The sequence below is a fragment of the Neoarius graeffei genome, chromosome 19 (assembly GCF_027579695.1).
Source record: "Neoarius graeffei isolate fNeoGra1 chromosome 19, fNeoGra1.pri, whole genome shotgun sequence".
NCBI lineage: Eukaryota > Metazoa > Chordata > Actinopteri > Siluriformes > Ariidae > Neoarius > Neoarius graeffei.
The window spans coordinates 66,952,320-67,096,498 of record NC_083587.1 but is presented as its reverse complement, the minus strand read 5'-3'; the positions used below and the strand labels follow the sequence as shown (position 1 = coordinate 67,096,498).

Here is a 144,179-nt window from a genome sequence, read left to right as displayed (position 1 = left end):
AATCTTTGGTGTAAACATTCTCCTCCAAACTTAATCATCTCAGAGTACACACCATCTATACCTGCAGCTTTGTTATTTTTAAGCCGCTTTATAGCTAACCTGATCTCAACTTTTGATGGCATCTCAACTCTATCATTGGCCCTAATCATTTCTGGATCACCATCGTACATTACGGGTTCTCGGGGGGGGGGGGGGGGGGGGGGGGTGTCTATTTAATAGAGTTTTAAAATGCTAGATCCATCTGTTTTGGATGCCTTTTTTTCCCAACAAGTGTTTTACCATAAGAGTTCTTAACTAGTTCGCACCTTGGTTGGTCTCCTGATCTCTGATTCTTGATGCCTTGGAATTGCTTTCTTGTTCTTCCACTCCTTCTGTCTTTTTCGATCTCTCTCAACTGATTCTGTATGGCTTCTTTCTTCTTCCTCTTGTTTACCCTGCACGCTTCCGTTCTCACTGCACGGTAGTACTTTTTTCTCTTGTTGTTATTTCTATCTTCTAACCACTGCTTTCTAGCTGATCTTCTTCTCTCTGCTGCGTTTGCACATTTCTGATCGAACCACACATTTCTTCTTCTCCTTCATCCTTCCTCACCTAGAACATTTTTAGCTGCGTCCACCATTACTGTACTAAGGTTTTGCCAATCCAATAGGTCTGCATCTTCATTCTCCAAGACATCGAAGCGGTTGATTATTTCCATAGCATATCTTCCTCTGTATTCTTCATTCATTAGCTTCTCTATATTGATTTTCGGCAAGCGTTTGACTTCTATTCTTTTACTTTTTAGCTTTATTTTCACCTTTCCTATCACAAGCAAGTGGTCCAAATCACAGTCTGCATTCCTATAGACGCATGTGTTGAGGAGTGATGACCTAAATTTCTTTCTGACCATAATATGGTCAATTTGATTAATTGTACGGCCCTCAGGGGATATCCATGAACCTTTATGTACTTGCTTGTGTGGAAAGATGGTGCCTCTGATCACAAGATTATTCTGTAGTGCGAACGTTGCGAGTCTTATCCCGTCGTCATTGGATTCTTCATGCAGACTATGAAGTCCTATGGTCCCTTTAAAGGTGTGAACTTGCTTGCCAATCTTAGCATTAAGGTCACCGAGAATGATCAGGAAGTCATGCCTAAGAATCCTATCTAGCATTGCTTGGACCCATTCATACCACGCGTTCTTCACTTTATCTTCAGTCACTTCTGTATGGGCAGGCAGGCAGACTACAGTAATACTGAAGAACTACTAGTAATATTGAATAAGATGGTTAGAGTCGGGTAAGAGGGACCTGCAACATGGACATATTTTATACAGTGGGAAGAAGGAAGGGGCACGGGAAGAAGGGGTCAGTTTTTACCTCACCAAGAAAACCTATAGAGCCTTATTGGAATTCACCCCGCTGTGAAGCAGAATCGCCAAGATTCGACTACATGGTAAGCTCTTCAATATTACTATAGTCTGTCTTCAATATCCCCTTGGACATTTACTGGTAATCGATACGCTCCGGCCCGATCGAAGGCGGTTTCTGGCGAGTCGGGGATCCGGACCACCATGCCCACCTCCATCGTGGAGCACTGATGTTGATGTCCCGGCTCCCTGCAGTGCCAGCACACCGGCCCAGGCTCTCCCTCTGCACCAGTGTTACGGGCATCACTCACCTGAGGGGGAGGAGACACAGACAAGGAAGGGGGGAATGGGAGGACACCACGGGTGCACCGGGCCAGCTCGGGGGGAGCCAGCCCCCACCTCCACAGTGGGGGAATGGGGCGAGGATGGGAAACAGAGGGAGAGAGAGAGGAGAAGAGGAGACATGCTGTCCTGCTGCTGGAACTGCCACCATGTGGTCCCCTGCCAGCTCGATTGCCTGGTCCAGCGATGCCGGGCGATGACACTGGACCCACTCCATCATTCCTTCCAGAAGTCGCACGATGAATTGTTCCAGTGTCACCAGGTCAATCACTCCCTTGGCTTCATGATCGTCTGCCCTCAGCCACCTCTGGCAGGTGTCCCAGAGTTGCTGCCTGAACATGAACGGCTGGCCAACCTCTAAGCGCAGCGAGCAGAAGTGCTGCTGTTGTTGCTCTGGGGAGCGGCCGACATGCTGGAGGATGGCTCTTTGAAGGTCCACGTGCATGAGCCGGCTGTCGGCAGGAAGCTGCAGCGCGACCAGTTGCGCCTTGCCCGTCAGCAGGGGAAGGAGGCGTGCCACGCACTGGTCCACTGGCCAACCCCATGCCTCCGCTGCCTGCTCGAAGAGCACATGGAAGGCTTCCGGGACATCATGCGGACCCATCTTTGTTAGGGTGAGGTGGGGAGGGTCCGCTCCAGTGGCGGTCGTGGGCCCCACCGACGTGAGCAGGTGCCGGAATGCCTGGCGGTCCTCCTGTTGGGCCAGTACCAAGGCTTTGAACCGTTGTTCCTGCTCATTCCAGAGGGCGACCAGCGCTTGGTGCTGGTTCTGCTGGGCTGTGGCGAGGGCATGGATCAGCTCCTTAAACAACGAGGACTCCATGGGGCTGTTCCTGCCTGCACTCTCCTGGGTTTCGGCACCACTGTAGTGAGACTCTGGTGTGGGTGGAGCACAGAAGCACGGCAGGTGGTTGTCTGTGATTTGATTCTTTCCTTTATTGCTGCTTTACAGCACACAACTTAGACACTCTCTCTCACAGATACACACACAAGCTAGTAGCAAGCCCTCGGCACCATCCTCCCCTTCTCACCCTCCTTGGCGCAGTCACTGAAGGAGACACACAAACACACGTTAATTGATAACAGGTGTAGTGACATGACCACTCACCTTCCCTGACTCCACCCTCCATTCACAGATTGACGGTCGGCCACGCCCCCGCTGCCACAGTTAGCTTGCCGGTCACCATACTTCCCTGCACCTGTTAAATGTCCTGATCTGAACACACTGTTGGTCTTTAATCACCTACCTGACCCCTGAAGAACTCTGTCTATTTTTAGAGAAAATAACAGATGTGTTTCAGCTTGAAAGAATAAAAAGGACAAATGAGTGAAAGTAAACACATCTGGTTGACTGAGTTTGTTAATAAAGCACAGCAAATCAGAAGAAAGAAAAAAAAACTCCACAATGAACTTCCTGAACAGTTTAATAAAGAGAAAACATGTATTTTGACCCTGGATATGACTCACAGAGTGATTTAATTACAGTGCAGAGATGAGCTGGACATATAAGGAGCATTTCTCTGTTCAACCACTAGAGGTCAGTATTGTACTTTGAGGCAATAAATAATTTTCCTTAGACAGTATCTTAGATTTCAAAGTATGAACGATTCCTTTCCAATTTTAATTTATTTTTTAATCTCCTAGATCTCGACATAACCTGTTACATACTAAAACTGTTTTTTTTAACAAATAAGCACACCGTGTTGTTTTATTCCTCACTTTAGTCTTTATTCCTTATTTAGAAACCATCTTACAAAACGTGTTTCAACTGAAAACAGTCTGTCCAAGACCTTAAACATCATTCATTTAAAACTTCAAATGTATTAAATTATTATAGAAATATATTTCCAAAGCTGGGGCGGCACAGTGGTGTAGTGGTTAGCGCTGTCGCCTCACAGCAAGAAGGTCTGGGTTCGAGCCCCGGGGCCGGCGAGGGCCTTTCTGTGTGGAGTTTGCATGTTCTCCCCGTGTCCGCATGGGTTTCCTCTGGGTACTCCGATTTCCCCCACAGTCCAAAGACATGCAGGTTAGGTTAACTGGTGACTCTAAATTGACTGTAGGTGTGAATGGTTGTCTATGTGTCAGCCTTGTGATGACCTGGTGACTTGTCCAGGGTGAACCCTGCCTTTCGCCCATAGTCAGCTGGGATAGGCTCCAGCTTGCCAGGTTAAAGCGGCTAGAGATGATGAGATTTCCAAAGCTCAGATGATTACTGTTGAGAACAACATTGAGTCAAAGAGAAGTCTTACATAAGAAAGGAATGAAATTTACTTCTTCTTACATGTGTATTTCAAAATAGTGTGTGGTGTGTGTGTGTTTTAACACCTTCCAACTTCACAAAGCTGAGCTGTTCCTGAAAAGAGATGAAGATGCTGCACTTGGCTCTGATTCTGCTCACAGTGTAGGAAATGTCGTCTCACTCTGAGACAGAATTATTGTTCAGATTTTTAACTCTTCACTCATTAATGTTGCAGCACATTCACTCATTTATTGGCTTATCCACAAGAAACACATAAAATACTATTAATATACTGTTAAATACAGCATCTGTGATGTTGTGCCTGAAGACATTGTGAGTCGTGTGTATAACATCACTCAGCTTGTATAGTGTACTGAGTTTCATTACAGACACTGGGATTTTTCATCTATTTATTTATTTATTTATTTATTTATTTTGTGTGTGTGTGTGTGTGTGGGGGGGGGGGGGGGTTGAACCTTAATTCAAAAGCAGACAACTTAAGTAAGAGAAAGTAACTGAATTTTTGCTTGTTGTTGATACATGTACAGTTTTTCAACACACATTTATATTTATTTATATTGAACATATTTATGGTAGGGTGGCATGGTGGTGTAGTGGTTAGCGCTGTCGCCTCACAACAAGAAGGTCCTGGGTTCGAGCCCCGGGGCCGGCGAGGGCCTTTCTGTGTGGAGTTTGCATGTTCTCCCCGTGTCCGCGTGGGTTTCCTCCGGGTGCTCCGGTTTCCCCCACAGTCCAAAGACATGCAGGTTAGGTTAACTGGTGACTCTAAATTGACCGTAGGTGTGAATGTGAGTGTGAATGGTTGTCTGTGTCTATGTGTCAGCCCTGTGATGACCTGGCGACTTGTCCAAGGTGTACCCCGCCTTTCGCCCGTAGTCAGCTGGGATAGGCTCCAGCTTGCCTGCGACCCTGTAGAAGGATAATGAGATGAGATATTTATGGTAATTTATGGTAATTTATTATATCATTATTACTCCACCAGTCTTCACTTTTTCATCTGCACTCATTTATCTAAACTTATTTTGCAAGTGTTGTCACTCAGAGCAGAGGTTACAGTGTGAAATATCCTGATAATCCGATCTGTGCTGTGAGAGGATTCAGTGTCTCCATTCCCTGCAGTTATTATTATGATCCAAAATCAAATCCCAATATTCAGGTGACACAAAAGCTTTGGTGCTCAGTGAACTCAAACACAGACAGGTGTTTAAACCCTCCGTATGTTTATGACAGCTCATCAAACACCAACTCAGACTTTGAGTATGCTGGAGACGACAAATCAAACTGCACTTTATTAATCCACAATCTACAGTTCAGTTATTCTGGAGAGCACAGATTCAGATTTATCACTAATGTGACCGGTGGCAGATACACAGGTGATCCTGGAGCGACTCTACAAGTTGCAGGTAAATATTAATGAAATAAAGATCAAAATAATTTTACTTTGGATAATTTAGATTTCATAAGCTGCACATTTAGAAAGTAAAACTTGGGTCTGAAAGTCTGAGTCCACTGTCGGTGAGTGTTTGTTCATGAAAAATAATGTGATTTTTTCTTCTTGACTCTCGCTGTGATTAGACTAAGATTTTCATCAAGATTTTCTTTGAGCCACAATGTGTTTAATGCAGCCTTCAAAGTTCTCATTCAGGCTAACATTAACAGTTTAATAATGTAGAAACATTTTCATCAGACACACACTTAGCGGCCACTTTAATAGGAACCTGTTGTTGACTCTAAGATCCCTGTTCTTGGCTGCAGGAGTGGAACCCAATGTGTTCTTCTGCTGTTGCATGCTGAGATGCTTTTCTGCTCACCACAGTTGTAAAGAGTGATTATCAAGTCAATAATCTGGTCTTCCCAGGCAGTCTCCTGTCCCAGTACTAACCAGCTCTTTGAGGCGCATTGGGTGGCACCGATCCCCATTTCCATAAGCCCTCAGCCTCTCGCCCATTACTGGGTTTCACATGACATCACATCTGCATCATTAGTTATTCCAAACTTTAGCTGGTGGTCAACCAAAGCTCACTTGACAAAGCATTTGTATGGAGAAGGTGCATTGCTTGCATGAAAAATGCTTTAAGCTCGCATTGTTTTAGGCTGTTCGAATCGATCTCAAACCATGAAACTGATAAAAGTTTCTTCAGGGTTCCCTGTGAATTAATACAAAAAGGTGAACAAACACAGGATTTCAAAAATGACATTGAGAAAGGTGGCTTTTGAACCTCTGAAATCGAAGGGAGCCAGGTCAAAGCATGCTCGAGTTTGCAGTGATCACTTGGTGAAAGGTTTCTATTTCCCTCTCAGCTATGTCCTTAGTGTTTTCCAAGTACCTTTCTTGCTATGTGTTGTTATTTTATGATACTTTTTTAGTCACAAAGTGCTAAAGTCCCCAGCTGTTTCTTTGTTTACTCCTCACAAAGTCCATATGCATGAAGGTTGCGACAAAATTCTGACCCAGCCACACAACTACAATGCGCCGTGATCACTTCTCCGTCTTGTTTAACTAAGATCCAGGTCTTTAAAGGGGTTTCTGATGATCTTTGTGAATGATTTAAATAAGAGATAAGAGCCAACACAAGTGAGAATCAAGCCAACTGTTGTTTGTTTACACTTCAACTTGCAGCGCTTCGTTGTAAAGACGTGAATGAAAAGCTTAAAAAAATATTCACATGGGCAAAAACAATACAGGATTCATTCGGCAGCGACTTGATACCAAGGTCCTTTACCCAGCCACATACAAAAAAGTTGTAAGCCTCTTTACTCTTCCACGCTTTCATCTGTTTTGCGGTGTAGAAGGATGTCTGCAACACCAGATAGTTTGAGATGCTGTGAAACTCGACTGAAGGGTAGTTTTCGAGATCGTCTGACAAATCCTTCTTTCCCAGACTGTAAGGATCTATTCTATTAGCAATCATAGCAATCATACATAGCAATCTTCTGAATATATCTAAAGCGAGCAGTGGCTTCTAGACTACGAGTATACTCTGATAAGTTATTGCTAGTTGTTTGCACTATGGCAGCCATTTAGACCACCAGCTATTTCACTTCTGGTAAAACCGCTAAGAAAAGTCACATGACTGAAACCCAGCAATACAGCTAGGGTTACAGTTGGGGGCAAGTTCTCTGATAACCGCGAGAGTTTGACTTCCCCACTTGCATCTGTATTGCAGTGTGCCTTGCCAGATGGCAGTAGGTACCATTTTTATGATGGTCTTTGGTATGACCCGACCGTGAGTAGAACTCACGATCTCCCGGTCAAGAGGCAGACACGCTAATGCTAACTAGACCAATTCACAGTAAAGAGTAATTATATGAGTTACTATATCCTTCCTAGCAAAAAAGCTTGAACCAATCTGCCCATTTCCCTCTGCCCTCTCTTATCAACACAGCATTTGTTTCCACCCATAGAACTGTCGCTCACCCACACATTTTTTTTTGTTTGTTTTTTGTACCATTCTGGATAAACTCTAGAGACTGTTGTGTGTGAAAACCCCAGGAGATCAGCAGTTTCTGAAATACTCAAACCAGAAATACTCATCTGGCTCAAACCAACACCCATGCCGCAGTGAAAGAAAGTCACACTTCACTGTGAGATCACAATTTTTCCCATTCTGATGTTTGAACATTATGAACATTAACTGAAGCTCTTGATTTGTATCTGCATGATTTTATGCATTGTGCTGCTGTCAAGGGACTGGCTGATGATTCATACTCTATATCAGTGTTTCTCAACCACTGGGCTGTGGCCCACTAGCACCCTCTAGTGGGCCGCAATTTTTTTTTTCAAGTTGAAGCTCATTTTTGTTCATAGTCGGGTACAGTTGCTGGGTTGCATCCAATGCCACATCCCCCTCATTAAGTGACAGTCACACTACAGCTCATGATGCTTTGCGATGGGTTATTGATGAAAATGAGGCATTTTGGTGATGATGCATGGCGATATACACGTGAGCTAAATGCTGTGGTCACACAGCAGATGAACACTTGACTGTCATGCCTTTGCGCGCTTGAGTCTGGCACAGCTCGAGCAGCCGCACTCGCTCACAGAGTGCGTTGTGCACACGCTTGGGACCTGGTCATTATGGGAAACACCTGATTTTGATTTGAGAGCAAATCAGCATGCACAGATACAGACGCGGTTTTCACAGAGACTTTGCAAAGCATTATCATTATCACTGTCACGTTTGTTTCTTGCCATGTTTATAACGCTGTTTAAATACTCTGCTTTATGATTCTGCTTTCTGTTTTGCTTTCATTTTTGTAAATATCACGCCTGCCAGTAAACACTCTTCAAAGTTCAAGTTCAAAGTGTTTATTGTAATATGCACAGTAAGGACATGTCCACTTGCACAATGAAATTCTTAGTTTGCTGTCCACCATGAATGCCATTTACAAATAAATAAATAGGCAGAAGAAGTAATACAAAGTAAGGCAAAATAGTGCAAAAATAAAAGCAAAGAAAAACAAAAGCAACAAAAACAAAAACACCCAGTGTAGTACAAAATAAAGGTTAAATATAGTGCAACATAGGTAGTGTAATACAAAAATAAGGCTATGATCAGACATAGCAGCAGAAGGGCAGTAATGTGCGAATGTGCAAACAATGTAACCAGATGTAAACAGTCAAGGAAACAGCAGCAAAATGGCAGTAATGTGCAAATATGTGCAATGTAATCAAATCAAATCAAATCAAGTTTATTTGTACAGCGCTTTTAACAATAAACATTGTCGCAAAGCAGCTTTACAGAATTTGAACGACTTAAAAACATGAGCTAATTTTATCCCTAATCTATCCCCAATGAGCAAGCCTGTGGCGACGGTGGCAAGGAAAAACTCCCTCAGACGACATGAGGAAGAAACCTCGAGAGGAACCAGACTCAAAAGGGAACCCATCCTCATTTGGGCAACAACAGACAGCCTGACTATAATATTAACAGTTTTAACAGGTATAACCCTCAACTGTCCTCATGGGGCCGTCCTTCACAGGAGTGGGGCGATAAAACTCCGACCAGACACAGGGCACCAGGATGGATCAAGCAGGTCCGAGGGGCAGAAGAGGCCAGCATCTCAATCCCAGGATCAACATGTAACTCAGAGGGACAGATGGGGGGGGGGGGGGGAGAGAGAAAGAAAACACGTTGTTAGGTATGCCCTAAAAATGACAAGTATTAAATCTGTGTGGTAGGCTCGCAGAGACGAGAGTCTTTACATCAGGCATGACGCACAATGGCATGTTAATATGGTAAAAAATATATCATGACCTGCTCTGGCTGGATGCTTGATTGGGTGATGGGAGCACACTCCTCAGCAATGATGAGATGCAGATGGGACTCTTAGGCCTGGCCAAGACAATTCAGTTACATTTCACCGGGTCTGGGACATGCGACAGAATGTCTGACGGCCGATTCCCTGCAGGCTACGATAGCCAGTCGAGGTCCCCACCGTCTCCACCAAAAGATTTCCTGTTGACTCCATGTAACTCAGAGGGACAGATTTGGGGGGGGGGGGGGGGAGAAAGAAAACACAGGTGGTTAGGTATGCCCAATGTCACCTGAATAAGTAGGAACAGTATACATATTGCACCGAGTACAAGCAGGGACTCCGGCAACTAACTATGACAGCATAACTAAAAGGAGAGAGCCAGAAGGTAACACAGGCATGAGGGAGCCCCAGGACATAAAGCAGCCAGCCACTGCACCGTCAACAAACTCGAGTGAGCAAGCGAGTGGGGACTGACAGCATCCATACATCCCAGTTTACCAAAACACTCTATGTCTGAGGACCCTCCAGATCTACTCCTTTACCTCATAAACACCATTAACAAAAGGCTTGACTAAACAGATATGTTTTCAGCCTAGACTTAAATGCTGAGACTGTGTCTGATTCCCGAACATTACTTGGAAGGCTGTAATCAGATGTAAACAGTCAAGGAACAGCAGGATAAAGGGCAGTAATGTGCAAACAAATGTAAACAGATGTAAACAGTCAAGGACAGTTTACAAGGAGGTAATCCATGGTTATAGACTCCTGTCAGCTGTTCTGGAGTCTGATGGCAGTGGGAAAGAAAGAGTTCTTTAGTCTGACAGTCTTACATTTCAGACTTCTGTACCTCCGGCCTGAGGGTAGGAGTGTGAACAATCCGTGCTGGGGGTGGGTGGGGTCTTTGAGGATGGAGGCAGCTCTCTTGTGGACTCTGCGGTGGTAGATGCTCCGCAGAGAGGGCAGTAGAGTTTTGGTGATCCTCTCAGCAGTCTTCACCACCCTCTGTAGGCATTTGCGGTCCATTGCTGTAGTAGTGCCATACCACACAGTGGTGCAGTTGGTCAGGATGCTCTCAATCATGCAGCTGTAGAAGTTGCTGAGGATCTTGGGTGACATACCAAATTTCTTCAGCCTCCTCACAAAGTATAGCCGCTGTTGAGCCTTCCTAACCAGCTGTGTGGTGTTATGTGTCCATGTGAGGTCCTCACTGATGTGAACACCCAGGTATTTGAAGCTGCTCACCCTCTCCACCTTAAGCTCCCAGATGAACAATGGCTGATGAGGTCTCCTCTCCTTCCTTATGTCCACTATCATCTCCTTCGTCTTGTCCGTGTTGAGGGTGAGGTTGTTGTCCTCACACCATGACACCAGACTGGCCACCTCCCTCCTGTAAACCATTTCATCGCTGCCAGTGATGCATCCTATCACTGCAGTGTCGTCCACGAACTTCAGGATGATGTTGTCCTTGTGGGAGGCAACACAGTCATGGGTGAACAGAGTGTAGAGGATGGGGCTGAGGACGCATCCCTGTGGGGTGCCAATGTTTGTGATGATGCTGGATGGAGTCCTATTACCAATCCTGACAATCTGGGGCCTGCCAGTCAGGAAGGCGATGAGCCAGTCACAGAGGGTGGGGTGCAAACCAAGTGTGGACAGTTTATGGATGAGTTTGTGGGGAATGACCATGTTGAAGGCAGATCTGTAGTCAACAAAGAGCATCCTGATGTAAGAGTCTTTGTTTTCCAGGTGGGAGATGGCATAATGGAGGGCAGCAGCTATGGCATCTGAGGTGGACCTGTTGGGCCTGTAGGCATACTGCAGGGGGTCCAGGGTTTCCGGTATGCTGTTCTGAATGTGGGCCAGTACCACTCTCTCAAAGCACTTTGAGATGATTGGAGTGAGTGCTATCGACCTGTAATCATTCAGGCAGGTGGGCGGGCTCTTCTTGGGAAGAGGGATGATGGTTGTAGTCTTGAAGCAGGAGGGAACGGTGCTCTGGCTGAGGGAAAGGTTGAAGATGGTAGTGAAAACATCAGCCAGCTCATTGGCACATACTCCGAGGGCCCGCCCAGGGATGTTGTCTGGTCCTGCTGCCTTCCTGGGGTTAATCCTCCTCAGAGCTTTGTGTACTTGGCCTGATGAGACTGTTGGTGTGGGGGGAGGGGGTTTGGGTGGTCCAGGTGTGTGTGTCCGCCTCCTCTCTGTGCTGTAGCTGGTGGTCTCAAAGCGGGTGTAGAAAGTGTTGAGGTCATCTGGCAGGCTGTCTGTGGAGCTGATGGTGCTGGTGGTGGTCCTGTAGTCTGTGATGTGCTGCAGGCACATTTCAGGGCGGCATTTCAGCAATAACAGCTCCACATCTGGCGAACAGTGTTTTTATAAACAGTCTGTATATCTCCACACCAAGTGTTGTTAATAAACACACACACACACACCTCCCCCTTTAGCCTTATCGGAGGCTGCGGTCCGGTCTCCTCGGTGTACAGAGTGAGTCTGTAGCTGAATGGCGCACTCTGGGGTTTTGTCTGAGAGCCAGGTCTCACTGAAAATTAGAGCGCAGCACTCTCTTATTTCCCACTGAGCTGTGATTCTGGCTCTTAATTCATCCAGTTTGTTTTCCAGAGACTGCATGTTGACTAGAAGGAGGCTGGGTAGTGGTGGTTGGCTAGCGCAAGCTTTTAGCCTAGCATGGAGCCCCCCTGCCTTGCTTGCATCGCCGTCTCCGGAGCACTCTTCTGGGGTCAGCATGCTCACTCGGGCCTGGTGCTTCAGGGCCTTCCTGAGGCTGGTGGTGATTGTGGGAGCGAACAATGAGTTGTACCTCCGGTGGTATAAAGCCAGTACATTACAAATGGCTGTGTGTGTTAGCAATGTCCAGCAGTGCCTGTCTGTTATATGTTTGCAGTACATGACATTTGTGCATGGCAGAACAAACAGAAAATACACAAAAAGAAGAAAAAGCCGGCATTCAAGAGCAGAGCAACAAATACGTCTGCCTTGAGGGGCACCATGACTCTTCCTACACTTAGATCTGTCTATCTTGTAGTGTCCTGATCCCCAGATCTTTAACCCAGCCACATAAAATGTTGTACTCCTCCATGGTCTTCCAGGTTTTCATCTGTGTGTCCATGTAGAACGATGCCTACAGCACCAGGTAGTTTGAGATGTCTGGGAACTCCAACAGATGGATAATTTTCCAACTCATAGGAAAAATCCTTCTTTGTTTGCGTGTAAGGATCTAATCCCATTGAGTGGTTTCTATATCCACTTCTTTTGAGTGTACTTCTTGGTTTTAATAACTTGCTTGTTTGTTGAACACAAACATGGCAATAAGTTCTTGTGTTAATGGACCAGACTCCACTTTTGGATCATTAATCCCTTTTGGCTGAGAATGTCCTGCATGCATGGTTCAGCTTCTGGCACATCCATACAGTTTTAAGTACAATACCTACAATTAAAACAGTTTGTTTTTATTACATTTATTTAATTCCTGGATTCCCATCTGTAACAGGGAGTGATGTTATATCCCATTAATACATGTTACAGTAGATTATTAGAGTCTAATAGAATAGATGAGCCAAAATAATTGGGGATCTTTTTTTAATGGGCCCCGACTCGTTACAAGTATGAATAGGTTGAGAACCCCTGCTCTGTTGTGCTTTTTTCTGTACTATGTTTATTATCCATGGAAAAACATACTTCCAAGCAGGGCTTTACATTAGCACCTGCCCACCCACCAAATGCGGGTAAAATTCGGCTTTGGCTGGTAATGACTTTAGTCCCACTAGCCACTTTGGCGGGTGGTTTATTCTGTGGTATGACAATATATTTTAATTGTAGTTTTCTCTGAAGGCATCTGATATAATAAACGCATTGCAATGTAATATTACGCGCCTACAACTCCCATGAGCACCTGCATAGACATTCTGACACAACATGTTAGAATTGTTTAGAATGTTCGTTAACGTCTCAGATAAAATCAGTGATATGGTAACCTGCGGTTAATAAACGAAGCAACAAAGTTGCTGACGACTGACAAGTGCACTATGTGGCGGCATATAGCTGGAGTTTCAAACCCTGCTGCTCATGAAAAAAGGGGCAGAGATGAGCAGGGCTGGAGGCAGAATTTTAAAATCACTGAGGTCTGTGATGTGCAAAGTGCGTGCCGAAAAATTTCGACATATTTAAATGAGAGGGGTGAATTACATGTCACACAAGAGATCTATTCCTGAAATTACTTTTAATGGTGTTTGAACTGAATATCATTAGTTTTGAAAAAAAAAATCATGTATGTGGCAAGATTAAGAATAATTTAAGCTTGTTTAATGGTTTGATCTGGCCCAAGCAATGAGGACAAAAGATATCCTAACCATGTAGCCTATGGAACTAAGATACATTAACAATCTGGCATCCGTTACACCTACACACAAAAAAAAAATTCTGGGAAAAAAATCAGTATACACCACCATGTTTTAGGCAAAGTTATCCAAGGCAAACATAGGTTGAAACTTTCCACTCTATTGCTTTGGCTTATCGAATGATTTATTTTTAAAATCACAAACAAGGCAGGCTACAACTGTGCTGGTTCGAAAATGTAAATTGAACAGCTTGATAAGTGCGCTGATGGTTACCATGGAAACCCTGTGTCTCCTGCACTGCGTTCCTCCTCCGAGTTGTGCGCTCATTCGCTTTTGTGTTCTTGGTCTCAGAGCCGTGCACACCAAACAGACAAAGACAGAATCAGCGTTTAACATCATTAACATGCACTTTTTACGGAGACGTTTTAATGTTATTCTTTATTTTTTTTATCCAGTTGAATATTTAGCGTACAAATGTATTTTCAGCTCTTAAAAATGACCGAGGTCCGGACCACGGGGGCCTCAGTGCTCGCTACGGCCATGGAGATGAACAAGACTCATAGGAAGATAAGACAGTTCAATGACAAATGGAAGTTCGGGTGAGATTGGCTAGTTCATAGCAAAACCGAAAATACCATGTACTGCGAAGACTGTAGAAAGTCTGGCAAAGACAGGGACTAGCAATTTTAAACTTGAAACTATAAAGGACCACGAAAAGTCAAATGCACACATCGGTACTATAACATCAAAACCGGCGAAGACGGCTGGTTCACTACAGGACAGCATTGCTTTCAGTCTTTGGCTGCCATGAAGTCGGCTGAGCTGGAGAGGATGGAGCTGCTGTTTAGAAATGTTCACGCAATTGGAAAGAAGTTGATCCGCTCCAGCTATCAACTTATGGCCTGCTGGAAGCCTCAGGTCACAAAGACCATTTTTCATGGACCATTCAGACTCATCTGATAATGAATGTTATGAGGGCATTTAATGTCTCTCTCTATACATGTTCACGCATGCATCACACACACACACACACACACACACACACACCACGTATGCACACACACCACACACTATTAATAGATTATACATAATAATACTTGATAATACACATAATACTTGCATATCAAAACATCAAATGTTTTTCAATGATAAATGCTTTGAATTGGACTTTTAATATTAGAATCAGTTCAGTTGTACTGAATGTTATTTTTCAATATATTATATGATATTTCATATTGTAAGGGGCTTGAATTTGAGTTCAATAAACAGAATACTCTGTTTATATTTTTGTCTGAATTGGTTGCATGTTTTCATATAGGGAGCGACCTTAACAGCACTGAATACTTGAGTGCAACTGTAGAGATACATTATGCGCTGCCGTTCATAATTAAATCTAGGTCTTCCGAACTTTAATGTATCATGCTGAAGAAAAAACTGATTTCCTGGCAACAAAATTGTGGCTAGTGAAAAGGCTGAATGGCTAGTGACTCGGGAAAACCACTAGCCACAGTGGCTGGTGAGCAAAAAGGTTAATGTAAAGCCCTGCTTCCAAGGCATCTGCCATTTGTGAAAACATCAGCGAGAACACGTCGCATCTTGTGAACTCGGACATTTCAAAAAAATTTCCACTTGTGAATACCACAAGAGGTGTTTTAGATGGACTCTTCTCATGAACATGGTAAACACAATCCCATTTGAAGGCATAGAATTATAATTTCAGACAAATTTCATTTATTTTACGTGTCATCCATGTAACACCAAAAAACTAGCTCATGAGCTCTCTCAGAGTGTTACAGATGTTGGCCAAGTCATCAATCTTGTTATGAGGTTTTGTACAGTGGTGGTTGAAAGTTTGTGAACCCTTTAGAATTTTCTATATTTCTGCATAAATATGACCTAAAACATCATCAGATTTTTACACAAGTCCTAAAAGTAAATAAAGAGAACACATTTAAATGAGACAAAAATATTATACTTGGTCATTTGTTTATTGAGGAAAATGATCCAATATTACATATTTTGAGTGGCAAAAGTTTGTGAACCTTTTCTTTCAGTATGTGGTGTGACCCCCTTGTGCAGCAATAACTGCAACTAAACATTTGCGGTAACTGTCGATCAGTCCTGCACACCAGCTTGGAGGAATTTTAGCCCATTCCTCCGTACAGAACAACTTCAACTCTGGGATGTTGGTGGGTTTCCTCACATGAACTGCTCGCTTCAGGTCCTTCCACAACATTTCCATTGGATTAAGGTCAGGACTTTGACTTGGCCATTCCAAAACATTCACTTTATTCTTCTTTAACCATTCTTTGGTAGAATGACTTGTGTGCTTAGGGTCGTTGTCTTGCTGCATGACCCACCTTCTTTTGAGATTCAGTTCACGGACAGATGTCCTGACATTTTCCTTTAGAATTCGCTGGTATAATTCAGAATTCATTGTTCCATCAATGATGGCAAGCCGTCCTGGCCCAGATGCAGCAAAACAGGCCCAAACCATGATACTACCACCACCATGTTTCACAGATGGGATAAGGTTCTTATGCTGGAATGCAGTGTTTTCCTTTCTCCAAACATAATGCTTCTCATTTAAACCAAAAAGTTCTATTTTGGCCTCATCCATCCACAAAACATTTTTCCAATAGCCTTCTGGCTTGTCCACATGATCTTTAGCAAACTGCAGTCGAGTCGCAATGTTCATTTTGGAAAGCAATGGCTTTCTCCTTGCAACCCTACCATGCACACCTTTGTTGATCAGTGTTTTCCTGATGGTGGACTCATGAACATTAACATTAGCCAATGTGAGAGAGGCCTTCAGTTGCTTAGAAGTTACCCTGGGTTCCTTTGTGACCTCAAAGACTATTACATGCCTTGCTCTTGGAGTCATCTTTGTTGGTCGACCACTCCTGGGGAGGGTAACAATGGCCTTGAATTTCCTCCATTTGTACACAATCTGTCTGACTGTGGATTGGTGGAGGCCAAACTCTTTAGAGATGGTTTTGTAATCTTTTCCAGCCTGATGAGCATCAACAATGATTTTTCTGAGGTCCTCAGAAATCCTCTTTGTTCATGCCATGATACAGTTCCACAAACATGTGTTGTGAAGATCAGACTTTGATAGATCCCTGTTCTTTAAATAAAACAGGGTGCCCACTCACACCTGATTGTCATCCCATTGATTGAAAACAACTGACTCTAATTTCACCTTCAAATTAACTGCTAATCCTAGAGCTTCACATACTTTTGCCACTCACAGATATGTAATATTGGATCATTTTCCTCAATAAATAAATGACCAAGTATAATATTTTTGTCTCATTTGTTTAACTGTGTTCTCTTGATCTACTTTTAGGACTTGTGTGAAAATCTGATCATATTTAAGTCATATTTATGCAGAAATCTAGACAATTCTAAAGGGTTCAGAAACTTTCAAGCACCACTGTATGAATAATCAGACTTCAGTGTTTTTCTACTTTGTCAGTAAGCTAAGATTTCCTTGCAGTTTTAATTGTTACCTGAGTCCACCTGTCCTCGTCTGGTAAAGGATTTAAAGTGACACAGGTCGATGTATTAAAAAGATGAATAGTACCCTGTGGAGCTAGAATAACCCCCAGGTACTTGAATCACATGCTGTATTGCCTGCTGCCTCAAACCTGTGAGGGAGAAGAAGCTGGAAAAACACTGCCACACCGCGTGCTAATGTTTACACTTGGGTACAGAAACGGCTGAAGTTTATCATTATAATATTACAATAGCACTAACAGGACAGGAAGTTATTATGTTTTTTAAAACAATGGTGGCTAGCACTTACCTGATGATACACCTAGTTATATTTTATGGGTGAATTGTTTAAACTAATTTCACTGAATGTTAAGGGTGCAAACTCAGCTATAAAAAGGAGGAAGATTCTGTGGTATCTCAAACAGAAAAACCCAGATTTAGCTTTCTTGCAAGAGACCCACCTAGAGAAAAAATATTCATTATTATTGCAAAGGGACTGGGTTGTGAAAGTCCTTTATAGTGCGGGATCCTCCAGCCAGAGGGGAGTAGCCATCTTGATTTGGAAAAATTTTAACATTAAAATACTCAGACAACAAGCAGATGAAGAAGGCAGGTGGATAGCAATAGAGGTTGAACTGTTCGGCATTAAGTATACGCTTATGAATGTATATGCCCCAACAATGGAAAAGCCAGGTTTTTTTGTAGGGGTGAGCAATGTAATAACAGGGTTTGGAAATCCATATACAATCTTGGGTGGGGACTTTAACAACGTGAGGGAGCCCACGATGGATAAAACATATACAGGGGGTATAACACAACCTTCACAGGCATGGAAAGAAATTAACACATTGGTGGAAGAGCTGGATTTGGTGGATGTGTGGAGATTTTTTCATCCTTCAGATAAACAGTTTACTTTTTATTCCCACCCACATAATTCTTATTCCAGAATAGATTATTTTCTGATTTCAAAATCACTGATCTCTGTTACAGCACAAACAACAATAGGTACAATTTTAATATCAGACCATGCTCCAGTGGAGATGGCACTACCCGTAGGCCAATCAAACAAAAAAATGTCCCAGTAGGTGGAGATTTAATACATCCATGCTCAAAGATGAAAACTTAGTACAATCTATTAAAGGGGAGATAATGTATTACTGGTGGACCAATGAAGGCACAGTGTCAGACCCAGTTGTGGAGTGGGATGCCTTTAAGGCTGTCATTAGAGGCCGGCTTATTCAAATCTGCTCATTTCTAAAAAAGGCATCAGTCGAGCGCTTTCAGGAACTGGAAGGAGATATTAAAAAAATGGAAAATAGGCACGCAATATACTCTGACCACTCTTCACTTCACGAACTGAGTAAATTAAAACTGGAATATAATTCTATATTACAGAAAAAAGTGGAATATTCATTATTCAGAAGTAAACAGAAGTATTATGAACAAGGGGAAAGAACAGGACGGTTTCTTGCACAGAGAGCAAAGCAGCAATATACACAATCACTTATAACAGGAATACAGAATGATAGGGGGGAACTGAAAACAGATGATATAGACATCAACCATTTATTTGTCACAGTCTATCAAAGTCTTTATAAATCAGATGACCCTGCTTCTCAAGATATTAATGCTTTTCTATCTACTGTGCAATGTCCAACATTATCACAGGATGAACAAGAACAAATTGGAGCTGACATTACACTAGAGGAAATTAAAGAGGCTATACAGAAACTGCAGAGCGGGAAATCTCCAGGGGAAGATGGCCTCACGGTTGAATTTTATAAGGCCTTTTCAGATATTCTGGCCCCAAGACTACTTAAAGTTTACAATAATGCCTTATTGAGAGGGTGTCTTCCAGATAGTATGCAGACAGCTATAATAACTCTAATTCATAAAAAGGACAGGGATCCACAACTTTGTGGCACTTATCGCCCAGTGTCATTAATTAATGTTGACGCTAAGCTACTCACTGAAATTTTAGCCACTAGATTGGAAGGGTTATTGCCAAAACTTATCCACCCTAATCAAGTGGGTTTTATCAAGAATAGGACATCATCTGACAATCTTCGCAGGCTTCTTCATCTTATGTGGCAAGCTGGAAGAGAATCAGATGTAACTGTAGCTCTTTCACTGGATGCACAGAAAGCATTCGACAAGGTGGAGTTTGCATACTTGTTTCAGACGTTGGAGAAATTTGGGCTGGGAACTTCTTTCATTAATTGGGTTAGGTTACTATATCACAATCCCAAGGCATCTGTTGTGACAAATGGCAGATAGTCTACTGTATTTCAGCTTCACAGAGGGACACGGCAGGGATGCCCCTTATCCCCCCTGTTATTTGCCCTGGCCCTGGAACCGCTGGCTATTGCCATTAGACAAAACAACAATATAGTTGGTATTAAGACTGGGAGTGAAGAACACAAACTGCTTCTGTATGCAGATGATATTTTGCTACTGTGCAGACGCCCATCAACCACAGTATCTCATATTCTCACCCTGATCAACTCTTTTTCACGTGTGTCTGGATACAAAATTAACTGGTCGAAGTCTGAGGCTATGCCTTTATCCAAGGTCTGTCCCCCTAGTATTAGAAAGGGTTGGCAGTTTTCATGGCAGCCATCAGGCCTGACATACTTGGGCATAAAAATCACCCCACAATTGAATGATATTATGGACATCAACCTCCTCCCCCTGATTCAGAAAATAGAACTTGCACTCCAAAACTGGACTAAATTAGGCTTATCACTTCTAGGTAAGGTTAATATTTTGAAGATGGTAATAGTTCCCAAAATTAATTACATAAGTAATATGCTACCATTAAACTTCCCACGCACTACATTAGCAAAATATAATAAAGCGGTTTGTGGTTTTCTGTGGGCAGGTAAAAAAACCATATGTAAATCAAACAAAACTTTATGCGGCTCCAGAAGATGGTGGCCTAGGTCTGCCTCATATAGCCTGGTATCACTATGCTTTCTGTCTAAAACAGTTATCTAAGATATACATCACTGCTGATATAGCTCCTGCTTGGGTGTCTATTGAAAGGGTCCTTACCTATCCATATCCGGTACAGGCCTTTATTACACAAACTAGTGGCAAGATTCCACATGATAATCCAGTACTGGCATTTTCACGGGAGACTTGGCAAGCCTCACATAAAATCCTGAGCTTACATCCAAATTTTACTTGTCAAACTTCATTATGGCATAATAAATGTCTCAAGATAGGCAAAAAGACATTTTCTTGGCCTGACAAGCTAGGCATTGTTTATATTGGGGATTTATTTGAGGGGGACACTTTCTTTTCTTTTGAACAGTTAAGAGCAAAATATGGACTTCCAAATAAGGACTTTTGAAAATACTTACAGTTAAGGAGCTGTATTCTATCACATCTCAGACTATCACCACTTGCACCAGCTACTGAGTTACAAACCAGATTGGAACAAGAAAAGATTTTCATAATGAAAGCATCAGGCTTTTACAGTATTTTAAGGAAATCTCAGCCTCCTAGTTTTGGGGGCTTAAAAAGATGTTGGGAAAGGGATATGGGAGAAAGTATACCAGATGAAACGTGGGAACAAGTAATCAAGTCATGGTATAACGTTTCAAGAGAAATGCAGACACGGTTGATGCGTTATAAAATTATCAATAGGATTTATTGGACCCCGTCAAAAATGGCACGATTAGGACTTAGAAACTCAGATGTGTGCTGGAGGTGCAACACTGAGTGTGGCACTCTTTTACATATGTTATACTCTTGCCCCATAATAGATCCCCTATGGTCTGAGATCATGTCTTTTATCAACAAGCTGCTGACCACTGCTCTGGTACGCCAACCGTTACTCTGTCTCTTGGGTGTGGTGCCACAGGGGAGTGGGTTGAATGCCCACCAATCCTCATGGTGCCGAACAGCTGTAATAGTTGGATGCAGGATAATATTACGACATTGGAAAACACAAGTGGCTATATCAATGGTGGAATGGTTTAATGAGATGTCCAAGATTGCCTCTTATGAGAGGTTGTGCTATAGAATGATAGATAAGGAGGATGTCTATATGAAAATTTGGGGCCTTATTTAGATATAATACAGTAAGCTGGTGGTCTGTTTTTTGTTTCTTTTTCTCCCTTTTCTCCTTTTGTTTATGAGGATATTCTAACATTCAGTGAGGTACAAATGTGTATAGTTACTTCACTCATTTTTTATATAAAGTGTAAAACTTTGTTAGTTGATATCTGCCTGTAGTCCTCCCTGTTCACTTGTGGATGTTCTGTGTTTGTCTTTGTTTCATGTATTTGTGAAAAAACAATAAAAAGTGAATTACAAAAAAATAATATTACAATAGCAAGATCACAACAAACATGGCAGAACCGGCAGCCTCTGGCACAGAAGGGAACGCTTGAGAGCCTTCAAGCTCAAAGGTGTGTTTAGATTTGGAATATTTCAATTCTAACCTGTATAAAAGTCAATATAATAAGTAAAGATACCAATTAGTGTTATTTTGCAAGCTGTCATGTAGCCAGACCTGGCAGTGGCATGGACTTTCATCGATCTTCTTGCAGCTTCAGTGGCAATGTCACAGTCTGATAGTGACAGAAGATGATGCAGAACTCTCATAAATTATTTTAACAGTGTTTAATACTTTGTCTTTTATTGAAAAGTTCAAGTTTTCATGATCTTTCTCAAAGCACAAACTCTTTTGTCACTCACCTGTCCAGCAGCATCTTGGCAAAGTTGGCATTAAATACCATATTTGTTTTTGCCTTTTCGGCCCTCCATCAGGAAAGCTGGCCAGCAATATTTACTCAGCTCATCTGCCATGTTTTTCCCCTCTTTTTTCACCTCTGACAATGTCAGATACTTCCTTAAAATCTTAATTTTTATTGTCTTGATTTAGGAGTCTTCATTCGATCTGGGTGATCTGCCATGTTTGGTGTGGCTCCGCGGTCGTGACCTCTGACGCGCATATGACCTCACGTGACTTTTCGAAACTGGCTGCTGAGCGGTTTTTAAACAGACTAACATGTGGTTAGGACACCCCGCATTAGGAAATAAAATGTACTGAAACAAGATGATACCAGCTGGGGATGGGTATCAGCTCAAACAATTCAGAAAAGGAGGTGATTAAATGATTCCTGAACCAGCACATCGACCTGTGTCACTTTACACGGAGTGCAGAATTATTAGGCAAGTTGTATTTTTGAGGATTAGTTTTATTATTGAACAACAACTATGTTCTCAATCAAACAAAAAGACTCATAAATATCAAAGCTGAATATGTATGGAAGTTAGAGTGGGGTGTTTTTAGTTTTGGCCATTTTAGGAGAATATGTATGTGTTCAGGTAACTTTCACTGTGCAGAATTATTAGGCAACTTAATAAAAACCAAATATGTAGCCATTTCACTTATTTATTTTTACCAGGTACACTGATATGACAACTCCAGATTTGCAAATAAACATATCTGACATTCAAACACAAAACAAAAACAAATCAGTGACCAATATAGCCATCCTTCTTCATGAGGACGCTCAAAAGCCTTCCATCCATAGATTCTGTCAATTTCTTTATCTGTTCACGACCAACATTGTGTGCAGCAGCAACCACGGCCTCCCAGACGCTGTTCAGAGAGGTGTACTGTTTTCCCTCTTTGTAGACCTCACGTTTTATAATGGACCACAGGTTCTCTATGGGGTTTAGGTCAGGTGAACAAGGGGGCCATGTCATTATTTTTTTCACCTTTCAGACCTTTACTGGCTAGCCACGCAGTGGAGTATTTGGACGCATGAGATGGAGCATTATCCTGCATGAAAATCATGTTCTTCTTGAAAGATGCTGACTTTTTCCTATACCACTGCTTGAAGAAGGTTTCTTCCAGGAACTGGCAGTAGGTCTGGGAGTTGAGTTTGAGTCCATCCTCAACTCGAAAAGGTCCAACAAGCTCGTCTTTGATGATACCAGCCCATAGCAGTACTCCACCTCCACCTTGCTGGCGTCTGAGTCGGAGTGGAGCTCTGTGCCCATTACTGATCCAGCCACAGGCCCATCCATCTGGCCCATCAAGAGTCACTCTCATCTCATCAGACCACAGCACCTTAGAAAAATCAGTCTTAAGATATTTCTTGGCCCAGTCTTGACGTTTTATCTTGTGTGCCTTACTCAGTGGTGGTCGTTTTTCAGCCTTCCTTACCTTGGCCATGTCCCTCAGTATTGCACACCTTGTACTCTTTGACACTCCAGGAATGTTGCAACTCTGGAATATGGCAGAACTGGATGCTAATGGCTGCTTGTTAGCTTCACGCTTGATTTTCCGCAGATCATGTGCAGTTATTTTGCGCCTTTTTTTTCCCCACACGCTTCTTTCGACCCTGTTGACTATTTGCAATGAAACGCTTGATTGTTCGGTAATCACGTTTCAACATCACAATTTCAAGAGTGCTGCATCCGTCTGCAAGACATCTCACAATTTTATACTTTTCAAAGTCTGTCAGATCTCTCTTCTGACCCATTTTGCCAGAGGAAAAGAGGTTGCCTAATAATTATGCACACCTGATATAGCATGTTGATGTCATTAGACCACACCCCCTCTCATTACACAGATGCACAGCACCTGATATACTTAATTGGTAGTAGGCTTTCAAGCCTAAACAGCTTGGAGTGGGACAACATGCATTAAAAGGATGTTGTGGTCAAAATACTCACTTGCCTAATAATTCTGCACTCAGTGTAAAGGTGGGCTGCCTTTCAGATTTTTCAAGTATAGGCCATAAAAAGAATTTTCCCTGACACCCAATTATTTTTGTTTAGTGAACCACAAGCTACTGAATTCAAATCATCTATCCATTATCTGTAGTCACTTATCCTGTACAGGGTCACGGGCGAGTTGGAGTCTATCCCAGCTGACTATGGGTGAGAGGCGGGGTACACTCTGGCCAAGTCGCCATATCATCACAGGGCTGACACATAGAGACAAACAACTATTCACACTCACATTCACACCTATGGTCAATTTAGAGCCACCAATTATCCTAACCTGCATGTCTTTGGACTGTGGGGGAAACTGGAGCACCCAGAGGAAACCCACACAGACACGGGGAGAACATGCAAACTCCACACAGAAAGGCCCCCATCGGCCACTGGGCTAGAACCCAGAACCTTCTTGCTGTGAGGTGACAGTGATAACCACTACACCACTGTGCTGCCAAATTTGAATTACAGACTTCCAATTTTATTCTTTTTTTTAATAGAACAATTAATGACTTTAAAGGAACAGTCCACCGTATTTCCATAATGAAATATGCTCTTATCTGAATTGAGACGAGCTGCTCCGTACCTATCCGAGCTTTGCGCGACCTCCCAGTCAGTCAGACGCAGTCAGACATGCTGTCACTCCTGTTAGCAATGTAGCTAGGCTCAGCATGGCCAATGGTATTTTTTGGGGCTGTAGTTAGATGCGACCAAACTCTTCCATGTTTTTCCTGTTTACATAGGTTTATATGACCAGTGATATGAAACAAGTTCAGTTACACAAATTGAAACGTGGCGATTTTCTATGCTATGGAAAGTGCTCACTATAATGACAGGCGTACTAACACCTTCTGCGGGCTTCGACAGCGCATTGATATCTGAGCTCCGTATCAGTGCGCTGCCGAAGCGCGCAGAAGGTGTTAGTACGCCTGTCATTATAGTGCGGACTTTCCATAGCATAGAAAATCGCCACGTTTCAATTTGTGTAACTGAACTTGTTTCATATCACTGGTCATATAAACCTATGTAAACAGGAAAAACATGGAAGAGTTTGGTCGCATCTAACTACAGCCCCAAAAAATACCATTGGCCATACTGAGCCTAGCTACATTGCTAACAGGAGTGACAGCACGTCTGACTGCGTCTGACTGACTGGGAGGTCGCGCAAAGCTCGGATAGGTACGGAGCAGCTCGTCTCATTTCAGATAAGAGCATATTTCATTATGGAAATACGGTGGACTGTTCCTTTAAGGCCATGTGGCTCTAAATTCTGCACTATTTTTTCCTGCTTCACCATGACCCAATTCAAGATACTACATCATGCATCACATGGTGGGCTTTCCCTGTTCACACAAGGCATTGTGGTATACAAATTTGAAACAGGAGAGAAAAATGGAGGGCGTGAGTATGCGAATGAAACGTGAAAGAGTGACTACAGTAATGGAAAGAGAGAAGAAAAGATGTTATGTTATATACGAAGGAAAGGAAACGCAGGACCAAACTAATAAATATCGGCAGTCAGCGAGCACCTCGGTGTGATCAGCTATTTGTTTATCAACAGAATGATGGAACTGTCAGTGCACGCTCAAAGGTAAACCTGTAGATGGCAGTAATGCAACACTGTGGATGCCAGCTGCTGTAAACCCCAAAAAAAGAAGGTAAACCTGCACATGCACACATGGACTTCCTCTGTCTGCTTGACTGCACGAAGCGAGTGATTTCATGCACATTATTTCAAGTCAAGTCAAGTTTATTTGCATAGCGCTTTTAACAATAAACATTGTCGCAAAGCAGCTGTACAGAATTTAATTTATTTGCTTTAATCCCCTCAAATTAAATAACTTCCCAGCCATAGAATGGCCTGATATTTTGTGAGATATTACAGAAATAAAAATATATCACAATGACCACATTTCAGAGGGAACTAAATTTCAGAAGAAGAAGAAGCCTTTATTTGTCACATGCACACTTCAAGCACAGTGAGATTCATCCTCTGCATTTAACCCATCTGAAGCAGTGAATACACACACACACAGAGCAGTGGGGAGCCACACTACAGCACCCAGGGAACAGTTAGGGGTTAGGTACCTTGCTCAAGGGCACTTCAGCCCAAGTCCATCTCATGTTAACCTAACTGCATGTCTTTGGACTGTGGGGGAAACCAGAACACCTGGAGGAAACCCACACAAACGTGGGGAGAACATGCAAACTCCACACAGAAAGGCCCCTGCCAGCCACTGGGCTTGAACCCGGAACCTTCTTACTGTGAGGTAACAGTGCTAACCACTACACCACCATGCCACCCATGGTGAAATCGAAAGGCTGTCTAGCTTTAAAATCACATGTGTCTAGTTCATGCTTTCAGTTTCCTGATTTTTCTTGAGTAGAATTCTCTGAGACACACTAATTTAAATTATATTACAGCACCTAATGCCAAGCAACAACAAATACATTTTAAACGATTTCTTGTGGTGGATTTAGACTTTAGGATGCCACTGTATAATAATTACAGTGGTGCTTGAAAGTTTGTGAATCCTTTAGAATTTTCTATATTTTGGCATAAATATGACCTAAAACATCATCAGATTTTCACACAAGTCCTTAAAGTAGATAAAGAGAACCCAGTTAAACAAATGAGACAAAAATATTATACTTGGTCATTTGTTTATTGAGGAAAATGAGCCAATATTACATATCTGTAAGTGGCAAGAGTCTGTGAACCTTTGCTTTCAGTATCTGGTGTGACCCCTTTGTGCAGCAATAACTGCAACTAAATGTTTCCGGTAACTGTTGATCAGTCCTGCACACTGGCTTGGAGGAATTTTAGCCCGTTCCTCCATACAGAACAGCTTCAACTCTGGGATGTTGGTGGGTTTCCTCACATGAACTGCTCGCTTCAGGTCCTTCCACAACATTTCCATTGGATTAAGGTCAGGACTTTGACTTGGCCATTCCAAAACATTAACTTTATTCTTCTTTAACCATTCTTTAGTAGAACGACTTGTGTGCTTAGGGTCATTGTCTTGCTGCATGACCCACCTTCTCTTGAGATTCAGTTCACAGAGAGATGTCCTGACATCTTCCTTTAGAATTTGCTGGTATAATTCAGAATTCATTGTTCCATCAATGATGGCAAGCCATCCTGGCCCAGATGCAGCAAAACAGGCCCAAACCATGATACTACCACCACCATGTTTCACAGATGGGATAAGGTTCTTATGCTGGGATGCAGTGTTTTCCTTTCTCCAAACATAACGCTTCTCATTTAAACCAAAAAGTTTAATTGGATCTCATCCGTCCACAAAACATTTTTCCAATAGCCTTCTGGTTTGTCCATGTGATCTTTAGCAAACTGCAAATGAGCAGCAATGTTCTTTTTGGAGAGCAGTGGCTTTCTCCTTGCAACCCTGCTATGCACACCATTGTTGTTCAGTGTTCTCCTGATGGTGGACTCATGAACATTAACATTAACCAACATGAGAGAGGCCTTCAGTTGCTTAGAAGTTACCCTGGGGTCCTTTGTGACCTCGCTGACTATTACACGCCTTGCTCTTGGAGTGATCTTTGTTGGTTGACCACTCCTGGGGAGGGTAACAATGGCCTTGAATTTCCTCCATTTGTACACAATCTGTCTGACTGTGGATTGGTGGAGTCCAAACTCTTTAGAGATGGTTTTGTAACCTTTTCCAGCCTGATGAGCATCAACAATGTTTTTTCTGAGGTCCTCAGAAACCTCCTTTGTTTGTGACATGATGCACTTCCACAAACATGTGTTGTGAAGATCAGACTTTGATAGATCCCTGTTCTTTAAATAAAACAGGGTGCCCACTCACACCTGATTGTCATCCCATTGATTGAAAACACCTGACTCTAATTGCACCTTCAAATTAACTGCTAATCCTCGAGGGTCACATACTTTTGCCACTCACAGATATGTAATACCGGATCATTTTCCTCAGTAAATAAATGACCAAGTATAATATTTTTGTTTCACCCCGTAACGCTATGCATCACCTTACCCAGCGGACAAACTCACAAGTTTGATGAGCCTGCTTTGGCGTCGGATTTTGTTGAGAAAAACTTTAAAAAAGATGTTGATCTGGATGCTGTTTAGCTAGCAAGTTTGCCAACTAGTTAGCTGCTACTGCTTACTGATAAGACTACATTCCCCAGAGTGCCTTGCTCCAGTGAGGTTGGATTTCCTATGGCTCGAGACTGATGTTACCACTGTTTTCTGTTCACTCTATTGTCATTTTGTAATCTTAAATGGTTTACTGTTATAACTTGAATACATGTTTGTCGTTTAATTTTATATGAATACCTCAACTTAAAAGTCTTGACAACATAGGAGTCTTTTTTTTAATGTTTGAGCTAGTTGTTTGATGCTGCAAATTTATGCTACTTGTTTATTTTCTCTACAGTGCAATATTAAAGGTTACATGTAGCTGCTTAAATCTAAATGTTTACATTATATCCAGCTATAAGCCGGTTCATTATTGTGCAGTTTTATTGTTTTCTTAAAATGTCACATTTCCCTAGTGGATGCTGAGTAGTTCTCAGTAGGTTTTTTAAATTTATTTATTGTATCAGAAGGACTAGGAGGCATGAGAGGTTGTGCTTTTCGGGGGTCGAGTTGTGTGCATCCCGTTTGGGGGGATGCTTCTCCCAGTGGGTGGGTGGAAGGGGTTTTTGGTTCTCTTTCCCTTTTTTAAAAATTTATTTTCCCTCCCCCATCAGTCAGACATGTGTTTTGAATGTTGTTATAGTCTATTGCTTTCAGACTACTACTTTTCTTTTAGATAGCATCACATAGGCTTAGTCATGACTCAGACTAATTTAAAAGCATTTTCAAATGGGAGGGACATTAAACTCATTTGTTTTAACTGTAAAGGACTCAATAACCCCATAAAACGTAGCAACGTGTTGCATCATCTTCATACTTTTAGTGCTCAGATAATCTTTTTACAAGAAACCCATCTTAAGGCTTCGGATCACGCCAGATTGAAAAGGGAATGGGTGGGTCAGATTTACCACTCTTCATTCCAGGGCAAATCGAGGGGTGTGGCTATTTTGCTGCATAAATCTGTTCCATTTATTCATTCTTCTGTTATTTCTGATCAGAATGGTAGATTTATCATTGCTACGGGCCAAATATATAACACTCACTTGGTTTTGGCAAATGTATATGCTCCAAGTTATGATGATGAGGCCTTTTTTAAACATCTGTTCTCAACTCTCCCTGATATGTCTTCACGTTGTTTAATATTAGGTGACTTCAATTGTTGGCTTAACCCTCAATTGGACCGCTCCTCCTCTTAGATTTGCTCACCTTCAAAGTTTGGGGGGGGGGGGGGGATAATTTCCTATTCAAGACATGAGAAAAAAAAATTAGAGAGGAAAAACTGTCTAGGCTGGCACAAAGTATTTCCCAACCTGATAACCTGTATGCTTCCTCCCAGTCCCCAGATATTTATAAAGAACGTCTCTCCTTACAAGCTGAGTTTGATGCCCTCATGACTCACCGCACTACTGAACTCTTACTACAAGCAAGATCCCAGTTTTATGAACATGGTGATAAGGCCAGCAAGCTACCCTCGCACCAGTTGCACCAGATGGCTACATCTCATCATATTCCTCAGATCCAAACAAATTCAGGTAAAACTACTGACCCTCTAGAAATTAATATTTTTAAGGAATTTTATAAATCTCTTTACTCTTCTGATCAAAGTCGCTTACCTCCCAAATATGATACCTTCTTTAAAAGCTTAGTTGTTCCCTCCACTGATCTGTTGAGTGTGGAAGAATTAGAGAAGCCAATTACTATTGCAGAACTAAACGCAGCTGTTTCAGCTCTACAAAATGGAAAGTGCCCAGGCCCAGATGGTTTTCTGTCTGAATTTTATAAGAAGTTTTGGCACAAGCTGGCCCCTTTACTATTGGACATGTTTAATGAATCATTTGTTGTTGGTCGTCTTCCTGAGACTCTCAATCAAGCCTCCATTTCTTTGATCTTGACAAAGACGCTTTAGCTTGCTCCTCTTATTGCCCAATAAGTTTGTTGAATGTTGACTTTAAACTGTTATCCAAATTACTAACACTATGCCTTGAATCTGTTCTCCCCTCCATAATCTCTCAATATCAAACAGGATTTATTCAAAACAGGCATTCTTTCTCTAATCTCAGGTGTTTGTTCAATGTAATTTATAATACTCCTTCTTGTGACACTCAAGAGGCCTTAATATCTTTGGATGCTGACAAGGTGTTCGATAGAGTGGAATGGAATTATCTTTTCTTCACTTTAGAGAAATTTGGCTTTGGTAAAAACTTTATCGCTTGGATTCAGTTACTCTACTCTTCTCCGCAAACTTCAATTAGGAAAAATAACATTAATTCAGACTACTTTCGCCTCGACCACTCGACAAGACAGGGCTGCCCTTTAAGTCCTTTGTTATTTGCAATTGCCATTGAACCCCTTTCAATAGCGCTCCGGTCCAATCCCCACATTACAGGCATAGTAAGGAATGGTATAGAGTTGAAAGCCTCGCTTTGGAGAGGGTGCAGCACCAAGTTTCTGGGTGTGCACATCTCAAGACCTGTCCTGGAGCAACAACACCGCATCACTGGCCAAAAAAGCCCAACAGCGTCTGTACTTCCTCCGCAAACTGAGGACAGCAAGAGTCCCAGCCCCCATCATGCACACATTCTACAGAGGCACCATCGAGAACATCCTGACCAGCTGCATCACCGTGTGGTATGGCACCTGCACCGTGTCCTGCTGCAAGACTCTGCAGCGCATTGTGAGAGCAGCTGAGAGGATCATTGGTGTCTTTCTTCCTTCTCTATCGTATATTTATAACTCCCGCCTCACCCGCAAATCCATCAGGATTGCAGGTGACCCCACCCACCCATCTCACAGCCTCTACAGCCTCTTCAGCCTGCTGCCGTCGGGAAGGAGACTGCGGAGTCTCTGGGCCAAAACCAGCAGGCTCAAGGACAGGTTCTTTCACCAGGTGGTCAGGAGGCTCAACTCCCTCCCTGTTCTGCCCCTCCTCCCCCCTCTGCCCCCTGCCACAGATTCTGCTCACACTCCCCCCTGCCCCCCCTTCAGCATCTGACATGTCACCCTCACAGTCCCCCCCCCAACACACACACACACACACACACACACACACACACACACACATACTCTCAACTTTCATTAACTCACTGAACTCAGGGACTGCACATTTCACTTTACCTTGCTCATTTGCACTATTCCACACTACCTCACCTTAACAGCTATAAGTTTATTGTTTATACTGCTTATTTTATGTTTACCTGCTATACCTCAAGTGCCCTTGACTGTTTTTTTGCTCCAATTTATATATATATATATATCAATCAATCAATCAAGTTTATTTGTACAGCGCTTTTAACAATAAACATTGTCGCAAAGCAGCTTTACAGAATTTGAACGACTTAAAACATGAGCTAATTTTATCCCTAATCTATCCCCAATGAGCAAGCCTGTGGCGACGGTGGCAAGGAAAAACTCCCTCAGACGACATGAGGAAGAAACCTCGAGAGGAACCAGACTCAAAAGGGAACCCATCCTCATTTGGGCAACAACAGACAGCCTGACTATAATATTAACAGTTTTAACAGGTATAACCCTCAACTGTCCTCATGGGGCCGTCCTTCACAGGAGTGGGGCGATAAAACTCCGACCAGACACAGGGCACCAGGATGGATCAAGCAGGTCCGAGGGGCAGAAGAGGCCAGCATCTCAATCCCAGGATCAACATGTAACTCAGAGGGACAGATTGGGGGGGGGGGAAGAGAGAGAGAGAAAGAAAACATGTTGTTAGGTATGCCCTAAAAATGACAAGTATTAAATCTGTGTGGTAGGCTCGCAGAGACAAGAGTCTTTACATCAGGCATGACACACAATGGCATGTTAATATGGTAAAAGAATATATCATGACCTGCTCTGGCTGGATGCTAGATTGGGTGATGGGAGCACACTCCTCAGCAATGATGAGATGCAGATGGGACCCTTAGGCCTGGCCAAGACAATTCAGTTACATTTCACCGGGTCTGGGACATGCGACAGAATGTCTGACGGCCGATTCCCTGCAGGCTACGATAGCCAGTCGAGGTCCCCACCGTCTCCACCAAAAGATTTCCTGTTGACTCCATGTAACTCAGAGGGACAGATTTGGAGTGTGGGGGGGGGGAGAAAGAAAACACAGGTGGTTAGGTATGCCCAATGTCACCTGAATAAGTAGGAACAGTATACATATTGCACCAAGTACAAGCAGGGACTCCGGCAACTAACTATGACAGCATAACTAAAAGGAGAGAGCCAGAAGGTAACACAGGCATGAGGGAGCCCCGGGACATAAAGCAGCCAGCCACTGCACCGTCAACAAACTCGAGTGAGCAAGCGAGTGGGGACTGACAGCATCCATACATCCCAGTTTACCAAAACACTCTATGTCTGAGGACCCTCCAGACCTACTCCTTTACCTCATAAACACCATTAACAAAAGGCTTGACTAAACAGATATGTTTTCAGCCTAGACTTAAATGCTGAGACTGTGTCTGATTCCCGAACATTACTTGGAAGGCTGTTCCATAACAGTGGGGCTTTGTAAGAAAAGGCTCTGCCCCCTGATGCAGCCTTCACTATACGAGGTACCAGCAGATAGCCTGCACCTTTTGATCTAAGTAGGCGTGGCGGGTCATAGAGGAGCAGAATTTCACTCAGGTATTGTGGTGCGAGACCATTTAGTGCTTTAAAGGTCAATAGTAGTATTTTATAATCAATACGAAATTTGATTGGGAGCCAATGCAGTGTGGATAAGACAGGCGTGATGTGGTCATATTTTCTAGTTCTAGTAAGGACTCTTGCTGCGGCATTTTGAACTAACTGGAGCTTGTTTATGCACTTATTGGAACATCCAGACAGTAAGGCATTACAATAATCCAACCTGGAGGTAACAAAAGCATGGACTAGTTTTTCTGCATCATGCAATGACATTAAATTTCTTATCTTTGCAATATTTCTGAGATGAAAGAAAGCTATCCGGGTGATGTTATCAATGTGAGTTTCGAATGAAAGACTGGGGTCAATAATCACTCCGAGGTCTTTTACTGCTGCACATGAAGAAACAGAAAGGCCATCCAGAGTTACTGTGTAATCAGAAAACTTACTTCTAGCTGTATGTGGTCCTAGCACAAGTACTTCAGTCTTGTCAGAGTTAAGCAGAAGGAAATTTATAAGCATCCAGTGTCTAATGTCCTTAACACATTCCTCAATTCTATTAAGCTGGTGTGTCTCATCAGGTTTTGCAGAGACATACAACTGTGTGTCATCAGCATAACAGTGGAAACTAATACAATGTTTACGAATAATATCGCCCAGAGGTAACATATATAGAGAAAAAAGCAGTGGACCCAAGACAGAACCTTGTGGAACACCAAACTTTACCTCGGTACGTCTAGAAATATCACCATTTATATCAACATACTGATAACGATCAGTTAGATAAGACCTGAGCCAGGAGAGGGCCATTCCCTTAACTCCCACAACATTTTCTAGTCTATCCAGAAGAATGGAATGATCAATGGTATCAAATGCTGCACTAAGGTCAAGCAACACAAGTAGCGAGACACAGCCCTGATCAGACGCCAACAGTAGGTCGTTTACTACTTTAACCAGTGCTGTCTCTGTGCTATGATGAGGTCTAAATCCTGACTGATACATTTCATGGATGTTATTCCTATGTAAATATGAGCATAACTGCTGTGCCACAGCTTTTTCAAGGATCTTGGAGATAAAGGGGAGGTTTGATATTGGCCGATAATTGGACAGCTGACAGGGATCAAGGTCAGGTTTTTTAATCAGGGGTTTGATAACTGCTAGTTTAAAGGATTTGGGTACATAGCCAATCATAAGAGAAGAATTTATTATTTTTAGAAGCGGTTCAATTACTCCAGGCATTATCTGTTTGAATAGATGTGTCGGTAAGGGATCTAGTACGCAAGTTGAGGCTTTTGATGTAGAGATTAATGAAAGTAATTCAGTTTCTTTTAGGGGAGTAAAACATTCTAACTGATGATCTGATACAGTTATATTGTTAACTACAAGGTCACTTTCATTGTCTAACCTTAAATTAGTAGTTTGAATTTTTTGTCGGATATTCTCAATTTTGTCATTAAAAAAATTCATGAAGTCGTTGCTACTACATACTGCAGGTGTGCATGTGTTGATAGTGGACTTATTCCTGGTTAATTTTGCTACAGTATTAAATAGGAATCTAGGATTATTTTTGTTATCTTCTATTAGGGAGGAGAGATATGTTGATCTCGCAGCACTAAGAGCTTTTCTGTACTTCAGGAAGCTCTCCTTCCACGCCAATTTGAACACTACCAATTTTGTTTGACGCCATTTACGTTCCAATTTTCGAGTGGTCTGTTTTAATGTGCGAGTGTCATCATTATACCAGGGTGCTAATTTTTTGTCTCTGACCATTTTCCTTTTTAGAGGAGCTACATTATCTAAAGTATGGCGGAATGTTGACTCTAAGCATTCAGTTGCCTGATCGAGTTCTGCAGGGGCTGACAGTGACCCAATCAAAGTTGACAGCTCTGGGAGATCATTTATAAAGCTCTGTGCAGTAGTTGACGTGAAAGTACGTTTAATACAGTAGCGTGGTGAGGTGCATATATTATTACTCAGACATATTTTGAATGAGATGAGACAATGATCTGAGATAACTTCAGACTGTGGAAGTATGACTATATTGTCTACGTTTAATCTGAATGTTAGTATTAGATCAAGGGTGTGACCACCATTATGGGTCGGTCCTATGACATTCTGCTTAATCCCGACTGAATCTAAGATGGACACAAACGCTGTTTTTAAAGGGTCTTCTGGGTTATCGAAGTGAATATTAAAATCTCCGACAACTAAAGCTTTGTCTAAGGAAATATATATATATATATATATATATATATATATATATATATATATATATATATGAGTGTTTAGTCTATATCTAGTACTTATCTAGAGTGTTTATACTGTTTGTATTGCTTATTCTCAATTATTCTATTTTCTATTTATTGCATTGCCTGTTTGCACTGTCTGCCCCATGTCTTGTTTATTGAGTCTATGTCTAGTTCTTATCTAGTGTTTATACTGTTTGTATTGTTTATTTCAATTATTCTTATTTCAATTATTCTATTTTTTATTGATTGCATTGCCTGTTTGCACCATGGGTCAGAGAGGACTGAAATTTCATCTGTGCTGTATGTCGAGCATGTATAGCATATTTGACAATAAAGTTGACTTGACTTGACTTATGCGGATGATCTTCTTTTATACATTTCCAACTTGCCCACCTCTGTCCCTGACACACTCGCCACTCTTCAATCGTTTAGCTTGATATCTGGATACAAACTCAACTTGAGTTGTAAGTAAGATACTTCCGATTAATACCGCTGCTCAAGATTATCCGCTGCATGATCTACCCTTTAAAATTGCTCAAAACAGTTTCACATATTTGGAAGTTAAAGTCACGGAAACATTTGAGGATCTTCTCATCTCATCTCATTAGCTCTAGCTGCTTTATCCTGTTCTACAGGGTCACAGGCAAGCTGGAGCATATCCCAGCTGACTACGGGCGAAAGGCGGGGTACACCCTGGACAAGTCGCCAGGTCATCACAGGGCTGATACATAGACACAGACAACCATTCACACTCACATTCACACCTACGGTCAATTTAGAGTCACCAGTTAACCTAACCTGCATGTCTTTGGACTGTGGGGGAAACCGGAGCACCCGGAGGAAACCCACGCGGACACGGGGAGAACATGCAAACTCCACACAGAAAGGCCCTCACCGGCCACGGGGCTCGAACCCAGACCTTCTTGCTGTGAGGCGACAGCGCTAACCACTACACCACCGTGCCGCCCTCATTTGAGGATCTTTATAAAGCAAATTTTTTCCCTTTGTTGACCCGAATTAAGGAAGAGTTCGATCGTTGGTCTGTTCTTAATCTTTCTTTGGTTACACAAATTAACCCGGTCAAAATGAATATTCTCCCACACTTTTCCTATCTGTTCCAATGTATACCTCTTTTTCTCCCTCAAACTTTCTTCCACAAAGTGGACAGTTTGATCCTGGAGTTTGTACGGAATAAGAAGGTTCCTAGAATATGTATGCAGTATTTACAAAGGCCCAAACTGCTTGGAGGAATGGCGCTGCCTAATTTTAGATTTTATTATTGGGCCTCAATATAAGGATTTTTAAATACTGGCTTCAATATGAGGCCTTTCAACCTCCTCCAGCGTGGCTTATCTCATCTCATCTCATCTCATCTCATCTCATTATCTCTAGCCGCTTTATCCTTCTACAGGGTCGCAGGCAAGCTGGAGCCTATCCCAGCTGACTACGGGCGAAAGGCGGGGTACACCCTGGACAAGTTGCCAGGTCATCACAGGGCTGACACATAGACACAGACAACCATTCACACTCACATTCACACCTACGGTCAATTTAGAGTCACCAGTTAACCTAACCTGCATGTCTTTGGACTGTGGGGGAAACCGGAGCACCTGGAGGAAACCCACGCGGACATGGGGAGAACATGCAAACTCCACACAGAAAGGCCCTCGCCGGCCACGGGGCTCGAACCCAGGACCTTCTTGCTGTGAGGTGACAGCGCTAACCACTACACCACCATGCCGCCTGCGTGGCTTTTCATAGAATCTAATTCTGCTGAACCTGTGTCACTAAAGGCTTTGGTACACTCTCCTATTCACTCCTCCACTTCTCTCTATACTAAGAAAGTAATCGTTAAAACTTCTCTTAGAATCTGGGTTCAGTTCAAGCGCTACTTTGGCCTACAGTCATTTTCTACCTATGCTCCACTAGCCGCCAATCATGTTTTTCCTCCCTTTCTGACGGATAGTGTCTTTTTAAAATGGGAAAGGGTTGGCATTAATACCTTTAAAGACTTGTATATTGATAATGTTTTTGATAATGTTTTTGCCTCTTTTCAGCAATTGTCTGAGAAATTTTCACTTCCTAAGCAACATTTCTTTAAATATTTGCAGGTGCGGAGCTTTGCTCATAACACGTTTCCCATGTTTCCCCACCCACCTGACGATTTTGTTCTAGATGGGTTTCTGACGCCATTCCCAACCTTAAAAGGCTCAGTCTCACATATTTATAACTGAATCTATCTTTTACATCCAGATTCTTTAAATTCCATTAAGATGTTATGGGAGCATGATTTGGGGCAGGCAATACCAGAGGAAATATGGGCTGAGATTTTAAAACGTGTTCATAAATGTTCTATTTGTGCAAGGCATGGCTTTATTCAATGTAAATTGGTTCATCGCACCTATTATACTAATGCGCGTTTGTCTAAGTTTTATGATGGGGTGTCCTCTGCATGTAATAGATGTCAGCATTCACCTGCGGATCTTATACTCTGGCTTTGCCCATCTTTGCATAAATATTGGACAGAAATTTTTAGTATAATTTCTGTAATTATTGGGGAAAAGGTTGAGCCTGATGCTTTTGGTGCATTGTTTGGAGTCTTTCCTTTGCTACCATCTCTTTCAGCAGTTAAAAAAGACTTCCTGGCTTTTAGCACTTTTTTGGCCAGAAGGCTCATAGTAATAAAATGGAAGTCACAGGTATCACCCTCTCATATTCACTGAGTTCGAGACGTTCTCTACTTTCTTAAATTAGAAAAACTTCGACTTTCACTGAGTGGTTCTGCTGGTAAATTCCAGAAAATATGGGGTCCATTTTTTCAGTTTATAAAGCAAATAAATTTCCCCATTTATCCCAGACTGATGCACTTTTTTATGGTTTATACTAGAATCAATATTTGGCTCAGTGCAATTCTACTGCTACTGTATTAACTTATTGCCTTGTAGTGACACTACTGTTTGCTTACTGATGGGGTTTTTTTTGTTTTGTTTTTGTTTTGTGCTTTTTTCTTAGATAGTAATGCTGTTTTGGTGTATAACACTTTTGATTGTCCCTCTTCTACAGTATTTTGATAAAAGGAAAGTTAATCTCATATATATATATATATATATATATATATATATATATATATATATATATATATATATATATTCATTCTTCTTCTTCTTTTGGCTGCTCCTGATTAGGGATCGCCACAGCGGATCTTTCGTCTCCATTGCTCCCTGTCTTCTGCATCCTTCTCTACCACACCTCATCAACGAAACTGTCCTCATGTTAAAACTGTTAATATTATAGTCAGGCTGTCTGTTGTTGCCCAAATGAGGATGGGTTCCCTTTTGAGTCTGGTTCCTCTCGAGGTTTCTTCCTCATGTCGTCTGAGGGAGTTTTTCCTTGCCACCGTCGCCACAGGCTTGCTCATTGGGGATAGATTAGGGATAAAATTAGCTCATGTTTTAAGTCATTCAAATTCTGTAAAGCTGCTTTGCGACAATGTTTATTGTTAAAAGCGCTATTCAAATAAACTTGACTTGACTTGACACCTGCCACTTTCATGTCCTCTCTCACCACATCCATGTATCTCCTCCTTGGCCTTCTTCATTTTCGTTTGCCTGGCAGCTCCATCCTCAACATTCTCCTTCCCACATGCTCTGCATCTCTTCTCAGGATGTGCCCATACCATCTCAGTCTCATCTCTCTTAGCTTAATTCCCAAGCTCTCCACATGTGCTGTCCCTCTGATGTGCTCGTTCCTTATCCTGTCCAACCTTGTCACTCCCATTGCAAACCTTAATATCCTCAACTCCACCACCTCCAACTTTGCCTCCTGTCTCTTCGTTAAGGGGATGGTCTCCAATCCATACATCACAGCTGGTCTCACTACTGTCTTATACATCTTACCTTTCACTTTTGCTGGGACTTTCCTATCACAAATGACTCCCGAAATCCTTCTCCAACTGCTCCACCCTGCCTGCACTCTCTTTCTCACCTCACTATTGCAGCCTCCATTTTTCTGCACAGTTGACCCCAGGTACTTGAATTCACCAACTTTCTTTACATCTACTCCTTGCATCTTCACTACACTCTCATCCTCATTCTCACTGATGCACATGTATTCTGTTTTGCTACGGCTCACCTCACGGGCGGAGTTTGTGGGGGGGGCAGGGGGGGCACTGCTCCCCCTGGTGGCTGAAATATGTAACGACATTAAGTCAAGGAAATGGCAAAATATAAATGTTTTTAAACGTACTGATATTTTAAATGTTTCAATTAAACTACATGCTAGTATGAAATTAATATGAATCCTATTATATTTTATTTTGTAAGAAATTTATTTTTTAGCAGTCATGTGGCATAGTGACGTTGACTGTTTCCGTTGGCTACGTGGTGGTTTCCCTCTCAGTATCAGTGTCTTGCTAGTCGCTGTAATTCAGTGAACGTAATACAGTTGTATATGTCAATAAGTGAATGCAAATGGATATTCTGCATTTTTTAAAACGTCCCTCGACCAACATTCCGCAAGAAGTCGAACAAGAGCCACCAGGACCAACATGTAATGCAGACCTGGAAACACCTGGGACCAGCTCGGGAATAGCAAACCCAGCTAGCTCTCCATCGGACCTTGCAGGGCTTTCATCGGGCTTAGCTAGCTTGCCTAGCTTGCCGACAGCAGAGCAAAATGATCTTGGCGACAAGCACTGTTGTCCTAAGCAGCATATTCTTCCGGAATTTCCTTCAAAATTGTTTGGAAAGACTAAACGATCTTTTTCCACATATTACTACAACAAGTACTGTTGACTTGAATACTCTGCCATCTACCCAAATCTATACAAGATGCTGCAGTTGGCACTGACTCTACCTGTTGGATCTGCCACATCCAAGAGAAGTTTTTCTGCAATGAGAAGGATTCGGAACTGGCTATGGTTAACAATGGGAGCTGCAAGGTTTTCAGCTCTTGCTGTTCTTCACATCGAGGGCGACATAACTGCCAAGCTGTCACCCGAGACGATTGTGGATATTTACGTAGGACGCAAAAAAAGACGTTTACTTCTGCACTAGGTAAGACACTTTCTTTAAATAAATAGATATAGGCCTAGCAGCTACTGTGTACTGTATACACTATTGTAACAACTGGTTTTGAATATCATCTAATCGTGATAAAAGTTGAACTTTATGGTTGCCGGCAGTGAGTGTCACTTGTGTGCCATCATGTGTAATGCGCTTTGTGGGTTTGCTTTATGTGTGTGTGTGCGCGTGCCCGTTCGTGTAAGAGCGCGTGACAATTTTTGCCCCCCCGACACAAAAGTCAAACTCCGCCTATGGCTCACCTTCATTCCTCTTCATTCCAATACATACCTCCATCTCTCCAAACCCAACTCAACCTCCTTTCTACTTTCACCACATATCACAATATCATCTGCAAACATCATGTTCCATGGTGACTCTTGCCTCACTTTGTCCATCAAGCTATCCATCACTATGGAAAACAAGAAAGGACTCAAAGCAGATCCTTGATGGAGTCCCACCTTCACCTTGAACCATTCAGTTGTTCCAACTGCACACCTCACTGCTGTTTCACTGTTCTCATACATGTCTTGCATGAGTCACGTGACCTTGCTTAGCGATGCAGATGTAGTCTTCCAAGCTCTGCCTCAAAACCCTCTTAAATATATATATTCCACCAAATACTTCATTTTTCCTGCACAGTTTGTGCACCTAATGTCTGCTGCCAACGTCATGTAAAAGGGAGCTGGAAAAGTCACCAGAAAAAAAGAAATCAAAGGAGACCATGAGTGTTTCTCCACACCTCGACGGCACCATACTGAAGGCTGTCAGGCTAGCATTAGCAGAAAAGCAACGGCATTTTGATGCTTCTATCCTATCTGCAGTTAAAGCAGCGATGGACAGTGTGGTAGTGCCACAGTTGGCTGATCTAAAAGTTCAGATTAAGCAAGCAAATGATGCTGTGCAGAATATTATAACCAATGTCGAACATTTGGGCAAAGTCTTGAACAAAAGCCAGTCTAGAGTTGACTCTCTCCAAGCAACCGTGCATGCTAACAAACGAGACGTACAAGATCACAGTGAGCTAATCCTCCTCCTTGGCAATCACTCTTAACAAGTATGATTGTCCTCCTGACGGTGGGTCTGGTGACTTGTGGGTTGTCAGGTAGCGGTTGAGGCCAATCCTTGATCCACAGTCTCTATTGCAGTGGGGGCATATGTAGATTGTTGTCCTGGAGGTGGTGGTTTGGGTTTGGGGAGCCGTTATGGTGGTGGTTCTCTCCTTCCTCAGTTGCCTTTTAGTTTCTGTGGCATGGTGGAAGTCCTTTTCTAGGTGTGCTGTACCCTCATGGACCATCCTTCTCCACTCATCTCTTTTGAGGGCAGCCTCCTCCCAGTTACTGAGATTGAAGTGACACTTTCTGAGGTGTACTTTGATCATGTATTTGTACCACTTCTTCTGCCCTCCTTGGGTATGCTTTCCTTCCTTTAGTTGGCCATACAGAATCTGTTTTGGAAGGCGGTGGTTGGGCATGCATACTACATGACCTGTCCATCGTAGCTGGTGCCTAGCAATAGTTAAGGTGATGCTGGCGATGTTGGCTTCCTTTAAAACACTGATATTAGTCTGTCTATCTTCCCAGCTGATCCTGAGAATCTTGCGTAGGCATCGCTGGTGATACTGCTCCAGGGCTTTCAGATGTCTACTGTAGGTAGTCCAGCTATCAGCTCCATAGAGCAGGGTGGGAAGAATGATGGCTTGATAGACCAGGAGTTTAGTTTTGGTCAGGATTTCGCAGTTGTCAAAGACCCTGTCTTTCAGCCTAGCAAAAGCTGCACTGGCACACCCTATGCGGTGGTGGATTTCTGCATCAATGTCAGCTCTTGTGGATAGAAGACTGCCAAGATACATGAATTGTTCCACATTTTCCAGGGTGTTGTTTTCCACATGGATTGCTGGGGCCTTGGAGGGTGTGTCAGGGGCTGGTTGGTACAGTATCTGAGTTTTCCTGATGTTAATATCAAGTCCCAGGAGTTGGTAGGCTCTGGCAAAGGTGTCCATGATGCTCTGGAGGTCCGCTTCAGAAAGAGCCACTAGGGCATTATCGTCAGCATATTGGAGCTCCATGATGGAGGATGTGAGCACCTTGCTTTTTGCCCTGAACCTGTTGAAGAGCCCGCTGTCTGTCCTGTATATGAACTTGAGACCCTCAGGTAGGTTTTGGCTGGTGAGGTGGAGGATGGTGGCAATGAAGATGGAGAAGAGGGTTGGTGCAATGATGCAGCCCTGCTTGACACCAGTGTGCACTTTGAAAGGGGCTGTTTCACAGCCACCATTTCCAACTATGGTTGCGGTCATGTCATCATGTAGTAAGCACGAGATCTTCAGATACTTGTCTGGGCATCCAATCTTGGATAGAGTGCACCAGAGGGCAGGTCTGTTCACAGAATCAAAGGCCTTTGTAAGATCGATGAATGCCATGTACAGGGGTAAGTGTTGCTCTCGACATTTCTCCTGCAGCTGGTGAGCTGTGAAAATCATGTCAGAGGTTCTTCTGGTGGGGCGGAAGCCACACTGTGACTCTGGGAGGATCACTTCTGACAGTGGCAATAGTCGGTTGGCCAAAATACGGACCAGTACTTTGCCTGTGGTGGATAAGAGGGAGATGCCCCTGTAGTTGCCACAGTCTGCTTTATCTCCCTTCTTGAATATGGTGACAATCAGGGCATCTCTGAGTTCGGCAGGGATTTTATCCTCCTCCCAGATCTTAGAAAGGAGGCTGTGGATGTGACTGAGGAGTTTGGGCCCACCTTGCTTGAGGATTTCTGTTGGAATCCCATCTGGTCCAGAGGCCTTGTTGTTACTCAATCTCCTGATGGCACCCAAGACCTCACTTTCAGTGGGAGGGTCATCCAAATGCTCCATGATGGGCCGCTGAGGAATTTGGTTGATGGTTTCTGAGTCAACTGTGGTGTTTCAGTTCAGAAGCTCCCGGAAGTGTTCTTCCCATCTGGAGCTGATCCCTTCCTCGTCCTTCAGCAGGGTTTGCCCATCTTTGGAGCAGAGGGGATTGAGGCCTCAATAACTTGGGCCATACACAGCTTTGGTGGCATTGAAGAAGCCCCTGGTGTCACCCAAGTCAGCAAGCCTCTGGATCTCCAAGGCCTTCTCTGTCCACCACTGGTTCTTTAACTCTCGCACCCTGCACTGGACAAGTGCCTTTGCCTTGGAGTGGGCCTGTCTTTTAGCCTTACAATTGATGTCATTCTGCCAAGAACAAAAGGCTTTCCTTTTGGCATCGATTAGCTGTTCTATTTCGGTGTCATTGTCGTCAAACCAGTCTTGATGTTTCCTGGTCTTGTAGCCAAGGGTGTCCATGCAGGTCTCGAGTAAGATGGTCTTAAGGGTCTTCCAGTGTTCTTCCACATCCTCAGGATATTCTTCAGGGAGTTGTTCAAGTAGGGTCTTCTGAAGTTGTTGCACTCTTTCTGTATCCCCCAAGCTGTTGATGTTGAATTTAGGATGTGTTTGCTTCCTTTGGGTCATCCTTTTCTGATGTAGCTGGATGTTCATTGTGGAGCGGATTAGGCAATGGTCTGTCCAACAATCATCCGCACAGGTCATGGCCCTGGTGATGTTAACATCCTTGCTATCTCTAGCCCTGACAATCACATAGTCAATGAGATGCCAGCACTTTGATTGAGGGTGCATCCAGGAGGTTTTGAATCTGTTTCTCTGGCGGAAAAGGGTGTTTGTTATGACCAGCTCATGTTCAGCACACTTTGACAGTAGGAGGGTTCCATTGGAGTTGATATTTCCAACACCCTCTTTGCCTAGGGTGCCTTTCCGTATCACAGTGAGCTAATCACATCCCTCACCAATAAACTCTCTGAAATGGATGACAGGAGTCGGAGATCAAATTTAAGACTGGTAGGCTTAACTGAATCCGCAGAAGACTCAGATCCTATTGGATTTCTCAAAATGCATCTACCAAAATGGATTCCCTCTCTGGCCAGACGCGAGATAAGAATCGAGAGAGCACACAGATTGTACAACACAGATGGGAGAAGAAACAACCACTCCTGCATACTCATCTTTAAATTGCTGGACTATGCTGACCATCAGGCCATCTTAAATGGGGCCCGAGAGGTCTTTCCCATTACCCATGATCAGCAAACCCTATCCTTTTTTCCTGAATACAGCGCAGCAACAGTCAAGAAGCGAATGGGCTTCAATGATATGAAAAAGAAAATGACCTCAATCGGCTTGAAACCTTTTCTTGTATACCCAGCACAGCTCAAACTGACCTTCCAGCACAGCACCTACAACTTCAAATTACCTGAGGAAGCAGAGCGGTTCCTCAGCGGAGTCTAGGCACTGACAGCTTCCCATCCGACGGCCTCAGCTTCCCTCCCAGCAGTCCCGGTTAAAGTGGCTCTCGAATCCGATGATCAGCGCATCGGTGTGGAGAACACTGGTCCCAAAATGGATACATCCCAGCCCCATGATTGACACCTGATTATGTTATGCTACCACTGGTGCATTCATTTCTCAGGACTGAGATACATATGTGGACGTGGACTATTTCTAGCTGATGTGCAGCCTATTGGTACTGACAAACTAGCTTTGAGCTTTGGTTTTAGCATACAGCATTTGGGTTTGGGGATGCTTTTGCATTGCGGTTAATGAGTCATGGCTCATAGTAAATTACTTACTCCCAAGCCTTGGGGTACAGGATTACTTCTGCATCCTGGTGGCTTGTAACTTCTCTGTACATAGTTATCACTTTTACTGTCATCTCTTTTTTCTTGTTTTTGTTTTCATAAGTCTTTTACAGAGGGAATGCAGATTGTACATGTTTAATTTCACTTATAAAGTGGGGCATAGTGTGTGCATTATCACAAATATCTTTGATTTCTTTTTACTTATTCTATGGGTGACATTAACATAATAAGTTGGAATGTAAAGGGCCTCAATTCCCCGATTAAATGCACTAGGGTTTTAGAACTCCTCCAATGTCACCGAGCCTCGATTGCTTTTCTCCAAGAGACGCATCTCTGACAAAAGGACGTCCACTGCTTCCAAAATAGGCACTATAAAGTGATAGCGCACTTGTGTGCAAATACTAAGTCAAAAGGCGTTTTGATTCTTGCAGATAGAAGATTGCAAATACATTTAGACCACGTAGAAGATAATAGTGGTAGATTTGTTTTGGTGGTTGGCACTTTTAATAACACCCAGCTACTTCTGTCTTCCTTATATGCACTGAATGATTTTGATCCAACGTTTCTTACATCAATTCAGAGTAGTCTGTTACAATTCCCTGATACTCAACTCATACTGGGTGCTGATTTTAACTCTGTTATAAACCCTGCATTAGACCGTTCATCAGGAAACACCTTTGGCCTTGCTTCTTCAAAGGCATTGAATGCCTTTGTCAAAGATTTGAATCTAGTGGACATATGGCGAATTGGTAATTCAGCCAAAGAATTCTCCTTCTACTCTGCACACCATCAGAGTTACTCCAGGATTGATTACATGTTTGTGTCCTCTTCTCTTTTTAGTAATATCCCACATGTTAAAATGCTCCCTATCCTCTTTTCTGACCATTCCCCCATTCTTTGCAATTTTGTCCCACCTGGCCGGCCCCCAAAATTGAAAAGATGGCGTTTTAACACTAGTTTACTAACTAATTTGGATTTTCTAGGAAAACTGAAACATCACCTTGATTTTCTGGAGCACAATAGAGACTGTAATAATCCACAACTACTATGGGAAGCATGTAAATGTGCTATATGGGGGTTTTGCATATCTTTTTCATCTTTCCAGAAGAAAATGAGAAATAAAAGGTTTTCTGAGCTTGAACAAGAGGTGTACACTTTGGAGAGAGAGCAAAGTGAACAGTTCTCAGAAGACAGGGCAAATTCTCTTTCTGTTTTGAAGAGTGAATGCAATACCTTATCCCTCCAGAAATCTGAATTTATTATACACAGAACTAAACTAAAATATTACTTTCATGGAGATAGGCCTAGTCAACTTCTTGCCTGGAGGCTGAAACAAAATGAAGCTAGTGTTAGGGCTTTGAACCCAGGTCGCTGGTGTGATAATCCAACAAACCCCCACTAGGCCACCAGGGGGATGACTCAAGTGCAGAGGCGTGAGGCAAAAGTAGAGTATCAAAAACAGTTTATTTACAATATGTACAATCCACCCCTCCTAGAACTGCCACCTTATTGTGGTGGAGGGGTTTGTGTGCTTGAATGATCCTAGGAGCTATGTTGTCGGGGGCATTATGCCCCTGGTAGGGTTTCCCAAGGCAGACAGGTCCTAGGTGACAGGCCAGACCAAGAGCAGTTCACCAAAAAACCCCTATGGAGAAAAAATCCAGGACCGTGACGTCGCCCGGTAGGATGCAGCTGGGGCCCCACCCTGGAGCCAGGCCTGGGGTTGGGGCTCGTATGCGAGCGCTTGGTGGCCGGGCCTTTGCCCATGGGGCCCGGCCGGGCTCAGCCCGAAGAGGTGACGTGGGCCCGACCTCCTGTGGGTTCACCACCCACAGAGGTAGCAGTAGGGGTTTGGTGCAATGTGGATTGGGTGGCAGTCGAAGGCAGGGGCCTCGACAACCTGATCCCCGGACACAGTGGCTGGCTGTTGGGACATGGAATGTCACTTCGCTGGGGGGGAAGGAGCCTGAGCTTGTGCGGGAGGTTGAGAGGTACCGGCTAGAGATAGTCGGGCTCACCTCCACGCATAGCTTGGGCTCTGGAAACCAGCTCCTCGAGAGGGGCTGGACTTTCCACTTCTCTGGAGTCGCCCGTGGTGAGCGGCGGCGGGCTGGTGTGGGCTTGCTTATAGCTCCCCAGCTCAGCTGCCATGTGTTGGAGTTTACCCCAGTGAACGAGAGGGTCGCCTCTCTGCGCCTTCGGATTGGGGAGAGGGCTCTTGCTGTTGTTTGTGCCTACGGGCCAAATAGCAGTATAGAGTATCCGGCCTTCTTGGAGTCCCTGGGAGAGGTACTGAGGGGTGCTCAGACTGGGGACTCCATTGTGCTACTGGGGGACTTCAATGCTCACGTGGGCGACGACAGTGACACCTGGAGGGGCGTGGTTGGGAGGAACGGCCTCCCCGATCTGAACCCGAGTGGTGTTTTGTTATTGGACTTCTGTGCTAGTCACGGTTTGTCCATAACGAATACCATGTTCGAGCATAGGGGTGTCCATAAGTGCACGTGGCACCAGGACACCTTAGGTCGGAGGTCGATGATCGACTTTGTAGTCGTTTCATCTGATCTCCGGCCCTATGTCTTGGACACTCGGGTGAAGAGAGGGGCTGAGTTGTCAACTGATCACCACCTGATGGTGAGTTGGATCCGCTGGCGGAGGAGGAAGCTGGACAGACCTGGCAGGCCTAAACGTATGGTGAGGGTCTGCTGGGAACATCTGGCCGAGCACTCTGTTGGGGAGGTCTTTAACTCACACCTCTGGGAGAGCTTTTCCCAGCTTCCGAGGGAGGCGGAGAACATTGAGTCTGAGTGGACCATGTTCTCTACCTCCATTGTGGACGCAGCTATTCGGAGCTGTGGCCGCAAGGTCTCCGGTGCCTGTCGTGGCGGCAAACCTGAACGCGGTGGTGGACACCGGAAGTAAGGGATGCCGTCAAGCTGAAGAAGGGGTCCTATCGGGCCATGTTGACCTCCGGGACTCCTGAGGCAGCTGACGGGTATCGGCAGGCCAGGCGTGCTGCAGCTCGGGCAGTTGCGGAGGCAAAAACTTGGAACTGGGAGGAGTTCGGGGAGGCCATGGAGAAGGACTATCGGTCGGCCTCGAAGAAATTCTGGCAAACCGTCCGGCACCTCAGGAGGGGGAAGCAGTACTCTGCCAACACTGTTTACAGTGCGGGTGGGGAGCTGTTGACCTCGACTGGGGACATTGTCAGGTGGTGGAAGGAATACTTTGAGGATCTCCTCAATCCCACCGTCATGTCTTCCACTGAGGAGACTGAGGCTGATGACTCAGAGGTGGACTCGTCCATTACCCAAGCCGAAGTCACTGAGGTGGTTTGCAAGCTCCTCGGTGGCAAGGCACCGGGGGTGGATGAGATCCGCCCTGAGTATCTCAAGTCTCTGGATGTTGTGGGGCTGTCTTGGTTGACATGCCTCTGCAACATCGCGTGGCGGTTGGGGACAGTGCCTCTGGAGTGGCAGACTGGGGTGGTGGTCCCTCTTTTTAAGAAAGAGGACCGGAGAGTGTGCTCCAATTATAGGGGAATCACACTTCTCAGCCTCCCAGGGAAAGTTTACTCCAGGGTACTGGAGAGGAGAATTCGACCAATAGTCGAACCTCGGATCCAGGAGGAACAATGCGGTTTTCCTCCTGGTCGCGGAACACTGGACCAGCTCTATACCCTTCATAGGGTGCTCGAGGGTTCATGGGAGTTTGCCCAACCAGTCCACATGTGCTTTGTGGATCTGGAGAAGGCATTCGACCGTGTCCCCCGTGGTATTCTGTGGGGGGTGCTTCGGGAGTATGGGGTTCGGGGCTCTTTGCTAAGGGCTGTCCGGTCCCTGTACGAACAGAGCAGGAGTCTGGTTCGCATTGCCGGCAGTAAGTCAGACCTGTTCCCAGTGCATGTTGGACTCCGGCAGGGCTGCCCTTTGTCACCGGTTCTGTTCATAATTTTTATGGACAGAATTTCTAGGCGCAGCCAGGGGCCGGAAGGAATCCTGTTTGGGAACCACAGGATTTCATCTCTGCTTTTTGCGGATGATGTTGTCCTGTTGGCTTCTTCAAACCAGGACCTTCAGCATGCACTGGGGCGGTTTGCAGTCGAGTGTGAAGCGGCTGGGATGAGAATCAGCACCTCCAAGTCCGAGGCCATGGTTCTCGACCGGAAAAGGGTGGCTTGCCCTCTCCAGGTTGGTGGAGAAGTCCTGCCTCAAGTGGAGGAGTTTAAGTATCTCGGGATCTTGTTCACAAGTGAGGGAAGGATGGAGCGTGAGATCGACAGGCAGATCGGTGCAGCCTCCGCAGTGATGCGGTCGCTTTACTGGTCCGTCATGGTGAAGAAGGAGCTGAGCCAAAAGGCGAAGCTCTCAATTTACCGGTCGATCTACGTTCCGACTCTCACCTATGGTCATGAGCTTTGGGTAATGACAGAAAGAACAAGATTGTGGATACAAGCGGCTGAAATGAGTTTCCTTCGCAGGGTGGCTGGGCGCTCCCTTAGAGATAGGGTGAGAAGCACAGTAACTCGGGAGGAGCTCGGAGTAGAGCCGCTGCTCCTCCACATCGAGAGGAACCAGCTGAGGTGGCTCGGGCATCTTTTTCGGATGCCTCCTGGATGCCTCCCTGGGGAGGTTTTCCAGGCATGTCCCCCCGGGAGGAGGCCCCGGGGAAGACCCAGGACACGCTGGAGGGACTATGTCTCTCGGCTGGCCTGGGAATGCCTCGGTGTTCTTCCCGAGGAGCTGGTCGAGGTGTCTGGGGAAAGGGAAGTTTGGGCTTCCATGCTTAGACTGCTGCCTCCGCGACCCGGTCCCGGATAAGCGGAAGAAGACGAGACGAGATGTACAATCCAAGGGAAAAAAACAAAAAGAATAATCCAAAGCTCAGAAGATAAACAAAAATAAAATATCCCAAGGTTCAAAGTCCAAAATCCAAATAAGAAAAACAAGAGGCAAAAACTCAAACGCTCAGAAGATCAAAAGGTCAAAACAAAATCCACAAAGTCCAAAAGAAAGAAGCAAAAAACCAAGAATACAAAGACACAGGCAAGGTACATGGGACAGAGGGAACTAGCACCAACAGCATAGCAAAGGAAAAAGACTCTGTGACAAGGGAACAAACAGAGGGGTATTTATACACACAATAAATTGAACACAGGTGATGATAATGAAGACAAACAGGCAATCAACACAAACACAAAACACAGGATCAGTGGCGGCCTCTAGAGGCCAAAACAAACATGACAAGAAAAGGAAATAACAGCAGCCTCTAGAGGCCAAAACAGTCCCAGTCCTAACAGGACCCCCCCCCCCCTCTAGGAGCGTCTCTTGACATTCCCAGGGCAATCCGGATGGGGTGAATGGAAGTCCCGACAAAGTTCCTTATCTAATATGTCCCGAGCTGGGACCCAGCAGTGCTCCTCAGGGCCATAGCCCTTCCAGTCCACTAGATATTGAAGCCCGCCGCGGACCCGGCGGGAGTCAAGCAGGCGATGCACGGTGAACACAGTCTGACCCTGGAAGATGCAGGGGGGCGGGGGGTTCCTAGGCGCAGGGGCATACGTGGACGTCAGTACGGGCCGCAACAGGGAAACATGGAATGTGGGGTTGATCCTCAGAGTCCGGGGCAACTGGAGCCGGTAGGCGACAGGGTTCACCCTACGCACCACCTTGAAGGGGCCAATGTAGTGAGGAGCAAGCTTGCGGTTCTCCACCCACAGCGGAAGGTCCTTAGTGGACAGCCAAACCCGCTGCCCAGGGCGGAAAGCGTGGGCAGGTCTTCTATGGTGGTTGGCCTGAGTCTGGTTGGTTCTGGAGGTCTGGATGAGGGTCTTCCTGACCTTGCTCCAGGTCTTGCAACACTGTCTCACATATTCGTTGACCGAGGCCACCCCCGCATCCTCCTCCTGGTCCGGGAACAGAGGTGGCTGTAACCCGAATTGGCACTGGAATAGCAACAGCTTGGTGGCCGATGACTGCAGGGTGTTGTGGGCGTACTCTGCCCATGGCAGCCAGGTGCTCCACAATGTTGGATTATCCATAGCCAGGCCTCGCAGGGTGGTTTCCAGGTCCTGGTTGAGCCTCTCCGTCTGGCCATATGGGTGAAACCCAGAGGAGAGGCTGGCAGTGGCTCCAATGACCTTGCAGAACCCGTGCCACACTCGGGAGGAGAACTGGGGCCCTTGGTCTGAGACGATATCCTGCAGGAGACCAAAGACTCAGAAGACATGATTAAAAATAAGTTTGGCTGTTTCAAGAGCAGAAGGGAGTTTGCACAGTGGTATGAAGCGGCAGGCCTTCGGGAATCTGTCGACTATAACCAAAATGACAGTGTTACCTTGAGACTCAGGGAGACCCGTGATGAAGTCGACTGCCATGTGGGACCAGGGACGCCGGGGAATGGTCAGAGGATGCAAGAGACCCTGGGGACACTGTCGTGGGTTCTTGGTTCTGGTGCAGACCTCACAGGACAGGACAAATGACCTTACTTCTTTCTCCATGTTAGGCCACCAGAAGCGTCTTTTCAGGAAGTCCAGGGTCCTCCGAGCTCCCGGGTGGGTGGTGAGAGGGGAAGAGTGACCCCACTGGAGAACCTTGGCCCGGGCTTGATGTGGAACGTACAAGAGGCCCGGTGGCCCCGTCCCAGGACCGGGGTCCTGGCGTTGGGCTCGTCGGACGGCCTCCTCAATACCCCAGTGGACAGGGGCCACAATCCGGGACACAGGAATAATAGGCCCGACTTCACTCTCCCTGTTAGTGGCAGAGAACAGCCTGGACAGTGCGTCAGGTTTGGTGTTCTTGGAGCCGGGGCGATACGAGAGGGTGAAGTCAAACCGACTGAAAAACAGGGCCCACCTAGCCTGTCGTGGGTTCAGTCTCTTGGCTTGGTGGAGGTACTCCAGGTTCTTGTGGTCCATCCAAACCAGGAATGGATGTTGCGCTCCCTCCAGCCAGTGCCTCCACTCCTCAAGGGCCAGTTTGACCGCTAGCAGTTCTCGATCCCCCACATCGTACCGGGACTCCGCAGGACTCAGGAGGTGGGAGAAGTAAGTGCAGGGGTGCAGCTTTCCTTCCGAATGTTGAGAGAGCACCGCGCCGACCCCACTGTCTGAGGCATCCACCTCCACGATGAATGGTTGGGAGGTGTCCGGGAGGACCAGAATGGGTGCCATGCAGAAGCAGTGCTTGAGGTCTTTGAATGCCATTTCCACCTGAGGAGACCAGACATAAGATCCACCTGTCCCTTTGGTGAGGTCTGACATGGGTGCTGCTACAGAACTAAAGTTCCTGATAAACTTGCGGTAGAAGTTAGCAAATCCTAAGAACCGCTGAACCTCTTTGATGGACTTGGGAGTGGGCCAGTCCCGGACGGCCAGGGTCTTGGCTGGGTCCATTTGGAGTTGGCCTGTCCGTACAATAAAACCCAGAAAGGAGACCTCGGGAACATGAAATTCGCATTTCTGGGCCTTGGCGAACAGATTGTTCTGTAGCAGCCTCTGGAGAACCTGGCGGACATGGTGGCGGTGCTCCTGCACAGTCTTGGAAAAGATAAGGATGTCATCGAGGTAGACAAAGACGTACAGGTTAATCATGTCCCTCAAGACCTCGTTGATTAGGGCCTGAAAAACAGCTGGTGCATTGGTGAGTCCGAAGGGCATCACCTGGTATTCGTAGTGCCCAGACAGGGTGTTAAAGGCAGTCTTCCACTCGTCTCCCTGTCAGATACGGATGAGGTGGTATGCGTTCCGTAGGTCCAACTTGGTGAAGACAGTGGCGCCTTGGAGCTGGTCGAATGCTGTGGACATCAGCGGAAGGGGATATCGGTTGTGCACCGTGATCTTGTTCAGGCCCCTGTAGTCAATCCATGGTCGGAGCCCCCCATCCTTCTTGCCGACAAAGAAGAAGCCGGCACCAGCAGGTGAGGTGGAGGGTCGAATGAACCCAGAGACCAGGGTGTCTTTGAGGTATTCCTCCATGGCCTTGCGTTCTGGCTGAGAGAGGGAAAACAGTCTGCCACGAGGAGGGGTAGTCCCAGGGAGCAAGTTGATGGCACAGTCGTAGGCCCGGTGTGGAGGAAGAACGGCGGCCCTGCTCTTGCTGAATACCTCCTTCAAATCCCAGTACTCTGTGGGAACTTGAGATAGCTTGGTGAGATCAGGGGGCTCGGCAGGAGACACAGGAGAGCTAGAGAGCAGACAAGAGGCATGGCACGCAGGGCCCCATTCCACGACCTGGCTAGTGACCCAGTCTATACGAGGGTTGTGGTGGGTAAGCCAAGGAAGACCTAGAATAACTGGGAACTCAGGTGAAGGAATCAGGTGCAGGGATATTTCTTCCTTGTGACCTTGAGACTGGAGGAAGACTGGAGAAGTAACTTGAGTGACTCTTCCATCACCTAACGCTTGGCCATCGAGGGCAGACACAGACAGTGGGACTTCAAGAGGTGCAGTCGGGACATTGATGCTTTGGGCGAAGTGGATATCCATAAAGTTTCCAGCCGCCCCTGAGTCTAACAAGGCTTGACAAGAGTGGACGGGCTCACCCCAGGAGATGGAGACCGGGATGTAGATTCCTTGGCCAGGGAGTCCGGGAGAGAGGGTAGGCCCCATCACAACCCTCCCTTGGCTGGACGGGGTGGTCCTTTTCCCAAGAGCTCGGGACATGATGCTCGGAAGTGACCAGGATTGCCACAGTAGATGCAGCACTTGTCCCTCCTTCTGTGCTCCCTCTTGGCTACGGAGAGACGAGTACAGCCAACTTGCATGGGCTCTGGACAGTCACTGGAAGAGGTAGACAGGCTCCATGTAGAGGCAGTGAGGCCGGGGAGACTCAGGACTTGGCAGCGTTCTCTAATCCTGTTGTCCAGACGAATAGCATGTGAGATCAGAGTTTCGAGGTCACTTGGGCATCCAATAGAGGCCAGGCCGTCTTTGATGGGGTCAGACAAACCATGGTGAAAGGCTGAAACCAGGGCAGCCTCATCCCATCCGCTGACTGCTGCGAGCGTCCGGAACGATATGGCGTAGTCTGCGACGCTTCCTCCTTGCCGGATGGACATGAGCTTTCTGGCTGCGTCAGTACTGATGTCCGCATGGTTGAAGACCCGAAGCATCTCTTCAGTAAACAGTTCAAAATCAGAGCACTCGGGTCCCCGTCTCTGCCAGATAGCTGTTGCCCAAGCTCGTGCCTTACCAGCTAACAAAGGTGATCTTGCGGCGATCCGTAGTGTAGGTGGTAGGCTGGAGCTCAAAGGTGAGTTGGCACTGGGTAAGGAACTCCCGGCACTCACCGTGCTTGCCGTCATACCTCTGTGGTGCAGGAAGGCTGGGTTCACAAGGTGAAGGAGACAGTGTGGCGGGAGGCACTGGAACAGGATCAGGAGATGCAGGCAGAGTTGTCAGCTGTGCCAGGGTTTTCCCAATTTGCTGAAGCAATACCTCGTGGCGAGCAAGGGCCTCACATTGGCTTGTGAGCGTTCGTCCATGAGCGTCCATGGTCGCTCCTGAAGGTTAGCCGGGTAGACAGTTGAAGCAGCCTCTGCTGAGTCAGTCATGACAGAGTCTTTCTGTTAGGGTTTTGCTGGGATTCAAACCCAGATCGCTGGTGTGATAATCCAGCAAACCCCCACTAGGCCACCAGGGGGATGACTCAAGTGCAGAGGCGTGAGGCGAAAGTAGAGTATCAAAAACAGTTTATTTACAATATGTACAATCCAAGGGAAAAAACAAAAAGAATAATCCAAAGCTCAGAAGATAAACAAAAATAAAATATCCCAAGGTTCAAAGTCCAAAATCCAAATAAGAAAAACAAGAGGCAAAAACTCAAACACTCAGAAGATCAAAAGGTCAAAACAAAATCCACAAAGTCCAAAAGAAAGAAGCAAAAAACCAAGAATAAAAAGACACAGGCAAGGTACATGGGACAGAGGGAACTTGCACCAACAGCATAGCAAAGGAAAAAGACTCCATGACAAGGGAACAAACAGAGGGGTATTTATACACACAATAAATTGAACACAGGTGACGATAATGAAGACAAACAGGCAATCAACACAAACACAAAACACAGGAACAGTGGCGGCCTCTAGAGGCCAAAACAAACATGACAAGAAACGGAAATAACAGCGGCCTCTAGAGGCCAAAACAGTCCCAGTCCTAACAGCGAGAGCTTCAATAAATGCCATCAAAGACAAACAGGGTAAGGTAATAACTAATCCTGTGGGGGTGAATGAGGTTTTTCGTTCATTTTACAAAGATCTTTATTCTTCAGATATAACTTTTAATCAGCAGAAATGCACAGACTTTCTCAATAGATTATCATTACCTAAGCTTGATCCTTCTGAAGCAGATTTTCTTGAGAGGCCTGTCACTTTAGAGGAGTTGAAGAGAGCTGCTGAATCACTTCATAAAGATAAATCTCCTGGCTATGATGGGATCCCTCCAGAATTATATGTTGCTGTATGGGATACTGTAGGACAGCTTGCTTTAGATTCAATCAATTTTGCAATAAAAAAATAACACATTTCATAGGGATCAGAAGACCGCTCTAATTACCCTCCTCTTGAAAAGTGGCAAAGACCCACTTGATTGTTCAAGTTATCATCCCATTTCATTGATTTGTGGAGATTTAAAATTGTATGCCAAAGTGCTAGCCAATCGGGTAGATGCAGTGATTGATAAATTAATTCACTTTGACCAAAACGACTTCATGAGAGGAAGGCTGGCTGCTGATAATATCCATAGGCTCTTTCACATTGTTGATATAGCACAAACTCTTCCAGTTGATTGCGCCACTCTGTCATTAGATGCTGAGAAGGCCTTTGACAGGCTAGAGTGGCCATTCTTGTGGGAAGTTCTCAAGCAGTTTGGATTTGGCCCCAAATTTATTTCCATGATTCGGACCCTTTATAATAACCCCCTAGCCTCCGTAATAACAGGTAATCACCAGTCTTCACCCTTCTCCTTACAGAGAGGGATGAGACAAGGCTGTCCTCTCTCTCCACTCTTATTTGCACTTTCAGTGGAACCTCTTGCACAGGCAGTTAGAGAACACAAACATATCTCCCCAATTACCATACATGGTACAAAACACTTCATCTCTCTTTATGCAGATGATATTCTGCTCTTTCTCTCTGATATAGAAAGTTCATTCTCTCATGTACTATCCTTGTTTGAGGAATTCAAGGAATTAGCTGGCTATAAAATAAATTGGTCAAAGTCAGTTCTACTCCCTATCAATTCTCATCTCTCATCTCATTATCTCTAGCCGCTTTATGCTTCTACAGGGTCGCAGGCAAGCTGGAGCCTATCCCAGCTGACTACGGGCGAAAGGTGGGGTACACCCTGGACAAGTCGCCAGGTCATCACAGGGCTGACACATAGACACAGACAACCATTCACACTCACAGTCAATTTAGAGTCACCAGTTAACCTAACCTGCATGTCTTTGGACTGTGGGGGAAACCGGAGCACCCGGAGGAAACCCACGTGGGCAACATGCAAACTCCACACAGAAAGGCCCTCGCCAGCCACGGGGCTCAAACCCAGGATCTTCTTGCTGTGAGGCAACAGCGCTAACCACTACACTTAAATGGGCCCAATTACCTCTCTGATATGTTACAGCGGCCTAACCCAATCAGATCTACCAGATCACAGCAGAAAAATTTACTGGTAAAACCTGTTGTTAAAACAAAGTGTGGTGAAGCAGCTTTTAGCTACTATGCAGTACAGCTATGGAACCAACTGCCAGAGGACATCAAAAATGCTCCTGCTGTTGGCAGCTTCAAATTTAGATTAAAGACCAAGCTGTTTTCAGATGCTTTCTGCTAAATTATTAATATTGTCATCTCTACATGTTTTAAACTCTTAACTTTTACAGTCTCTGCATGTTGTAAATTTTACTTAACTTTTATTCTATTTTATTCTGCTGTTTTTTTTCTCTTACTGAACTTTTACTTCATTTTATTATTTTATTTCTACTATTGTTTAATTCTTATTATTTTTCTTCCCCATTTATTTTATGTAATTTTATTTTCTATTGTTTACTGTTTTGCTTTTACTTCTGTAAAGCACATTGAACTGCCACTGTGTATGAAATGTCTCATCTCATTATCTGTAGCCGCTTTATCCTGTTCTACAGGGTCGCAGGCAAGCTGGAGCCTATCCGAGCTGACTACGGGCGAAAGGCGGGGTACACCCTGGACAAGTCGCCAGGTCATCACAGGGCTGACACATAGACACAGACAACCATTCACACTCACACCTACGGTTAATTTAGAATCACCAGTTAACCTAACCTGCATGTCTTTGGACTGTGGGGGAAACCGGAGCACCCAGAGGAAACCCACGCGGACACGGGGAGAACATGCAAACTCCGCACAGAAAGGCCCTTGCCGGCCACGGGGCTCGAACCCGGACCTTCTTGCTGTGAGGTGACAGCGCTAACCACTACACCACTGTGCCGCCCCGTGTATGAAATGTGCTATATAAATAAACTTGCCTTGCCTTGCCTTACCATTTGCCCTTCCACATTTCTCTCTCTTACACCATATCTGCCCATCACGTCTTCATCTCCTCTGTTTCCCTCGCCAACGTGTCCGTTGAAATCTGCTCCTATCAGCACGTGCTCCTCCCTCGGTATACTTTCTACCACTTCATCCATCTTTCCCAGAAAGACTCTCTTCATTCTCACATCCAACCTGTGGGGCGTACACACACAACATTGATTACCACTCCTTGAATCTCCAACTTCATTCCTATCACTCTATCTGACACCCTCTTCACATCAATCACACTGTTGACCAACTCTCCCCTCAAAACAATACTAACACCATTTCTCTTTCCATCGACTCCATAATAAAACAACTTGCATCCATCTCCAATGTTCTTGGCCTTGCTTCCTTTCCACCTCGTCTCCTGCACACACAAAATGTCCAACTTCCTTCTTTCCATCATACCTGCTAACTCTCTCGCTCTGCCAGTCAAGGTTCCCACATTCAGTGTTCCTACCCTCAATTCTAAGCTCCTTCCCTTCCATCTTTCACGCTCTCTCCTAACACGCCTCCCCCCTCTCTTTCTCCTTCTCCGTTTTGGCACAACAGTAGCACACTTTCCACCAGCACCTTGTTGGCCAACAGTACCAGAGGTGGTCATTGTTAACCTGGGCCCCGACCAATCCAGTATGGTATTTCTCTTTTCATTCCGCATGTTAGAGTTGGCACAGTTTTATGCCGGATGCCCTTCCTGACGCAACTCTCTCCAATTTATCTGGGCTTGGGACCAGCACCAAGAGTACGCTTATGCACCCCCAGTGGCTGAATTAATATATATATATATATATATATATATATATATATATATATATATATATATATATATATAGTGTGTGTGTGTGTGTGTGTGTTATACTTTTTGTAAGGTACTGGTGACACAATTGTATTTTTTGTGAAATTTAATAAACAAAGTTTGGAAAAAAAAATTATTTGTCACTCAAGTGTTGCTGATGATGTAATATGTAATAATATGTGTGTGTGGGTGGGGGGGCAGGTTTGCAAAAGAGGTGTGCATGAGGCCTCAACTCCTCTTCCTGTGCTAATAGCATGACACTCTTCTGGTAGCTACTGTATATTAGGGGAATTATTTTAATCCAGGAAGTACTCTTATGGCCCTTTTCCACTACCCTTTTTTGGCTCACTTCAGCTCACTTCAGCCCGACACGGCTCGCGTTTCGACTACCTTAGAGCAGCACGACTCAGCTCGCTTCAGCCCTACTCAGCACCCAAAACTCGCACGGTTTTGGATTGGGGCTGATGCGAGCCAAACCGAGCCGAGTGGGGCTAGGGGCGTGAGGAGACACTCCCCTGTGCACTGATTGGTGAGGAGGAGTGTCCTCACATGCCCACACATGCCCCGCGAGCACGCTAGGATCTGTAAACACCGTAAACCCGGAAGAAGAAGAATTATGAATTACGAGAATTTCTGAAGCCTTATGCGCCTCGCCTCATCTATACGCTCTTGCCAGCATCTGTTGGCGTTGTCGGTGACAACAAGCCACAGCACCAAGACCAGCAACACTAACGACTCCATGTTTATTGTTTACTATCCGGGTCGTGAGACTACCGCTTAAAAGGTCACTGATGTCACTGTTTGCGCTGCCTAACGACATCACGTGACGTCCACCCACTTTCGCTAACTCCACCCAATGCGTCCACCCACTTCCAGCCAGCACAGTTCAGCGCGGTTGTAGTCGAAATGCAACTCCAACAGCCCCACTCAGCTCAACTCAGCCCAACTCAGCACGGCACGGCTCAGCCCAACTCAGCCGCATTGGTAGTGGAAAAGCGGCATTAGTTCTCACTTATCTTGATCGAGTCAGTGAGCTCAGTATGAACACAGACCCAACAGTGAGTGTGTGAAGTTGTTCCTGAAGAAGAGTTGAAGATGCTGCTCTTGGTTCTGATTCTGCTCACACTGTCTGATAGGAAACATCATCTCACGCTTCGACAGAATTATTGTTCAGAGTTGTAATTGTTTGCTGATTGATGCTGCAGTGTGTACGCTCAGTTATTGGATTATACACTTCCACAAACACATTATACTGGATCATATTAGTGAACTATTCATGATATTCCTACCTGATAAAAGATTTGTAATGATGCTGATTTGAAATCAGTTTCAGGTTGTTGAGTCACACTGAGCCACACTGATTAGACTCCTGCTGTACATCTAACCTTTGACCTTTAATTAAGTGATGGACAGAAAGACTGAGCCCCAGGTAGCTGTTCTACATTACAGATGTTTAAGTTGCCGTGTGCTGATTAAACCATTTGTCTCTTCATGTAAGGAATATGTCAGTGGTTTTGTTTTCCAGAAGGAATTTTATTATGAATATATTTTATGAGGATCATTAAGTACTTAACGATATAGAAACATCACTGGTTCTGAGATGTAGCTTTTGTAGATGTCCATCCATCCATTTTCTTCCCCTTATCTGAAGTTGGGTCACGGTGGCAGCAGGCTAAGCAGGGTATTCCAGGTGTCCCTCTCCCCAGCAACATTTTCCAGTTCCTCCTGGGGGATCCCAAGGCACTCCCAGGCCAGATATATAATCTCTCCAGTGTGTTCTGAGTCTACCCCAAGGTCTCCTCCTAGTTGGACATGCCCAGAAAACCTCCAAAGGAAGGCATCTAGGAGGCATCCTAATCAGATGCCTGAACCACCTCAGCTGACTCCGTTCGACATGAAGGCACAGCGGCTCTACTCCGAGATCCCTCCAGATGTCTGAGCTCCTCACCCTATCTCTAAGGCTGAGCCCAGCCACCCTATGGAGAAAGCTAATTTCAGCTGCTTCTATCCGTGATTTCATCTTTTTGGTCACTAACCAAAGCTCACGACCATAGGTGAGGGTTGGAACGTAGATTAACTGGAAAATTGAAAGTTTTGCCTTCCAGCTCAGCTCCCTCTTCACCATGATGGTCCAGTACAATGCCTGCATTACTGCTGACGCCGCCCCAATCCACCACTCCATCTCACGCTCCATTTTACCATTGCTCATGAACAAGACCCCGAGATAGTGGCCAGTAGGCATAGAGTGTGGATACATAAAGAAACTCATTGAGTTGTTTTCTGATGGTTTTGGTCCTGTGCGTGGCTGCCTCCACAGGAAACCCAACAACTAGTGAAGTGAGTAGTGAAGTGTGAAGTAGAGTAGTAGTCGGGACTGTATGGTAGTGAGTAACTTGTCGCTGTTGTCGCCCGACATTTTGTACAACATAAGGAAACAGTATAGTAACTATAACAGTAAATAAATAAAACAAGAGAGGTTGGCTATGATATAAGAAAATTCTACAACCCAGAAACAGATGGGAGCTCTGCTTTTAGGCAGTGCCTAAATCTATATATTAATAATTTCTCAACAGTGCATTTATTTAACTATTTAATAGACTGCTGAAATTTCTGTTTTATTCCTCCTGTCTTTTGAGTGTGTGTGTGTGTGCGTGCACACGCTCAAAAGTGCATGAGGCCCCTGCTCATCTTCCTGCCTTTATGGTTTAACACTCTTGTGGTGTCTGTAGCTATATTTGGTAAGTTCTTTTCATCCAGGAAGTACTTTTATTTCTCACCTATCATTGACCGAGTCAGTCAGCTCAGTATAAACACAGACCCAAGAGAGAGTTATTGCTGAAGAAGAGATGAAGATGCTGCTCTCGGCTCTGATTCTGCTCACGCTGTCTGGTAGGAAACATCATCTCACTCTTCGACAGAATTATTGTTCAGAGTTGTAATTGTTTGCTGATTGATGTTGCAGTGTGTACGCTCAGTTATTGGATTATACACTTCCACAAACACATTATACTGGATCATATTAGTCAACATTTGATTTCAGTCTGATTAAAGATTTCTAATGATTATTTTGAGTAAATGTTGGTTTTGTTGGGTCAATAACATTTTACACTAGCAGGCTCAGAGATTTTCACTTCTGCTGCATGCCCCCTCACCTCTGCAAAAACTGTGTATTCCTCTCAAGGTGCTAACTGTCTCCATTGTATTGTGAACAGCCTCTCCACCCCCCACTGAGGTTGCTGCCTGTAATGACAAAGGCCAAACTGCTGTTTGAATGAACTCTGATCAGCCCAACATACTGTGTGTTGAGTTGTGTGTGTTGTACTAAGGCTACGTTTACACTAGACCGTATCTGTCTCATTTTCTTCGCGGATGCACTGTCCGTTTACATTAACCCCCCTGAAAAAGTGGGGAAACGGGAATCCGCCAGCGTCCACGTATTCAATCTAGATCGTATCAGCTCCGGTGCTGTGTAAACATTGAGAATACGCGAATACGCTGTGCTGAGCTCTAGCTGGCGTCTCATTGGACAACATCACTGTGACATCCACCTTCCTGATTCGCTGGCGTTGGTCATGTGACGCGACTGCTGAAAAACGGCGCAGACTTCCGCCTTGTATCACCTTTCATTAAAGAGTATAAAAGTATGAAAATACTACAAATACTGATGCAAATACTGCCCATTGTGTAGTTATGATTGTCTTTAGGCTTGCCATCCTTCCACTTGCAAGTAATAAGTGATATGCGCTGGGATCTCACACACAGCGGCTCAGTCCCGAATCGTGGCTTGTTCACTTCACTCGCGCGCTCTGTGAGCTGCGCAGGGCCGGAGTGCGCACCCTCCAGAGGGCACTCGCTGTTCAGGGCGGAGTGATTTGGAGCGCAGGATGCCTGCGGAGCCGAGCGTATCCGCGTATTGGTGTTGCTGTGTGCACGGCTAACGGTTTTAGTGTAAACGCGAATCGTTTTAAGAACGTTAATCTGATGATCCGCTGATTCGACGTAATGTAAACGTAGCCTTAGAGTAACCATTTTTCATTTTACAACCCCGATTCCAAAAAAGTTGGGACAAAGTATAAATTGTAAATAAAAACGGAATGCAATAATTTACAATCCTCAAAAACTGATATTGTATTCACAATAGAACATAGACAACATATCAAATGTCGAAAGTGAGACATTTTGAAATGTCATGCCAAATATTGGCTCATTTGAAATTTCATGACAGCAACACATCTCAAAAAAGTTGGGACAGGGCCAATAAGAGGCTGGAAAAGTTAAAGGTACAAAAAAAGAACAGCTGGAGGACCAAATTGCAACTCATTAGGTCAATTGGCAATAGGTCATTAACATGACTGGGTATAAAAAGAGCATCTTGGAGTGGCAGTGGCTCTCAGAAGTAAAGATGGGAAGAGGATCACCAATCCCCCTAATTCTGCGCCGACAAATAGTGGAGCAATATCAGAAAGGAGTTCGACAGTGTAAAATTGCAAAGAGTTTGAACATATCATCATCTCCAGTGCATAATATCATCAAAAGATTCAGAGAATCTGGAAGAATCTCTGTGCGTAAGGGTCAAGGCCGGAAAACCATACTGGGTGCCCGTGATCTTCGGGCCCGTAGACAGCACTGTATCACATACAGGCATGCTTCTGTATTGGAAATCACAAAATGGGCTCAGGAATATTTCCAGAGAATATTATCTGTGAACACAATTCACCGTGCCATATGCCGTTGCCAGCTAAAACTCGATAGTTCAAAGAAGAAGCTGTATCTAAACATGATCCAGAAGCGCAGACGTCTTCTCTGGGCCAAGGCTCATTTAAAATGGACTGTGGCAAAGTGGAAAACTGTTCTGTGGTCAGACGAATCAAAATTTGAAGTTCTTTATGGAAATCAGGGACGCTGTGTCATTCGGACTAAAGAGGAGAAGGACGACCCAAGTTGTTATCAGTGCTCAGTTCAGAAGCCTGCATCTCTGATGGTGTGCGGTTGCATTAGTGCGTGTGGCATGGGCAGCTTACACATCTGGAAAGACACCATCAATGCTGAAAGGTATATCCAGGTTCTAGAGCAACATATCTCCCATCCAGATGACATCTCTTTCAGGGAAGACCTTGCATTTTCCAACATGACAATGCCAAACCACATACTGCATCAATTACAGCATCATGGCTGCGTAGAAGAAGGGTCCGGGTACTGAACTGGCCAGCCTGCAGTCCAGATCTTTCACCCATAGAAAACATTTGGTGCATCATATAACGGAAGATACGACTAAAAAGACCTAAGACAGTTGAGCACCTAGAATCCTACATTAGACAAGAATGGGTTAACATTCCTGTCCCTAAACTTGAGCAACTTGTCTCCTCAGTCCCCAGACGTTTACAGACTGTTGTAAAGAGAAAAGGGGATGTCTCACAGTGGGAAACATGGCCTTGTCCCAACTTTTTTGAGATGTGTTGTTGTCATGAAATTTAAAATCACCTAATTTTTATCTTTAAATTATACATTTTCTCAGTTTAAACATTTGATATGTCATCTATGTTCTATTCTGAATAAAATATGGAATTTTGAAACTTCCACATCATTGCATTCCGTTTTTATTTACAATTTGTACTTTGTCCCAACTTTTTTGGAATCGGGGTTGTATATTTTATTTAGCCAACAAACAGATGTACACATTCACCTTATTTTGTCAGTTGATCCGAGAAACGCTTTCTATTTGTCATAAAAACACTTATTTTAATAATGGCCTGTCATTTTAGGAAGGGACATACTAAATCCTCCATGAATGGTAATTTGGTTGTAGGTTACACCCCAATTTCAATGACAATTTGCTCTGCCAAGCTCACAATGTCAGAGGACAGAGAACTGGAATTAGTGTCCCCAAAAACACAATTTCAGCTTGGAAAAACTACAAACAGATGGTATAACTTCAGGAAGAAAATAAATGTTTATTTCACACTAAGAAAAGCAGGCTCACTACATATGGAGGCTATACAAAGCACAGAAATGTAGCATACAGTTGTCCCATCTAGCAGTTTCCACATTCCTATGGTGAGTCTTTCCTACATTTGCCACAGGTGTATTTGTGGCAGCGTACACAAAGTTCAGTACTTCTGTTATTATTGCAGAGTATACACACCTGGCACTGTCTTTTTCTTCTGAGAAACTCTCATCTCACGATGCTGCTGTTTGTGTTCTTCCCCTTGTGCCTTTTCCTGCAAAAGCCTGTTTTGAAGTTCCTCTGCAAGCTCCAGCATGAACAATTGGCGACTTTCTTTGGATCCTGTACATGCTGTGTACAAGACGTGCATTTGTGACAGCCATGTCAAGCAGGTTGTAAAACACAGCCATGGGCCATCTCCGTGTTCCTGCACGCACCGAGTAGTTGCATAATTTCTGGTCCATGATATCAACACCACATTTGAAATGGTTGTAATCAACAAGTGTTTGGTTTTTTGTTTTGGTTGTTTTGTTGCAAACACCGTCAGCAAGGCACTTCCAGATGTGAACACCTGTGTGGAGTACAACTGGCGCCCCAAGGTTTCCTTTGCAGCTGTTGGTAGCTCCCGATGATTTTTGTTGATGGTGCCAAGCAGAGTTGTTTTTCGTTGAAGAAGCCTGTTAGCCAAAGACAGAGAGGTGAAGAAATTGTCCATAGTTACAGTCCTTCCCTGGTCCATGGTTCCATCAATTTCAAAACAACATTCTCTGACAGCCTTTCTCCCATCAGACGAGTGGTATCTTTTCCCAAGTAAGGGATGGCATTACACATGTATTTTGTGTCCAGATCTGCTGCAATCCAAAACTTGATTCCAAACTTGTCAGGCTTGGATGCAATGTACTGCAGAAAGGGACAACGAACCTTTTAAAGAAATAACTGCTCATCCACAGTAACATGTTGCCCTGGACTGTAGGACGACACACAATTCTGAACAAACCGCTGCCAGATGTCTGAAATTGCTGCAAATTTGTCCATTTGTATGCACTTCTTGCGGGTGTCCTTGTTGTCGAAGCGAAGGTACCGCTTTATTTCAAGAAAGCGGTTACGGGCATTATGGCTTTGATATCTGGGTTGCCGAATCTATTGGCCCACATGAGTCGCATGGCACCAATGTAGCCCTTGGCAGCCCTTCAAAAAAGGATTGCGAGGAATGCCATCAGCTCGAAGACACTCATCTGCCAGCTGGGATTTGTTCTACAGTCCTCCTGGACTGTGCAGTCTCTGATGGTCAACAACATGCTGATATCCAAGAAACACAGGAAGCTTTGAAGGCGACTCATGATTTTGCATGTTGCAAACTCTGTTGGCCCTCCAGATCCATTGAATGCTGTCTGTGGAGTTTCATGAGCAGAAAAGTCTCCAACTTTGTGGTGGAACCACACAGTGCCATCTTTCGCCTTCTCTGTGGATCCAGGTGTTATGCCCACATCTGCAACATTTTGTTTTTTATTACAAGGGGGGGTTGGCATGCGTTGTGTCTTCCTCCTCATCTGACATGGCCTCTGTGTCTGAACTGTCCTGCTCAATCACATACTTGACCACCCGTCTCCTGGTGTGTCTTTGGAGGGGAGGATTTACTGGTGGAAGAGCAGTCGCATCCTCATCACTTGACGAATCGGTGACAACGTTTTCATTCTGAAATGCGAGGTCCATGTCTCCACCATCAGATTCACAGTCTGACATGCTCTGTAGAATTGCTAAAGCCTCCTGAGCACTGATCCTTCTTGGTTGCCTTGGTTGTGACATTGTGAAGTCTGGGTCCACGTGCCAGGCATTCCCTATTTATGGTTGTTTCTCGGCCACAACATTCACACCTTTTACAACACTTCCTTCCCCTCCCTTCCTTCATCGAATCTAAATTGTATGATGCCCATTGAGTCTTACAAAAGGGCACATCAGAGGCTATTTCTCAGGTATCACAATTTGTCTTATGCCCTTGTCAAATGCCAGCATGGTTTTTGTTACAAATGTTATAGTGGAAAAATGGCAAATATTTTGGTTATGTGCCTTTGGTATGTGCCTTTTATGGCCAGTGATTCTTACAGAAGGGCACTTCAAAATATTCTGCTGCCCTGCAGAATATCCTGTATGTGGGTGTGGGGCGCTGGCAGGGACACAGCTCAATAATTAGGCTTCTTTACACAACAATGGGAGGCAGTTAGTGGTATGTTAGACTTAGGCTACATCCACACGACAACGGCAACGAGATTTTTTTTTTAGCGGGTAAAAAAAAATCACGTCCACATGGGCAACGGATCAGTAAAATATCAGATACATATGGCAATGCAACGCTTGCTGAAAACGATGCAATACACATGCCACACCTCTACGTGCACTGTAAGACAGTCCCATTGGAGACACCAGAACAATAGAAGAAGTAGGACGCATGCGCATAAACCCCTTCTTCTACCTGGCGTGAAGCACTCAGGAACAAACACACAACAACAACAACAACAAGATGGCTGCGACTACGCGAGGAAATCGTGCCTTCTGTGTGTACAAATTAGTTTTATTAGTGTGCATAGTTTTATATAACTTAATTTTCTTATTGTGTGTGAACATTTTGAAAAGCATTTTTATATAATTTATATAACTTTTTATATTGTGTGTGAACATTTTGAAAAGCAGTCTTATCCAATAAAAAAAAAAGAAATTCAAGAAATGGTTCAGTTATTTGTTTATTTAAAAGAAAAGCTGTATACAAAAGTGAATGCGATGCAGTGGTTCATACAAAACAGCAAGAGTGCTGCTTGTTCTAGTCATGTGGTTGTGACGTCATCGTAAACAAATCCGTTCTACTCATCCAGACGACTTCGCAATGGCGCCATTGCCAGATTTTTCCACTCTGGAACCCATTCTCAAAAAATATCGTTTTGGGGCACCCAAAATGCCGGTGCCGTGTGAACGCCAGGCTGAAACAATAAAAAATTTTATCAGATTCACCTGAATCCGTTGCCGTGTGGACAGCCTCTTATTCACATATTTGGGGGGGATTTCATTGCAGACTAAAGTCTGCACTTTGAGCCTTCTAGTTTAATAACATTAATAATAATTTTTAAAAAATAGTAATGAACTATCATCATTAAAGTTGCTCAGGCTCTCAGCGTACTGTTAGATCAAGATGCAATTCAACTTTATTTATACCACACTTTTAACAATCGATATTGTCACAAAGCACCTTTACAGAAAAATATAAATTCTGGATATAAGTCTGTTTCATAAATTTGTCCCTAATGAGTAAGCCGGAGGTGACAGTGGCAAGAAAAACCTCTCTGAGAGACATGAGGAAGAAACCTGATTATAGACCAAAATCAGATAACACAAAGAACACAAGTGCACAAGAGACTCCTACTGTACATCTAACCTCTGACATTTAATCAACTGAAAGACAGAAAAAGATAGATGGACTACATTTAAAGGACTACATTCTGGACCAATTTTGTTTTTTTTAATATGAAAGTATGTCCCTTTACACACTCATCCAGAAGAGTAATTTTGCACAAGGCCATCTGTCTACAACAGAAAAAAATAAAATAACAAAACACGTCTGGAAAAATCCCAAGGGAGTCTGGAGCCAGATTCGTGACTTTACCTGCGGAAGCGCCAGCAGGCTGCGAGAGCTTGTACGGTTTCAGTGCACAGCCTGTGTAGACCAAGCGCTCCCATTTCTCTCTCATTGTCCGGTGTTTTGGAAAACGATGAGTACTAATCCCATCATGATTGGTGTTGTTACACCCTCCTACGATACATCTGTTAACCATTTTAATAATTACATGAAAACGTTGAAGAAATTTGCAGAAAACCACCAGGTCGTTTTCTCACAAACAAACCAGCGCTGACATAGGATTCAGAGGGAGGCGTCCCGCACGCGACGTCATGGAAATCAATGTTTGCCGGGAAATCAAAATGCCAAGTTTTTTCAGAGGCGGACCAATTTGCCTCAAATGGCTTGATTTCAACTGAATTTTTCTGGTATTGCACAAGGTAAATAAATTGCAGAGAATGCAGAATGTTACAGATATTTGACTAAAGTTTAATATAAAATAGGAGAATTACATTGATCTTGCTCCTGAATTTACCCATGATATGCCCTTTAAGTTGTTTCAGTTAGCATGTGCTGATAAAATCATTTAAAGTCAGTCCCATCCCCCCCAAGGCACAGTGGTGCTTGAAAGTTTGTGAACCTTTTAGAATTTTCGATATTTCTGCATAAATATGACCTAAAATATCATCATATTTTCACACAAGTCCTAAAAGTAGACAAAAAGAACACAGATAAACAAATGAGACAAAAATATTATACTTGGTCATTTATTTATTGAGGAAAATGATCCAATATTACATATCTGTGAGTGGCAAAAGTAGGTGAACCTCTAGGATTAGCAGCTAATTTGAAGGTGAAATTAGAGTCAGGTGTTTTCAATCAATGGGATGACAATCAGGTGTGAGTGGGCACCCTGTTTTATTTAAAGAACAGGGATCTATCAAAGTCTGATCTTCACAACACATGTTTGTGGAAGTGTATCATGGCACGAACAAAGGAGATTTCTGAGGACCTCAGAAAAAGCATTGTTGATGCTCATCAGGCTGGAAAAGGTTACAAAACCATCTCTAAAGAGTTTGGACTCCACCAATCCACAATCAGACAGATTGTGTACAAATGGAGGAAATCCAAGACCATTGTTACCCTCCCCAGGAGTGGTCACCCAAGAAAGATCACTCCAAGAGCAAGGTGTGTAACAGTCGACGAGGTCCCAAAGGACCCCAGGGTAACATCTAAGCAACTGAAGGCCTCTCTCACATTGGCTAATGTTAATGTTCATGAGTCCACCATCAGGAGAACACTGAACAACAATGGTGTGCATGGCAGGGTTCCAAGGAGAAAGCCACTGCTCTCCAAAAAGAACATTGCTGCTCGTCTGCAGTTTACTAAAGATCACGTGGACAAGCCAGAAGGCTATTGGAAAAATGTTTTGTGGACAGATGAAACCAAAATGGAACTTTTTGGTTTAAATGAGAAGCATCATGCTTGGAGAAAGGAAATCACTGCATTCCAGCATAAAAACCTTATCTCATCTGTGAAACATGGTGGTGGTAGTATCATGATTTGGGACTGTTTTGCTGCATCTGGCCCAGGATAGCTTGCCATCACTGACGGAACAATGAATTCTGAATTATACCAGTGAATTCTAAAGGAAAATGTCAGGACATCTGTCCATGAACTGAATCTCAAGAAAAGGTGGGTCATGCAGCAAGACAATGACCCTAAGCACACAAGTTGTTCTCCCAAAGAATGGTTAAAGAAGAATAAAGTTAATGTTTTGGAATGGCCAAGTCAATGTCCTGACCTTAATCCAATCGAAATGTTGTGGAAGGACCTGAAGCGAGCAGTTCATGTGAGGAAACCCACCAACATCCCAGAGTTGAAGCTGTTCTGTACGGACGAATGGGCTAAAATTCCTCCAAGCCAGTGTGCAGGACTGATCAACAGTTACCGGAAACATTTAGTTGCTGCACAAGGGGGTCACACCAGATACTGAAAGCAAAGGTTCACATACTATTGCCACTCACAGATATGTAATATTGGATCATTTTCCTCAATAAATAAATGACCAAGTATAATATCTTTGTCTCATTTCTTTAACTGGGTTCTCTTTATCTACTTTTAGGACTTGTGTGAAAATCTGATGATGTTTTACTTCATATTCATGCAGAAATATAGAAATTTCTAAAGGGTTCACAAACTTTCAAGCACCTCTGTAATATGAAGTTGAAGGAATTTTATGTGGAGTCATGTTTATCATGTTTTGCTTCTTTTGGAAGGTCTTTTTCATGACAGTAAAATTACACAGTAAGCTAAAATAATTTTTAAAATACAACAACTAAAAAAAAAAGGTTGGGGTGGTATGTTGAAATTGAAATTAAAAATAAACCACACATCATTTTACTTCATGAATTTTATTGTTGTTGTTGTTTTCAAAATAAACACTTATTACAAGTTTGAGTCTTACAACACTGTGATGGTAACCAAGCGGGTGCGAGCAACTGTGAGTGTGTTTGGCCAAAAAGTCAGTCATAGTGAGACAAGAAAAGCACTCGGAGAGCACAGACCTCTGCCAAGAATCCTTTAAAAAAATCTGGGATCCAGAAGGTGATCTGGATCACCACCAAAATTTAATGGATTGTTACTTGTGCCCAGTCACACCTCTGGAAAAAATTTCAGAGCAATCCATTCATAACTTTTTCCATAATGTTGCTAACAGACAAACCAACAAACAAACAAACCAACACTACCGAAAACATAACCTCCTTGGCAGAAGTAAATATGGTCAATGAAATTTAATAAGGCTTAACAGATGATCAAGCAAATGTGTCCATATACAAATTCAAGTGTAGAAAAAAAGCAATCAATAAAATTAAGGGGGGGAAAAGAAGAAGAAAAATCCAAAATTTCAACAAAATTCAGTAACAGGCAAAATTTAAATATCTAAAACATTGCCAACATCTTGTCCCCAGCTCTAAAACTCCTGCCTCTGGCTCTCTGGTCATAATAAGTCCTCTAATGCTGTTCTGCCTGTTCATTACTCTGTTGGGCAAGCTCTGCCATGCTCTTCAACTTCTCTCTGATCTGTAAGACATCCAAGAGGATCTTCTAGGACTGTGGAACCTTCTGGTCTCCCATCCAGGTCTTTTTTATCAGTGACGGGGATCCTCACACTTCACAACCATAGAGCAACTCAAACGGTATTTTTGATGCTTTGTGCAAGATTTGTGTAAAATCTGACTGACATTCAGAGAGGGATTAGGCATAAGACTTGGTGAATGCTGGTTATGCATGCATGTCTATGTGTTGGAGGGTTTTAATTACTCTCTTTACTGCTGCGGCCATTTATGAACCAGTCAGCAGCAAATACCAACAAAATCCACAGTCAAGCCTACCTTGTTGCTGTGGCCATTTACGCACCAATTCCATCCATCCATTATCTGTAGCCACTTATCCTGTTCTACAGGGTTGCAGGCAAGCTGGATCCTATCCCAGCTGACTATGGGCGAGAGGCGGGGTACACCCTGGACAAGTCGCCAGGTTGTCGCAGGGCCGACACAGAGACAAACAACCATTCACACTCACATTCACACCTATGGTCAATTAGCCACTAATTATCCTAACCTACATGTCTTTGGACTGTGGGGGTAACCGGAGCACCTGGAGTAAACCCACGCAGACATGGGGAGAACATGCAAACTCTACACAGAAAGGCCCTTTCTGGGACCTTCCTGCTGTGAGGTGACAGTGCTAACCACTACACACAATTCAGCAACATATACCATACATCTAATCTAAAGGTATTATAAAGGAATTCCAAACTTTTTTGAAATGTGAGAGTCGGTTTTGAAGTGTTCTTTTTTCCATAGATATATATTCTTTTAAAAGGCTGCACCATTGCATAATATTTAATTTATTCCTGGTTTTCCAATTTAGAATAACTTTTTTTTTGCAATAGTTAACACCAATTAGGATAGGTCTACAATTTGAGATTGGTTGGTTTATTTTTGATAGGTCTCCAAGTAGTCAGAAAGATGGAGAAAATGGAATACTACAGTTTGTAATAACTGATAATTTGCTGATGATTTCTTCCCAGAAAGGATTAATTGGAGGGCAAAGCCAGATGGAGTGAAAATACTTCTTTGGGATATTTTGCTTGCAGTGCAAACATACGTGAGAGTCTGTGAAACCCATTCTGTACAAACTATTTTGGGTGTAATGTGTTCTGTAGATTATCTTATACTGTATTAGTTGTAAGTTGATATTGTTGGTCATTGTGAATATGTTCCTAGAGATTTGGGTCCAGCTTTCTGTGTCAAGGGTAATTGACATGTCTTTCTCCCAGGTTTTAATTGGGAAAGATATTGTTAAATCTACAGTAGAAATTAGTTTGTATAATTTTGAAAGAATGTTCCTTGGGTTGGTTAATTTGCTGATTTCATCTATTAATGAGGATCTCAGCAGCACCCTTTTACCACTGGACAGGCCTATGCGAGACAGAGGAGAACAACAAACATTCAACAAGTGGTCAGGAATCATTTTACACTAAACAAACATTTCTTTGCACCCAAGTTTGTGCCCCTACTTAAGCACAATAAATAGTTTTGTGTGCTTTCCTTAAATAACATATATATTGGCATTTGTATGTGCACCAGTCCATATACATTAGCTCATGTAGCAATGTATCCATGTACGAGTCCATGTATCTGCATGTGTGTGTATATAACAGTTCACATGGAGGGCAAACTCGTGCAGAGAAGGCACTAGTCATGTGCGGTCGCACCACAACCATCACCCCCCCCCCACCTCTGGTCTCATACTGGCAGGCGGGAGAGGAAGTTGGCAGTAGCATTGCTCTGTCCAGGAACATAGCTGATGGTAAAGCGGTAGGGCTTCATTGACAGGTACCAGCAGGTAATCTGTGCATTTGAGTCTTGGATGTGGTCCATCCATTGCAGTGGCTGGTGATGTCTCCAGGAGGAACTCACGGCCCAAGAGGTATTACCTGAAGGCATCAAGGGCCTATTTCATCACCAGGCACTCCTTCTTGGCCATGGAGTATCACAACTCCCTTGGATACAGTTTGCAGCTGATGTATGCCACCAGATGCCACTGGTCTGATTCATCATAGAGAAGCACCGTCCCATGCCTGTATCAGAGGCGTCAGACTACAACACAAACTGTTCTTCAAAGTTAGGACAATACAGAACAGGTTCATTACATAGTGCCTTCTGTATGTCTTGGAAGGCCTTCTTGGCCTCCTCAGACCACTGCACTTGGACAGGATGGTTCTTATGTGTGAAATCTGTAAAAGCTGCTGCCCCAAGCAAGAAATTGGACACAAACATCCTGTACCACCCAACCATGCCCAGAAACAATCGCACCTGGGTCTTAGTCTGGGGCAAGGGATATCTCTGGATGGCTTCTAGCTTCTGTACTTGTGGCTTGATGACCCCTCTGCCAATTACATAGCCCAGATACTCTGTCTCCCTTTTGGCAATGCACACTTAGCTGGATTGATGGTAAGACTTACAAATTCAATCCTCCCCAGAACCTCTTCCAAATGCTGGAGAGGCTCCTCCCATGATGCACTTTGGACTATGACATCATTGAGATATGCCACTGCATAGCCATTGGTGCTGGTCAGCACCTGGTCCATCAATTTTTGAAATGTTGCGGGGACTCCATGCAACCCAAACAGCATGACAGAGAAATGGAAACGACCCCAGGGTGTCCAGAAGGCAGTTAGCTCCTTGGAAGCATCATTAAGAGGAACCTGCCAATAACCTTGAGCAAGGTCCAATGTCGTTACCCATTTCACAAGGCCAAGAGAGTCAATAAGATCATCGTCAATTATAGGTGTTAGATTCGAGTCAAACTTGGAAACAGAATTCATGTAACTGAAGTCAATGCATAAACGCAGGCTCCTGTCTTTCTTTGGCACCAATCTGACTGCACTATTCACTCTTAGGTGGTTTGGTGATGCCCATGGCCAGCATTTGGTCAACCTCCTCCCTTAATCTAGCAAGGAGCTGCTCAGGGATATGGTAGTTCATGCAATGGGGGATTGCCCCCTCATACAGGGTGATGTGGTGGTCTACTAATCTGGTGTGCCATGGCTTCTCCTTGTACAGGGCTGGACTGCAGAGACAATTGATGTCAGCTTCCTGGGCAGGGGAAAGATGGCTGAGATCAAAGGTGCCCCCAATGGCAATGGTATGTACTGCTCCTCGAACTCCTCCTCCTCCTGCACATGCTGGATCATGAGCGCATCAGCACTTGGACCAGGACACTCATGCCATTCCTTCATTCCTACTCATCAGGTGACATTGGGCATACCTAACAACCTGTGTTTTCTCTCTCTTTCTCTCTTTCTTCCCCGTCCCCCTCTCTGTCTGTCCATCTGAGTTGTATGTCAATGCTGAGATCAAGATGCTGACCTCTTCTGCTCCTCAGACCTGCCTGATCCATCCTGATGCCCTATGTCTGGCTGGAATCTCATCACATCACTCCTGTGGAGGACAGCCTCATATGCACAGTTGAAAGTCACACTTGGAAGACACTCTGGACACTTACAGTAATGCTTTTATGGCTGAGGACTACAGTTGACTTGCTAACTTCAGGACTGAAGCTGCCATGAACAGTTTTGCACTCAAGTTTCCATCAATGAAGAGTTTATAACTTCAACAAAACAAACTTCAAGTTAAAACTGTTAAAAATGTTATAATCACATTGTCTGTTATCACCCAAATGAGGATGGGTTCCCTTTTGAGTCTGGTTCCTCTTGAGGTTTCTTCCTCATGTTTTCTGAGGGAGTTTTTTTCTTGCCACTGTCACCACAGGCTTGCTTATTGGGGATAGATTAGGGATAAAATTAACTCATGTTTAAAGTCATTAAAATTCTGTAAAGCTGCTTTGCAACAATGTTTATTTATATTGTTTATAGGGTCTGGTTGAACCTCTCGGTCAAGCCATCTGTCTATGGATTATAAGGTGTAGTCCATATGCCTTTTATCCCTAATAACCAGCAGGCCTGCTTGAGGAGCTTGAGCATAAAGTTGGACCCCTGATCTGTTATTATGACTCTAGGGAAATCCACTCTTGAAAACAGCTGAATGGGACAGGTAGCTATTGTTCTGACTTTCACTACCTTAAGTGCAAAAACCTCAGGGTATCTCATGGCATAAAGTTTTTTTTTTCTCTCCGTGCTTCCACGGAAGGCGGTCGCATTCTCTCTGCTCTCCCTCTCCCTCCTTTTTTCCCCTGCTTGTGCTTCTTTGTCTTGTCTCGTCTGCTGTACTTTTTGAAGAGACTCTCCCCACATTACTTTCTAAACTAAAAAAAACATGGAATTGATAAACTGGTCTAATGAAATTGACACAGTTTTCTCGACGAGAAGCCTGGGTTCGGGGGAGCCTGCCTGTCCTGCCGAAACGTTTGTGGCTGGTTACACGATGGACGTGTGGGAGCAGTGGCAAGTCATGTGCCTGGCGATTCTTTCTGTGGAGGATATTGAAGATATCTACGTATTTGGAACCATGATTGCAGGACTTTTGCTGATTAGATTAGGCATTGCTCTGGTATATCGAGGAAATCAGACAACGGTGACAGCTGTTCAAAGCCCCACAAAGCTGCCCGATATGATTGAAGTAGTGGGCAAAGCTGTTGGCACTCAGACTGTGGCTATTCAGAACTTGAACCACAATATGGTTGTTATTTTGGAGAAGCTTTCAGCTTTGCAAGGAATAAGTTTTTCAGAGACCAATTTGAACAGAATGGATGGAATGGACAGATATGGATGAGCGGTGTGGACGTGCAAAGACTGCATCTGGAAAGACCAAACAACTTATTTCTTATCGACATTTGGCTCCCTGAGACAGCACCGGCCTCGGTTAAGGAAGGTTATTCCTTCTCCAACTTTTCGCGGTCACCATTTTCACCCCCAGTGTGACAAGCGGGTGCATGACCAGCGCCTTCATGGCTGCAGGAATGGATGGCTGCTTGCTTGCACTGGGTTACCTCTACCTCCTCCCCTCCCCCACCCCCTTTCCCCCTCCCCCTGATTGCCCCTCCTTTCCCCCCTTCCCCCCCTCAAGTCCCGTGTTTTAAAGTGTACTTGTGTTATTATGTGCTTATGTGCAGAGGTTTTTTAAATGTTCCCACACTGTACTCCTGACAGGAGCATAGTGTGTGTGTGTGTGGGTGTTCTTTTTTCCTCATCTCTCCTCATGTTGTTATTATTGTGTTTCCTTTTCTTTTATCCCTGCCTTCCTGTCCTGTTCCCCCTCTGTAAGGATAGGTTGATGGTCAATTTCACTGGTACAGTGATAATAAAGGGTTCATTCATTCATTCATTCATTCATTCATTCATTCATAATCTGTGATGACCAACATAAAGTGGTTACCAGCTTTGCTACACTCAAGTGAGCCTACTACATCCATCCCCAACTGCTCAAAGGGTGTTCCCACTACCAGAAGAGGCTCTAAGGGAACTTTATGGGGACATCTGCTGGTAGTTTTCTGGCACTCTGGGCATGTCTTACAGAACTCTGCAATGTCTTTGGCCATATTCTCGTCTCGTCTCGTCTTCTCGTTTCCGCTTTATCCGGGACCGGGTCGCGGAGGCAGCAGTCTAAGCAGGGAAGCCCAAACTTCCCTTTCCCCAGACACCTCGGCCAGCTCCTCGGGAAGAACACCGAGGCGTTCCCAGGCCAGCCGAGAGACATAGTCCCTCCAGCATGTCCTGGGTCTTCCCCGGGGCCTCCTCCCGGGGGGACATGCCTGGAACACCTCCTGAGGGAGGCGTCCAGGAGGCATCCAAAAAAGATGCCCGAGCCACCTCAGCTGATTCCTCTCGATGTGGAGCAGCAGCGGCTCTACTCCGAGCTCCTCCCGAGTGACTGTGCTTCTCACCCTATCTCTAAGGGAGCGCCCAGCCACCCTGCGAAGGAAACTCATTTCGGCCGCTTGTATCCGCGATCTTGTCCTTTCGGTCATTACCCAAAGCTCATGACCATAGGTGAGAGTCGGAACGTAGATCGACCGGTAAATTGAGAGCTTCGCCTTTTGGCTCAGCTCCTTCTTCACCACGACGGACCGGTAAAGCGACCGCATCACTGCGGAGGCTGCACCGATCCGCCTGTCGATCTCACGCTCCATCCTTCCCTCACTCATGAACAAGATCCCGAGATACTTAAACTCCTCCACTTGAGGCAGGACTTCTCCACCAACGTGGAGAGGGCAAGCCACCCTTTTCCGGTCGAGAACCATGGCCTCGGACTTGGAGGTGCTGATTCTCATCCCAGCCGCTTCACACTCGACTGCAAACCACCCCAGTGCATGCTGAAGGTCCTGGTTTGAAGAAGCCAACAGGAAAACATCATCCGCAAAAAGCAGAGATGAAATCCTGTGGTTCCCAAACAGGATTCCGTCTGGCCCCTGGCTGCACCTAGAAATTCTGTCCATAAAAATTATGAACAGAACCGGTGACAAAGGGCAGCCCTGCCGGAGTCCAACATGCACTGGGAACAGGTCTGACTTACTGCCGGCAATGCGAACCAGACTCCTGCTCCGTTCGTACAGGGACCGGACAGCCCTTAGCAAAGAGCCCCGAACCCCATACTCCCGAAGCACCCCCCACAGAATACTACGGGGGACACAGTCGAATGCCTTCTCCAGATCCACAAAGCACATGTGGACTGGTTGGGCAAACTCCCATGAACCCTCGAGCACCCTATGAAGGGTATAGAGCTGGTCCAGTGTTCCGCGACCAGGACGAAAACCGCATTGTTCCTCCTGGATCCGAGGTTCGACTATCGGTCGAATTCTCCTCTCTAGTACCCTGGAGTAAACCTTCCCCGGGAGGCTGAGAAGTGTGATTCCCCTATAATTGGAGCACACTCTCCGGTCCCCTTTCTTAAAAAGAGGGACCACCACCCCAGTCTGCCACTCCAGAGGCACTGTCCCTGACCGCCACGCGATGTTGCAGAGGCGTGTCAACCAAGACAGCCCCACAACATCCAGAGACTTGAGATACTCAGGGCGGATCTCATCCACCCCCGGTGCCTTGCCACCGAGGAGCTTGCAAACCACCTCAGTGACTTCGGCTTGGGTAATGGACGAGTCCACCTCTGAGTCATCAGCCTCAGTCTCCTCAGTGGAAGACATGACGGTAGGATTGAGGAGGTCCTCAAAGTATTCCTTCCACCGCCTGACAATGTCCCCAGTCGAGGTCAACAGCTCCCCACCCGCACTGTAAACAGTGTTGGCAGAGTACTGCTTCCCCCTCCTGAGGTGCCGGACGGTTTACCAGAATTTCTTCGAGGCCAACCGATAGTCCTTCTCCATGGCCTCCCCGAACTCCTCCCAGTTCTGAGTTTTTGCCTCCGCAACTGCCCGAGCTGCAGCACGCCTGGCCTGCCGATACCCGTCAGCTGCCTCGGGAGTCCTGGAGGTTAACATGGCCCAATAGGACTCCTTCTTCAGCTTGACGGCATCCCTTACTTCTGGTGTCCACCACCGGGTTCGGGGATTGCCGCCACGACAGGCACCGGAGACCTTGCGGCCACAGCTCCGAACAGCTGCGTCCACAATGGAGGTAGAGAACACGGTCCACTCAGACTCAATGTCCCCCGCCTCCCTCGGAAGCTGGGAAAAGCTCTCCCGGAGGTGGGAGTTAAAGACCTCCCCAACAGAGTGCTCGGCCAGACGTTCCCAGCAGACCCTCACCATACGTTTGGGCCTGCCAGGTCTGTCCAGCTTCCTCCTCCGCCAGCAGATCCAACTCACCACCAGGTGGTGATCAGTTGACAGCTCAGCCCCTCTCTTCACCCGAGTGTCCAAGACATAGGGCCGGAGATCAGATGAAACGACTACAAAGTCGATCATCGACCTCCGACCTAAGGTGTCCTGGTGCCATGTGCACTTATGGACACCCCTATGCTCGAACATGATGTTCGTTATGGACAAACCGTGACTAGCACAGAAGTCCAATAACAAAACACCACTCGGGTTCAGATCGGGGAGGCCGTTCCTCCCAACCACGCCCCTCCAGGTGTCACTGTCATCGCCCACGTGAGCATTGAAGTCCCCCAGTAGCACAATGGAGTCCCCAGTCTGAGCACTCCTCAGTACCTCTCCCAGGGACTCCAAGAAGGCCAGATACTCTATACTGCTATTTGGGCCATAGGCACAAACAACAGCAAGAGCCCTCTCCCCAATCTGAAGGTGCAGAGAGGCGACCCTCTCATTCACTGGGGTAAACTCCAACACATGACGGCTGAGCTGGGGAGCTATAAGCAAGCCCACACCAGCCCGCCGCTGCTCACCACGGGTGACTCCAGAGAAGTGGAGAGTCCAGCCCCTCTCGAGGAGCTGGGTTCCAGAGCCCAAGCTGTGCGTGGAGGTGAGCCTGACTATCTCTAGCCGGTACCTCTCAACCTCCCGCACAAGCTCAGGCTCTTTCCCCCCCAGCAAAGTGACATTCCATGTCCCAACAGCCAGCCGCTGTGTCCGGGGATCAGGTCGTCGAGGCCCCTGCCTTCGACTGCCACCCAATCCACATTGCACCAGTCCCCTACTGCTACCTCTGTGGGTGGTGAACCCACAGGAGGTCGGGCCCACGTCACCTCTTTGGGCTGAGCCCGGCCGGGCCCCATGGGCAAAGGCCCGGCCACCAAGCGCTCGCATACGAGCCCCAACCCCGGGCCTGGCTCCAGGGTGGGGCCCCGGCTGCATCATCCCGGGCGATGTCACGGTCCTCAGATTTTTCTCCATAGGGGTTTTGGTGAACTGCTCTTAGTCTGGCCTGTCACCTAGGACCTGTCTGCCTTGGGAAACCCTGACAGGGGCATAATGCCCCCGACAACATAGCTCCTAGGATCATTCAAGCACGCAAACCCCTCCACCACAATAAGGTGGCAGTTCTAGGAGGGGTCTTTGGCCATATTTGGTCAATAAAAATGGCAGCTAACATAGGGAAATTGTCTTTTGTCTGCCTAAATGACCTGCCCAGGGGACAGAGTGGCTTAAATCAAGGACTACCCCTCTAACCTTCCAAGGAACTACCATCCTTGCCTCTGCCCCTCCCCCTTTATACAGCACCCCATTCTTAATAGAAAACCTCTGTCCTGGTTTCTCTCCACTATTGCCACTGAGACACTCCTCCTCCTGAGCCTGCTGGTATAATGGGTCAATGTCTGAATCTTGTTGCTGCATTAAACTTATATCTTGGGGAATCCCTAGAGGCACTTCCAGTTGCTATGGGCAAGACTCCTCCTGACTATGAACAATCTCAAACTAGAATTTCTCACATCTCCTCTGTCTCAGACTTCCTGGCCTTTCCTGGCTGAGCCTCAATGTCAACATTATAAAAACACAATGCAGAATGGTACCTCTACCTCACTTTTCTTATCCATGGCTTATGTCACCACCATACTGCAGTCATTTCTAACAGGTACAAGATCAAACAAAATGGGAAAATCCTGGCCCAAAATCATCTGATATGGCAAATTATCTACCAACCTCAAGTAGGTACATCTGTCCCAAAATCTGCACATGCATACTAGCAGTTGAATATAGCCTTTCCTCCCCATGTACACACAGCAGTTGTGTCAGCACAGAGTAGTTCCTAAGATGTATTAGGACTAAGTTAGAGAACACTAAGGATTGCATGCCACCAGCATCTACAAGTGCCCTAACCTCTTGATCATTCAAGACTACAGTGTAGTAGTGGAGAGCTACAGGCTTCTTGGGAGAACTAGTCCTAGGTACTGTACAGATGTTCACTTGGTTGCCTGGGTTGTTGGGGCATTCGGGCCTTACATGACCTTTCTGTCCTCACTGAAAGCACACTGGAAGTTGAGGGCCACCAGACCTAAAAGCAGGGCTCTGTTTGGATGGCCCACCCCATCACCCACAGACCTACCCTGGGGAACATTCCATATGCGTTTGATCAAAATCTGATCACTCCTGTAGAAGGAGGAGCAATTTTTTGTGAAATTGCACGTGACGACTCTGTAGCCTCATTTATGGCAGGTGGCAACATCTGGTGAACAATTCTTGTTGGAATATGTCTTTAGAGTCTTCTGGGTGAGTTTCAGTGAAAACATCCCAGCAATTTATGAACAGCAGCATTTAATGTGACGAGTCACCCAAAAATTTCAGATGCCCATAAAATCATAAATATGACAGGTGGTGCCACCGTCATGACAACTTTTATGCACACTCAGCTAGGGAACATTGTATGTGAGTTTGATAGAAATGCAATCAATCCTGTAGGAAGAGTAATGATTTTTGTAAATTGTGAATGGACGACGATGATGACGGATGTACGATGGACGGACAACAGATAGACGACGTGTGATCACATAAGCTCATTCAGCCTGGCCTATGGCCAGATGAGCTAGTTAGAATTGGAGGAGGTGTACTTATGACTGCATGAGATGAACACACATGAACTTGAAAATATACAACATACAAAATATATCAGTATAATTTCATCAGTCTCATTTATAACCCATTTCTCTACACAGGTGTTCTCACTCAGGACAGAGGTTGGGGTGTGAAATATCCTGATAATCCGATCTGTGCTGTAAGAGGATTCAGTGTCTCCATTCCCTGTAGTTATTATTATCCAACATCAAATCCCAATATTCAGGTGAAGAAACAGCTTTGGTGCTCGATGAACTTAAACACAGGCAGGTGTTTAAACCCTCCGTATGTTTATGACAGCTCATCAAACACCAACTCAGACTTTGAGTACGCTGGAGACGACAAATCAAACTGCACTTTATTAATCCACAATCTACAGTTCAGTTATTCTGGAGAGTACAGATTCAGATTTATAACTGCTAATCCTGGTGACAGATGGACAGGTGATCCTGGAGCGACTCTACAAGTTGCAGGTAAATTTAAATGGTTAAAATAAAAATCCAAATGATTCATGATCTGTATAATTGACTTTCCTCACCTATAGGAATATATAAATCATTTTGTGGAAATCTTTCTTTTTTGAACAGTGAAAGTAAATTTAACTCCAGCTTTAATTTTTATCAAGAAATCTCATGTAGCTGATGTTTATTATTCAGTAAAACATTTTTATCAGTGAGTGAAATCCTGATTCACTGACGTGGAGTCTTTCCTGCTCTCTGGAAAAGATTTAAAGGTGTCACTAATCAGGCTCAGTGGAAACGGGACCCTTAAACAAGGAGACTCGTTAAATCTGACGTGTGATGTGACGTGTACACACAGTTCCTCACAGTTCATGTGGTCTAAGAACAACGAGCTGTTAAATACATCAGGACCCGTTCTTCACTTTCCTGCTCTAACCGTGAGGGATTCTGGGAATTACACCTGCACTTGGAAAACCAACGAGGCCTCAGGATCTGAAACGATCAACCTTCACGTCGAGGGTGGGTCCATCTGCTCATAACATTCCTGAACATCTCGAATGATTCCTGAAGGAAATGAAGTGACTTGTGTTCAGTTTAATATTCAATAAATGTTAAATACTGTTGTTTTTAACAGGTAAAAATCCTGATCAATGGTTAATCTGGATCATTGTCTCGGTGTCAGTTGGAGTGATTTTCATCGTCTCAGTCATTGTAGGAGCTGTGATTTACAAGAGGAGGTAAAACTCTGCATATTTTTATCCAATCTATACAGTCTAAATAAACTGTCTTTCATTTAAAGCATTTGATTTTGTCACATATTGCAAAGTTAACTGTCCATTTAACAATCAACAGCAACTAATGTGTCGTTTGTGCCTCATGACCAGGTTTCTGTGTGATTGCAGGAGTGTCCACACTGAGCAGCAGAAGAAGGAGGACGGTGCTAATATCTACGCGAATGTCCAGAAGGAGGAGGACGGTGATGATATCTATGCTAATGTGTAACAGCAAAGAGCTGATCACAGTTTCACACTTCACACTCAGCTTAAAGTCTTCGACTTGTGAATTTCCTCTGTGAGCTGAAAAAGAATTTTTCATAATAGACAACTTCGTGATTTATTACATGTATTGCCATTTCAGCCAAGGAGTAATTTCTAAAGTTAGTTTCAAATAAATTCTTATTTTCTATAACTTTCTATAAGATTTATATATGCTTCTTTAATTTTTTGAGGATGTACTCCAACTTAAAAAAATATATAATAATAATAATAATAATAATAATAATCTCATCTCATTATCTCTAGCCGCTTTATCCTTCTACAGGGTCGCAGGCAAGCTGGAGCCTATCCCAGCTGACTACGGGCGAAAGGCAGGGTACACCCTGGACAAGTCGCCAGGTCATCACAGGGCTGACACATAGACACAGACAACCATTCACACTCACATTCACACCTACGGTCAATTTAGAGTCACTAGTTAACCTAACCTGCATGTCTTTGGACTGTGGGGGAAACCGGAGCACCCGGAGGAAACCCACGCGGACACGGGGAGAACATGCAAACTCCACACAGACAGGCCCTCGCCGGCCATGGGGCTCGAACCCAGGACCTTCTTGCTGTGAGGCTACAGTGCTAACCACTACACCACCGTGCCGCCCAATAATAATAATAATTATTATTATTATTATTATTATACCTTTATTTATAAATGTTCTGTATATTCTGTACCCTGTGTCTGATGTTACCAAGCCTTTACATTATTGTATCTGGCTTCAACACTGTTTCTGTTTTCCTGACCACGCCCTGTCTAACCTCTGATATACTGTCTGAGCCTCACCTGACCATTGCCTGTTTTTCTCATGCGGCTTTTAACTGATGATATGGAACCAATTGCAAGCATGCAGTTAATAAAGATCTTCCTGCACTTACAACCGTCTACCTCCCTTACATGACAAATATTACATTCAAATAAAGGGAAAGATAAAAAAAACTAAGATATAAAGAAAGGAAGTAAAAACTGTAAGAGTAAATAAATATAACTGTGAAGATATAAAGAAATGAAATTAAGAATCAAGAGCATCTACAAATGCTGAACAATAAAAATGTGCTTTAATGAGATTTAAAAATGTCTACAGGATCATCTGACCTAATGTTAGGAGGTAAACTGTTCCAAATTCGAGGAGCATCAGAGAGAAAGTTTTATCACCTTCGGTCTTTATTCTGGACTCTGGAGCAGCAGGAAAGCTTCGGTCAGATGATCGTACGGGTCTTGCTGTTTGATAGGGTGCTAATAATTCAGATGGATATTCTGGAGCCAATCAGTGTAAAGCTTTAAAAGTAATCTATAAAAATTTTAAATAAATCCTGAATTTAACTGGTAGCCAGTGAACTCAAGCCAAGACTGGGTTAATATTCTCACCAACCCTTGATCTTGTAAGTCGTCTGACTGCAGCGTTCTGTACCAACTGGAAACGAGCAACAGAAGAGCTGTTCAGTGTCGTAAATAATACTTTATAATAGTCCAGGGGAGACGGAATAAAAGCATGTTTTACTTGTTCTGTGTCTTCAAAGGACAAAGATAATCTAACCTTGTTCTAAAATACACTTTTGGTGCAACTTAAGACACATCATCAGTGTTGTAACCTGGGTTCATCGGGTGTTTCGGGTCTCACAACAGACACCCTCGCCCAGGGGACCCAGCCGGGGTGATCAAGTCCCGGCTTGTGTCTTAAGAGCATGTGTCCATGGATCGCCCCGCTTGATCCATAGCCATCTGGACGCCTTTTCTGCAGCATCACTGATATTTTTGATGGCTCTCCTGCTGTGCAGTCCCTTCACCCCCAGCATCTTGAGCGCCCTGATGAGAGACTGGCTGGCGAATCCTCTGCACCCGACCTTGATGGGGTTGCATCGGGTCCTCCATCCCCTACTTCGGCATTCACCTGCCAGCTCCTCGTACTTGGCCCTCTTCCTCTCAAAGGGCTCCTCTATCTGGTCTTCCCAGGGAACAGTCAACTCCAGCAGGACCACTTGCCTTGTTGTTTCCGACACCAGGACCATGTCTGGCCTGAGTGTGGTTACTGCGATGCTCTCCGGGAACTTGAGCTGTCTCCCTAGGTTGACTTTCAGCTGCCAGTCCCGGGCTGTTGCCAGCAGCCCCCCTTCTTTTTTTTTTTCCCATGGTTTATTTTGAAAGTTTTCTTAATACATTCAAGAGATACAGTTGAAATATAATACAATCCGGTATGGAAAGTAAAACATTAACTATAATAGACAATATAATAAACAAGATCCACAAATCCCCCTCCAACCCACCCACCCACCCACCCACCTGAGCTTATGTTGTGCTTAAACATAAAATAAAATGATAAATTAAAAAAAAAAAGCCTAACAAAGACAATAGAAGAGAAGGGAGAGAACACAAAAGAAACAGACACACACAGGAAAAAAAAAATATATATATATACATACACATATATACATATATATACATATATACATATCGCTCTAGAGAGAGCACCAACAGAAAGGGGAAGGGGGGTGGTCTTAGGTCAATAGTACATTGTGGAAGATGTAAGAGCAGGTGAATTACAACGCATCTGGCAGTGTCATTCTTGACTCCGGAGGAGCTGCGGCTTCTCCCCAGCCCTAACAAATGCAATGGACTGCCTTGTTGGTTGTTGGTGTTTGCTGGTGGAAATCCCTGTACTGATGGCCTCCGCAATGACCCGCAGCACCTGATCATGGCACCAGCGGTAACGCCCATCTGCCAGTGCCCTTGGGCAGCAGCTCAGGATGTGCTCCAGTGATCCAGTTCCTTGGCAGAGAGGGCACAGTGGGTTCTCAGCCAAGCCCCAATGGTGGAGGTTGGACGGGCTTGGGAGGACATCGTAGACCGACTGGATGAGGAACTTGATCCAGTGTGGCTCAGATCACCATAGTTCTGTCCACGATACCTTCTGGTCAGCTGCCTCCTCCCATTGAGTCCACGCCCCCTGCTGCTGCATCCCTATTGTCCTACTGCAGCGGGCTTCCTCCACCCCTGCCCGGACCTCCTCCTGGATCAGCTGACACCTTTCCTTCCCCTGCGCCTTATTATAGGAAGATCTTGGGTTGCTCCCGAGTCCTGTCCGTCCGGATGCCACTGTTCCTACCGATTCACTGTGCCATAAACGGGACTCCGCCTGGTCGACTGCCTCTTGAGCACACCACTTCCTGCCAGTCCTCACTTCTATGCCAGCCAAGGAGACTTTGATGTCATTAGAGTCCCTATACAGCAGCACCTCTCTTGCTTGGGTAACCATAAACTCCTCCGTCAGACTACTGAAGGGTAGTTTCAGTTTGGGGTGGCACGGTGGTGTAGTGGTTAGCGCTATCACCTCACAGCAAGAAGGTCCAGGTTCGAGCCCTGTGGCCAGCGAGGGCCTTTCTGTGTGGAGTTTGCATGTTCTCCCCGTGTCCACGTGGGTTTCCTCCGGGTGCTCCGGTTTCCCCCACAGTCCAAAGACATGCAGGTTAGGTTAACTGGTGACTCTAAATTGACCGTAGGTGTGAATGTGAGTGTGAATGGTTGTCTGTGTCTATGTGTCAGCCCTGTGATGATCTGGCGACTTGTCCAGGGTGTACCCCACCTTTCGCCTGTAGTCAGCTGGGATAGGCTCCAGCTTGCCTGCGACCCTGTAGAAGGATAATGCGGCTAGAGATGATGAGATGAGATGAGTTTCAGTTTGTTGTTCCTCCCGTACAAGGCGATGCTGCTAAGACTTCGCGGCAGGCCCAACCACTTCCGCAGGAAGGAGCTGACCTTCCTCTCGAAGCACTCGACGGTGGTTATTGGCACATCATAGACCAGCAGTGGCCAGAGGAGTCGCGGCAAGATGCCATGTTGGTAAATCCAGGCCTTAAACTTGCCTGGTAGTCCTGTCTTATCCAACACTGTCAGTCAGGTTCCCAGCTCCTCTGATGTTGCTCGGAGTGCTGCGGTGTCCTTCAAGGTGCAGTCATAGATCTTGCCCAGGCTCTTGACTGGCTTCTCTCCCACAGATGGAATCTGGGTGTCTCCTATTGAGAAGCGAAACCTGTCTGAAACCTTCCCCTTCTTCACCACCAGGGACCTGGACTTGGCTGGCTTGAAGCTCTTCCGGGCCCAGCTAATGAGATGCTCAAGGCCTTGGAGGATCCATCTACAGCCCGGGACTGATGTTGTAGTCTTCAATATCTTTCAATTGATAAAAGCCCAGTTGTACCAGTTTATTAACAGGTGGTTCCCTTCGATTCTGAGATACTGGTTTAATATTATTTGCCAATGAACCCAAGACCTGCTTCACATGAGCAGTGTTCTGTTGTGGGCCAAATACTAAAATTACTTAACACTTAATTACTTACCTCTATTTTGTCAGTGTTAAGCTGAAGAAAGTTATTGGACATCCAGTTTCTCACATCATTAATACAGGATAAAGAATTGATGCATTCACCACATTATTGGGATCCAGAAACAGTTAGTGGTGTAAATCATCAGCATAATAATGGAAGTTAATATTTTATCCCTGGATGACATGCTCAAGAGGGGCAGCATGGTGGTGTAGTAGTTAGTGATGTCGCCTCACAGCAAGAAGGTTCTGGTTTCGAGCCCAGGGGCTGATGGGGGCCTTTCTGTGTGGGGTTTGCATGTTCTCCCTGTGTCTGCATGGGTTTCCTCCGGGTGCTCCGGTTTCCCCCATAGTCCAAAGACATGCAGGTTAGGTTAACATGGTGGCTCTAAATTGACAGTAGGTATGAATGTGAGTGTGAATGGTTGTTTGTCTCTATGTGTCAGCCCTGCGATGATCTGGTGACTTGTCCAGGGTGTATCCTGCCTCTCACCCATAGTCAGCTGGGATAGGTTCCAGGTTGCCCGCAACCCTACACAGGATAAACGGTTACAGATAATGGATGGACATGTCCTCGAGGGAGCATATATATGGAAAATAAAGTTGGACATAAACTTGAGCCTTGAGGTACCCCACATGTAAACACAGAGAACAAGGAAACCACCTTATCAACAGCAACAGCGCTGTTAGATAAGCATGAGTTAAACCAGGCCAGTGCTGTTCCTGATATTCACACCCACTGCTTTAATCTACTGATCATTATGGAATAATCGATCGTCCCAAATGCAGCACTTAAGTCAAGGAGAATTAACACAGAGAACATCTGAAGCAGTGAACACACACATGCACACACAAGTGAGCAATAAGCACACACACATACCCAGAGCAGTGGGCAGCTAAGCTACAGCACCCAGGGAGCAGTTGGGGCTTGTTGGTAGCAGTTGGTCTTGTCAGTAACTGCTGGCAGCCAGTGATTTTGCCGTCGATAAACATTCCACTGCTGGCTACTCACAGTGTTTTTTTCAAAAGATAAAAAATGTCCTTGCATTTTATGTGACATGCTTTATTTGTTTTTATTCACTGAGAAAAGTGATCATTTTTGATGGCAAGAATTGCACTTGTGCTATGACAATGAACATTGTTTATGTAGGGATGGATTGCCATGCCGTAGCCATAGTAAATTCCCTTTCACTTTACAGCATTGAACACACCAATCCCTGTACTCGATGCCATGTTCTATCTCTGCCCATTCTTCTGACTCCCTGTAATGGTATTGGATACAGAGATGATACCAGATACCAAATACAGTAATGTCACGACTGTGCTTTAAACCCACGGCGGAATCGAAATTCTTTCTCTCTGGCGGTGGGTTTCCACGTGTGAAAGAGAGACGTTGCATCTGTACTACAGAACAAAGAACAGAGAACAAAGAACAAGCTATTGATACTGGACATTTAGCCAAAGTTCAATGTATTTGATCTTCGCATAGTTGTAATAATAACTGAACCGGTTAGTTACTGCAGCCCATGCAGTATTTTAAAGAGAAAAGGCGACCAGATCCCTTTTCCCTTTCTCAATGTCGACAAACTATAAACAAGATTCCTTCCACTTCATTGGACGACCGACGGGACACCACAGATCTTCAGCTGATGAGCTGTAAAAGTGAAAGGAACAGAACTGTTTTCTCCCTGGACATGTGCTCCACGCTGTCTTCGGATAACAGATGGCGCACTTTCAGTCACCAAGCAAGAGCGATCTCAAGTAAGGCTGGCATCTTGGCAATTGTTAGTCTTAGTTGTGGCTAGTTAATGTGAAGAGTGTTGTTTATTTGAATTCATTTATGGTTTAAATGTACGCATTTTGATTCACATGAAAGTCGGTCTTAGACCACGTGTTGTTTGATTTACTTTGTTTACTATCTGTATTTAGTTAGATCATGCATGCTCTCTCTCTCTCTCTCTCTCTCTCTCTCTCTCTCACTCACTCTCTTTTTAACTCCCTCTATTGTACTGCACTTCTCAACATTGGGATTTCAGGAGTAGCTAAGGGTTGAGTAGAAGTTGATTTTAAGGCCTAGCTGAGACTAGTTTAAACTACAGATCCTTTGTGTCTCCTTTTCACGCGCTCTTCTGGTCAACCATTCCCCTCTGGGCAAGGCCTATCACAAAGCTCACGCATTATTCTCATTCTACACACACACACACACACACACACACACACACACACACACACCTACTCACACACACACTCTCACACAGACACACTGTGTCCTGTTTATTGCTACAACACCCACTGAATGCCAACCTCTGCCAAACAAGTATTCTAATTGCCTTCGCCCATTTGGTTGTTATATGGAATGTTATAGATCTAGAGTAAATGTATTACATTAGAGCTACAATACTCAATAAACTATAGCAACATGACCACCAAGTTATTCCAGTGATTTTAATAGTTTAGCTATAAACTATTAGACACTTGAATTAATGATTAATGAATTTATGAGACTGATCCCTTTTTACATGAGACTGATTTGATAAGCCTATTGCACCTACATTTACTAGTATCCGCATCAGTCAAATCAAGTTTATTTCTATAGTGCTTTTAACAATAGACATTGTCACAAAGCAGCCTTACAGAATTTGAATGACTTTAAACATGAGCTAATTTTATCCCTAATCTATCCCCAATGATGAAGCCTGTGGCGGCGGTGGCAAGGAAAAACTCCCTCAGACAACATGAGGAAGAAACCTCGGGAGGAACCAGACTCAAAAGGGAACCCATCCTCATTTGGGTGACAACAGACAACATGATTATAACATTGTAGTAATCCCTGATGTGGGTGGGGCACAGAAGCATGGCAGGTGAGAGTTTGTGGTCACACAGACACTTTATTTTGCTTCTTTCATTAGCTTTTCAGCTTTTCCTCAGTCACACGCACAACACACACGTGTTCTGGTTGGGAGAGAGATTCTTCTCTGCTCTCCCCCTCCTTTTATACTCCATCCCTGCAACAAACAAACAAACAAACAAACAAACAAACACACACACACACACACACACACACACACACACACTAATTGACACCAGGTGTAATGACTTAGCCACTTACTTTCCCTGACCCTGCCCTCCATTAACAGACTGCTGCTTGGCCACGCCCCTGCTGCCACATACCCCCACCGCCCGACTCAGGCCGGGGAGCCATCCAGCCTGAAGCTGACTCCCTCCCCGACGGGACAGGAGGTCCGCCACCACCATCTGTGCCCCTGGCCTGTGGATCACCTTGAAATTAAATGGCTGGAGAGCGAGATACCAATGGGTGAGCCGCCCATTGGCATCCTTCATGCGGTGGAGCCACTGGAGGGGTGCGTGGTCTGAACAGAGAGTGAAAGGGCACCCCAGCAAGTAGTATCGGAGGGCGAGGACCGCCCACTTGATGGTGAGACACTCCTTTTCAATTGTGCTGTACTTGCTTTCACGCATTGACAGCTTTCGGCTGATGTACAGCACCGGGCCCTCCTCGCCCTCCACCTCCTAGGACAAAACGGCCCCCAGCCCCCTGTCCGATGCATCAGTCTGCAAAATAAAGGGGAGAGAGAAGTCAGGGGAGTGTAAAAGTGGCCCCCCACACAGTGCAGCTTTTACCTCAGAGAAGGCCTGTTGGCACTGCTCTGTCCACTGGACCGGATCTGGAGCCCCCTTTTTAGTGAGGTCGGTTAGCGGGCTGGTGACGTCCGAATAGTTAGGCAGAAACCTATGATAATAGACAGCCAGCCCCAAGAACCACCTCACCTCCTTTGTGGTCTTGGGCCTTGGGCAGGCCGCAATCGCTACAGTCTTGTAAATTTGGGGATGCACCTGCCCATGACCCAAGTGGAACCCCAGATACCATACTTCCACCCACCCAATTGCACACTTTTTTGGGTTAGCTGTGAGGCCCGCTCCCCTCAGCGACTTTAGAATGGCCCTTAGGTGTTCCAAGTGCCGCGGCCAATCATGACTGTAGATTATTATGTCATCTAGATAGGTGGCCACATAGGCAGCATGAGGGCAGAGGACCCTGTCCATAAGCCACTGGAACGTAATGGGCGCCCCAAATAACCCAAAAGGGAGTGTGACAAATTGGTGTAAACCAAACGGTGTGGAAAAGGCTGTTTTCTCTTGGGATAGAGGAGTCAAGGGGCTCTGCCAATATCCCTTTGTTAGATCCAGTGTCGAATAAAAGTGAGCAGCGCCTAACTAATCAAGCCACTCATCATTGCGAGGCATTGAGTATGCGTCAAATTTAGACACCGCGTTGACCTTTCTATAGTCCACACAGAACCAGACTGACCCATCAGTCTTGGGAACCAGGACCACTGGGCTGCTCCAGTCACTGTGGGACTCCTCAATTATGCCCATTTCAAGCATGGCCTTGAGTTCATCCCAAACCACCTTTTTCTTGTGTTCAGGCAAGCGGTAAGGGCGGCTATGCACTACCACCCATGGGGGCATTTTGATGTGGTGTTGTATGAGGTGGGTATGACCCGGAAGGGGTGAGAACACATTGGAAAATTCCTTCTGCAACTTGGCTACCTCCGTGAGTTGGGTCGGTGAGAGGTGGTCTCCACAAGGGACTGGAGTGGTATGAGATGTTATCTTTTTCCCCTCTGGCCCCAGCTCAGCCTTCTCAGGGACTACCAACACCAACGCCACAGGGACCCCCTCATTAAAATGTTGAGGTGGTAGACTTGCAGTGCCCCACCCCTATCCGTTCACGTCACCTCATAGTCGATATCCCCGACTCACCGTGTGACCTCGAAGGGCCCTTGCCACTTGGCAACTAATTTAGAACTCAACGTGGGCAATAATACGAGTACTTTGTCTCCCTGCGTGAACTCTCTAAGGTGTGTGCCCCTGTCATAAAGCCGGCTTTGACGTTCTTGTGCCTGCCGTAAATTCTCCTGCGTTAGGTGCGTGAGGGTGTGGAGTTTTGCGCACAGGTCAAGAACATACTGGATTTCATTTTTACTCGGTGAAGGTCCCTCCTCCCAATTTCCCCACAGCACACCCAGAATGCCACGCAGCTTATGCCCATATAATAATTCAAAGGAAGAAAACCCTGTGGAGGCTTGTGGGACCTCTCGTACTGCGAATAACAGGGGCTCGAGCCACTTATCCCAATGACGCGCATCTTCACTTATGAATTTCCGGATTAGGTTTTTGAGTGTCTGGTTAAATCGCTCTACTAATCCATCCGTTTGTGGGTGATAGACACTGGTGTAGATAGACTTAATCCCCAGTAACCCATACAGCTCGCGCAGTGTGCGTGACATAAACGAGGTGCCTTGGTCTGTCAGGATTTCTTTCGGAATCCCGACCCGGGAGATAAAGCGGAAGCGTGCCTCTGCAATACTGCGTGCTGAGATATTGCAGAGAGGCACTGCTTCCAGATACCGTATCGCATTGCATAGTCCACTAGAACTAAAATAAAGTGATATCCCTGTGCTGACCAATCTAATGGCCCGATGAGATCCATCCCAATTCGCTCAAACGGGGTCTTGATTAGAGGAAGAGGGCCCAACGGCGCTTTCGGAGTGGCTGCAGGATTGACTAATTGGCATTCACGGCATGCCTCACACCACTGACGGATATCCCTGCAAATCCCTGGCCAATAGAACCGGGCCATTATTCGGGCTAGTGTTTTGTCTTGCCCCAAGTGTCCAGCCATGGGATTAAAGTAAGCCACATGGAATATGAGTTCCCTACGGCTCTTTGGGATTACCAACTGGGTTACTTGTTCCTTAGTTTGAGTGTCCTGCGTCACTTGGTACAATCTCTCTCTAATAATGGCAAAATAGGGGAAGGTCGGTGCCGTGTTCGGTTGAAGAGTTTGACCATCGATTACTCTCACTTGGTCAAACGCATGCCGCAGAGTCTCGTCCCATGACTGCTCTAACGGGAAATCCCCAAGGGACTCCCCAAGAGAGGGAGGAGGAGCGGGCTGCTCCTCACTCTGATGCAGTATCGACGTAGACGGCTCTGCGACAGCTTCTCCAGCCAATGCCACACCGGGATCTTCCCGTGACCTACTAGGGCAGGACCCACTATGTGTTAAATACTCTATTAGTTCTTTAAATCCAGGCCAATCAGTACCCAAAATCAACGAGTGGGTAAGGCGAGGACTAACCGCCGCCTTTATTCTATGCGTTTGGCCCCAGAATAGAATATGGACAGACACTAGCGGGTAATGGTGAACATCCCCATGCACACACAACACCTTCACCGCTTGTGCTCCCCCCAGTGCCTCACCTTGCACCAGGCATTGGTGAATTGAGGTCTGATTACAACCGGAATCCACCAAAGCATGATATGTATCCCCTTGAATACTCACCGGTATGCGATATGTTCCGGCCCGATCGGGGGTGGTTTCTGGCACGTCGGGGATCCGGATGACAGCACCCACCTCCCTTGCAGAGCTCTGACACTGGAGACGCTCCGAATCCCCACCGTGCCAGCACACCAGCCCAGGCTTTCCCTCTGCACTGGTGTTATGGGTGTCACTCACCTGAGGGGGAGACAACACAGACACAGAAGAGGGAGATGGGAAGACACCACGGATGTGATGGGCCGGCTGGGGAGGAGCCAGCCACCGCCTTCGTGGCAGGGGAACGGGAGGGAGAGGGGGACAAGAGACAGGAGAGAGAGAAAGGGAAGAGAAGTGAGGGGAGACGCCTCATCTGCCTGCCGTCAGAGCTGCCTCCAGATGGTCCTCTGCCAGCTTGATGGCTCGTTCCAGTGACGCCGGGCGGTGACACTGGACCCATTCCGCCATTCCTTCCAGAAGTTGAGAGATAAACTGCTCCAGTGCCACCAGATTGATGATCTTGTCGGCGCCGCGGTCTTTGGCCCTAAGCCACCGCCGGTATGTATGAAAGCATAACTAAAAGGGGAGAGCCAGAAGGTAACACAGGCATGAGGGAGCCCCGGGACATAAAGCAGCAGCCACTACACCATCAACAAACTCGAGTGAGCGAGCAAGAGGGGGACTGACAGCATCCATACATCCCAGTTTACCAAAACACTCTATGTCTGAGGACCCTCCAGATCTACTCCTTTACCTCATAAACACCATTAACAAAAGGCTTGACTAGACAGATATGTTTTCAGCTGAGACTTAAACACTGAAACTGTGTTTGATTTCCAAACACTACTTGGAAGGCTGTTCCATAGTCCTGCGTATGTGTTAACTCACTGTTAGGTTTATATGTAGGTTTATATAAGTATTATTCTTGACCAAGAAGGCAGCAATTTATTTGTGACAAAATTAAGGATTAATTTCTGTTCAGTTAAAATGACCTTATGTCTCGGCTGGACATTGTTTGGGAACATTTTGCTTATTTTGATTTGATCAGAGATGTGTCTGAACGGCGCCAAGATCTGCAATGATGCCACACACACCCACAGCTGCATATCCAACGTGTATTTGGGATTAAAAGTTAAGTTTAAAGCCATGATTCATGTTAGTTTTATAGTTTATAGTTTTGTATTAGCCTTATTGCTGCACAAAATGTTAAGACTGTATATGGGAGAGCTTTTTAAGATCCTTTATTATTTTGGACTATTGCATATACTATGGCAGTGATTTAGATTTAATTGTTAGATCTAAGATGCATTCAATGATTTAAGTTAGTTTTATAGTTTTAAGTTAGTTTTATAATTACAGAATATAATTTAGGATTGTTAAAGACATATTCTTATTTGTTATTTTGCTTATGATTGTCTTACTACATATTGATGAAATCAAGATGTAATTTGCTGACTTGGCACACATTCATGTGTTAAGAAATTATGATTTTAATATTTTAGCTTTTAGATCCTTTAAACTATTTCTGTTTAACTTGGCATTAATTTCTGACTTCGTAGACTAGACATATTATTTGTGTTTAAAATTTCCATCACCATCTTAAGTACATATTGCCCTATGTTATATCTGGCCTGAAGGGGTGTACGTAAGCAATGACCCAATCTGTTTGTACCTTGCTATCAGGTCATATCATCAGAAATGTCATTATGTTATGATTTACACATACATCTGAACATTCCATCAGAACAGTGATGTAATTAAGATGTGACCTGCTCATACACACACACACACACACACACACACACACACACACACAGACACAGATATCAAAATGATGTCACTCACTCACACCCCCCATAGACACACACATACACACATTCATGCACACACACACACATAGATATCAAACAGTGATGTCATTTACACACAGATAACACTTGTATATAATAACCCTCTGTATTCTTGTCCAATTGGGGGAACTTGTGAATAAAGATGTGAACTACATTGGGGCTCCTGTCTTTCTTTGTGACTAACCCCCCCAGAGCTCTGGGTGGTACGAGGGCAGGGGTCCCGAGAAGTAAGTTGACCGTTTCCGACTGGATGAACCCTAACAATTTGGTGTCAGAAGTGGGATACTTCCAATCAGGTAAAGGGTCTCTTTTAATTGATTAGTTGGGGGGACTTCCGCCTGGTTGGAAGTATCAGAAAAAAACCCAGTTGTTTATTATTTTGGTTATGTTTTTATTGGTAATCCTCATGTAGAGGCACGGGATGTTTTTATTTTGGTGAACCTCGTAGACTTTTGTTATACGGGATGTTTTTATTTTGGGGATCCTCGTAGACTTTTGTTTACGGGATGTTTTTGGTGAACCTCGTGGAAGAGCCACGGGAAGATTGTTAAACCTCATGTAAAACCACGGGATGGCTATCCTCGTAATTTGTTTACGGGAAGGTGATCCTCGTGAAGTGAAGGAGCTGTCACGGGAAGAGCGCGCTTTTTATGTTAAACCCATAATAATTACCCTAATTAATCTCAGGACTGATTCCTTCGTGCCACCATGGGGGGAAAATTGTATTGTATTAAGGTACCCGGACCCCGAGAAAAAACCCACGGGATTGGATGAATTGCTGTGGTTTAGCATTGTACACAAATTCTAGACAATTTGGCTGGCTCAGTTTTGATTTATCCTCATTCAGGTATTTGCAATCTCTAGGAGCTGTGTAATGTATATTTTAATTGTTATAGCATTTATATAAGGCATTACTGGATATGCACAAAATAATCTCATCTCATTATCTCTAGCCGCTTCATCCCTCTACAGGGTCGCAGGCAAGCTGGAGCCCATCCCAGCTGACTACGTGCGAAAGGCGGGGTACACCCTGGACAAGTCGCCAGGTCATCACAGGGCTGACACATAGACACAGACAACCATTCACACTCACACCTACAGTCAATTTAGAGTCACCAGTTAACCTAACCTGCATGTCTTTGGACTGTGGGGGAAACCGGAGCACCCGGAGGAAACCCACGCAGACACGGAGAGAACATGCAAACTCCACACAGAAAGGCCCTCGCCGACCCCGGGGCTCGAACCCAGGACCTTCTTGCTGTGAGGCGACAGCGCTAACCACTACACCACCGTGCCGCCCCGCATAAAATAATGAAACAACAAATCAGTACTCTGGACATGAACAGTCAGAACTGTGTTCCTGGTGTGCATAAATGTCAAACCTTTGGTCAATCAAACCTGTATAACCAACTTCCAAAATCCTTATTTCCCTTATAAAATCCTTATAAGATGCAAATTAAAATGATTTACCTAAAATTTGAATGATAATTAGCAATGATATATCCCAGTTACTTTTTATTCAATATTAATAACAATAAACTTTAAGAATGAATACAAAGCTTCAATGTTTGACAAAAAAACACAAAATATAAATGTTATGTGCTCTTTTATCATCGTGGGAATTGATTATAGCTCTAAATAAATATTTAAGTGTTTTTTGTTAAAAAGAATCCGTATAACTTTATTTGTACGCCCGTATACTATGTTTATTAAATCAAATCCGTATAAAATACGGACATTCTGTATATTCACTATGATCTCAGTGAAGCTTTCGTTGAGATCATAGTGAATATACAGAATGTCCGTATTTTATACGGATTTGATTTAATAAACATAGTATACGGGCATACAAATAAAGTTATATGGATTACGTGTGCATGAACTCAAACAAATGCAGTCCATGTGTCTGTATCGATTCGCTTGATCGAGTCATTTTTATGTTTATGTCCTGAAAAAGATCCGAATCGTTTGTGAATCTCATCACTGTTACGGGAGGAGAGAAGAGATCCTCTTCCCTCAACAGAGAAAATCTGCTTCTTAATCAATTAGTTCCAGCGTTTGGTGAGTCGATCATCTGTATTTTATATTGATTGTGTGTGGATAGTCCGAAACTTGTAACTGGAAATTCACGAGTGGTCTGCGAGGTGATCTCTGAACAGGTCCCTGAGCAGTCTACAAGACTATTAATGTGTTTTAATAATTAATAGTGCAGCTATTAATGCAGTTTCATGTCTAGATCTTATAAATGATGAATACGAAGTAGTTAAAACTAAGACAGAAGTATGTGACGGCAAAATTGTGATGATTATGTGTTAATAACATTAGAACTCCAGTTCCCATAATGCTTGTGAGCTAGGCATGCGCACTAGATGGGAGAGAAGCAGGAAATGGAAATGCCGAAAAGTTTAACAAGGACTTAATGTTGATCTAAAACATTTTAAAACTAATCGTGTAGTGGTATTTTTATTAATCATATGTAATTCTAACCTTTAAATATCCTATATACTCCTGTTTCTAACGCGTTTTAGCGAAAGGTGGACTCTTGTCTGGGAAACATGAAATTCGATCAACAGCGAGCTAACCCGCGCTTTACTTCATTTTTGACATTTTTTGAATAATTGTCGTCCTATTATAAATATAATATTTTGAATAATTGCTCCGTAGCAATATGCTCTGTCTCTTTTCTCAGTCAACATTGAGATAAGGGCTCCCAGACTGTTACAGATAGCTATAATATAAACAACCCATGCAAGAACAGCAGACAAGGACACACAGAAATCTGCAATGGGCAGAGAAAAACATTATTTTTGGCACTTTCTCACACAATAATAAATTTAATAAGCAATCTCTTTATATTACTAGGTAAATTCCATATATATAAAGTCAAAATGTCCAAGATAACCAATTCTCATTCCCATTAATACTGTTAATTGAATTAAAAATGTATTTTGAGTCTCTGTCACATATCGAATCCAACAAAAAGTGCTTATCAGCTATTCAATTTTGAAAATACATTCAGTGGAATTGTTTGTCATTTCAATTTGCCCTGTTTTATATCTCCTTTTCTTTCTTTAAACTTATTGCTCCTTATGAGGCTAAGCTTGAACATGTTCCTCCTAATTTCGAACTATTGATATGAAATATTCTGATTAACTGTTTGCTGAGTTTTAAACCTCCATACTTTTGCCTTTAAAAACCACAGAGGATATGGAATGGATAGGCTTTTAATGTATTTAGTTAACCATAATTTTTTTCAGCAAGAAACAGAGTTAACAACGTTTACTTGAAGAATGTTGAGAAAAAAAAAGAAGAATTTTTTTCTTCCAGTGGTGTTTATAAATCGGAGACTTGGGTTTATCTTTATTTAACCATTAAGAAAAAAACATCATAAATTATCATGATTATGATACATTGGCTTGTATAAGTATTCATTGTCCTTGAACCTTTCCGCATTTTGTTGCACTGCAACCTGGAACTTAAATTGACATGTTGCACTGCAACATCCTTTGACCTGGACTGACACTATGGTGGTCGCTTATCACTCCCTCAGAAGCACCCTTTGTTCCGCCCCTGGGGTTACCTGATCACTTCAAGCCCTTCCACCTTTATGCCTGTGAACAGCTGTTGGCCGGGAGCATGGGGGGGGGGAGTGCCTCATTGTGCGTTTTTATCCAAAACATTAGACATTGTTGCTCAAGGCTTACCTGCGTGTCTGGGGGCTGTCTCCGCATGTGCTCTGATGGTTTTAGATGCGGAAAAATTGTTTTTGTCTCACCCACTGATCTTGCACTCGTCACATCAAGTTAAACAGGTGTTGCAAAATTTACAGACCCATTAAATTAATTTATCAGTAATTTAATTGATAATTAAATTAACATATTACTGTTTATTCTCTGTTCTACTAACAATCTCAAAATTTGTGTCACATCCCCTTTTGATAATGTAGGTCACGCTCTCGCACGCCTCCTTAATTCTCAGGATGACACTTGGGATGACATTGATATTGGCTGTCTAAAAATCGTGCATACTACTAGTATCAGGTCTGATCTCTCCTCCAGCCCTCTAGGGATGGGGGAAGTACTCTTTGTTGGTGGTTCTTGTCCTAAACGTGTATAATATTTATAATTTATAATATTTATCATACCTGTGTGGTTACTCTGTGTATTCACTGCCTGATATTCTGCATGAGGCATACGCTCTTCCTTTCTCATTTGATTTTTGTCATCTTGATTGTGAACAAATTCTCTCAATGGGTAGAATTTTTTTCCTGTTCTCGAGAGAACACGAAGGTAGTTACTCGTACTCTGGCAAAAGGAATAATACCTAGTTATAATAATAATAATAATAATAATAATATTACATTTTATTTATAAGTGCCTTTCAAGGTACCCAAGGACACTGGACGGTAAAAAAGAAAAACAAACAATAAAAGCAGAACAATAAAATAACAACAATAAAATAATAAGAAATCAATAATAATAATTATTGTTATAGTTATGGGGTTTCAAATGCCATAGACTCAGATAAAGGTACCCCTTTCACCTCAAAAGTCACACAAAACCTTTGTAAGTATCTCTAAACTAAACTGGTGTTTTCACATTCCTCAATCCTCTGGTATTGTAGAACGTACTAATCGAACATTGAAAGACAAATTAATTAAGGTCATGCAGGACACAGGTTTGGCTCTGTAATCCATAATTCATTCTGGCTGAAATTCGTGTGACACCAAGAAATTATTTTTGGAAGATCTTTCCCTCTCCCCTGGAAGAAGGGAACTCCGGCTCCGGGTACCTCTGATTTGAAAATGCATATGGATGAGTATTCTGCAGCCCTTATAGATAAGTTGCATAAAATTTGTACCAAGGTCAAAAATACAATATTATCTCCACCACACACCCCTTTCACGTGGGAGACAGGTGCTGGTGTGACTTTTAAAGTAACGATTTGGACAATTGGGAAAACAACATAGTGGGCCTGCAGACATAGTCGCCATTACTTTTACTGCTGTTTTAACTGACCTTTTTCCACAGTGGATCCATGCCACGCGATTGAAGAAGGCTCCATAACAAAGTTGTGTTACAATGACAAGTTTGCTACTAACGTTTTCTCTGTGTCCCTTTCCAGTCTCTGTTCTCTCTCTCTGTCTCTCTATTTCTGAGCTCTACACAGATTTGACTGAGAATCCTCAAGACGTTGTGAACAAAGAGGGGAAGAGATCTTGCGCTCCGTTTGGGACCAATCATCCTCACTACAACCATGACAGTCCTCATCACGGGTTTCGTGACTTCATTGTTGCTCGGGGCAGGGTTACCCGCCCGAGCCTTCTGGACCACTTCATTGCTCGGAGCAGGGTTACCCGCTCGAGCTGGACTTCGAGACAACATCTTCTGGCAATTCGCTAGCTGGACAAGTGCACACCACACGAATGTGTTATGTCTTTCATCTGATGCTGTTTTCTACTATTATTACACATCTCTATGCTCTGAAACTCTGTATTCTTACAGGACTCTGTTCTCACTATAGGTCGATATGCCTTCTAATTTCATTTTCCCTCACTGTTTTAGAACAAATTACTCTGAAGGAAGTAGCATGTATTTGGGACGAATTAAGAGGTTTTGAGTTTCTCTAAGCTCCGTTGAGGTGGGACGAGGGCTGATCGGGCATGCCCACCCTCTGAGCACCAATATACGTCAAGAAGGGCAAAGATTAACTCAAGATTAATTCTCGATGTAATCACATATATGATCATGAGGTGATAATGATCATATATGATCCTAGGATTTGATAATAGTGATACTATTATCAAAGGGGGGGATTGTTAGGTTTATATGTAGGTTTATATAAGTATTATTCTTGACCAAGAAGGCAGCAATTTATTTGTGACAAAATTAAGGATTAATTTCTGTTCAGTTAAAATGACCTTATGTCTCGGCTGGACATTGTTTGGGAACATTTTGCTTATTTTGATTTGATCAGAGATGTGTCTGAACAGCGCCAAGGTCTGCAATGATGCCATACACACCCACAGCTGCATATCCAACGTGTATTTGGGATTAAAAGTTAAGTTTAAAGCCATGATTCATGTTAGTTTTATAGTTTATAGTATTGTATTAGCCTTATTGCTGCACAAAATGTTAAGACTGTATATGGGAGAGCTTTTTAAGATTCTTTATTATTTTGGACTATTGCATATACTATGGCAGTGATTTAGATTTAATTGTTAAATCATTGAATGCATCTTAGATCTAAGTTAGTTTTATAGTTTTAAGTTAGTTTTATAATTACAGAATATAATTTAGGATTGTTAAAGACATATTCTTATTTGTTATTTTGCTTATGATTGTCTTACTACATATTGATGAAATCAAGATGTAATTTGTTGACTTAGCACACATTCATGTGTTAAGAAATTATGATTTTAATATTTTAGCTTTTAGATCCTTTAAACTATTTCTGTTTAACTTGGCATTAATTTCTGACTTTGTAGACTAGACATATTATTTGTGTTTAAAATTTCCATCACCATCTTAAGTACATATTGCCCTATGTTATATCTGACCTGAAGGGGTGTACGTAAGCAATGACCTTTAAAGGCTGTTTGTACCTTGCTATCAGGTCATATCATCAGAAATATGTCATTATGTTATGATTTACACATACATCTGAACATTCCATCAGAACAGTGATGTAATTAAGATGTGACCTGCTCATACACACACACACACACACACACACACACACACACACACACACACACACACACACAGATATCAAAATGATGTCACTCACTCACACCCCCCCATAGACACACACATACATTCATGCACACACACACATAGATATCAAACAGTGATGTCATTTACACACAGATAACACTCGTATATAATAACCCTCTGTATTCTTGTCCAGTTGGGGGAACTTGCGAATAAAGATGTGAACTACATTGGGGTTCCTGTCTTTCTTTGCGACTAAACCCCCCAGAGCTCTGGGTGGTACGAGGGCGGGGGTCCCGAGAAGTAAGTTGACCGTTTCCGACTGGGTGAACCCTAACACTCACTGAGTGAGATTTACACTTCATAAAAGTGAAGTCTGTTGATTCATGAATTTTGTTGCCAGTTAAAAAAACAAAACAAACAAAAAAACGCATGGTTTGATTGATTGAGATCTTTATTGTCATGAACGAAGTACAAAGTTAATAGACAGATAAAAACTGCAATTTGTGTTAGCTTTTATTTAGATTAATAGAAGTACAGTTGAATAGAAGTTTCAGTAACATTTCTGCATTAAAACTATACTGCCTTTCAGATTTTTTTTTCCAGTTCAGGTCATAAAAATAATTCTCCCTGACACCCAATTATTTTTGTTTAGTGGACCGAAAGCTACTGAATTTGAATCACAGACTTCCAATTTTATTTTATTTCATTTTATTTATTTTTTAATAGAACAATTAATGAATTTTGGGTCATGTGGCTCTAAATTCTCTGCTAGTTTTTCCTGCTTCACCATGACCCAATTCAAGATACTATGTTATGCATCATGTGGTGGGCTTTCCCCATTGGCACAAAGCATTGTGGGATTCAAATTTGAAAAGGAAAGAAAAATGGAGGACGTGAGTGTGCGAATGAAAGATGAAAGACTGACTACAGTAATGGAAATCAAGAAGACATTATATTGCGAAGGAAAGGAAATGCAGGACCAAATTAATAAATATCAGTGGTTAGTGAGCACCTCGGTGTGATCAGCTGTTTGTTTAGCGATGGAATGATGGAACTGTCAGTGCACGGTCAAAACGTAAACCTGTAGATGGCATACAAATCAAAGGTGAACCTGTAGATGACATATGAAAGGGAGTGAATACCAATGCACACTCCAGATTTCTGTTTTTTTTCATCTTAATTTTTGTTGGTGTCACAATTAAAAAAACAAACAAAAAAAAAAACCCAAAAACAATTTGTGCCTTTAAAGCTGTAGGCATGTTGTGTAAATCAAATGGTGCTAACCTCTCAAAAATCCATTTTAATTCCAGCTTGTAATGTGACAAAACAGGACAAACACCAAGGGGGATGAATACTTTTCCAAGACATTGTATGTGTTTGAGAAACATGAATATTTTTGTTTTATTCCATAAACTACTAACATTTCCCCCAAATTCCACATAAAAAATATTGTCACAGAGAACATTTTATTATAGAAAATGACAACTGGTCAAAAAAAAAAAGTTGAAATATTTTCAGACCTTGAATAATGCATATAAATCAAGATCACATTCAATTTTAAACAACATAATACTAATTTTTGAACTTAGGATGAGTTCAGAAATCAATATTTGGTGGAATAACCCTGACATTTTATCATAGCTTTCATGCATCTTGGCATACTCTCCACCAGTCTTTCACGTTGCTCTTGGGTAACTTTATGCCCCCCCGGTGCAAAAATTCATTCAGCTCAGCTTTGTTTGATGGCTTGTAACCATCCATTTTCCTCATGATCACATTCTAGACATTTTGAATGGGGTTCAGGTCTGGAGATTGGACTGGCCATAACAGGTTCGTGATCTTGTGGTCCTCCATCCACACCTTGACTGACCTGGCTGTATAGTATGAAGCATTGTCCTGCTGGAAACCCTCATCCTCAGAGTTAGAGAACATTGTCAGAGCAGAACAAAGCACATTTTCTTTCAGAATAACCTTTTTTGTGACTTGATTCATGTGTCCTTCACAAACAAAAATCTGCCCCATTCCAGCCTTGCTGAAGCACCCCCAGATCATTACTGATCCTGCACCAAATTTTACAATGGGTGTGAGACACTGTGGCTTGCAGACCTCTGTAAGTCTTTGTCTAACCATTAGACAACCCAATGATGGGAAAAGTTGAAAATTGGACTCATCAGAGAAGATTACCTTACTCCAGTCCTTTATGGTCCAATCCTTATGTTCTTTAGCCAATCTCAGCCTGGATCTTCTTTGCTTCTCATTGATGAAGGGCTTTTTTTCTAGCTTTGTATGACTTCAGCCCTGCCTGAAGGAGTTTGTTTCGAACTGTCCTTTCTGTGCACTTAACCCCAGCTGCCATTTGTCATTCTTTTTGTAGGTCACTTGATGTCATCCTATGGTTGTTGAGTGACATTCGAAGGAGCTGACAATCATCATTTGTCAGTGGAGAATCATTTTCACACTCTACCAGTCTGTAACTTTGTTGTCCCCATTGTCTGCTGCTTGACCTTGTTCTTATTAACTGCTATCTTTGAAATTTTGAGGATGGAAGGAACCTGACACTCACTGTATCCCTCTGCCAGTAAAGCCAGAATTGAACCCTTCTTTTTCTCACTCAAAACTTTTCTTTTTAACTCTTTTGGCATGATGAATTTTTATATTCCAATTAAATATAAGGCATGACTAGCACTGTTTTTGCCATCCAAACTGGTCTTACTGCAAAAGGATAGTGATGACCACAGCAGTGGTTTTTATACTTTTCCTCATTAAATAAGATTTGGTTCAGGTGATCACCTAATCAGTACCTCATTAAGGAAAATGAGGTGTGCTTGTGTTGGAATTCCAGCACAGACACTGGAATGAAATGAAATTGAAGTGGTCTCTTAATTTTTACCAGAGCCGAATATCTCCACATGTGAAACTAAACCTGTCTGAAAGCATCCTCAGAAGAAAACAAAGCCCGTTTACTCAAAAACAACATCTCATCTCATTATCTCTAGCCGCTTTATCCTTCTACAGGGTCGCAGGCAAGCTGGAGCCTATCCCAGCTGACTATGGGCGAAAGGCGGGGTACACCCTGGACAAGTCACCAGGTCATCACAGGGCTGACACATAGACACAGACAACCATTCACACTCCCATTCACACCTACGGTCAATTTAGAGTCACCAGTCAACCTAACCTGCATGTCTTTGGACTGTGGGGGAAACCGGAGTACCCAGAGGAAACCCACGCGGACACGGGGAGAACATGCAAACTCCACACAGAAAGGCCCTCGCCGGCCCCGGGGCTCGAACCCGGACCTTCTTGCTGTGAGGCGACAGCGCTAACCACTACACCACCGTGCCGCCCCAAAAACAACATAAATTACAATAAAGAAGTCACAAGAATGTGTAGAAAATAAATTAATTTCAGTATCCTTCCACACTGGAGGTTTACAGCAAATACACTAACAGTTTCTATGATATTAGCAAGTCTTAAATCATAATGAGTTTCATGTTTGGGGAAAAATTCCAGGTCTTATGATGACAAGTATATAAAACTCATCTGCACTGTGGGTGAATGAGGTGTGAAAACATCATCAGGCCTTTTTCACAGTGCTGTAGATCACAGAATCGTCCTCCTGCTGCTGCTCAGTGTGGACTTGCCTGAAATTACACACAGTCCTGTTTATCAGCCACAGATTTGGCATATTAGACTGCTTTTACTTGACACTGTGTGGTTTCTCACTGACACATTTACATTTAAAGATATAACATAAGCTGGTGTGATTTATAGCTGCGATAATGCAAGTGAGAACAGGAACTGACTTGTTTCACAGATGATCAAGAGCATTAAAAGTAATTAAAAACAAATGAAAAAGTACAACACGTTTGTGGTCAAGCATCGCCTGTGAACGGCGAGGAGGCAGGTTGAACCAGCAGGTAACATGTGATGAGGTTCACCGGTGTCGAATTACTGGCTGTCTATTAACTTGTGTCTCTGTGTGTCTTTCAGACAGCCAGGAATAAAAGAGAGAGAGAGAGAGCTGCATCACCCCACGTGTGTTTATGTTTGCATGTTAGTTGTCACTGAAAAGTGAAAAATAAAAAGAATACCTGTTCTGAAGCCTACTTCCAGTTCCCCTGTTTCCCACAAGTTAGAGAGCTGTTACACTGGTGCTAAAACCTGGGACTGAGGAATGAACACCGCCACGGAGTCTGAACCAATCAGAGAGCTCCTCCAAATACTTGTCAATTACCTCCAGCGCCAGCAATATGGCCTTGTCGTGCTGCGAGCATACCTGGGGTGGTGCTTCCAGGCTCTGGTTGAAACCCAAGCAGAAGACCAGCAGGTGATCCACAGCTGGATCTGGTCCAGGGGTCCTCCAGCAGTCATCCCTGCAGCCAGTGTGCCCATCCAGCTGGTCAAGATGGGGCCACAGGACAACCCTAATGCCTTCCTTGCGCTGTTTGAGCATGTTGTGGAGGTGAGCTCATGACCAACCTCTCAGTGGATGGCTCACCTAATGCTGCTCTTGTTGGAGGAAGCCCAGCTCAAGCTCATGGCTCGGCAGCTCCCAGCCACCAACATGCTGGAGTACCCCCACCTGAAGTGAGTCATCCTACAGTGGGTTGGCTGCGGCCCAGAAGAACAGCATCAGTGCTTCTGCTTGCTGGCATATGGCAAAGTGGGACAACCATTTGCGTTCTTGCAACAGCTCTGAGACGCCTGCCAACAGTGGCTGCTGGCTGGTGAGTGCAACATCGAGTCCACCATTGAGCAAGTGACACTGGAACAGTTCGTCACTCAGCTACTTAGTGAGATGCCAGCATGGATCCAGGGTCACCAAACCACGTCACTGGAGGAGGTGGTCCGGCTGGTCAAGGACCATCTTGTGGTGTTTCTGGGAGCAAGTGCTGTTACAAATTCTCTTCTCTCTCACTTTCATTTTCTCCTTCTCCCCCTCCCTCTCTTCACCTCTCCCCTACCCCAGCCCCATGGAAACAGGGGCCAATTCCTCTGGAACCCGCTCCCTACACTTATATCTGTCCTCATGTTTCTGCTCTCCCATTTTCTCTGTCTGTGCCGCCATTAACCCCCTCTCTCTCTCCACAGGTGAATTCATCCATGTCCACCAGAACCAAGAGCAAGCAAGGGCAGGTCTGTAGACATGGAGGGAAGGTGGGGAATCAGCACTTCCACAAGGAGGCAGAGCTACTGATTCACATCTCTGATGCACCACAGGCATCCCCTGATTGAGTGGGGGTGTAGAGGATAGTTGTGAGTATTCAAGGGAGTACACATCAGGCTTTTGTGGATTCAGTTTGTAGTCAGACCTCCATACATCAAAGCCCGATTCAATGTGGAGCACTGAGAAATGCACATTTGGTGAAGGTTAAGTGTGTGCACAAATATCACAAGATCTACACAAATATTCGCTAATGCCCATCACTACTTATTTCCAGGGAGAAAAGCATAACATGGAGGCAGTGGTTAGTCCAAGCCTCACCCACCATCTGATCCTGGGAACCGATTGGCTGGGGTTTAAAATGTTAATGAAACAGATAGTAGTGGGTGGGTCCTGCAGTTGTATGTCATGGGGGAATCCCGCTGCAATGTTCACTGGGGAGGTGGTCCCAGGGTAAGCTGCATCAGCTCCGCATCATGACAACACAGAGAGTGGGGAGAGCCCTCCTCCCTCTCTGGGGAATCCCTTAGAGGACTTCCTATTGGAGCAGGTGCGTGATAAGTCTCTGAGACATGCTTTTGACCAAGTGAAAGTAACTGATGACCAAATCCTCCAGCCTAACATTATGCTTTTCTTCCCATACTTTTGTATTATTAAGGATAGGCTATATCGAATGATGCAGGATGCCAAAATGAAAGAAAAGCTCACATAGTTGTTGGTCCAGAAGAGCCATAGGGAACTTTTATTCCATGAGGCTCATCATAATCCTATGGCTGTGCATTTAGGGCAGGATAAAACACTAAATTGTCTCATACCCCATTTCTATTGGCCAGGGAATCACACAGATGTCTGCAGGTGGTGTGCAGCATGTTGTGAATATCAGCTGGTAAATCCAGTGGCCATATCAAAAGCAACATTGCGCCCATTGCCATTGATGAAGATCCCCTTCAAAAGAATTGGTATGGATCTCATCGAGCTACTAGATCGATATGTATGAGGGTATTGCTTTGTGTTAGTTATAGTGGATTATGCAAGGCAATATCCGGAAGCAGTGCCTCTTGGCAATATCTCAGTGTGCAGTGTTGCAGAGGTGCCCTTCCATGTTCTCCCCCAAGTCAGGACTCTGAAAGAAATCCTGACTGACCAAGGCACTAATTTTATGTCACACACACTGCACGAATTGTACAAATTATTGGGGATTAAATCAATTTGTAATAGTCTTTACCATCCGCAAATGAACGGGCTGGTCAAACGATTTAACCAAACACTGAAGAACATGATTCGTAAGTTCATTCACAGGGATGCTAAAAACTGGGACAGGTGGCTTGATCCTCTGTTGTTTGCAGTGTGCGATGTCTCACAAGCCTCCACCAGCTTTTCCCCTTTCGAACTGCTGTATGGGCATAAGCTCAGTGGCATCTTAGACATTAGAGAAAATTGGGAGGAATGGCCTTCTCAAAGTAAAAATGAAATTCAATATGTTCTTGACCTGAGAGCAAGACTCCATGCACTGTCACACAATCCAAGATAATTTGCTACAGGCTCAAGAAAGTCAAGCTTGCCTGTACAACAGAGGGGCATGGCTAAGGGAATTTGCATCAGGAGATAAAGTCCTCATTTTACTGCCCACCTCAAGTTCAAAATTGCTCACCAAGTGGCAAGGGCCCTTTGAGGTTACACAGTGAATTGGGGAGGTCGACTACACTGCAAAAAATATCATCTTAGCAAGTGAAAATATCTTGAAAATAGTTGAAATGATCTAGCATTTCTTATTAGAAGTAAACAAGACACCAATTTTGAGATTATTAAACCTAGTTCTAGATTGCAACCAACTTATTCTAAGATGTCTTACCAAGTGCAATTATCTTACTGCAAAAATCTTAGGAAGTTTATTTGTCTATTTTCAAGTCAAAACATCTAGCCATCCTTATTATAAGACATAATTGCCCAACAAGCAAAACCTCATTTAGCTAGAAAGGCTAGTTTTTAGACAGTCCATCTTGAAAATCTTGTATTGACAAAATGTCTTGAAAGTCTTATTTGGAGCACCTTTGAAAATAAAACAAGTTTTTTTTAAAACAAGTAAGTACATTTTGGACATTTGTCAAATGCGGTTCATCTTGTTTCAAGAAAAAAAAAACAAAGTATGCTTGTTTTGGGAATAAATGAACTTTACTGAAATCAGGCAACAAACAAACAAACAAACAAAAACAAAGTCAGTGCCCCCAAAATGCATTGTTGCTTTGGCATTGTGTAAGCACTGCAAGTCAAAATGCGTAGACCAGGGGTCTTCAATCCTATCCACAAAGGGCCAGTGTGGCTGCAGGCTTTCATTCCAACCAAGCAGGAGCTACACCTGATTTCACTTGTTTAATCATTTCACCCTCGTCTCCAGTCAACAATCAAGTGAGCCTCCAATTTGGCTGTAATGAAAGCCTGCAGCTACACCGGCCCTTTGCAGATAGGATTGAAGACCCCTGGCGTAGACGTTTGGGTCACCTTTCATATCCTTAGTTTACTGCGACTGTTTACTCAGTCATTCAGAGTGAGGTCCTTCTAGATGCTCTACAGACTCTAGACCAGACAAGTGCCTTCAAAAAGGCTATGAGTGAGTGGAGGGCATTTTAGTGAGGTCTTTTTGGAATGCTGTGAGTTAAGTTCAGTGTTTTTTTTTTTTTGTGCCTGATCTTGTAAACCCTCGTACACATGAATAGTCAGTGCCCCCAATCTTATTTTGGATTTATTTAATCTAAAAACAGGTTAGCTTTTTCATCTTACTTTAAGAAATCTTACCAAGTCAAATTTGACGAGTTCCATTGGCAGATTTTTTTCACCTGATTCAAGCAAATATGCTTTGTTTTAATCTTTTATTTCTTATTTTTGAAAGGCCATTTTTTGCAGTGTAGAGGCGACACGTCAAATTTGCCGCCTCAATCTCCTGAAACCATGGAGAGAGGAGGTTCCTGTAGCTCTGGCAATGGTAGTTCCAGAGAGGGCAAAGCTGGGGCTGGAGGTATGTAAGTATAAAAAGTGCAGCCCAATTCACCCCACACTGCAAAAAATGGCCTTTCAAAAATAAGAAATAAAAGATTAAAACAAAGCATATTTGCTGGAATCAGGTGAAAAAAATCTGCCAATGGAACTAGTCAAATTTGACTTGGTAAGATTTCTTAAAGTAAGATGAAAAATCTAACCTGTTTTTAGATGAAATAATTCCAAAATAAGATTGGGGAACTTATTATGCAAGATCTGATTAACTCGAATTAATCAAAATAGTTCTTATAACAAGATCGTACTTTTTACATTTAGCCATTCAAGTCTCATCTCATCTCATTATCTCTAGCCGCTTTATCCTTCTACAGGGTCGCAGGCAAGCTGGAGCCTATCCCAGCTGACTATGGGCGAAAGGCAGGGTACACCCTGGACAAGTCGCCAGGTCATCACAGGGCTGACACATAGACACAGACAACCATTCACACTCACATTCACACCTACGGTCAATTTAGAGTCACCAGTTAACCTAACCTGCATGTCTTTGGACTGTGGGGGAAACCGGAGCACCCAGAGGAAACCCACGCGGACACGGGGAGAACATGCAAACTCCGCACAGAAAGGCCCTCGCCGGCCCCGGGGCTCGAACCCAGGACCTTCTTACTGTGAGGCGACAGTGCTAACCACTACACCACCGTGCCGCCCGCCATTCAAGTCATTTTTATTTATTTCATTTTAAGGGTATTTCACTTAAATTCATGACAAAGTCTTAGCAGTAAAAACTGAATTTAAGATAAATATACTAATATTAGGATTGTTAAATTCTACAACTAAGCATTGCTAGCTTAAAAGATTCTCCTTTTGTGACCTGTAATTAGTAAAATACTCTAGATATGAGACCAGAGACTATCTTGAATCAAGTTGACGACACGTGTAGCATTGCAACAAGTTTATTTTTTTCCCATTTCAACATTCAAACATTAAAACATCTCTTAAGATTCCACTTCCCCAGGACCTCAGGCACCAAAAAAATTAAATAAATAAATAAAAAAAGTCTACGCATGTTGACTTACAGTGCTTACACAACGCCAAAGCAACAGTGCAGTGTACGAGGGGTTTACAAGATCAGGCACAAAAAAAAAAGTCTGTGCATTTTGACTTACAGTGCTTACACAACGCCAAAGCAACAGTGCATTTTGGGGGCACTGACTGTTTATGTGTACGAGGGGTTTACAAGATCAGGCACAAAAAAAAAAAAAAAACCCACTGAACTTAACTCACAGCATTCCAAAAGATCTCACTAAAATGCCCTCCACTCACTCATAGCCTTTTTGAAGGCACTTGTCTGGTCTAGAGTCTGTACAGCATCTAGAAGGATCTCAATCTGAATGACTGAGTAAACAGTCGCAGTAAACTAAGGATATGAAAGGTGACCCAAACGTCTACGCATTTTGACTTACAGTGCTTACACAACGCCAAAGCAACAATGCATTTTGGGGGCACTGACTATTTGTTTTTGTTTGTTTGTTTGTTTGTTTGTTTGTTTTGTTTGGTGCCTGATTTCAGTAAAGTTCATTTATTCCCAAAACAAGCATACTTTTTTTTTTTTAAACAAGATGAACCACATTTGACAAATGTCCAAAATGTACTTACTTGTTTAAAAAAAACTTGTTTTATTTTCAAAGGTGCTCCAAATAAGACTTTTTCAAGACATTTTGTCTATACAAGATTTTCAAGATGGACTGTCTAAAAACTAGCCTTTCTAGCTAAATGAGGTTTTGCTTGTTGGGCAATTATGTCTTATAATAAGGGTGGCTAGATGTTTTGACTTGAAAATAGACAAATAAACTTCCTAAGATTTTTATTTTTTGCAGTGCAGTCCCCTGTGGAGACCACCTCTCACTGTCCCAGACAGGGTATTAGGTTGCAGGAGGAATTCTGTATGTTCTTGTCCCTCCCTGGTTGCACTGACCTCATAGAACAACACAATGAGACTCCCCCTGGGGTGATAGTGTGCAGCCACCTGTATTGTCTCCCCTGAGTGCAAGAAAAATGTGGTTTGGGACAAACTCCAGGGTATGCTCATGGGAGTAACTGAGGAGTCACACAGCGACTGGAGCAGCCCGGTGGTCTTGGTTCCCAAGACCAACGGATCAGTCCGGTTCTGTGTGGACTACAAAAAAGTCAACGCGATGCCTAAATTTGAACCATATCTGATGCCTCACATTGATGAACTGCTCGGTTGGTTAGGTGCTGCTCGCTTTTACTCGACACTGGATTTAACAAAGGGATACTGGCAGATCCTCTTGACTCCATTATCCCATGAGAAAACTACCTTTTCCACTCCATTTGGCTTACATCAATTTGTCACCCTTCTTTTTGGGTTGTTTGGGGATCCAGTGGCATTTCAGCGTCTCATGGACTGAATTCTCTGTCCCCACAATGCAAATGCTGCAGTCTACTCAGATGACAGTCTCATCTCATCTTATCTCAAGCCACTTTATCCTGTTCTACAGGGTTGCAGGCAAGCTGGAGCCTATCCCAGCTGACTATGGGCAAAAGATGGGGTACACCCTGGAAAAGTCACCAGGTCATCACAGGGTTGACACATAGACACAGACAACCATTCACACTCACATTCACACCTATGGTCAATTTAGAGTCACCAGTTAATCTAACCTGCATGTCTTTGGACTGTGGGGGAAACCGGAGCACCCAGAGGAAACCCACGTGGACACAGGGAGGACATGTAAACTCTGCACAGAAAGGCCCTCGCTGGCCATGGGGCTCGAACCCAGAACTTCTTGCTGTGAGGTGACAGCGCTAACCACTACACCACCATGCCGCCCTAGATGACAGTCATTTATAGTAATGATTGGGAGTGGCATTTACACCATCTTGGTGCAGTCCTGAGGTCACGGAGGCATGCTGAGCTCACAGCAAACCCAAAAAAGTGTGCAATTGGATGGGTGGTAGTATGGTATCTGGGTTTCCACTCGAGTCATGGGCAGTGTGTCCCCAAATTGATAAGACTGCGGCAATTGTGGACTGCCCAAGACATAAGACCAAAAAGGGTGTGAGGCAGTTCCTGGGTCTGGCTGGCTATTATAGGCAGTTTGTGCCTAACTTTTTGGACATCACCAGCTTGCTGACTGACCTCACTGAAAAGGGGGTGCTAGATCCAGTCCAGAGGACGGAATCATGCGAATAGGCTTTTGCTCAAGTAGAGGTGGTTTTGTGTGGGGGCCTGCTGTTGCATTCTCCTGACTTTTCAGTTTTGCAGACTGACATGTCAGACAGAGGGCTAAGGGCTGTTTTGTCCCAGGTAGTGGAGGGGGAGGAGTGTCTGGTGCTGTATATCAGCCACAAACTCTCCATGCGAGAGTCAAAGTACAGCATGAGGTGATACACTACCTGTGGTGCATGTGCATGCAGCGACTGGCAGTGAGAGAGTTTGGCATCTGATTTGTTTGGTTGGTTGTTTGGTATACATCATAAAGTGTTCCAAAGTTTGTCTAAAGTTTGACTAAAGTTTGTCTAAGTCTTACCACCGTACATCTAGTTCCCAACTGATAGTGTTAGTCTAGAAATGGAACCTTTCTACCTGGTTGTAACATGGATTCTATCATGTTTGCTGCTTGCCCACAACTCAAAGCAGGCAGCTACCCAAGGAAGGCTACAGTACAGCAGAGATCAATTGCTTCATTTGAGCTCTGGGAACCTGCCTAGTGTATCAGATGTAACATTACACTTACCGGAATGTATACGAAAGGATCACTGGATTGGATCCTCGACATGGCAGAGAAAAAAGAGGAAGCGGGGCAAACATGGAGGCATCCGATTGCGACTGAGAAAACAGTGTATGTGACGGACCCCTTTGCCCACGATGATGATGGGAGGGAAACGTGCAATCCCTTAGAAACAAGGTAGATGAACTCCAGGGAAATGTCCAGCTACAGAAGGACTTCAGGGAATGCTGCGTCTTGGCCTTCACAGAGACCTGGTTGTCTAACCGGGACCAGGACCGAGACCTGTGGATTGACGGCTTTGGATTACCTGTTCAGATGGACTGGGAGGCCAGTGAAACAGGGAAGACACTTGGGGGCGGGGTATGTGTGTACTTTAATAGACATTATTGTACTTCTGTGACTGTTAGAGAAAAAAAAAATCTGTTTGCCCGATATTGAGCTCCTGTCTGTGTCACTACGCCCATTTTATTTGCCATGGGAGTTTCCACAAATTTTCCTAACAGTCGTGTACATACACCTAAGGGCAAATACCACCACCGATTGCACTGTGATTTCTGACGTAGTGCAAAAACTACAGTCACTCTGCCTAGACGTGCCAAACTTCATTTTAGGTGATTTCAATCATGTATCCCTGAAAAAGACACAGAGATTTCTACCAGTATGTCACCTGTCCTACCAGGCAGGGAAAGACACTGGACCTTTGTTATGGCACAGTAAAGGATGCTTATAAATCGATGCCACTCCCCCCGCTGGGCTCTGCAGACCATAATTGTATACAACTCCTCCCCACATATCAAACTGTTTTGAGAAGGGAAAAAGTGCAAACCAAGAAAGCAAAAGAATGGACTGAGGAATCAGTTATGTGCCTTCAGGAGTGTTATGACTGCACAGATTGCGACATTTTTAAAGAATCTTGTAATGACTTGGATGAAATCACTGATGTTGCTTGTTCATATGTGGCCTTTTGTAGAGATATGATTATTCCCTGTAAACAAGTTAAGATATACCCTCATAATAAACCACGGATGAATAGATCTATATAAGATGGTATACAGAAAAAAAGGCAGGCTCATAAGCAGGGAACTGCCTCTGATTTATGTATAGCCACCAAGGAGCTTAAAATTGAGAGCAAAGCAAAACAAAGATATAAGTCTAAACTTGAAGATAGGATGGCTAAAAATAACCTTGGCTCAACTAGGTTAACTAATTAAAGATCAACTTCCCATGGCACATTAAACTGTATTTTTAAGATCCACTGTATGCTGTATTTTTTTTACCCTTTGGTTGTTGGTTTGATTTGGACAGATGCGTAAGTTACTTCCTCTTGCTTCAACGTTTCTTCATCAGGATCTTGAGAAACTTGGTTTAACTGTGGCTTTGTCTGTAAAAACACAGTGCATCCATCATCAGTTCTCATGTGCAGCAGTGTGAGAAAATCACCAGCACTTTATTTCTTCAGTTTAAGTCTGTTGATGTTCAGTAGATGATCGACTCGTCCCCAGTCCTGTCAGAATTTCAGCTCCAGTTCAGGTAACATCAGCGAAACCCATTTTAGACGTAGTGTTAAAAGTAAGATTAAGATCATCTGAAACTCATGTTGAGGATCATGTTGAGTTCATTCGCTGCTTCATGATCTATGGACATGCTTCATGGTCTACATCAGATGTTTTCACACTTTATTCCCCATGAGACCCACTTCTCAGTTTTTGAGAACTTGTTCATCGTCACCCAACAAAACCAAACTAAAGACTTGAACGAGTTCAGAGTTTACGTATAAAACCAGGCCAGGTTATCCCATCTGCCCAGGGCTTCAACTGTCTGTTATTAACTGTGGAATGAAATACAATCAAATCAAATGGAACCACATGACAAAAGAGTCTTATAATACAGCAGATGTGAAATCCTTGAAGAAAAATAATGCCATAAAAACGTCACAATAAATACACAGTGTGAGCTAGAACACGGAGAACCCTAAACTGTGCTGTACTGAGTTCCTCATTTCCTATTAAGGTCATCTTTTCAGAAAACAAAGGAGACTGAAGTTATGTAAAAAGAATATTAAATGTGTATTTTCATATTTTCTTTATTTTTCAAAAATTGTATATTTTATAGTAATCCAAGGGTGGCGTGGTGGTTAGCACTGTCGCCTCACAGAAGGAAGGTTCTGGGTTCAAGCCCAGTGGCCGGCGAGGGCCTTTCTGTGTGGAGTTTGCATGTTCTCTCCGTGTTTGAGTGGGTTTCCTCCGGGTGCTCCGGTTTCCCCCACAGTCCAAAGACATGCAGGTTAGGTTAATTGGTGGCTCTAAATTAACCGTAGTTGTGAATGTGAGTGTGAATGGTTGTGTGTTTCTATGTATCAGCCCTGTGATGATCTGGCGACTTGTCCAGGGTGTACCCTGCCTCTCACCCATAGTCAGCTGGGATAGGCTCCAGCTCGCCTGCGACCCTGCACAGGATATGCGGCTACAGATAATGGATGGATGTATAGTAATCCCTTATAAATTATTCTTCAGTGTGCTGTGAGGAAGTTCACTGAAATAAACGTGTTTCTTCATATGGGAACTAAAGTATATTTAAAGGTCTTATCAAATTAAATTGTATTATATAAAATAATGCTGAATAATAGGTTTTAGTACAATTACACAAGTGTAACAACAATTGCGTCTCCACATTATCTTCTTACACCTAACTGGGTATGACTTAAATTGTTTGACAAAAAGCACTCAAAGCACAGCTAAATTATTCATTCATTCATTCATTATCTCTAGCCGCTTTATCCTTCTACAGGGTCGCAGGCAAGCTGGAGCCTATCCCAGCTGACTACGGGCGAAAGGCGGGGTACACCCTGGACAAGTTGCCAGGTCATCACAGGGCTGACACATAGACACAGACAACCATTCACACTCACATTCACACCTACGGTCAATTTAGAGTCACCAGTTAACCTAACCTGCATGTCTTTGGACTGTGGGGGAAACCGGAGCACCCGGAGGAAACCCACGCGGACACGGGGAGAACATGCAAACTCCACACAGAAAGGCCCTCGCCGGCCCCGGGGCTCGAACCCAGGACCTTCTTGCTGTGAGGCGACAGCGCTAACCACTACACCACCGTGCCGCCCTACAGCTAAATTAATTTAAGGTATATTTTAAAAATAACTGAATAAACTGAAGTGTATTTAAATTATAATTGTCATAAGTTACTCCAAAATACAAAAGTTTGTAAGTATAAAGTTTGAACACTTGACGTCTGTACTACGCTTTTTAACAGCTCACTTAAAAGCACATTTCTTTGAAAAGGTCATACCTGTGTTTTCTCTCCACTTTCCTGCCCGTTTTCTTCTGGAGCTTTACATTTCCTCCTAATAGAATCAGGAAAACACTCAGTGCACATGGACATGCTCTAGAATACACACTGTGATCTCACACATCTCATTTACAAAGAGTAAGGAACAATACTGTGTGTGTTAAATACTGCAGTAAATCATAGAACAGATTATCAACACGTGTTAGCAGCGAAAAATCTACACGTGAGACTAAATACTGAGACTCGATTAAAGTCCAACACAGGATATGTGTGTGTGTGTGTTTTAGCTCTGTGTCAATTGTATTGGATGGAAACATGCAGAGTTTTACCTCCTGATGTAAATCACAGCTCCTACGATGACTGAGATGATGAAAATCATTCCAACTGTCACCGAGACAATGATCCAGATTAACCACTGATTAGGATTTTCAGGATTTTTAGGATTTTTAGGATTTTCACCTGTTAAAAACAACAGTATTTAACATTTATTGAATATTAAACTGAACACAAGTCACTTCATTTCCTTCAGGAATCATTCGAGATGTTCAGGAATGTTGTGAGCAGATGGACCCACCCTCGACGTGAAGGCTGATCGTTTCAGATCCTGAGGCCTCGTTGGTTTTCCAAGTGCAGGTGTAATTCCCAGAATCCCTCACGGTTAGAGCAGGAAAGTGAAGAACGGGTCCTGATGTATTTAACGGCTCGTTGTTCTTAGACCACATGAACTGTGAGGAACTGTGTGTGCAGTTCACATCACACGTCAGATTTAACGAGTCTCCTTGTTTAAGGGTCCCGTTTCCACTGAGCCTGATTAGTGACACCTTTAAATCTTTTCCAGAGAGCAGGAAAGACTCCACGTCAGTGAATCAGGATTTCACTCACTGATAAAAATGTTTTACTGAATAATAAACATCAGCTACATGAGATTTCTTGATAAAAATTAAAGCTGGAGTTAAATTTACTTTCACTGTTCAAAAGAGAAAGATTTCCACAAAATGATTTAATGTATTCCTATAGGTGAGGAAAGTCAATTATACAGATCATGAATCATTTGGATTTTTATTTTCATCATTAAAATTTACCTGCAACTTGTAGAGTCGCTCCAGGAACACCTGTCCATCTGTCATTAGGATTAGCAGTTATAAATCTGAATCTGTACTTTCCAGAATAACTGAACTGTAGATTGTGGATTAATAAAGTGCAGTTTGATTTGTCGTCTCCAGCGTACTCAAAGTCTGAGTTGGTGTTTGATGAGCTGTCATAAACATACGGAGGGTTTAAACAAACATCTGTGTTTGAGTTCAGTGAGCACCAAAGCTTTTGTGTCACCTGAATATTGGGATTTGATGTTGGATCATTATAATAACTACAGGGAATGGAGACACTGAATCCTCTCACAGCACAGATCGGATTATCAGGATATTTCACAGACCAACGACTTTTGTCCTGAGTGAGAACACCTGTGTAGAGAAATAAATGCAGATTAAAAGACGCTGATAAAGTTTTGCTGATGGATTGTTTTATATGTTGTGTGTTCATCAGATATTTCTCATTACTGCACTGAACACAATACACCTTTATATCTGTACAAGGCCGTAGTCAGAGGGGGTCAGGTGGGTTTTCCGAAACCCCCACACCATCTCATCATCATCATCTGTAGCCGCTTTATCCTGTTCAACAGGGTTGCAGGCGAGCTGGATGCTATCCCAGCTGACTACGGGCGAAAGGCGGGGTACACCCTGGACAAGTCGCCAGGTCATCACAGGGCTGACACATAGACACAGACAACCATTCACACTCACATTCACACCTACGGTCAATTTAGAGTCACCAGTTAACCTAACCTGCATGTCTTTGGACTGTGGGGGAAACTGGAGCACCCGGAGGAAACCCACACGGACACGGGGAGAACATGCAAACTCTGCACAGAAAGGCCCTCACCGGCCACGGGGTTCGAACCTGGACCTTCTTGCTGTGAGGCGACAGCGCTAACCACTACACCACCGTGCCGCCCACCCCCACACCATGTGAAAGTCAAAAGTTAATTAGTGTACAAGTTTCTTTCCTTCTTAATGCATTAGAGATCAAACAGTAAATAATAAAAATACAGTAAATAGCCCAATTCCACAACTGCAGCAATCCATATTATGTCAAGAACTGCTCAAGTAAATAAAGAGAAACAATATCTATAATTACTTTAAAATATGGGTGGCACGGTGGTGTAGTGGTTAGCGCTGTAGCCTCACAGCAAGAAGGTCTGGGTTCGAGCCCCGTGGCTGGTGAGGGCTTTTCTGTGTGGAGTTTGCATGTTCTCCCCATGTCCGCGTGGGTTTCCTCTGGGTGCTCCGGTTTCCCCTACACTCCAAAGACATGCAGGTTAGGTTAACTGGTGACTCTAAATTGACCGTAGGTGTGAATGTGAGTGTGAATGGTTGTCTGTGTCTATGTGTCAGCCCTGTGATGACTTGGCGACTTGTCCAGGGTGTACCCTGCCTTTCGCCCGTAGTCAGCTGGGATAGGCTCCAGCTCGCCTGCGACCCTGTAGAACAGGATAAAGCGGCTAGAGATAATGAGATGAGATGAGATTTTAAAATATGACATGACTAATTCATAAAAATAAAGAAAAAAACATTTAATTAGAAGGTGTGTATGAACTTCTGACTGGTTCTATATGCCGTATTGCTGAGTGCATCTTCAACAAGATAAAGGACTTCCACTTAATTAGACTGTATACAAAATCTGGGGCATATGGGGTGACAGGGAGGAGAGTACCTTTGCAGCAGGGACTTGCCATACCCTTTCAAGGGTAGCTCATCCTGCTTTGGATCCCACCTGGCACCCAACTCTCACCTGTGGCTCTATGAAGCTGTAGCATGCACAGCAGCCACACCCCGGGCAACCACTTTGGCAGGCAGGCTAAACCAGGTGAGGGTAGCTGATTGGGTCGCAAACCTGCTGGTGAGCCAGAAGGCGGGACATGTCTATCCCTGCATGTGAAGGTTGGAATTGGCAAATTGAGTGGAGGAGGCTCATGAAATTCCAACCATCATGAAGGTGGCAACAGCATAGCATTGTGGAGAGCTTAGGGCACGGCAAGACACTCCAGGCATTGTGGTCATCTACTGCAGCTGAAGACGTCTCTGGTTGTGATGGCTTGTTCTTACCACTGGAACCTGACTTCCTAGACCGAGAGTGTGGGACTGCCTCTGTGCATTGACTTTCCCACTATAATCACTTCCTGCACAGGTTTCTATGTGCAATCTCTCATGCTCTCCTATCTTCAAAGCCCTGTGGTGAAGGGATGAAGCAACAGGTGGAGTTGACCACTGGGATTTGCAGGCAGCCCTGCATGCAGGCAGCCTGGTGACAATAGCCGCTCTTATCTCTGACTCCAGGATGACAGAGGAGTTTGGTGCTCTCCCAGGTGACTGAGCAGCCTATTTAGGGTAGGGGAAGAGACTAGGGCACAGCAAGACAATCCAGGTACTGTGGTCATCTACTTCAGCTGAAGAAGTCTCTGGTTGTGATGGCTCTTTTGTACCACTGAAACCTGACGTCCTAGGCCAAGATTGTGAGACTGCCTCTGTGCATTGACTTTCCCACTATAATCACTTCCCGCACAGGTTTCTATGTGCAATCTCTCATGCTCTCCTATCTTCAAAGCCCTGTGGTGAAGGGATGAAGCAACAGGTGGAGTTGACCACTGGGATTTGCAGGCAGCCCTGCATGCAGGCAGCCTGGTGACAATAGCCACTCTTTTATCTCTGACTCCAGGATGACAGAGGAGTTTGGTGTTCTCCCAGGTGACTGAGCAGCCTATTTAGGGTAGGGGAAGAGACTCGAAAAGGTGTCTGAAACATTGCTTGTCTCTACCCTGACTGGCTAACTAGCCATGGCTGGCAGTATTACCCACACATTAGCTGAAATCAACAAATAACAAGGAAACCTACAAAAAAGAAAACTTGGTGCATGGAATGTCTGTACAATAATGGACAGGCAAACATCTACAAGACCAGAGAGGAAAACAGCCCTTATAGCAAGAAAATGAGCCTGATACAGAATAGACATTGCCACACTGAGTGAAACCAGACATGCAGGGGAAGGATCTGCAAGGGTGGCTACACCTTGTTCTGGAAAGGCAAGGCACAAAATGTGAATAGAATTCACGGAATGGGACTGGCCATTAAGATGACACTTCTCAACCAGTTACTATACCTCCCTGTCTCCATCAACGAACGTCTGATAAAACTGTGATTCCCCCTTAACTCCACACACCATGTTACAGTTATCAGTACCTATGCCCCCACCCTGACCAGCAGAAATAAAGCAAAGGATACTTTCTACAAGGCACTTGATCACCTTGTGACAAACTCATCTTCTTGGGCAACTTTAATGCTAGAGTTGGCACTGACTACAGAAACTAGAAAGGCATGCCCAGCCTGCATAATACAGGGGAAAATGAACACCAATGGTCTACTGCTCCTAAGCCTCTGTGGTGAAAATTAACTAACCATTTCCAGCACTCTCTTCAGACAAGGAGACAAGTATAAAAGAACTTGGATGCACCCAAGGTCCAAGCAACGGTACCTACTTGACTATGTAATTTGCCGCAGCTGCAACATCAAAGACTGTATGGTAACCAGAGCCATACGAGGAACTGAGTGCTGGACTGACCACTGTCTGGTCAGATCAATCCTCATGTTGCAGATCATCCCCAACCATCAGAAGTCATCCAAGCCTGTCAGGCCATCCTTCAACACAGAGAAACTGAAGCATCTGGACCTGCGCAAACAATTCGCAACCAGCCTGGATGATAGACTGAGTTCCCACAGAACCTTGTCTGGGAGTGTGAGACAGCAATGGGATCAGTTTAAAACAGCAGTGAAGGAGGCAGTCCTACTGATGCTTGGACCAAAAAAAAAAAAAAGAGTGCATCAGGACTCGTTTGATGAAACTGTGTCTCCAGTAGATTTTCATATGATCCTTGCCCATCCATTTCCATTGAGGGGACAGAACTAAAGATTGTAGAGGAGTTCACATATCTTGGCAGTATTATCTCCAGTGATGGTTCCCTTGACAAGGAGATCAATGCCAGGTTCTGCAAAGCAAGCCAAGCACTTATGGATGCTGTCAGTCCCTACTCGCTTGCTCACTCGAGTTTGTTGATGGTGTAGTGGCTGGCTGCTTTATGTCCTGGGGCTCCCTCATGCCTGTGTCACCTTCTGGCTCTCCCCTTTTAGTTATTCTGTCATAGTTAGTTGCCAGAGTCCCTGCTTGTACTCAGTGCAATATGTATACTGTTCCTACTTATTCAGGTGACATTGGGCATACCTAACAACCGGTGTTTTCTCTCTCTCTCTCTCTCTCCCCCTTCCCCCCAAATCTGTCCCTCTGAGTTACATGTTGGTCCTGGGATCAAGATGCTGACCTCTTTTGCTCCTCGGACCTGCTTGATCCACCCTGGTGCCCTGTGTCTGGTCAAAGTCTCATTGCATCGCTCCTGTGGAGGATGGCCCCATGAGGACAGCTGAAAGTCACACCTGGAGGATGCTCTGGACTCTTACAGTAATGATTTTATGGCTGAGGACTACAGTTGACTTGCTAACTTTAGGACTGCAGTTGTCATGAACAGTTTTGCACTCAAGTTTCCATCAATGAAGATTTTATAACATCAACGAAACTGACTTCATGTTAAAACTGTTAATGTTATAGTCATGCTGTCTGTTGTTGCCCAAATGAGGATGGGTTCCCTTTTGAGTCTGGTTCCTCTCAAGGTTTCTTCCTCATGTCATCTGAGGGAGTTTTTCCTTGCCACTGTCGCCACAGGCTTCATCATTGGGGATAGATTAGGGATAGAATTAGCTCATGTTTTAAGTCGTTCAAATTCTGTAAAGCTGCTTTGTGACAATGTTTATTGTTAAAAGTGCTATACAAATAAACTTGACTTGACACTTGGCAGACTGTGATCCCAAATACTGAGTCAGCGCAGCATCCATCTGTCAACCAAACTGAAAGTGTACAAGGCTGTTGTTATCCCTAGCTTGCTCTATGGTTGTGAGACTTAGACTTTGTACAGAAGACACAAACTGCTGGAGTGCTTCAGCTTACATGCAGTCCTCGGCATACGGTACAATGACAGGATAAGATTACAAGGCTTGAGATCCTGGACAGAGCAGAAACTACAAGCACTGAAGCCACCATCTTAAAAGCACAGCTCTGATGGACAGGGCATGCTATTCAAATAGATAAGTCTAGAATCTTCAAGTAGCTCCTTTACAGTGAACTCTGCCACAGCAAAAGAAACACAGGAAGATCCCTCGAATGATTCAAACACAGTGTCAAGATCAATGTTACACATGCTGGCATCCTTCTTAGGCAGCTAGAGGAACGTGCACTAAACTGAACTGCCTGGCACACATAGATTACACATGTGTATGTCACATTTGAAAACGGATACAAAAACATTATTGAGGCCCGCACAAGAAGAAAGGCAACAGCAGTGACACCTGGCATGCCTGGACGGTTTGACTGCTGGCACTGTGGATGACCATGTAAATCTTACCTAAGGTTCTACAGCAACATGTGAGTCCACAACAATCCTGACTGAGATGATAGTATTGCACATGAAGGTCATCATCAGACATGATGGACTACCGATATATAAAATCCAGAGCCATATATTTTATTTCTAAAGTGACCAGTTTCTTCCTGTAGATGTCTGTTAGCTTGATACTGCTCGCTAACACAGGCTACACAGAGCAGCTAGTTTGTGGTATTAATCATGAGAAGGCTGCTGATCCTCACTACAGTTTATGAGTTAACTTGCTGGCTATCAATGCACTTATCTACCTCAAGCCTTTTCATTACCTCACCTGCAATGGAGTAAGCAGGGCGAGGTATTGTAATCTGTGCAGTTTGTTCGTTTGTTTTTTTGTGTCTGTCTGTTAACAATCTAGCTTCTAGATGGTTGCACTGATTGACATAAAAATTTTCAGGGTGGGTGGGCAATGGTCTGTAGATTACCTGATTAAATTTCGGGGGTAACCAGGTCAAGGTGAAGGTCAAAGACACCGGAAAGGTCAACCTTTCAGTCAAAATAAAATTTTACATTCTAACACAACTGGATGCCAATAAACAGATGTTTACTATTATGAACATATACCATAGCAACTCCCATATGGCCTTTCATTTGGCACCATGATCTTTGACCTTGTGTGACCTTGAAAGGTCAAACTCAAGGTCACGGATTTTCAGAGGGCTGTAACTTGAAAACTGTTGATGGTAGACAGATATTTACCATTATCAATTTATAGGAAGTGCCATATGGGCTTCATCTGGCACCATGATCTATGATATTGAGTGACCTTGAAAGGTCAAACTGAAGGTTATGGGTTTTCAAAGTGCTATAACCTGACAGCTGATGATTGAGAAATATTACCATTGAGAGCTATAAAAATGCCATTAGTGCTGCCGGGCAAGGTTTGTTTTGCCTGGCAACACTTATTTATTTTTAAAGAATGGAATAAAGACTCAGTAAAGATGTGCATTTTGCGCTGAAGAGAACGGGAGATGTGGTTTCTTCTGTTAACAGGTTGCACTCTGTCTCTAGTACGAGTTCATATCAAGTGTAAAGAACTGTACAGGCCATGTATAGAACAAAACCCAGGATACTTTAGCGAGATTGTGCTGCTATAATGATGAAGCTCTCTGGTAATCTACTTCTGAAGCGCATGTGTGAGTTCGGTTCCATCAGACTATCTGTGGTCGCGTGCACACACACTAAAACAGGTCACAGAATGGAAATAAGACCCACCCCATCCAACCAGCTGGCTCCGCCCCCTGCTGTATATCTGTATATATTTATACCGCTACACATTTATGGATGTGTATATATAAATAATTAACAGATATTGAATAAATAAACTGTACAGGTGTACTGGATGTATCTGTGTATCTGTATGCAAATTTTATTGGAGGAAAAAAAAAACCTACCCATACAAGAAAAACAAATGAACCCCCAGAAACATGTATAAAGCTCTTGTTAAGGCCGCAGTCCTGGAGTTATCCAACCGTGTTAATAATCCTGAATGCTGTGTGTGAGGATACTGTACAGCTATTCACAAGGAGCTCATTTATTATGTGTTGTAAAAATTTCACATCAATATTTGTTTGTTTTTTTTCTTTAATAGAATACATTACAGACCAGTTTCAGGAAGGTGGAGTCATATTTCTTCATTAATACTTTCAAAATTCTCCATAAAACTCTTAAAGTGTTATATATTTTTGTGTTCTCTCTCTCTCTCTCTCTCTCTCTCTCTCTCTCTCTCTCAGGACCTGAGCAATTACAATGATGTTACTAATCAGATCAGATCAGAATCTAATGTTGACTAATATGATCCAGTATAATGTGTTTGTGGAAGTGTATAATCCAATAACTGAGCGTACACACTGCAACATCAATCAGCAAACAATTACAACTCTGAACAATAATTCTGTCGAAGAGTGAGATGATGTTTCCTACCAGACAGCGTGAGCAGAATCAGAGCCAAGAGCAGCATCTTCATCTCTTCTTCAGGAACAACTTCACACACTCACTGTTGGGTCTGTGTTTATGCTGAGCTCACTGACTCGCTCATACAGTTATTTGTGAGAACTGAACATACTTCCTGGATTAAAAGTGCTTCCCTAATGTACCTACCAGAAGTGTATTCATACCATTAGAACAGGAAGATTAGCAGAGTCCTCTTTTACAGGTATGCATGCACACACACAATTACAAATTACATCAGCAAAACTTGAGTGACAAGTTTCCATGAACTTCAGAATTTTAGTATTTGTTTCATCTTTCTTGTGATTTAACGACAGTGTGAAATTGAGCCTTCATGGACTGCACAAGTTTATGTAAAACCTGACGATCTCTGGCTCAAATCATCATCTGAACACACACTTTAATGGAAAGGATAACAGTCAAAAAAGATCAATGAGGCTTTCACACACGCACACCCCCCATAACCCCTCACCCCCAGGGGTTATTTTCTCCTCTCTTAGGAGAAAATGTTTCTCAGAATTGAATTATTACTTGGACCAGTGTATCATTGTTCATCTGTGATCATCGAAAAGTCAAGACAACAATCAGTGTGTTATCAACATAAACGCAACTCACATATCTTTAATCTAATAATTATGGAACTCATTTGTGAATGCTTAAAGTTAATGATTAATGTTTGATATTTTTATTGCGTAAGTGAAAATAATTCAAATCTGTCTTTGGTTTAATCCCAAACCTGAACCATTCCAGAGTTCTTTGAAATTGATATAAAAAGTTGGAAGTTTTTAACCAAGTGAGGCCATCTGAGATGCTCTCCTGAGTTCTCCTCCCAAAGGAGGACCTCAGAGACACCAACTGGTCAGCGTGACTGCCTGGTTAATGAGCATGTGTGTAGAAACCCCTAGAAATGCTGTCACCTCTACCCCAGACCTGCTTCGATGCTTTGACTCTGCAAGAACAAGAATGCTTGACTTGAAGATTCATCCTTCAACGTTTTCAATGAATAAATCAGTGTGTTTTGGAGTCTTTTGATCACTGAATACTGCATATAGGGTTTTATATATCACTTCAATAAACAAGAGAGTAAACATCTAAAATAATCTGGTTGAACCTGGGAAAATTCAAAGACTCGACTTTCTGCTTCCTAAATGATGATTTAATAACAAACATTTTCTAGTTCTATTTCTACTTCTACTTCTTTTCTACTTCATCAGGGGACTTGCAGTATTGGACTGCAGGTCAAACAATTATTAATATCACTCAGCAAAATTACTGAAAATCTCCAGATAGTCAATATACAGCTTCAGTACAGCTTCAGTCTTCAGCTACTAGAGGGAAGTATTAATCAATTTATCACAGTCAATCAATTTAAGTCCACTGTAACTTTGAGAAATGAGCAGTCTATATTTAAAGTGGAGCCCCAGACTGAAAAGGAATGCACTGACCTGATTTTTGATGGCTTTTGTGACCGTATGATGTACATATGAATACGCGCTTGCAAACAAATCCAAAACGAAGACATAGGCAGAGTCAAAAAACAGGCAGTGGTGGAGTGAGGCACAGACAGGATATCAGAGAAATACAATACTCACAGTCCAAAAAAACAAACAGGGTCAAAACCAGAAAAGTGATACAAAATACAAGGCTTGGTAATGTTAGACACAGGGTACAGTGTGTACACTTCACAAAGTCTGTGTGTTACTGAGAGTTCTTCTACATATGTGCTGTGATTGCGCTCTAATCAGGAACAGGTGCATGGGGATTAGTCTTAATGGCACTGCGTGCTCTGAGCTCCAAACTGTGTGGACATGATGGATGAAACTAGATGACTGCTTGACGTATGAAGTGTGATATTGGATGGTAACTCTACAGTAGTGCTGCAAAGTGAAAGTGCTGGTTCACTGCTGTCCACCAGGCACCCAGCAGGGTCACACCATAATAAACATGATGTTGTTTCTGGTGCATGGCATGCAGTGTCAAAGAAAGGAATAAATATGTATTGTAACTGCGATGTGTATCTCATTGTTGGTCTCACTGTCACAAGACAATGCAGTGATTTATTGAGGTGAAAAACATGACACAATTCACTGGTTTATTCATGGTGCTGTAATATTCTATTCAGGTTGATTTTGTGCCCTTGTAAATATTTTGCTCATAAACTCATCAGGAACTCTGCTTTTAGGCACTGAATAAATAGCTATATTAGATCTAATAGGCCCAAAGCTTTTAAATACAACTTTTAATGTCTGCATTTACCAATTCTCATCATAAAAATTACAAAAATATCCTGTTTGTGTCCACAAGAAGACTTCTAAAAATATCGGTTTTAGTATTGGGACACCAGGCTTAATATTACTTGGTATCAGATAAAAAAAAAAAATCTGTGGTCTTGCCCATCCCTGGCGTGTACCTACAAATCATCTGACATGCGGGTGGAGACCATGAACTGAATTGAATAAGTGAGAGCTGATAATGCAGTGGAGGAGAGCAAAGCAAAGCAAACAAGAAAAAAAATTAACAAAATCCATCATATTAAACCACTGTCCAGTTACAACAGTCTCATAACAGGAAGGAAGGTAAAGGTTTGTTTCTTCTACTTGGTGTGTAGGGGAGAGCAGGGACACTGGGACAAGTTTTCAGCTTTTGTAGATTGTGTGAAATTCTTTGCAGGTTGTGTCACATTCATATTGCATGAGAGAGAGTATACACCAGGGGTGGAGCTTACCTTTCCTGACAATGGATGTGAATGATCAGATTCGGTGGAACAGTCTGATCTTTTCACACAACTCCCCACCCCTAAACCAAGGAAAACGTGTACAAACATTCTAAAACTGTTGTTTTTCAAACTCAAATGCTGGGTTGAGGCTGTTGGGTCAATTTATTGGATTATTTTAAATCATTCTGTGATGTTTTCTGTAATCACCTGCTGGATTGTTTTCAACACAGCATTTCTGAGAGTGCCGTCGAAGTGCGCCATTTCTTGAAGCTTTCTTTATTCAGTGGTAGTTTAGCCAAGACAGTTTGTTTGGTGGAAAAATGAAATCTCATCTCATCTCATCATCTCTAGCCGCTTTATCCTTCTACAGGGTCGCAGGCAAGCTGGAGCCTATCCCAGCTGACTACGGGCGAAAGGCGGGGTACACCCTGGACAAGTCGCCAGGTCATCACAGGGCTGACACATAGACACAGACAACCATTCACACTCACATTCACACCTACGGTCAATTTAGAGTCACCAGTTAACCTAACCTGCATGTCTTTGGACTGTGGGGGAAACCGGAGCACCCGGAGGAAACCCACGCGGACACGGGGAGAACATGCAAACTCCACACAGAAAGGCCCTCGCCGGCCATGGGGCTCGAACCCAGGACCTTCTTGCTGTGAGGCGACAGCGCTAACCACTACACCACCGTGCCACCCAAAATGAAATCTAAGATCCACTAATAAAAAAGTGTGTGAATATGAAATCAGTATTTTGATTAGCATAGCACTTTGGGACATAATGGGGAGGCACGGGACAAAAATAAAACATCAGCCTACATGTTATATATTCATCATTAAAACTTGTTCTATATGAACTATATGAACACACAATGCTGGTACAGCAATAGAAAAATGTCAGTTTACCCAAAACCTGACAAGACTAAACAGTTCCATTCTCAAGAAGGAATGGAATCAGTTTCATCCTCATGCAGGTTTACGCCCATCAGCATCACCAGACCCATTTTACTGGGGCACATGCCCCAATAAAATTTCCTGATCACATTTCAGAAACAGTAATGTCTTTGGCACTGTGGAATAACAGTATACGAATGACACATTCAATTTGCACCCATTTGTCTCTGTTAAATTGCTGGCAGAGTACTCATCAAATAATTAACACACACATGTGAAACAGCCCTGTGATGACCTGGCGACTTGTCCAGGGTGTACCCCGGCTTTCGCCTGTAGTCAGCTGGGATAGACTCCAGCTTGCCAGATATCGTGTTGCATAGTCCACCAGAACTAAAATAAAGCGATATCCTCGTGTTGACCGATCTAATGGCCCGATGAGATCCATCCCAATTCTTTCGAACGGGGTCTCGATTAACGGTAGAGGGTGCAAAGGTGCTTTTGGAATGGCCGCTGGATTTACTAACTGGCATTCGCGGCACACCATACACCACCTACGGACATCGCCACGAATCCCTGGCCAATAGAACCTGGCCAGTATTTGGGCTAGTGTCTTATCCTGCCCCAAGTTTCCAGCCATGGGATTAAAGTGAGCTGCCTGGAATATAAATTCCTGGTGGCTCTTTAGGATCAAAAGCTGTGTGATCGGCTCCTTAGTCTGATTGTCCTGCGTCACTCGGTATAATCTATCCTTAATCATGGAAAAATAGGGGAAGGATGGGGTGGCGTTTGGCTGGAGCATTTGACCATCGATTACTCTCACTTGGTCAAATGCATGCCGCAGAGTCTCATCTCGCGACTGCTCTAACGTGAAATCCATGAGGGATTCCCTGAGAGAAGGAGGAGGAGCCTGCTGCTCCTCACTCTGACGCGGTGATGACAGCTCCTCCTGCCAATGCCACACTGGGACCTCCCCCTGCTGAACTATGGCAGGCCCCACTCTTCACTAAATGAGTCATTAGTTCCTGAAATCCCGCCCAATCAGTCCCCAAAATTATTGAGTGGGTAAGGCGAGGATTAACCGCCGCCTTTACTCTAAATTTCTCCCCTTGAACTAGAATGTGGATCGATACTAAAGGGTAGTTGTGAACATCCCCGTGCACACACAACACCTTCACCAATTGTGCTCTTCCCAATGCCTCATCTTGCACCAGGTTTTGGTGGATTGAGGTCTGATTACAGCCGGAATCCACCAAAGCCTGATGCGTATCCCCTTGGATACTCACCGGTATGCGATATGCTCCGGCCTGATCGAGGGCGGTCCCTGGTGCGTCAGGGATCCGGACCACCGTGCCCACCTCTGTTGCCGGAGGTGCCCCAGCTCCCTGCAGTGCCAGCAAACTGGCCCAGGCTCTCTCTCTGCACCCGTGTCCTGGAGCTCACTCACCTGAGGGGGGGGGAGAGACAGACATGGAAGTGGGAAACGGTAGGGCACCGTGGGTGCGGTGGGGGAACGGGGTGAGGACGAGGAACAGAAGGGGGAGAGAGAGAGGGGAGAAGAGGAGACATGCTGTCCTGCCATCGGAACAGCCGCCAAATGGTCATCCGCCAGCTCAATGGCCTGATCCAGCGACCCCGGGCGATGGCACTGGACCCACTCCGTGGTTCCTCCCAGAAGTCAGGCAATGAATTGTTCCAGCACCACCAGATCGACGATTCCCTTGGCATCGCGGTTGTCGGCCCTCAGCCACCGCCGGCAGGCATCCCCGGAGTTGCTAGCCAAACACGAACGGCCGGCCGACCTCCTCCAGGCACAGAGCGCGGACGTGCTGCCATTGTTGTTCCGGGGTGCATCCCACATGCTGGAGGACGGCCCGGCGGAGGTCGGCATAGACCAGCTGGCTGTCGGCAGGGAGCTGTAGTGTGGCCAGCTGCGCCTCACCCATTAGCAGGGGGAGGAGGTGTGCCGCGCGCTGTTCCGCCAGCCAGCCCCAGGCCTCTGCTGCCTGCTCAAAGAGTGCAAGGAAGTCCTCGGGGTCATCGTGTGGGCCCATCTTCATTAGGGTGAGGTGGGGAGGGCCCGCGGTGGTGGAGGTGGTGGACCCCACCAACGCGAGTAGGTGCCGGAACGTCTGACGATCTTCCTGCTACGCCAGCATCAGGGCCTCGAACCTTTGCTCCTGCTCCTTCCGGAGGGCGACCAGCACCTGGTGCTGGCTCTGTTGGGCCGTGGCAAGGGCATGGATCAGGTCCTTGAAAGGGGAGGACTCCATGGGGCTGTTCTCCTCTGTTCTCCGTTCCCGGGTTTCGGCACCACTGTAGGAATCAGAGCGGTTGGGTGGAGTACAGAAGCACGGCAGGCCAGAACTGAGTTCTCAAAACTCATTTTATTTGTAGCTTTTCAGCTTTAAATATCCAGGACACTCTCCCAGTCATACACGCTCGCTCGCACACACACGTGTTCTGGTTGGGGAGAGAGCTCCCTTCCTCTGCTCTCTCTCTCCTTTTATAGGGCACAGTCACTGGGGAAGACACACAAACACAGGTTAACTTCCATCAGGTGCAGTGATTCTGCCACTTACCTTCCCTGACTCCGTCCTCCATTCACAGAACAATGCTTGACCACGCCCCTGCTGCCACATATGTCTTTCTTTTAAGTTTATTTTTGGTGTAACAATTTGTTTTAATTAGCGTCACGTTGAATCTGCATAGGAATGAGTAAATCAACTCGAGCAGGTGGGAAAAGTCAGGCACAACAGATGCTTTCCTTCCCCGGAGGTGTAGCTAGCAAGATGGTGTCTGGGCCTTCCCCTCTCATGTTGGAAACACTCATTATTGAGTTGGAAAATTCCAGGAGAAGCATGACTATGGAACTTACTGCCTCTCTGAATGCGGCTCTTGCCCCGATTCATTCAGCTCTTGAGTCCATCACCACTACCGTGGCCAAACATACTTCTACAATTTCGGAGATGTCAACGGCCCTCTCGACCCAGTCGAGCCTGGAGCAAGAAGTAGTGGAGCTACGGTCCAAGCTGACCTTGATGACGGAAGAACATGGTTCGCTCCAAGCCGCTGTGGAGGACTTGATTTCTCATTCAAAGCGCCAACACCTAAGAGTGATTGGTCTGCCTGAAGACATTGAAGGTAACAACTTGAGACAATTTATGGCAGATTTATTCAAGGAAGTAGCTGGAGATGTGCTTCCAGGCTCCCCACCTGAACTGGACCAGGCCCATCGTAGCCTCAGACCCAAACCTTGTCAAGGATCTCATCCTGTGATAATACGCTTTCACCATTACATTGAAAACGAGAGAGTGCTACAATGGGCAAAGGAACACCGCAATATGACTTATCAGGGTCATAGCATCAAGTTTTATGAGGACTTTAGTGCTACAGTGGCGAAGAGGCGGGCCGCGTTCAATCAGGTGAAATCCTCCCTCTTTCGGAAAGGGATTCGGTTTGGCATGATCTACCCTGCCCGGCTGCGCATTACCTTCAACGGTGTGAATCATGTCTTTGACTCCCAGGACCAGGCGGAGCAGTTTTATCAACAACGCATATGTGACTCATGAAGATCAGACTAAACATGCAAAATGACCACCAAAGTACTTGACTTTATGCATCTTTTGGGGCTTTTTTCTTTTTCTTTGCTGGACTTACTCGAGGTAAGACACAATTACAATGGTGAAATGGACTAAAGACTCTGAGTACCTCATATCATTCCATCCTGCCTCCAGCTGAATGTGAACAGTAAGTTAAATTGCACAGTCCATCTGCGTTTTGTGTTTTATTTTCTACTGATCTCTGCAATGGACTTTTTTAGTTTGTATTAAAAAATGTTCTCTATATGGGGAAGTAGGGTCATACTCTTGATATGAGGGTGCTAAATTACACTGCTCTCTCTTTACTTTATATATGGACTGGATTCACAACTATATAGCCTGAAATTATTTATTTATTTAGTGTGTGTGTGTGTGTTTTTGTAATGTAATTTTCTTATCTCTCTTGTATGCATCCTAGCTGGAGGACAATATGCTCAGTCTGGTACAATTACAGCCCCTTCCTTTATCCCTCCTTCTTCTCCGAGTTAACTGTGGAGTTTCACTCCAGATTGTTTTGCACAAGTGTCTCTCTAGCGGAGATTTGGTGCAGGGATGAAAGGTGATGTTGCTTTTCTTTTTCTATTTATTTAAAATATTTTCAGTTTTGGTTGGTCAATTCTAACTTTGCCTGCTTTATAATTTCTATTACAATGTGCTTTTATTTACCTGTCACAAATGTTCATATGGCGTATACTCTGGATCCTCAGGAGTGGAAATCCACTACATGGTAAATCGGTTGCATGTACCCCAATCCTGCAACTCGTCTTGTTCTGTTATGAATGAATGAATGAACCTTTATTGTCACTAGTCACAAGTACCAGCGAAATTAGCCGTCAACCCGTCCATACCTATACACATACTGTACATACAGTTGACACGGGGAGTAGACAGGACAGGAAGACAGGGATGAAAAAAATACAGTAGTAACATGAGGGGAGGAGAAAAAAAAGCAACCCCCACACTATGCTCCTGGGGGGAGTACAGTGTGGGAACATAAAAAAAAACACCTCAGCACATAAGCACAAAAATAACACAGTACACTTTATACATGACTTGGGACTCGAGGGGGAAGGGGGTGAGGGAGGGGGCAGAGGTATAGGTAACCCAGCGCAAACAAGCAGTCCGGTCCTGCAGCCAGACGGCGCTTACCGACTTGTCACACTGGGGGTAAAAGTGGCGACCGTGGGAAGAGGGGGGAGGAACACGAGAGAGTCTAACAGCAGTGACCTCCGGGGGGGAATTGTTTTCCCAGCAACAGCCTTGGCCAAGGCCTGTGCTGTCTGAGGGAGCCAAAAGCAGATAAGATTGTTTGGTCTTGGGGCAAGTAGATGTATTCCTTTACACGACTACTCTGTTTGTCCATTCTGGTCTCCGAATCGAATCAAATCCATTTTCCTTTGCAAAGCCGAAAGCTTCTCCATGATGTTATCCATGTTGCAGTTCAAGTTCTGAATAGCCACAGTCTGAGTGCCGACAGCTCTGCCCACTGCTTCACTCATGTCAGGCAGCTTTATGGGGCTCTGGACAGCTGTCACCATTTTCTGATTTCTTCGATAAACCAGGGCAATGCCTAATCCAATCAGCAAAAGTCCTGTAATCATGGTTCCAAATAGGTAGATGTCTTCAATGTCCTCCACAGAAAGAACCGCCAGGCACACGACCCGCCACCGCTCCCACGCATCCATCACGTAGCCAGCTGCAAACGTTCCGGCAGGACAGGCTGGTTCCCCCGAACCCAGGCTTCTCATCGAGAAGATTGTGTCAACTGCATGAAGAGACCAGTTTATCAATTCCATGGCGAGATTAGGGAACGATTTTTTGTATGGTTCTGAGTTAAACCACTGTCAAAATTTATTTTTGTGTTTCTGGAGGAAGGTTTTGATTACTACTATTCACTGGGAGGTTTTTTTATGTTTTTTTATTTAATGTTAATTTTTTCTGGATGCTACCTGGATGCTCATTTATTTTCTACTTTTAGGTTTAATATATACATTTTTTAATTCTTTACTAGTGGTTAATTATTAATCCAAATATATCCCAGAGAGGAATGAATGGGTTTTCTATTAGGCTGGTGAGTTGGAATGTCTGGACTAGGGGGCCCTGTGAAGCGATCCAGAGTATTTTCACACCTCAAGAGTCTCAACATTGACATTGCTTTCCTTCAGGAGACCCATCTGTGTATAAATGATCATTGCAGAATGCGTAAACCTTGGATTGGTCAAGTATTTCATTCAGCTTTTAATAGCAAATCCAGGGCTGCTGCTATTTTGATTAACAAATGCATCCAGTTCTCCCCTGCACAGATTATACCCTACCCCCGAGGGTGCTATGTTATAGCAAGTGGCACTTTATGTCAAACTTCATTTGTACTGGTGAGTGTTTATGCCCCTAACTGGGACAACCCAAATTTTTATGACATCCCTGTTTTCCAAAATTCCAAATTTGGATATCATCTCATTTTAGGGGGGGACCTGAACCTAGTGATAGATCCCAAGCTTGACCGCTCCCATCCTAAAATACTCACACCTTCTGGCATGTCGAGGACACTGTTAGCCCTTATGAGTCAATTAGGCTGCATAGATCCCTGGCGTTTTCTCCACCCAGTCACAAAGGAATTTTCTTATTTCTCAAAAGTACATCAAGCTTATTCTCGTATTGATTATTTTTTTTATAGACAGGGCTCTTCTCTCTGCTGTGAAATCTACAGAATACTCGGCTATTGTTATTTCCGATCATGCCCATCACATCTTAGACTTACAGTAGCACTCTCACCTAATACTAAGAGGCAATGGAGATTTAATACAGGGCTATTAGCTAACAATGGGTTCTGTGATTGTATCTCAAAAAGAATAAGTGTCTTCCTTGAGATTAACAGGACTGAGTCAACGTCACCCTCGCCGATATGGGAAAACTTAAAAGCTGTAATACAGGGAGATTTTATTTCATACAACACACATCTGGTTAGGAAAAATAAACAAAAACAGCAAGAGCTTATTGATTGCGATTCTCAGCATAGATAGAGAATATTCCAGCTCTCCCAGTCCAGATCCATATGCCAAAAGGGTTAAATTACAATCTGACTACGACCTGATCTTTGCAGACAAAGCAGAACAACTTTTAAGATGGACCAAAGGGACATACTATTAATATGGTGATAAAGCCAGCCGTCTCCTCGCTTTTCAACTGAAACGTCAAATCAGCTTCTACAACCCCGATTCCAAAAAAGCTGGGACAAAGTACAAATTGTAAATAAAAACGGAATGCAATGATGTGGAAGTTTCAAAATTCCATATTTTATTCAGAATAGAACATAGATGACATATCAAATGTTTAAACTGAGAAAAAGTATCATTTAAAGAGAAAAATTAGGTGATTTTAAATTTCATGACAACAACACATCTCAAAAAAGTTGGGACAAGGCCATGTTTACCACTGTGAGACATCCCCTTTTCTCTTTACAACAGTCTGTAAACGTCTGGGGACGGAGGAGACAAGTTGCTCAAGTTTAGGGATAAGAATGTTAACCCATTCTTGTCTAATGTAGGATTCTAGTTGCTCAACTGTCTTAGGTCTTTTTTGTCGTATCTTCCGTTTTATGATGCGTCAAATGTTTTCTATGAGTGAAAGATCTGCACTGCAGGCTGGCCAGTTCAGTACCCGGACCCTTCTTCTACGCAGCCATGATGCTGTAATTGATGCAGTATGTGGTTTGGCATTGTCATGTTGGAAAATGCAAGGTCTTCCCTGAAAGAGATGTCGTCTGGATGGGAGCATATGTTGCTCTAGAACCTGGATATACCTTTCAGCATTGATGCTGTCTTTACAGATGTGTAATCTGCCCATGCCACACGCACTAATGCAACCCCATACCATCAGAGATGCAGGCTTCTGAACTGAGCGCCGATAACAACTTGGGTCGTCCATCTCCTTATTAGTCCGAATGACACGGCGTCCCTGATTTCCATAAAGAACTTCAAATTTTGATTCGTCTGACCACAGAACAGTTTTTCACTTTGCCACAGTCCATTTTAAATGAGCCTTGGTCCAGAGAAGATGTCTGCGCTTCTGGATCATGTTTCGATACGGCTTCTTTGAACTATAGAGTTTTAGCTGGCAACGGCGGATGGCATGGTGAATTGTGTTCACAGATAATGTTCTCTGGAAATATTCCTGAGCCCATTTTGTGATTTCCAATACAGAAGCATGCCTGTATGTGATGCAGTGCCGTCTAAGGGCCCGAAGATCACGGGCACCCAGTATGGTTTTCCGGCCTTGACCCTTACACACAGAGATTCTTCCAGATTCTCTGAATCTTTTGATGATATTATGCACTGTAGATGATGATATGTTCAAACTCTTTGCAATTTTACACTGTCGAACTCCTTTCTGATATTGCTCCACTATTTGTCGGCGCAGAATTAGGGGGATTGGTGATCCTCTTCCCATCTTTACTTCTGAGAGCCGCTGCCACTCCAAGATGCTCTTTTTATACCCAGTCATGTTAATGACCTATTGCCAGTTGACCTAATAAGTTGCAATTTGGTCCTCCAGCTGCTCCTTTTTTGTACCTTTAACTTTTCCAGCCTCTTATTGCCCCTGTCCCAACTTTTTTGAGATGTGTTGCTGTCATGAAATTTCAAATGAGCCAATATTTGGCATGAAATTTCAAAATGTCTCACTTTCGCCATTTGATATGTTGTCTATGTTCTATTGTGAATACAATATCAGTTTTTGAGATTTGTAAATTATTGCATTCCATGTTTATTTACAATTTGTACTTTGTCCCAACTTTTTTGGAATCGGGGTTGTAATTTTATATCTCATGTTTATGATTCCTCCCACTCCCTAACTACCAATCCAGCTGAAATAAATTCCATCTTCACCTCATTTTACTCTAATCTCTATAAATCTGAACCCTCTGTAAACAGGACTACGATGGATAATTTCTTGGATAGCCTAGATATCCCTATTATAGATTTAAATATCAAGAAGCAATTGGATAAACCTATACAGTTAGGGGAAATAACTACTTGTCAAATTGATGCAGAATAACAAAGCGCCAGGGCCAGATGGATTTCTGGTTGACTTTTACAAAAAAATTTCCTACCAACTTACCCCTTTATTATTAGAAATGTTTAATGATTTGTTGAAACAAGGCTCCCTGTCTCCAACTTTAAATCAGGCTTTAATTTCGCTTATTCCTAAGAAATACAAGCACTTGGATGAATGCAGCAGCTGGAGACCAATAAGTCTGTTAAACTCAGATATAAAGCTTCTAGCCAAAGGTCTGGCATGCCGTTTGGATCCTTGTCTGCCAGACATTATTTCTGTAGACCAAACAGGGTTTGTTAGAGGACGACAATTATCATATAACATTAGAAGACTTTTAAATATTGTGCTCTCTCCTGACACTTCCCAAGCTGCTGAAATGGTGATATCATTAGATGCAGAGAAAGCCTTTGATCGGGTTGAGTGGGATTATTTGTTTTCTGTTTTGGGGAAATTTGGTTATGGGTCTAAATTTATTTCTTGGATACAACTTTTATATTCTGCCCCTACTGCTTGCGTGACAACTAACTCTCAGAGGTCTGACTACTTTCCTCTAACAAGAGGAACCTGTCAAGGTTGCCCAATGTCCCCCCTGCTCTTTGCTATAGCAATAGAGCCTCTCTCAATTGCTCTCAAATCCTCTCCACACTTCACTGGTATTTATAGATCTGGACTGGAACATCGGGCGGCACGGTGGTGTAGTGGTTAGCGCTGTCGCCTCACAGCAAGAAGGTCCTGGGTTCGAGCCCCGGGGCCGGCGAGGGCCTTTCTGTGTGGAGTTTGCATGTTCTCCCCGTGTCCGCGTGGGTTTCCTCCGGGTGCTCCGGTTTCCCCCACAGTCCAAAGACATGCAGGTTAGGTTAACTGGTGACTCTAAATTGACCGTAGGTGTGAATGTGAGTGTGAATGGTTGTCTGTGTCTATGTGTCAGCCCTGTGATGACCTGGAGACTTGTCCAGGGTGTACCCCGCCTTTCGCCCGTAGTCAGCTGGGATAGGCTCCAGCTTGCCTGCGACCCTGTAGAAGGATAAAGCGGCTAGAGATAATGAGATGAGAAACTTTGACAACCATTGGATCATTTTCAGGTTATAAGTTTAACATCAGTAAAAGTGAGTGTTTCCCTGTAAATAAGGCAGCTAAGCAGATCCCATCAGATGCTCTATCATTTTGACTAACCCATACCAGTTTCTGTTATTTAGGTATTAACATTGCTCACTCTCTTCCTTTACTCTATATAAAAATAACTTTACAAAGTTGTTTATGGAAATTAAGTTGGATTTGGGGCAGCACAGTGGTGTAGTGGTTAGTGCTGTCGCCTCACAGCAAGAAGGTCTGGGTTTGAGCCCCGTGGCCGGCGAGGGCCTTTCTGTGCAGAGTTTGCATGTTCTCCCCGTGGCCGCGTGGGTTTCCTCCAGGTGCTCCGGTTTCCCCCACAGTCCAAAGACATGCAGGTTAGGTTAACTAGTGACTCTAAATTGACCATAGGTGTGAATGTGAGTGTGAATGGTTGTCTATGTGTCAGCCCTGTGATGACCTGGCGACTTGTCCAGGGTGTACCCTGCCTTTCACCCGTAGTCAGCTGGGATAGGCTCCAGCTTGCCTGCGACCCTGTAGAACAGGGGTGCCCAAATTGATCCATAAAGGGCCATGTGGCTGCAGGTTTTCATTCCAGCCATGCAGCAGCACACCTGATTTGGCTTATTCAATCAACTGACACACCCACCCTTTAATCAAGGGTGGGTGTGGCTGCAAGTATTTGACTGTGTGAAGACAGTTCAGTTGATTGAATGAGCCAAATCAGGTGTGCTGCTGCATGGCTGGAATGAAAACCTGCAGCCACACGGCCCTTTATGGATCAATTTGGGCACCCCTGCTGTAGAAGGATAAAGCGGCTAGAGATAATGAGATGAGATGAGAAACTTTGACTACCTTTGGATCATTTTCAGGTTATAAGCTTAACATCAGTAAAAGTGAGTGTTTCCCTGTAAATAAGGCAGCTAAGCAGATCCCATCAGGTGCTCTATCATTTTGACTAACCCATACCAGTTTCTGTTATTTAGGTATTAACATTGCTCACTCTCTTCCTTTACTCTATATAAAAATAACTTTACAAAGTTGTTTATGGGAATTAAGTTGGATTTGGGGCAGCACAGTGGTGTAGTGGTTAGCGCTGTTGCCTCACAGCAAGAAGGTGCGGGTTTGAGCCCCGTGGCCGGCGAGGGCCTTCCTGTGCGGAGTTTGCATGTTCTCCCCGTGGCCGCGTGGGTTTCCTCCAGGTGCTCCGGTTTCCCCCACAGTCCAAAGACATGCAGGTTAGGTTAACTGGTGACTCTAAATTGACCGTAGGTGTGAATGTGAGAGTGAATGGTTGTCTATGTGTCAGCCCTGTGATGACCTGGCGACTTGTCCAGGGTGTACCCCGCCTTTCGCCCGTAGTCAGCTGGGATAGGCTCCAGCTTGCCTGCGACCCTGTAGAAGGATAAAGCGGCTAGAGATAATGAGATGAGATGAGAAACTTTGACTACCTTTGGATCATTTTCAGGTTATAAGCTTAACATCAGTAAAAGTGAGTGTTTCCCTGTAAATAAGGCAGCTAAGCAGATCCCATCAGGTGCTCTATCATTTTGACTAACCCATACCAGTTTCTGTTATTTAGGTATTAACATTGCTCACTCTCTTCCTTTACTCTATATAAAAATAACTTTACAAAGTTGTTTATGGGAATTAAGTTGGATTTGGGGCAGCACAGTGGTGTAGTGGTTAGTGCTGTCGCCTCACAGCAAGAAGGTCTGGGTTTGAGCCCCGTGGCCGGCGAGGGCCTTTCTGTGCGGAGTTTGCATGTTCTCCCCGTGGCCGCGTGGGTTTCCTCCAGGTGCTCCGGTTTCCCCCACAGTCCAAAGACATGCAGGTTAAGTTAACTGGTGACTCTAAATTGACCGTAGGTGTGAATGTGAGTGTGAATGGTTGTTTGTGTCTATGTGTCAGCCCTGTGATGACCTGGTGACTTGTCCAGGGTGTACCCCACCTTTCGCTCATAGTCAGCTGGGATAGGCTCCAGCTTGCCTGCGACCCTGTAGAACAGGATAAAGCGGCTAGAGATAATGAGATGAGAAGTTGGATTTGAGGCACTGGGACTCTCTTCCTCTCTCTCTGATGGGCAGAATAAATCCTATTAAAGGTGCCCTTCCACCAAAAACGTTTAATACTGGCTCTTTTCGAAATACCATAGTTCACTCCGAGTTGCATATGCATGCTGCATGTGAAAATGTAATTCTACCGCCATTCCCTGTATTAGCTTATGAAAGAAAATAGTCGGAAAAATGAGCAGATCTGAAAAAGCCATACGATCTTACGTCACTTCGTAAATTAGTGTTAATGTCCTCGCCCACCTTGGCTTGCGACCGCCCATGGGAAGGAAGTTCGGATTTAAGCGCGAAGAGAGATAGCAGAGCCAGTGTTGCCAGATTAGGTGGTTTTAAGTGCATTTTGGCGGATTTGAACATATTTTGGGCTGGAAAACGCCAGCAGTATCTGGCAACACTGAGCAGAGCCCATCTCGTCAGTAGCTAACGAAGAGGACCTAACAGCAAGTTGAAAACATGTCTGAACAAGTTCGTGCCTGTGTTATTTGTGGCACTCAGACATCGACGTTGCATTTCTTGCCCAAGATAGAAGAGGTGAAGAATAAATGGTTGGAATTTATCTTTGGAACACCACCAGCGAAGTATAATGCAGCGTTAGTACTGTGTTCTGATTATTTCAACCACAATGACTTTTCAAACTTCGGTGCCTTCAGTAGTGGTTTTGCTTCGAGGTTGCATTTAATCCCTGGATCTGTACCGTCAAGACGATCGACCACCAGCTCACAAGCTGGAAGTAAAACATGAACTTTTTGTTTGAAGGTTTTTGTTACAAAATAGCATGTTCATATTCTCCACGTTAGCATGCATGACATGGTCACAAGCTAGGCAGGGATGAGTTTTCTCCGCTTTTTCTGAGTAAAAAAAATGACCTTTTTATATTATGCCAAATCCGTTGAGAATTTTTTTTTATTAATTTCGGGGGGTTGGGGTATGTTCCTTCATGCTGTTCAAACTTTATTAACTCCAACAATGTTTACAGATTATTTGTAAGTCGCCATCTTTAGTCTTGTTTAAAGCTCATTGAATGTGATGTAAAATTCGTGTTATCAACATTGTTATTGGTCAAAACATCAACGTCGAGACCATAATAGCCAATCAAAACAGTTTTTACAAAGACACCCACATTCTTTTTTTTAAGTCACTCGTTCATTTTATTAATTTGTTTGTTCAGTAAAACCCCAAACATTTGTTGAATTTTTCTTATTTCCTCGCGTCGCACCTCATTGACGTCAGCACGCAGTATTTTTCCCTTCACGGTTTGTTCCTTCTCTCTCGCCGTAGTAAGACACCCACATCCGCTTGTTCGGACCCACTGGGCAGCCAATCTTCAAAAAATTCATGCTTGGTGCAACTCTACCAATTTGGATTGGTGTATAATGGAGGATCATTCTTCCCGCCCCTCATCTTTGGCGGCTTTGGTTTGTGCCCCCCGACTTCTTGTTATCCTACTTATATTAGAAACCCAATTGGACTTTCTACCTTGAAAATTTGGAAACAATTCAGGCAACATTTCAAACTTCCTGCCCCCATCCCATTCAGCCCCATTTGCAATAATCACTTGTTTCCCCCCTCTAATGTAGATACAGCTTTCACTTCATGGAAAGAGAGAGGCCTGGCTCGTTTTTCAGATTTGTACTTAGAGGGTTCATTTGCCACATTTAATGATCTCTGTGCAAAATGTAATTTACCCCAATCTCATATGTTCCGGTATTTCCAAGTATGTAATTATGCTCGCACACATTTTACATCCTTCCCTCAGCCTCCAACGGGATCTCTTGTCACTGAGGTGCTTTCTCTTCCTAGGGCGATTGGTAAGATCTCAGCGTTATTTAACCTCATATCATCTACAAGTGTGGCCTCCCTTGCAGGGGGTCAGGCATAGTTGGGAAAGGGAGCTTGGGTCTGATGTGACAGACAGGTGGTGGAAAGAGGCATTAATCAGGGTCAACTCTACATCCTCCTGTGCCTGTCTTAGTTTAATTCAGTTTAAGGTCCTCCATAGGATTCATTTCACAAAAGCCAGACTTAGCAGGATATTTCCAGGTACAGGTGATACCTGCAATAGATGTGGCTTGTCTCCAGCAGATCATGCTCATATGTTTTTTTTTTCTTGTTCAAAATTGGCCAATTTTTGGTCATTTTTAAAAAATGTTAAGCAAAGCCCTCAATATCGAATTAAAACCCTGTCCATTGATAGCCATCTTTGGGGTACCCCTCATACCAGCTAGTCTCTCTAAGAAAAATTCTGATGTTGTGGCTTTTGCCTCACTCATAGCCCGCAGACGTATTCTGCTACAGTGGAAAAGCCCAAATCCACTCTCTACTGCATCCTGGTTAAGTGATTTAATGTCTTTTCTGTCATTAGAAAAAGTGAAATATTTCTTAAGAGGTTCAATAGCCAATTTTTATAAAAGATGGCAACCTTTTATTGTGTATGTAAATACCCTTTCCTCTCTGGTAGACCGTAAGGTGAACCCTGTTTTCATTTCATCTCGCTCCGACGTCTCCGAACTACGAAATATTTATTTTAAAATTAAGAATGAGTACTAGAAAGTGTGGCGAAAAAAGTTCTCACCTTATAATCCTGTCAATTCCTCGCACCGAGCGATCGCGTGGCGAACTATTTTCCTCTAAAAATGATGTGTCGGGACATCACGTGACCGGTCTGGACCAATCGCGTTGCCGATTTTTGACCACAGATCAGCTAACAGCTTGCGTAATTACAGTCACATTAGTAGAAAAAGTCTCAAACACCCTCCAAAGTGGGTGAAATGTCTTCTAAGTCCTAAATAGTGCTTTAAATACATCACTAAGACAATATTGCATATATGTGGTATATTGAAGTGTTTATATTATTATTAGAATAAAAATAATTTTTATTATCACCATTATTATAGTACAAAATATGGTGTAATGGTCTATGACTAGGACCATTCATGTATTCATTCTCTTAGGTTATTAACTATAAAGTACTGATCAACCATAAAACAATTTGCTTGAAAAACAGACCTACAATGTTACACAGGCAGTAATGGAATAGAGTATTGACTCGTCATTGTGGGCTATACACACCATGGATTAGCCATATGGCATATATAATATATAGGCAATGCGTGTGATTTCAGATCAAGATTTAAGAAATTGTGCAGGAAGGAGAAGAATCCATAGGAATAATAATACACAATAATAATAATACAACCTATATATAACATTGCAGTTCTACTGCTCAGTTCAGAGGCACAATGGCAGGGATTCAAGTATTCACTACCTATGCAGCGGCACAGTAGAGGTAGGTAAACGCACTAGGCAGCACTATGCACCTGCAGCAGCGGCAACAAAGAAGATGCAAGACTGAGTCATCATACATCACACAACAGAACTATGTGGCAAATTGCAAACTTTAATAGAAAATGTAAACAACAAAACAGTG

At 44.1% G+C, this 144,179-nt stretch overlaps 2 protein-coding genes across 2 annotated transcripts; one reads left to right on the top strand and one right to left on the bottom strand.

The window, feature by feature from the left end:
• Positions 1 to 80,722: 80,722 nt before the first annotated feature.
• On the top strand, positions 80,723 to 82,310 carry LOC132867655 (uncharacterized). Its single transcript, XM_060900626.1, has 5 exons — positions 80,723 to 80,744; positions 80,949 to 81,320; positions 81,573 to 81,827; positions 81,943 to 82,045; positions 82,211 to 82,310. The coding sequence occupies exons 1-5, from the start codon at positions 80,723 to 80,725 to the stop codon at positions 82,308 to 82,310; spliced, it is 852 nt and encodes a 283-aa protein (XP_060756609.1).
• Positions 82,311 to 102,867: 20,557 nt separating this feature from the next.
• Positions 102,868 to 125,422, bottom strand: LOC132867654 (uncharacterized). The gene is made up of 7 exons (XM_060900625.1): positions 125,317 to 125,422; positions 117,878 to 118,255; positions 117,370 to 117,624; positions 117,125 to 117,254; positions 116,796 to 116,850; positions 114,767 to 114,870; positions 102,868 to 105,226 (listed from the first exon to the last, which is right to left on the bottom strand). Exons 1-7 carry the CDS (start codon positions 125,357 to 125,359, stop codon positions 105,160 to 105,162), a joined length of 1,032 nt encoding a protein of 343 aa, XP_060756608.1. The 5' UTR covers positions 125,360 to 125,422; the 3' UTR covers positions 102,868 to 105,159.
• Positions 125,423 to 144,179: the final 18,757 nt, after the last annotated feature.

Bases quoted from the DNA above. Each gene is read 5' to 3' on its own strand.
- LOC132867655 (XM_060900626.1), top strand. From the start codon at position 80,723: ATGGACGACGATGATGACGGAT. The intron at 81,321-81,572 runs GTAAATTTAAAT...TCTCTGGAAAAG, and splicing joins AGCGACTCTACAAGTTGCAG to ATTTAAAGGTGTCACTAATC. The intron at 82,046-82,210 runs GTAAAACTCTGC...GTGTGATTGCAG, and splicing joins GCTGTGATTTACAAGAGGAG to GAGTGTCCACACTGAGCAGC.
- LOC132867654 (XM_060900625.1), bottom strand. From the start codon at position 125,359: ATGAAGATGCTGCTCTTGGCTCTGATTCTGCTCACGCTGTCTG. The intron at 114,871-116,795 runs GTATGACCTTTT...GTGTTTTTACAG, and splicing joins AAAGTGGAGAGAAAACACAG to ACAAAGCCACAGTTAAACCA. The intron at 105,227-114,766 runs GTAAAAAAAATA...GTGTAATTTCAG, and splicing joins ATCAAACCAACAACCAAAGG to GCAAGTCCACACTGAGCAGC.